Here is a 144,179-nt window from a genome sequence, read left to right as displayed (position 1 = left end):
AACGCTCACGAGAAGAGCCGAAGATTTGCGTGACAGCAGACGAGAAATACTTTTGTCGGTGGTTTGATGACACCTTCACATCACGGATAAGGCGCTGATTACAGTAAGAATTTGAGGAAAAAAAGAAACCAACCTTGTTATAGGCAAATCCATGAAAGATCAGTGTATCGCTCTACAATTAAGGGCGCTAATATTTTAAAATATTTGCGAGGTGTGTGGAGAGGAACTTAACCGATATCGTAATTTGATATGTCGCGGAAGATACGCACGTTTATCGGTTAATGGTTCTAGTATGAAAAGAAATGCCCACTGTGTGTTCTCTGTCTTTTCTGGCCGGTAGTACACTAACAAATTTCTCTGAAACAGGTGGTTTGCCAAATATATTTGACATACCGTAGTGTAATAGGGGACTTTTGTCAAATGTTACCTATCGTCAAATTTATTTGATCAAATCTAGCGCATCCCTTAGATTCGATCAAAGAAATCGACCGTCTTTTTAGTATGTCGTTTGGCTGGCATGTGTAAACACACTGTGAGAACGCGGTGGGTTGTGTATATGGAGTGGTGTTCAAAACGCAAACGAGGTCGCGTACCGGAGCTTATTGTGGGGCAGTAAATAAGGATATGCGTAATACTCTGAGACGAAATAAGGTGTACTTCCTTTTTATGGCAGGGAGACACTGAAATGCGCCCTCTTTCTGCAAAACGAATTAGAATAGTCTCTTTGTCGCGGACAGAAAATTAGTACATTGCGCCTTTGCCATTTTGCGCATGACGTCACAGAACAAGACATTGCGCCCGTTTTGTATGTTGCAGTCTGTGTGGTTTCGTGAGTTGTCGTTTTCGCTTAGTTGCTTTTGTGTAGTGGGTTATTTGCAAATGAAAGTGTCTTGAATATGTGCAAGTAACGCCAGGTTGCTCTGTTGTTGTCCGTAATTCTCACAATAGCCTCTTAAGGGGACTAAGTAGTCCTTCATGCTTTCCCTCACTATGCAAGTATGCAAAAGATTTGGCCGTAGAAATGCTACAGAAAAGACACTATGAATGTTGCAAATGTTAGAATATGCTCCCATGATTTAAAAAAATGATTATGTTAGAGACTTGCGTTTGGAACTGCTAATATACCGCGGAAACGGGTGCTGAAGAGCGTTATATTTACGTCGTGTAACTTGCGTTGTAGTGGTACCGGCAGTTCTAGCACACCACTGGTAACAGAAGAAGGGAATGAACCTTTCAACAAATGTGAAGTCCACAGAGAAAACGTAGGGAATTTAGAAGAGCTTTCACCGTGGAAGAAGAGCGCTGATATACCTACATTTACAAATGAAGATAAAGCCACTTTACAGAATTACGTAGTGGCATTGTAGAGGAGAAATGCTCGTCTGAAATACATGTGTATAAAATTGCAGGAACTTGTTCAAGATCTTATCAGTCATATGTCCAAAGAAATGACGTCTTCAGTGAAGAAAGTAATCGAAAATGCTCTTGTGTCTCGTGAAATTAATCGAATATGTTCTCCCACTCAAACCAGAAGTTTGTTACGTGTGTCAAAAAGGGGTCTGTGCGTCAAGAACAACATTATTTTGCAATTCTTTTTTTGTGCACCATTGCGCAGAAAAGTTACAATCTTTACTGGAAAAAAATCGGGTATCCTCTATCTGCAGTATCAGCCTTGCGTTCTTGGATAACCACAGTTTCAGTGGCTACAAGGTGTTTTGAAGGTTGTTCTAGTTGGATTAGCTAATTCGGATGCTTTCTAGAAATAAGACACATGTATAATTTCTTGAGTGAAAACAACTATGTCCATCTGTTAGTTGCTTTAAACTTGTGATGAATACAAAATGAAAATGAGCTTTGTGTAGGTCGTGTTCAGTCGTTAAAACTTTTATCAGAAAAAACTTAGAAAATTGCAAGCTCATTTCGAACATTTACTTTGACAGAATACTGCAAAAACAGACTATACTTCGCGCTTTTTTATCTGTTTCGATACGACATATGCTTGATTTTTTTTACAAAAATCAGCAGTATCTGTTCAAAAGATGGTTAGGTTACTGGACATAGAGGCAGCATTCTAGCAATAGCAGAATATGAATCTACATTTCATCGTTTCATTACTTCAGTAGAAACTAAAACGTACCACAAATACATCGCGTCAGTGCCCAGCCCCACACGTTTGCCGGCGTCCACGAGAATACAGCACTTGGCGCTTATGTCTCAACACGTGACACTGCAGATGTAGCTGTCTCCGGCGGGGAGCGAGCAACTATTTCAGAAGAGTTTAATTATCCTTAAGTGAGCAAGTTCTCGATAGCACACGACGAAGTTAAGACCTATAGTGGGTACCTTTTCATTGACATATTGATTTTCCGTGTGCTCTGCACGGAGGCGAGTGTTCGCGAATTGTGGCAGAGAAGCCGACTAGTGTGAAGTCACATATTTGTTGCGAGGGCTATACGTGAGGCAGAAGCTGTTCGTTAGTGACGTCACAGCGTGAGTCAGTCGCAGCACAGAACTCTTACTATCCAACCTTATTTTTCTACAGACATGGCGTTTCATCGATGATGCAGCAACAGTAGCTGAAAGTGAATTGGAACCGAGTTTTGTACTAAATGTAATGAAAAAGCATCACAACGTGTTAGAAGAATATATGTTGCAACCAGGAAAGAGAAACTTGATAGGCAAATGCAAGGCGTGGAAGCAGGGACAAGGCCAAAAAGGTCTTTTATAAGAATGAATAAAAGCTAATGTCCAAGAATGTAAAAGTGGTGCCTAGTTTTGATGCACCAAGATGAGTCTTAAGTCGGTAAATAAATTCGCAGATGGAACTATAATCGGCGTGAAACACTAGAAGCAAACATGCAGATATACTAATAATCAGTTTCTTTTGAACTCAAACGTATCAGGTCACAGGTCATTTCTCACACTAAAGTGTTTTCGGCGAGAAGAATCACTGTTTATTGACTGGGAACGATTAAACTAGAAACATTTAACAACCGCAGTACACAGTAAATATCATGCGGTTCTTCTGTTACTACAAGCCAAACATTCTGAAAGAACTATGACGAAATATTTGACGCCATTGTAATCAGTAACACACGTTTTTGTGCTACGTCGAAAATCTTTGTCGAAGATTATACCAATATTTGATCAAATTTCTTTGTCAAAGAAGTTCGATAGTGAAATACCGGCCTAAAAATGCTGTTTTGCTCACTTGGCAGTGAAACGTGATTTGACGATCACGTCAAAAGATTTTGAGTTTGAATTTTGTCAAAATTCGATACCTGGAAGCAGTAGAGCGAAAGAAACATGATTCACTTAACGTAAAATATTGTGGATCGTATTAAACTGCAGATAGTGTCACATGATAATTAATAAAGTACAAAGTGCCTGTCGTGCCAGTCGGATGTAACCACGACTAGAGATAGTAGCTGCAAAGTCGAATATGTGGCTACTCACGTGTGTTATCAGAATTTTAAAAGATATAGGCTTGACGGAAACAGGAAAAATATTCGCCGTTAACATCGCCACAGAATTCAGTTCTGTGCAATACACAATGAAACAAGGGAACCTTTATCTGCCTCCAAGTCTGAGTGAATCCATCGGGTAACAAATATGATTTATATAACATGCTTTCCTTATTCCGAACAGATCAGATCAAGGTTTGGTATGATTGTTTTTTTATAAAATAAGGACTGAAGCAGGTAAAATATGGCCTCAGATGTGTTCTGTACATCAGACTTAGCTGTCTCATTTTCCACTGGTTGTCATTAGGAGAAACTAGCATTAGAGAGTAAACTACATTTTGAGGCATTCATATACAATCAAAGATAATATTATGTTACAAAACTCTGGTACTGCAAAAGATTATACATTTTTAATCATTGTGTATTGGATTAGGAGATTAGAATAAAGGGAAATGGACTAACATCACAAAAGTGAAGCTATCGCCACACATATTGGTGTGCTCGTAATATTTGTGGTTGAGTGTGTATTCATACCACATTGCAGTGGCACTTTATACTACAACAAAGTAATCAGAACTAATTACTAGTTAGATGTATGAAAGGTGAGAGGGCAAGTGTCCCCCAGTACTTTAACTGAGAAACTCACTTTCTGGGCTCTACAAGATGCTACCACTGGCTTCAGTTGATGGCTGTGCTCAGCACAGGTAGTGCCACCTCCCCTTATTCTAACCTCCTTGGTACCCTGAGTAACATTATTTATGGTAAAATATTATGTACTGGAAATCATTGTGCATTATGTTAGGCCTATATGTATCATGGAAACTCGTGTATCATATTTTTCCCACCTAAAATAGCTGCTTGTTGTATAACAGATAACATTTATTTGTTCTCACATAAGATAAAACAGAAACAAGAGTAAACTACTTTCACCATGCTGAATCCAGTAAAGATATTTTCGTATAGTGAGTGATGCGTTTGCATACTCATTCTGGTGAAGTGGATTGGTGATGTCGCCACATCAGCCTCCTCACCCCAGCCCGCAGCCCCCCCCCCCCCCCACTTTCCTTTTAAACTGGGTGCCCCAGTATGTGGAGGATCTTAGCAGTAGTATAGTGGGGTCTGTAGCGCAATTTTGATATCAAATTGATATTCAAATTAATTAAATTGATCACTTAATCACCCACCTCCACATGCGCCCCCAGATGACGTCACATGTTTATCTCATCTGCGCGTGTGCCCCAGCCCCCTAACCCTCCCTCCCACCCTCCCCCCACCTAATCTATTGGCGGGAATTTCGAATTTTGGCGAAAATTTCGAAGTTTCGTGGGAATTTCTTTGTCCCAGGGCTACGCTGACATCCCATCCCCCCACCCTGGAAGTGGCGGAAAATTAAAAATGGCGGTGCCCTTTGCGGGACTCGAACCCTGATCCTCTTGAGTGGAAAGTCCAAGTTCACCCCCTAACACATTGAAACTGTCCAGATGTGGGAGAAGGTTAGGTTAGTGTACTTTATTTATTTTGGTTGGGAAACTGCCGCAAATATAGATCCTAATTACGTGATTAATTACAAAGATAGGGCCTAATTACACAACTATATGCATAGCGCTACACAAGGACGGCATAAAAGCGCAATACAGCTCAAAAACTGGTGACACCATACAACTGGTGTTATCCAGCTGGGAAAAAATTTCGCAATACCACTCGTAACTAGCGACAGACACTCTCAAACTTTACCCCACACCTATAAGCTGGTGGGAAAAACGCAGGGGTGTAAGATAGTATCTTTATTCTTGTAGGTGCGAAATATGTTCAACTGACGAGATGCTGGTGTTGGGCAGAGAGGAGTTTAAAAAGTGCATTACCTGTAATCGTACAGGTTTGACGTTAGAGTTCACTACAGATCCCTGCTCAAAAACCATCCTGCAGCCCAGGTAATTGAAGCCAATACACACTACCACAAGTGATGGGAAAAAAATGCGTCACAAATCTAATTACACTTCGAAATTGTCGTAAAAAAAAACAGCACTCGTAATGAATGGGTCATGATGCAGCACATGTACTGGGGAAAAACCGTAGTCCTAAAAGACTGCAGAGTGCAGAGGAGGTGGTAGTTGAACGTGCGTTCTTCCCGATGTACAACCACAAACTGCCATAAACCAAGGCCTTCTCACTTCCCATCACACCTCCCCCTCGCCATCCCGCCTCTTTGATGCTCCGCCAAGTGTCTCACGTTCCCGCTACCATCCTCCAAGACCGCTGCCCGCACTCGGCTTTCCACCATCTGGCTGCCACCTTGAGGCGACGCTCCCGCACCTGCACAATAGCGTGTATAGTCGACTAAACAATAGGAGATAAAAGGACGGCCGCCTCAAGTGCAACTTGTTCGTCTAAAACAGGGCTTCCCAATCTTTTCAGCTGGTGGACCCCTTCTTCAGTCGAAAATCCATGGCGGACCCCTAGTCAGTCAAGAGCACAGTAACTTTAAATTACATAGCAAAACCCATGTTCCCAATAACCCCCCCCCCACCTCCCGAAGTATATATAGTCTTTGGTTTAGAGATGAATGAAAACAACTTCAAGGTCAAAAATCGACTTATGAAATAGGTAGTGCACTGACAAAGCAAGTTTAACATTTACTGATGCCTGGGACCGCATACGTGCCAGCGAGCACTGTGATTGGTTGACAAGCTCCGCTCCGCGCATGCGTCAAAGGTTTCAGCGCATCTACTGCCGTGAGCCGGCGCCCAAACGCCCCCCGTATTGTTGCGAAACAGTCGATCAGAGAAGCCGCATTCTCCGGCACTAAACTGTGTTTGCGTTCTCACTTAGGAACCGCAAAGGCTGCTTGCGTACCTGAAGTACGAAAAAAAAATAGTGATGAATTTGATTTTTATATTTTTATTCAATAATTTTCCTCATTATTTTACACGATTTGGTGAAGGGCGACCGCGGACCCCCCAGAAAGAGCCGGCAGACCCCTAAGGGGTCCGCAGACACACATTGGGAAGCCCTGGTCTAAAATATAGTGACAGAGCCCCCATGCACCACCTCTGGGCAGAGAGTGGTTGTGTCCGGTGACTGCTAGCAGAAGATGGACCCCCTTTGTGCCACTCGCAATACATGGCATGTCTTCAGACGACAGTCCTAGACAACACAAAAGTGAAATTAAGTAGCATAACCGCGCCCATCTGGAGAACTGTCCAGTTGGCCTGCAAAACTCAGCTTTCCGCCATCTGGCCGCCACCTTAAGTCAGTGCTCCTACACCAACACAGTAGCGTGTATAGTCAACTAAACAATAGGAGATAAAAGGATGACAGCCTCAAGAGCAACTTGTTCGTCTAAACTATAGCGACAGCGCCCCCACACGACACCCTCCCCCTCCCAGACAGAGAGGGGTTGTGTCTGGCGACTACCACAGCAGACCTGCCTCCCATCTCCCTCGTCCACAGCAACCCGCCGTTCGGCGACAGAGAACAATTGTATTTGACATCAACGCATCTGTCCTTCAAAAAGCAAAACACATTTTCGCCCGTAATAAAAGTCCTCTTTCCATGAAAATAGGTAAATTCCATTTTCTTTTAGTTCTATGAGCAAAATCAGTATAGTTTTTACGTTTCACTGCAGTCGCATCTCATTACCATTTGTGATGGCCAGCGAAGTGTACTGCCACCGATCACAAATGATCAGCAGAGACAAGCCCACCCTGCATAAATTCAGGAAAAAAAGACTTCGACTGTTTGATATGAGAACTACCAATCACCACAGAACGTCCTCGTTATTTCGAAACCGCCATCAGAGTAAAGAAAAAGCGAGAATTTAAACGCCAAAGAAAAAAAATATCTATATTGTGCAATTTCTTCCATCTTGTTGAACAAATTACACGACCTGAAAGCATCTCTTGCGTTCAGTGTCTGCAAATAAACTCTAATGCACGTGTATATTACAAACATTTCAGACAATTTTTCACACTCAAAATGGCTCTGAGCACTATGGGACACAACATCTGAGGTCATCAGTTCCCTAGAACTTAGAACTACTTAAACCTAATTCACCTATGGACAACACACACATCCATGCTCGAGGTAGGATTCGAACCTGCGACCGTAGCGGTCGCGCAGTTCCAGACTGAAGCGCCTAGAACCCCTAGGCCACACCGGCCGGCAAAACACACTCATTTAACGTTTGACAACAAGAAGCTGTAATTCAAGAGAACATAGCTGTTTGGTACACCATGGCAGGTCCCCTTTTACCAATGTGATGCTATATCATACTAGTGTTTAAGAGACAAATCGTGAGAGCCTATATCGACCTTTGTAGGTGGGAGATTGAAATTTTGTAAAAAGATATGGTGACAACGAAAAAAAAAGAAAAGAATCGCTTCTCAAGAATCATTCCGCGATGCCCTAGCCATCTCTTCCGCCCGCAAGGCGTCACGTCATTGATATCAGTTTGATAGGCTAATTACTCAAATTGATCATGAGAGTCAAATTTTTTTTTCAGCAGTCACATTACACTCCCCAAATAGTACAATTGGGAATCCACGGAGGGAACACGATGTTCTTTTCAAGGAACACTATTTAGAAATGTCATCTGAAGCTGACCACAGAGGGGTTGTACAACCCACAACATACATTTCGCGCAAGGACCGCACTATTAAAAACACAACCATAATGCCTATGTTACCATGACCCAGCATGAAAAGCGGTCTTGAGTCTACAAGCACATACAGTCGTTGATAAAGTTACGCCTTCAGGCAGAAATGCTGTCTGCAATTTGGAATCAAGTCTATGCATTTAACCACGTATTTGCGTTGGATCCTGTAGAACTCTTCCTGAACAGGCCATGGAGGCCCAAAGGTACCGACCGGCCGCCAGTCATCTTCAGCCTGCAGGCGTCACTGGATGTGGATATGGAGGGGCATGTGGTCAGCACACCGCTCTCCCGGCCGTATGTCAGTTTCCGAGACCGGAGCCGGTACTTCTCAATCAAGTAGTCCTCAGTTTGTCTCGCAAGGGCTGAGTGCACCCCACTTGCCAACAGCGCTCGGAATTCCAGAGGGTCACCCATCCAAATGCTAGCCCAGCCTGACAGCGCTTAACTTCGGTGATCTGACTGGGGCACACTTGCAGCTGAGAAAAACACATGATGTCACCTGTGGGCGGGGGCTGGCATGATCAGGGGTGGGGGTGGGCGGGGCAGGGGTGATTAATTGATCAGTTTAATTAATTTGCGTGTCAATTTGATATCAAAATTGCGCTACAAACCCCAGTAGGCTACCACTGACCTTGCACTTGATTTCTCAACCTGTTCTTGTGAAAACAGCTAGTGCAAGCAAGTGTTGTGTCTGTTCTGTGTTTGTTGCTTTGGTGTCCTCTTCTGGTGCTGAATTGCTAAGACACACTGTGTGTATTTTTTTAATGTTGAAAATTGCCAAATTCAAAGCTCGCCAAGTAGCTGGAGAAGTGGACAACCTTGCCGTAGCTGTATTGATTCATTTATTGATCCATTTCATCTACAGTTGCACAATGTGGGATCTTTGGATTTTTGTGTCAATATTAACAATTTTATATATAATTATATCTCTGTGCATAATAATGCACATTAATATATCAGTTAATGGTGAATACTTAAATAAATGTTGTTATGCTATACGCAGAGAGATAATATACAAATATTCTCCTGTTTGAGACTGCAACACACATCAAAAAAGTTTTGCACTCCCTCAGTTCCGAGAGTTCCGGAACCTGTACAGAAAACTGGAATAGAAGACAACATAAATATCATTTCCACCCTTTTTATTGCTCATGAAAACCACACGTTCCATGTTGTACCACCATACAGCGAGACCTTCAGAGTTGGTGGTCCAGATTGCTGTACACACCGGTACCTTTAATACCCAGTAGCACGTCCCCTTGCATTGATGCATGCCTGTATTCGTTGTGGCATACTATCCACAATTTCATCAAGGCACTGCTGGTCCATATTGTCACACTCCTCAACGGCGATTCGGAGTAGATCCTCAGAGCGGTTGGTGAGTCACGTCATCCATAAGCAGCCCTTTTCAATCTATCCCAAGCATGTTCAATAGGATTAATGTCAGGAGAACATCATGGCTACTCTAATCGAGCAATGTCGTTACCCTGAACAAAGTCATTCACAAGATGAGCACAATGGGGGCGTGAAGACGAATGCCTCGCCAATATGCTGCCGATATGGTTGCGCTACCAGTCAGAGGATGGCATTCACGTATCATACAGCCATTATGGCGCCTTCCATGACCACTAGCGGCATATGTCGGCCCCACATAATGCCACCCCGAAACAGCATGAAACCTCCACCTTGGTGCCCTCGTTGGAAAGTGTGTCTAAGGCATTCAGCTTGACCAGGTTGCCTCCAAACACGTCTCTGACGATTGTCTGGTTCAAGGCATATGCGACACTCATCAGTGAAGAGAACGTGATGCCAATCCTCAGCGGTCCAGTGGGGATGTTGCTGGGCACATCTGTACTGCGCAGCATAGTGGCATGGTTGCAAATATGGAACTCGCCATGGATGTCGGGAGTGAAGTTGTGCATCATGCAGCCTGTTGCTCACAGTTTGTTGTAGCAGGATGTCCTATGGCTGCAGGAAAAGCATTATTCAACATGGTGGCGTTGCTGTCAGGGTTCCTCCGAACCATAATCCGTAGGTAGCGGTCATCCACTGCAGTAGTAGCCCTTGGGTGGCCTGAGTGAGGCATGTTATCAACAGTTCCTCTCTGTATCTACTCCATGTCCGAACAACATCGCTTTGGTTCACTCCGGCCATCCTGATTTAGGTTTTCCGTGATTTCCCTAAATCGCTTCAGGCAAATGCCGGGATGGTTCCTTTGAAAGGGCACGGCCGATTTCCTTCCCCATCCTTCCCTCACCCGAGCTTGCGCTCCGTCTCTAATGACCTCGTTGTCGACGGGACGTTAAACACTAATCTCCTCCTCCTCTTTTGGTTCACTCCGAGACTGCTGGACACTTCCCTTGTTGAGAGCCCTTCCTGGCACAAAGTTACAATGTGGACATGATCAAACCACAGTGTTAACCGTCTAGACATGGGTGAACTACAGACAACACGAGCCGTGTACCTCCTTCCTGGTAGAGTGACTGGAACTGATCGGCTGTCAGATCCCCTCTGTCTAATAGACACTGCTCATGCATGGTTGTTTACATCTTTTGGCAGGTTTAGTGAAATCTCTGGTCAAAGGGACTGTGTCTGTGATACAGTATCCATAGTCAACATCTATCTTCAGGAGTTCTGGGAACTGATGTGATACAAAACTGTTTTGATGTGTTTAGAAAAATTTATTTTTATAGATATTCATGTACTGTGTAAAAGCAGTGATCAGCCAAGTACAACTTCAATTTAGATTTGAAGTGACCACTGTTCTGTATGTGTTAAATGGTATCTGCTAATGCATTGTATAGTTTGATACTACGATGGGTAAGACTGTTTTGAAATAACTTTATGTTGGCACTTTGAACGTGTACATCCAGTTTTTGTTTTGTATCATAGCTGTGTATTGTGTGATTTTGAGTGATGAGTGGTCTTTTTATGTATCAATTTTGTTTTAAATACATTATATTTTCAAGTATATATATACAAGGAAGAGGCAGGATCATACTTTTTTTAAACAATGGTCTACATGATTTGCGATCATCTACCCCTCCCATTATTCTTATAATTATTTTTAAAATTTTGAATGTTTTGATAGCATCTCAAGAAATTCCCCAGAACATAATCCCATACCGGAGGTGAGATTGTACAACTGCATAAGATCCATACTGAAGAGTGCTGAAACTGGTACAGCTTTTTAATGTACTCAACACAAAACAAGAAGTACTTAATTTTTTGTTCATTTGCTCAATATGTGCTTTCAATTTCAAGTTGTGTTTTGGCTGAAGGCCGAGAAATTTGGTACAGGCTGTTTTTGTAATTGTCTCTCCATATACACTCCTGGAAATTGAAATAAGAACACCGTGAATTCATTGTCCCAGGAAGGGGAAACTTTATTGACACATTCCTGGGGTCAGATACATCACATGATCACACTGACAGAACCACAGGCACATAGACACAGGCAACAGAGCATGCACAATGTCGGCACTAGTACAGTGTATATCCACCTTTCGCAGCAACGCAGGCTGCTATTCTCCCATGGAGACGATCGTAGAGATGCTGGATGTAGTCCTGTGGAACGGCTTGCCATGCCATTTCCACCTGGCGCCTCAGTTGGACCAGCGTTCGTGCTGGACGTGCAGACCGCGTGAGACGACGCTTCATCCTGTCCCAAACATGCTCAATGGGAGACAGATCCGGAGATCTTGCTGGCCAGGGTAGTTGACTTACACCTTCTAGAGCAGGTTGGGTGGCACGGGATACATGCGGACGTGCATTGTCCTGTTGGAACAGCAAGTTCCCTTGCCGGTCTAGGAATGGTAGAACGATGGGTTCGATGACGGTTTGGATGTACCGTGCACTATTCAGTGTCCCCTCGACGATCACCAGTGGTGTACGGCCAGTGTAGGAGATCGCTCCCCACACCATGATGCCGGGTGTTGGCCCTGTGTGCCTCGGTCGTATGCAGTCCTGATTGTGGCGCTCACCTGCACGGCGCCAAACACGCATACGACCATCATTGGCACCAAGGCAGAAGCGACTCTCATCGCTGAAGACGACACGTCTCCATTCGTCCCTCCATTCACGCCTGTCGCGACACCACTGGAGGCGGGCTGCACGATGTTGGGGCGTGAGCGGAAGACGGCCTAACGGTGTGCGGGACCGTAGCCCAGCTTCATGGAGACGGTTGCGAATGGTCCTCGCCGATACCCCAGGAGCAACAGTGTCCCTAATTTGCTGGGAAGTGGCGGTGCGGTCCCCTACGGCACTGCGTAGGATCCTACGGTCTTGGCGTGCATCCGTGCGTCGCTGCGGTCCGGTCCCAGGTCGACGGGCACGTGCACCTTCCGCCGACCACTGGCGACAACATCGATGTACTGTGGAGACCTCACGCCCCACGTGTTGAGCAATTCGGCGGTACGTCCACCCGGCCTCCCGCATGCCCACTATACGCCCTCGCTCAAAGTCCGTCAACTGCACATACGGTTCACGTCCACGCTGTCGCGGCATGCTACCAGTGTTAAAGACTGCGATGGAGCTCCGTATGCCACGGCAAACTGGCTGACACTGACGGCGGCGGTGCACAAATGCTGCGCAGCTAGCGCCATTCGACGGCCAACACCGCGGTTCCTGGTGTGTCCGCTGTGCCGTGCGTGTGATCATTGCTTGTACAGCCCTCTCGCAGTGTCCGGAGCAAGTATGGTGGGTCTGACACACCGGTGTCAATGTGTTCTTTTTTCCATTTCCAGGAGTGTAGTTTTAGACTGGGTGATATCAGATTTTTTTGTTTGTGCTTTGTTTATATCCATAGCTACAGTTTTTCCAGTGTTTATTATTAAGTCATTTTTACCAAAGTAACATGTTAGCCTGTCAGTGGCTTCTCTTATGTTTTTTACAAGTGTTTCTTCTGAGTTAACTGTAATTAAAACGTTTGTATCATCAACAAATTGAGATATTTTGCTGCTGGCATTGCTTATGTTAAGGTCTTTTACATAGCAATTTATCATGATTTATGGTGTCAAATGTCTTTGACAAATCTAAAAATATGCCCATGGTAAGTTTTCTGTTGTCTGTAGCAAACAGTGCGTGTGCAACGCAGTGAGCACATATCCTTGTTTGACAGCACACTGGTAAACAGATGACATGGCACAATGCGATAATAATTTGTAAAGCAAATTTCAGTTTCTCTTGATAGCTTCTCTGAAACAATAAATTGTTCACAGTTCCTGTTCACTCGAATTTGCAGCTCATGTTGTGGTCTTCAGTCCAAAGATTGGTTTGATGCAGCTCTCAATGTTACTCTATCCCGTGCAACCCTCTTCATCGCCGAGTAATTACTGCAACCTACATCCCTCTGAATCTGCTTACTGTATTCCTCTGTTGGTCTCTAAGATTTTTACCACCCCACGCTTCTCTCCTGTACTAAAGCGGTGATTCTTGATGCCACAAAATGTGTGCTACCAACCGATCCCTCCTTTTAGTCAGGTTGTACCACAAATATCTCTTCTCCCCAATTCTGCTTAGTAGCTCTTCATTAGTTACGTGATCTACCCATGTAATCTTCAGCATTCTTTTGTAGCACCACATTTCAAAAGCTTCTATTCAATTCTTGTCTAAACTGTTTATCGTCCATGTTTCACTTCCATACAATGCTACACTCCATAAAAATGTGTCCTCGACGTTAACAAATTTCTCTTTTTCAGAAACGCTTTTCTTGCCAATGCCAGCCTACATTTCGTATCCTCCCTGATTCGACCATCATCAGTTATTTTGCTCCCCAAATAGCAAAACTCATTTACTACTTTAAGTGTCTCATTTCCTAATCTAATTCCCTCTAATCGCATCACCGAATTTAATTCGACTACATTCCGTTATATTCGTTTTGCTTTTGTTGATAGCCTCTTTTGAAGATACTGTTCATTCCGTTCAGCCGTTCTTCGGAGTCCGTTGCTGTCTCTGACAGAATTACAATGTCGTCGGCAAAACTCAAGGTTTTTATTTCTTCTCCCTGGACTTTAATTCCTACTCCAAATTTTTCCTTTGTTTCCTTTATTGCTCTATGCACAGATTGAATAACATCAAGGACTGGCTACAACACTGTCTTACTCCTCTCTCAGCCACTGCTTCCCTTTCGTGCCCCTCGACTCTTATAACTGCCATGTGGTTTCTGTACAAATTGTAAATAGCCTTTCGCTTGCTGTATTTTATACCTGCCATCTTTAGAATTTGAAAGAGAGTATTCCAGTTAACATTGTCAAAAGCTTTCTCCAAGTCTACAAAGGTTTCTCTTTCCTTAACCTATCTTCTATGAGAAGTCGTAGAGCCAATATTGCCGCTCGTGTTCCTCTATTTCTCCGGAATCCAAACTTATCTTCCCCAACCCAAACTGATCTTCCACGAGGACAGATTCTACCAATTTTTTCCATTCTTCTGATGATTCGTGTTAGTATTTTGCAGCCGTGACTTATTAAACTTATAGTTCGGTTATTTTCATACCTGTCAGCACCTGCTTTCTTTGGAACTGGGATTATTACATTCTTCTTAAAGTCTGGGGGTATTTCGCCTGTTTCATAGATCTTGCTCACCAGACGAAAGAGTTTTGTCATGGCTACTAGTATTTCTAACGGAATATTATCTACTCCCGGGACCTTGTTTCGACTTAAATCTTTCAGTGCTGTGTCAAATTCTTCACGCGATACTATATCTCCCATCTCAACTTCCTCTACTTCTTCTTGCATTTGCGTAATATTGCCCTCAATTACTTCTTTCTTGTATAGACCCTTGTAACCGCCCTGTTAAATTGTTAGAATCTTAGTCAACTGGGTCGTAATTTTGATATGAGAGTTCGTATGAATGTCGCTTAATAAATATTTCACATTAAGCGCCGTTGCGACACAGGCAAAGTTCAATTGTGGGATCTAAGCTACTGAATATTAAAAGTAATGATATTAAGGAATACACCCGAGTGAATACACAAAATAAGACGGCACGTACATTCACGAGTGAGTGGTTCAAAATAAGAATTAATACTGTAAGGGAAATGGGTCATAAGTATAATTACGTCGGTACACAATCAGTTGTGTGCGAACGTACGATCGGGATAGAGGCCCATACGTTCTAAGTACTATCATTCCCCGTGGCCTAGGTAAAAAAAATTGTGATTAAATGCATTTATTCATCTAAGAAGGAAAATTATCGGACTTCCTAATTAAATGAAAACAAAGACTGCAGGTTCTGAATGTCGCGGCAAATAGGCCTATGACCTAAATATTGAAACTGATATTGGCGGTCACGAAGAGAAAGAGATGAACACATTCACGTACCTCTATTGTTGAGCAGCGCCGTCGTGAAGATCGTCGCCTCCATCTAAATTCTCCCTACAAAATTAAAATAATAATAATCTTCCAGAGTTACAGGAGCTGGGATCCATGGTATCGTAAATCAGAAAATCATATTGTACATGAATTGCTTGTACATGAATTGCTTTCATTGTATAACACAATTTCACTTTAAAATTACTCAACACGTCTTATCACCAGGACATGAGAATAATGAAAGATAACTAATACTAAAACTGATAAACGAAGAACGTAAAGCTTCTTTTGTCACACAGTGTTAAATACTTTTCAAAGTGGATCTTTGGTGTGTGAGTCGAACAATTATCTATACCTTTACCAATAAGAAAAAAGTTGTTAAGTTCCTTTATACCCTCTATATACTCGTTCCACCCTTCTGTTTTCCCTTCTTTGCTTAGGACTGATTTTCTATCTTAGCTCTTGATATTCATACACTCTTTTCTCCAAAGGTCTCTTTAATTCTCCTGTAGGCAGTATCTATCTTATCGCTAGTGATATATGCCTCTACATGCTTAGATTTATCCTCTAGCCATCCTTGCTTAGCCATTTTGCACTTTCTGTCGATCTCATTGACTGCATTTTTATATTTTCTCCTTTCATCGATTAAATTCAACGTCTCTTGTGTTACCCAAGGATTTCTACTAGCCCTCGTCTTTTTACCTACTTGATCACCTGCTGCCTTCACTACTTCATCCCTCAGAGCTACCCATTCTTCTTCTACTGTATTTCTTTCCCCCATTCCTGTCAATTGTTCCCTTATGCTCTCCCTGAAACTCTCTACAACCTCTGGTTCTTTCAGTTTATCCAGGTCCCATCTCTTTAAATTCCCAACTTTTTTCAGTTTCTTCAGTTTTAATCTACAGTTCATAACCAATAGATTGTGGTCAGAGCCCACGTCTACATGGATACTGTGCAAATCACATTTAAGTGCCTGGCAGAGGGATCATCGAACCACCTTCACAATTCTCTATTATTCCGATCCCGTATCGCGCATGGAAAGAACGAATACCTATATCTTTCGGTACGAGCTCTGGTTTCCCTTATTTTATCGTCGTATCGTTTCTCCCTATGTAGGTCGGTGACAAAAAAATATTTTCGCATTCGGAGGAGAACGTTGGTGATTAGAATATCGTGAGAAGAATCCGTCGCAACGAAAAATACCTTTCTTTAAATGATATCCAGCCCAAATCCTGTACCATTTCAGTGACACTCTCTCCCATACAAAACGTGCTGCCCTTCTTTGAATTTTTTCGATGTACTCCGTCAGTCCTATCTGGTAAGGTTCCCACACCGCGCAGCAGTAGTCTAAAAGAGGACGGACAAGCGTAGTGTAGGCAGTCTTCCTTAGTAGATCTGTTACATTTTCTAGTGTCCTGCCAATAAAACGCAGTCTTTGCTTAGCCTTCCCCACAACATTTTCTATGTGTTCCTTCCAATTTAAATTGTCCGTGACTATAATTCCTAGGTATTTACGAGGGTAATCCCAAACGTAAGGCCTCCCATTTTTATAAGTACATAGATCTGTTTATTTCTACAATGATTTACATCAGTTTACAGCTTGAACATTTAGCTATTTTTCGACATAATCACCATTTCTGCCTATGCATTTTTGTAGACGCTGTGCAGTTTTTGAATGCCCATGTCATACCAGTTCGCCGCCTTGCTGTTCATAAAGTTATGAACCTCTTCTTTCACCTCGCCGTCGGAGCTGAATCGCTGGGACCACAATTAACGCTGACAGGTACTGTGAGACTCTGAAAAAACTCAAAAGGGCAATTCAGAACTGGAGAAGAGGAATGTTGAGCAAGGGCGTACACATTCTCCATGACAACGCTCGCGCACACATCGCTCGGCAAACAGTTACGCTCCTGCAACAGTTTCAGTGGCACATAATCAGCCACCCACCCTATAGTCCTGACTTGGCGCCCAGTGACGACTATCACCTGTTCCCTCGCTTAAAAGAATATTTGGCCGGAAAGCGATTCATCTCCGACGACGAAGTGGAAGAAGAGGTTCGTAACTTTCTGAGCAGCATGGCGGCGAGCTGGTATGACAAGGCATACAAAAACTGCCACAACGTCTACAAAACTGCATCGACAGGAATGGCGATTATGTCGAAAAATAGCTAAATGTTCAAGCTGTAAACTGATGTAAACCATTGTAGAAATAAACAGGTCTATGTACTTATAAAAAAAATAGGAGACCTTACTTTTGCGATTACCCTCGTAATTGAATTTACAGCCTTTAGATTTGACTGATTTATAGTGTAACCGAAGTTTAACGAATTCCTTTTAGCACACATGTGGACGACCTCACATTTTTCGTTATTTAGGGTCAACTGCCAATTTTCTCACCATTCAGATATCTCTTCAAAATCGTTTTGCAATTTGTTTTGATCTCCTTATGACTTTATTAGTCGAGAAACGACAGCGTCATCTGCCAACAAACCTGGTTCCTAAATCTCTGTCTTACCATTATATAATCTATCTGAAATCTTCCAGTGTCTCCAGGCCTCTTCCACATATACAATATTCTTAATGATTCGTGAACAAATTTTCGGCTATGATTAACTTAGCTATGTGCAAAATTCTACCAGGCGGCTTCCTTTTTCATTCCTTACCCCCATTCCATATTCACCTACTACTTTTCCTTCTCTTCCTTTACCTACTGTCGAATTCCAGTTCCCCATGACTATTAAATTTTCGTCTCCCTTCACTATCTAAATAATTTATTTTATCTCATTCATTTCTTCAATCTCTTCGTCATCTGCGTAGCTAGTTGGCATCTAAACTTGTATTACTGTGGTAGGCGTGTGCTTCGTATCAATGTTGGCAACAATAATGCGTTCACTATGCTGTCCGTAGTAGCTTACCCGCGCTCCTATTTTTTTATTCATTATTAAAACTACTCCTGCATTGCACCTATTTGATTTTGTATTTATAACCCTGTATCTACCTCACCAGAAGTTTTGTTCCTCCTGCCACCGAACTTCCCTGATTCCGACTACATCTGATTTAACTATTCCATTTCCGTTTTTTTAAATTTTGTAACCTACCTGTCCGATTAAGGGATCCGACATTCCACGATCCGATCCGTAGAACGCCATTTTTGTTTCTCCGGATGCTTAAATATCTCCTGAAAATGCCTTCTCCGAGTAGCAGGCAGTCCCAGAATTAGACTAGAAATTGAATCACGATTTATTCCCCAGCAACAAACGAAATAATTGACAGCCCAACACAACAGTAATGATGTAATGGCTATTACACTGCTGTAGCCCAATACTGTATTATTATTATTATTATTATTATTATTATTATTATTATTATTATTATTGCTATCGTTATTACTATTACTACTACTACTAGTTTGTTAGTGGCAGTGCTAACACACAAAGCATAAGCAGCTTGAAGTGTTTCAGTTTCTACTAGTTCAGTGGTAAGAAGTCCATCAGTCAAGTGATTTACAAAGAGTAGGTGTAAATAAAGTATCGCACCTTCTAACTTGATTCATTTTAGATGCGGGTGTAGGGTGTGAGTGAAGCGAATGCCCATAGGGAGAGGAGTATAGCAGAGGAAGCATGTTTTGTAACAAGTGTCTATCCTCACTGTGGAAGTTGCCGTTCTTTTCTGCGAAGCAGTTGTCGGTAACAGTCGTGATGTACAGAAAACTGCCTCATCATTCTACATAAAAAGGAATTGTTAGAAATAAACAGTACCAATTGTCTCATTGATTCATTAGTTTGTGATACGATAAAACACTTACAAATACTAAAAATCATTTATCTTTGGTTAATTTTAAAATGAAAGGATTCAAAGTAAATTATTTTGCTTTTTAAAGTTTATTTATGCGTTAATGTTGATGATGGGAAAACTGCGGAGGGGTAAAGCTTGAGATATGACTGCACTCAGGTGTAATGGTCTCAGAAAGTTCGGGAACCTCCGTAATAATCATGGGAAACATGCAGGAATAGAACTTGCCAGCATAATACACAAAACTCTTTTTTTAGACGAAATGTACAAAATGTTGTCGTGGTTATGTCTAGTTAAGTTTTAGTCATTCAGATTCCAAGACAGATGCTTAGGAAGAGGTGGACCAGTTCCGCAGCACATCCTTCCTTCGCGCTAAAAACCAGCAGGCATTTATCTTCTATATGTGCATGTAGAGAGATGTAGAGTGTCATTGTGCTGTGCTGTTGAAGGTTGCCTAATCATACACAGAACTTTACGAACGCTAGATTCAATAGGACGGCAAGTAGTACGTATCAGTGCTAAGGAAGGTCAACATTGCAAGCAATAAAGACCCTCATGTGGTATGCTGATACGTTCTGTTGCTGTACGTGCTATGATACTGTGAAGAGTTCTGTTTTTGTTGTTGTTGTGGTCTTCAGTCCTGAGACTGGTTTGATGCAGCTCTCCATGCTACTCTATCCTGTGCAAGCTTCTTCATCTCCCAGTACTTACTACAACCTACATCCTTCTGAATCTGCTTAGTGTATTCATCTCTTGGTCTCCCTCTACGATTTTTACCCTCCACACTGCCCTCCAGTGCTACATTTGTGATCCCTTGATGCCTCAGAACATGTCCTACCAACCAGTCTCTTCTTCTTGTCAAGTTGTGGCACAAACTCCTCTTCTCCCCAATTCTATTCAATACCTCCTCATTAGTTGTGATCTACCCGTCTAATCTTCAGGATTCTTCTGTAGCACCACATTTCGAAAGCTTCTATTCTCTTCCTGTCCAAACTATTTATCGTCCATGTTTCACTTCCATACATGGCTACACTCCATACGAATACTTTCAGAAACGACTTCCTGACACTTAAATCTATACTCGATGTTAACAAATTTCTCTTCTTCAGAAACGCTTTCCTTGCCATTGCCAGTCTACATTTTATATCATCTCTACTTCAACCATCATCAGTTATTTTGCTCCCCAAATAGCAAAACTTCTTTACTACTTTACGTGTCTCATTTCCTAATCTAATTCCCTCAGCATCGCCCGACTTAATTCAACTACATTCCATTATCCTCGTTTTGCTTTTGTTGATGTTCATCTTATATCCTCCTTTCCGTTCAACTGCTCTTCCAAGTCCTTTGCTGTCTGTGACAGAATTACAATGTCATCGGCGAACCTCAAAGTTTTTATTTCTTCTCCATGGATTTTAATATCTACTCCGAATTTTTCTTTTGTTTCCTTTATTGCTTGCTCAATATACAGATTGAATAACATCGGGGAGAGGCTACAACCCTGTCTCACTCCCTTCCCAACCACTGCTTCTCTTTCATGTCCCTCGACTATTATAGCTGCCATCTGGTTTCTGTACAAATTGTAAATAGCCTTTCGCTCCCTGTATTTTACCCTTGCCACCTTTGAATTTGAAAGAGAGTATTCCAATCAACATTGTCAAAAGCTTTCTCTAAGTCTACAAATGCTAGAAACGTAGGTTTGCCTTTCCTTAATCTTTCTTCTAAGACAAGTCGTAGGGGCAGTATTGCCTCACGTGTTCCAACATTTCTACGGAATCCAAACTGATCTTCCCTGAGGTCGGCTTCTACCAGTTTTTCCATTCGTCTGTAAAGAATTCGCGTTAGTATTTTGCAGCTGTGACTTATTAAACTGATAGTTCGGTAATTTTCACATCTGTCAACACCTGCTTTCTTTGGGATTGGAATTATTATATTCTTCTTGAAGTATGAGGGTATTTCGCCTGTCTCATGCATCTTGCTCACCAGATGGTAAAGTTTTGTCAGTACTGGCTCTCCCAAGGCCGTCAGTAGTTCTAATGGAATGTTGTCTACTCCCGGGGCCTTGTTTCGACTTAGGTCTTTCAGTGCTCTGTCAAACTCTTCACGCAGTATAATATCTCCCATTTCATCTTCATCTACATTCTCTTCCATTTCCATAATATTGTCCTCAAGTACATCGCCCTTGTATAGACCCTCTATATAGTCGTTCCATCTTTCTGCTTTCCCTTCTTTGGTTAGAACTGGGTTTTCATCTGAGCTCTTGATATTCATACAAGTGGTTCTCTTTTCTCCAAAGGTCTCTTTAATTTTCCTGTAGGCAGTATCTATCTTACCCCCTAGTGAGATAAGCCTCTACATCCTTACATTTGTCCTCTAGCCATCCCTGCTTAGCCATTTTGCACTTCCTGTCGGTCTTATTTTTGAGACGTTTGTATACCTTTTTGCCTGCTTCATTTCCTGCATTTTTATACTTTTTCCTTTTATCAATTAAATTCAATATTCTGTTACCCAAGGATTTCTACTAGCCCTCGTCTTTTAACCTACTTGATCCTCTGCTGCCTTCACTACTTCATCCCTCAGAGCTACCCATTCTTCTTCTACTGTATTTCTTTCCCCCATTCCTGTCAATTGTTCCCTTATGCTTTCCCTGAAACTCTGCACAACCTATGGTTCTTTCAGTTTATCCAGGTCCCATCTCCTTAAATTCGCACCTTTTTGCAGTTTCTTCAGTTTTAATCTACAGTTCATAACCAATAGATTGTGGTCAGAGTCCACATCTGCCCCTGGAAATGTCTTACAATTTAATACCTGGTTCCTAAATCTCTGTCTTACCATTATATAATCTATCTGATACCTCTTAGTATCTCCGGGATTCTTCCATGTTTACAACCTTCTTTTATGATTCTTGAACCAAGTGTTAGCTAAGATTAAGTTATGCTCTGTGCAAAATTCTACCAGACGGCTTCCTCTTTCATTTCTTACCCCCAATCCATATTCACCTACTATGTTTCCTTCTCTCCCTTTTCCTACCCTCGAATTCCAGTCACCCAGAGTCATAGAAAATGTATTGTAATACGACATTAAAATGTTTCCGGACCCATTCTCCTTATAAAATCTTTTCTTCTTTGTCACAGCAACAGTATTTAGTATACCCGTGGCAGTGGTTACAGTAAGCCCGATGAAAGCTTATGTTTATGAAACATATACCGTTGTTAACTTATCTTGGAAAAACAACACGATATACATTATGATTTAGAGAACGAGTTAAACACGTAGTCAGACTTTGGTTGTTCTGTGCTGGCAATGACAAATCCACAAAACACGGACTCATACATTATTTTTTGACAACTGTGAAAAGAAAATTGCACCCTGACTCTGTTGTCCATACACGACGGATACGCATCGCAGTAACACCACACGTTGGACAGCGTGTGCCGTGCAGTGACAGGTGTTCCAGTGATGAATACATCCGCTTCCGGTTTCCTGCTGTATGTTATAAACTACACAGCGGAATTTTGTTAGGGCAGATACAAGGAAGACTCTAAAGATTCGATATGTTCTATTGCTGCGCTTTTACTTTCTGGTGCTTGCTGTGGCTGGTGAGAGACACGAGTTTCTTTGTCTACATTTTTATTAACTATCATGGACATTTCATTAATTCATGTTAACGTAATGTTGAAACTTTCGTGCAATTGTAACACAAATATCGCCTTGTAATTGTTTTTAAAATTACTTCGTAGGTTCAAAACAAAAAGGAAGGATGAGAATTAAGTTTTCTCTAATTAATGTAACAAATACTGAAAAATCTTTAGGAACTGGTGCTCGGCATTTCGGAGGTATTTACTGAGAATCATTGTGGCAATAAAAACATTGACTAACGGATGCATGAAAAACTATTTATACGAGCTGTTTTGTCACACAATATAGATTCCCTTTAAAGACCTCATTTTTTGAAATTATACTTGTATCTTTTAACACCGCTGACTTCTCCTCTAATCTTGCTGAGAAATCCTCATTTCCCAGTATTCAAAGCTTTGTGCAGTAGACAGAGCACGAACTGTGTACAGAACATGCAAAGCTGAGGCCAAAACGACCATTTTTGATTTCGCTATATAAATTATTTTCCTTGTCACTTTATTCCTTATGCCCTGTCAGATTCATAATTTTTCGATTCTGGGTTCGTATGACCCCATCTTCTAATATGTTGTTTATACAGTGAAATCAGCTGCTGACAATCTTCTGTAATGATTCATTCTAAGTGAAATTTTTCTGACTTGCAGCAAGAGCGGCCAGTTGTTACCAATAAGTAATGGTCATTGAAAAAAATCGAAATTTTAAAGTGATTTTGTCTCTGAGATTTTCCTGAAAAATTAGTTTTAGTTATTTTATTCTGAGTTTTATTTAATATTGTGTGCTAATACCCAAGACCGCTTTTGATGTTATGCTAAGATTTGAAATTTTATCTTTGTTTTAACGCTCACTCCTCATTTAGGGGTTTTCGTTTTCTATTCAAAAGCGTTGTGACAAACTTTTATTAACAAACTTTTATTAACGGTATTTCGATGCTTGCTTGTTCCGCACGTATTAATTCTTTAGAAGTTTATTTCCCAGTTTGCGAAAATAAGTATGTTTGTGTGTACTATTTTTGTACTCTGTGTACTATTTTTGGTGGTCCATTAATTAAGTTGTCACTGAAAATTATTGTTTGAATATCTCCAAAGATCTCATGAAGAGAAGACATACGGCCAATTGACGTACAGTTCATGAAGATGCGTGAACAATATGTTTTTGTAAATTTACCACGTATGAAAGGTTATGTCCTGTTCTCCATCAGATTGGTAATACATCATGGTGCAAATTTAACGGGATAAAAATTGAAAGGAGAGTCTTTGTCACATAATGATATTCTTCCTATATCTGTACATGGTGCAAAAGACAATATTTAGAGATCTGCCAACGCATGAGCTGCTAAAATGGTATTGACATACGTAGACACAAAATGATTTTGGAACTGTCTACGAAAATCTATGTGCTTCAATAACTGCGGAAACCTTTCCAAGTGTTGGGTACTATAAAAATTAGTAATTATTACTGAGGAAAATATGGTCTTGAGTCTTCGCCATTGTGACAACTGCCAAGTGCATGATACTAAAGGATCTGTGAAAGTTACTGCAACAAACAGAAGACAGATGGCTGGATATTGACTAGACATTAGACGTAAAAGAAGACAAAGCATGCGCACCAGGCGGTTTTTTAACATCTGTGAGCTCAACATTCATATTCCTTCAGAACAGTTCGAGGTACTTTAATGAAGTGTGTGGAGCTAAATAAACAGTATCTTCTGCTATGGAATCACACATAATGTTAAATTTTTTATTAGTTTCTTTCTAATTAAATTATAGGGGGACAAGCAAGTGTAATTGAAATGCTGCGTGTAATTTGGTAAAGATTTGCACAACGGAACTGTCACAAGAAGCACGTCCTCATATATGAGTATGGTTGATCGCCCTGGCTAATCCATTATCAGCACAGAGGCTACTGAAATAATAAAAAGAAATAATAATAAAAAATTCATTTATTTCATAATAATCAACTGGCATGGGGAAAACTAAACATAGCGGACGTCTTCATTCAAAATAACAAATGAGACATGAAGCATTAAGCTGTCTCAATTACACAAAAATACACACATGGTTGGCCCAAAAGGCACTAGGAAACACATAGGTGTTACCTCCAGAGATTGCGACTGAATTAACTTCAGACGATGTGCCAGAAATATTCGCTTTACCCATGGTACAATGAGAGGTGCTGCTCAGACATGGACAGGAACTAATACGTGCAGTTGGCAAGTTAGTGACCAAGATGTGGCATTACAAGATTCAGTTGGAATCCACACCTTAATCGCGAAAGAACTCAAGTAACTAAAATGAGAATCGTGAATACATTTTTAAGTAACATCTAACGTTTTCGCGACGTTCCTAAACTTCACACCCTACTAGTCTCGGTTCAGTTCAAACACTGAAGCGAGAACACTACCATTCTTCACAGCACTGGGATCAGACCCTATCTATACTGCTCTGGCTTCAGACCCCTAATCTGTCGAGGATGTTTTTGTCTCCCTAATCCTGGCATCCCATCGTAAAGAAAGACCGCCGAAAACAGCGTCCGCCAACCAGGGCTCAAGGTTATTTACTGAGCTATCGGAAAGAGGAAACTTGTCGTCAAATTCCCTCCTGTCTTCTGATGAGTCACACAGAGGTTCGCGCCAAAATATTAGCCGGCAATAAGAGTTCTAGTCTCATTGTTGGCCCATGAGACAAGAAGAAATGCTAGCGCCTTCTCGTCCCTTTCTGAATATTTTCGAAATTTCTTCACCAGACTAACATACCGCAAAGAAGAGCGCGCACTGGGCACTACACAGGCAGACGCTCACCGCCCACGTCGGCAGAGAAAATACCATTCTCGACTCACCCGCCTCTGCTTCTTTCGCGTGTTTCAACATCACCCTGTCGTAAATTTTCAAGTTTTTATTCTGAATGTAAGAGGATAGTCTTACTAGTTAAATACAGATTCTCGTAAGAAACAGCTTGGATTCGCATTTCATTAAATTTTTTCTCGGGTAGTATGCAGTATTTGTTATGTGCAATGGTGGAGGGATGAATAACTAATTCATGTATGGATAAATCAGAGGAAAATTCTTAGGATTCCATTTTACCAAAGTACTAAAAATAAAATAGGTTTCATCCAGTTTCTTTTACGTACACTACTGGCCATTAAAATTGCTACACCACGAAGATGATGTGCAAATGATTAGCTTTTCAGAGCATTCACACGAGGTTGGCGCCGGTGGCGACACCTACAACGTGCTGACATGAGGAAAGTTTCCAACCGAATTCTCATACACAAACAGCAGTTGACCGGCGTTGCGTGGTGAAACGTTGTTGTGATGCCTCGTGTAAGGAGGAGAAATGCGTACCATCACGTTCCCGACTTTGATAAAGGTCGGATTGTAGCCTATCGCGATTACGGTTTATCGTATCGCGACATTGTTGCCCGCGTTGGTCGAGATCCAATGACTGTTAGCAGAATATGGAATCGGTGGGTTCAGGAGCGTAATACGGAACGCCGTACTGGATCCCAACGGCCTCGTATCACTAGCAGTCGAGATGACAGGCATCTTATCCGCATGGCTGTAACGGATCGTGCAGCCACGTCTCGATCCCTGAGTCAACAGATGGGGACGTTTGCAAGACAACCATCTGCACGAACAGTTCGACGACGTTTATAGCAGCATGGACTATCAGCTCGGATACCATGGCTGCGGTTACGCTTGACGCTGCCTCACAGACAGGAGCGCCTGCGATGGTGTACTCAACGACGAACCTCGCTGCACGAATGACAAAACGTCATTTTTTCAGATGAATCCAGGTTCTGTTTACAGCAACATGACGGTCGCATCCGTGTTTGACGACATCGCGGTGAACGAACATTGGAAGCGTGTATTCGTTATCACCATACTGGCGTATCACCCGGCGTGATGGTATGGGGTGCCATAGGTTACACCTCTCGGTCACCTCTTGTTCGCATTGACGGCACTTTGAACAGTGGACGTTACATTTCAGATGTGTTACGACCCGTGGCTCTACCCTTCATTCGATCCCTGCGAAACCCTACATTTTAGCAGGATAATGCACGACCGTCTGTTGCAGGTCTTGTACGGGCCTTTCTGGATACAGAAAATGTTTGACTGTTGCCCTGGCCAGCACATTCTCCAGATCTCTCACGAATTGAAAACGTCTGGTCAATGGTGGCCGAGCAACTGGCTCGTCACAATATGCCAGTCACTACTCTTGATGAACTGTGGGATCGTGTTGAAGCTGCATGAGCAGCTGTACCTGTACACGCCATCCAAGCTCTGTTTGACCCAACCCAGGCGTATCAAGGCCAGAGGTGGTTGTTCTCAGGATCTATGCACCCAAATTGCGTGAAAATGTTATCACAAAAATGATTCAAATGGCTCTGAGCACTATGGGACTTAACTTCTAAGGTCATCAGTCTCCTAGAACTTAGAACTACTTAAACATAACTAACTTAAGGACAACACACACATCCATACCCGAGGCAGGATTCGAACCTGCGACCGTAGCGGTCGCGGAGTTCCAGACTGTAGCACCTAGAACCGCTCGGCCACCCCGGCCGGCTGTTACCACATGTCAGTTCTAGTATATTATATTTGTCCAATGAATACCCGATTATCATCTGCATTTTTTCTTGGTGTAGCAATTTTAATGGCCAGTAGTGTATTTCATTTTTAGACATACATAGTTGGAGAAGAGCAGTCAGCGAGATTATGTCATGTAGTGGGCGAGGTTTTGTTGTATAAGGAATGGGGTGGGAGCAGGAGTGCAGGAGATGAAGGAGGCCCTTTTAAGATGTTTTTCATAACGCTTTTGTAGGGAGATAAATGGCCAGTAGAATCGTTGTCCAAGATAGCTTCCGATGCTTCATGATCACTACGTTCGACACTCTAAAAAGTTTCTGCTAATCCTCAGAATCGTCTCAAATAAATAAAAATTAAATTCTCTTCGTTGGTGAATGCATCACTTGAGAACGACTGGACCGGTTAGACCGTTTCTTTAAAAAAATGTTCGTAATAATCAAATGCGGCCTTCAGGCTGTCACAGTATACCACTGGAAAGACAACTTTTTTGTTTTGATTCTTTACTTGAACATCGATCTTGCGATCTAAATCTACCTGTAAATAAAGCCCTTGATATTCATTGTTATTTCAAATTTAACGGAATAAAATAAAGCATTTGATTGACATGAAATTCTGACCTAATTCAATTGAGTCTTAAGTTCTGGAACAAAACCACATGGTTCCAAGTCAATCAAATTCCAGGCACATCACACATTTCAGTTTTGTATTGAGGAAAGAAATCACGTCGCATGTAAAATCTCCCATTGGCGGTCTTCTAAATGTAAGCCTCCTCAAATAGAATACCCAGGTCCACAATCGTTAATAAATACAATAATCAATCAAAAATACTTTTATTTCTCATTTTTACTTTGTTTAGACATTACCAATAGCTTTTCACGACGCCACAAAGCTATCACAAACAAATGTATTGAAATTTGGACATGACATCGTCTGTCAGACGAGGTAGTTTGATATCAATCTGGTGTGGTGAGTACTGTATGTATCTATCATATTTCATTGATTTCAAGTCAGTGAAACATACGTTGAATAATCGTAGAAACACGTTTATTTCTTGGCTGTAGATTCTTAACTGCCTCATTGGTGTATACGAAAACAAAACTTTTCTCACATTGTAGATTCTTTGGTGTGCGCAATTTCTCGGCAGACAAGATGGTCCAGAGTTCCAGATTTATCTATTTTGCTATGCGATAAGACGTTACCTCATTGTCTGTCTCTTAGAAATACTAGAGACCGCAGATGTCCAGTGGTTCTTGAAGTGGTGTTGAGTTAACGCAACTGTACTCGTACTTTTGTGCGACGACAGCTTTCTGGAGAAGCTCTTTGCAGTTTCCTTCGCTAGTTAGCTCCACACAGGTCGGCAAAAAGCAACAGAAATTCATCTTAGTTTTGAGCTGACTGTCACATACGTATTGGGTGACGATATTTCCATGACCATATTTCCATGACCATTGAAACGTATTGAAATAACGTTTAACGGCACAGAGTACACCTGGTTTCATTATCGTCAAAACCCAGTACTCACAGAATGAATAAAAACTGGCATACCTTTAATTAGACGCACGAGCCAATTCAAGTTAACAATTGCAAACTGAGAATCGTCCCTCTATATTATCGGTAGAAGATAGGCTTCAAGGAATGTACTTCAGCTAGTAGGTAACAGCACTGGTTCGGTAACGCACTGGGTCGTATTTAGTTAGAATTTCTCACAATCCTTACGCGATGCAATGACATTATAGCACTGACGTACACTCTAAGACAAAGAAACGTCGCGTCGCCCCACGAGGGAATTGTCTGAATAAGACGGAAATCAGTAGATGTGATTTACATGTACAGGCAAACAAATGATTATAATGATTACCTGGCATTGTCAGCTGTATTGGAGGCGATCTCAGAATCTTACCACGGTTGTTCTTTGTTACGCACTACTGGCATAAAGTTGCCTGGGAGTGGAAGGAGGAGGCCAGACAAGGGCTGAACATCATTCGTATGAAGACTTTTACTAACGCTTACCAGCTAAATAACTTTATTAATTAGGCCGACAGGACCTTGATATATTAAGACAACACTGTCAAATAAAGTTACTTAAAAACAATTACTGATAACCCATCAACAATTTACCAAATATTTCAGTGAGATCAAATAAGGAAAGGTTATGGTGTTAATTCAGATACTTGTTCTCAACTCTCCAAAAGTCATTCATGGTAACGTGAAGTGTGAAAACTCGGATGTACAACAAATGTTATTCTCTCTTCAAAAATATACAAGTCTTTTGTGCCACTGGTTACTATTGTTGAAATATTTACAGCTTTTTTTTAATAAGGGAAGCGAGATAATATTTCACCATTTGAAGTTATAAAAACAATCTCTTCAAAGGTTCTGAGAAAACAGTCCTCAGATACGTAGACCGCAAACATTTCTTGAAATTGTTTTACTAAAATACAACGAATAATGGAGGTGCACCTAAAAATTTAATTAAAAGGAAACAGTCAAAGCTGTTCAATATGAAACCACCACACGTCGGGCTTGTAGTCTCGGGAATGAACCCGATATTACTCAGGGCACGCCCGACACACTTTTCACCATACTTCTCGTGTCCGAAGCAACCAGTGGGAACACGTCCAAAGGCACGAACATATAGTGATAGCCAGATGAACAGAAAAGCAATATTTAAGGAGAAAGAGAAAAACTTAAGTCATCATACACTCCTGGAAATTGAAATAAGAACACCGTGATTTCATTGTCCCAGGAAGGGGAAACTTTATTGACACATTCCTGGGGTCAGATACATCACATGATCACACTGACAGAACCACAGGCACATAGACACAGGCAACAGAGCATGCACAATGTCGGCACTAGTACAGTGTATATCCACCTTTCGCAGCAATGCAGGCTGCTATTCTCCCATGGAGACGATCGTAGAGATTCTGGATGTAGTCCTGTGGAACGGCTTGCCATGCCATTTCCACCTGGCGCCTCAGTTGGACCAGCGTTCGTGCTGGACGTGCAGACCGCGTGAGACGACGCTTCATCCAGTCCCAAACATGCTCAATGGGGCACAGATCCGGAGATCTTGCTGGCCAGGGTAGTTGACTTACACCTTCTAGAGCACGTTGGGTGGCACGGGATACATATGGACGTGCATTGTCCTGTTGGAACAGCAAGTTCCCTTGCCGGTCTAGGAATGGTAGAACGATGGGTTCGATGACGGTTTGGATGTACCGTGCACTATTCAGTGTCCCCTCGACGATCACCAGTGGTGTACGGCCAGTGTAGGAGATCGCTCCCCACACCATGATGCTGGGTGTTGGCCCTGTGTGCCTCGGTCGTATGCAGTCCTGATTGTGGCGCTCACCTGCACGGCGCCAAACACGCATACGACCATCATTGGCACCAAGACAGAAGCGACTCTCATCGCTGAAGACGACACGTCTCCATTCGTCCCTCCATTCACGCCTGTCGCGACACCACTGGAGGCGGGCTGCACGATGTTGGGGCGTGAGCGGAAGACGGCCTAACGGTGTGCGGGACCGTAGCCCAGCTTCATGGAGACGGTTGCGAATGGTCCTCGCCGATACCCCAGAAGCAACAGTGTCCCTAATTTGCTGGGAAGTGGCGGTGCGGTCCCCTACGGCACTGCGTAGGATCCTACGGTCTTGGCGTGCATCCGTGCGTCGCTGCGGTCCGGTCCCAGGTCGACGGGCACGTGCACCTTCCGCCGACCACTGGCGACAACATCGATGTACTGTGGAGACCTCACGCCCCACGTGTTGAGCAATTCGGCGGTACGTCCACCCGGCCTCCCGCATGCCCACTATACGCCCTCGCTCAAAGTCCGTCAACTGCACATACGGTTCACGTCCACGCTGTCGCGGCATGCTACCAGTGTTAAAGACTGCGATGGAGCTCCGTATGCCACGGCAAACTGGCTGACAGTGACGGCGGCGGTGCACAAATGCTGCGCAGCTAGCGCCATTCGACGGCCAACACCGCGGGTCCTGGTGTGTCCGCTGTGCCGTGCGTGTGATCATTGCTTATACAGCCCTCTCGCAGTGTCCGGAGCAAGTATGGTGGGTCTGACACACCGGTGTCAATGTGTTCTTTTTTCCATTTCCAGGAGTGTATTACACGCTAACAGTGTAGACAAACGTTTGCGAAAAATCGCTAAAAGATAATAAGGCAATTGGCCAAGGTAATCACCCCCACTTGCACCTGATAGTACGGAAGTTCAGCGGCCGAGTAAGATTCAGCTTCAAATCACGCCACGAGACGGAAACCGTAAAAACTTAACGGCGCACGACAGTAAACATAGATGGAAGAAAAACACGAAAGGTTGGCTGATGAACCTCACCTAAGCCAACACAAGCTTTTATTGGAAGTATAACCCACCAAAATACAACCGACAAGAATTGCTCCGATGAGGCACATGAGCTTGTAGGCTCCAAATAACTAAAGAAAGCGACTTGGCGATTTAGTACAAAAGCTACTAGGAAAAATGTTTTGGACGTCTCAGTTAATGAAACTTAACATACAAGAAATTTACAAAACCCTAATAATTTAAAATACGCAATCAAGTAATAACGCTGTGACAGTTGCCAAATGGAAGCTCCTCAAATCAGCTGGCCAGACACAGGAACAGGTAAAGCCGCGCAGGGTAGCCATGTGGTCTGAGGCGCCTTGCGCGCGGCGCCCCCCATCAGAGGTTCGAGTCCTCCCTCGGGCATGGGTGTGTGTGTTGTTCTAAGCGTAAGTTAGTTTTAGATTAAATAGTATGTAACCCTGGCGACCGCTGACCTCAGCAGTTTGGTCCCTTAGGAACTTAACCACCACCAGGCAACAACAAAAACAGGAGACTGGGCTTAGTCCAATTTAGAAGCAGCAGGACCAAAACAAGCACAGGAAGCGAACCAGTCAAAATTATCGTGCTCACAGCTGGTAGTAAGGTCAGCGTTTAGGGATGCTGCAGCGAAGCAACGAACTAAAAGTAGCTCACCGAGTATACAAAGTCACTGTGGAATGACAAGCAGTAGAAAACTTGGAGCTGTCAGATGTCGACAAGCCACGCCTCATCTCCAGACCTGGTCAGCCAAAGGAATAATGTGTCCACTTCCATTTCCAGAAAGTTTTTTCAACAGAAAATGCCATATATGCTTTCACCAATCAAATTTTGAATGATCTGAATAACCGAACACCAGCCATTGGGATTTTTTGTGATCTCTCAAAGGCTTTTGATTGTGTAAATCATGAAATTCTGCTAGACAGGCTCAAGTATTGTGGCATGAGTGGGACAGTGCACAAATGTTTTAATTCGTACCTAACTGGAAGAGTGCAGAAAGTTGAAATAAGCAGTTCTCATAATATGCAAAGATCAGCACATTCCTCAAACTGGGGAACTATCAAGAATTGGGTTCCACAAGGGTCGGTCTTGGGTCCTTTGTTGTTCTTAATATATATTTATGACTTGCCATTCTATATTCATGAAAAGGTAAAGTTAGTTCTCTTTGCTGATGATACAAGTATAGTAATCACACCTGACAAAAAAGAATTAACTGATGAAATTGTCAATAATGTGTTTCAGAAAATTACTAAGTGGTTCCTTGTAAACGGACTCTCACTGAATTTTGATAAGACACAGTACATACAGTTCCGTGCAGTAAATGGTATGACACCATTAATAAATATAGACCTTAATCAGAAGCGTATAGCTAAGGTAGAATATTCAAAATTTTTAGGTGTGTCCATTGATGAGAGATTAAATTGGAAGAAACACATTGATGATCTGCTGAAACGTTTGAGTTCAGCTACTTATGCAATAATGGTCATTGCAAATTTTGGTGATAAACATCTTAGTAAATTAGCTTACTACGCCTATTTTCACTCATTGCTTGCATATAGCATCATATTCTGGGGTAATTTCATCACTGAGGAATAAAGTATTTATTGCACAAAAGCGTGTAATCAGAATAATAGCTGGAGTCCACCCAAGATCATCCTGCAGACATTTATTTAAGGATCCAGGGATATTCACAGTAGCTTCTCAGCATATATACTCTCTTATGAAATTTGTTATTAACAACCAAACCCAATTCAAAAGTAATAGCAGTGTGCGTTACTACAATACTAGGAGAAAGGATGATATTCACTATTCAAGATTAAATCTAACTTTGGCACAGAAAGGGGTGAATTATACTCCCACTAAAGTCTTTGGTCACTTACCAAATAGTATCAAAAGTCTGACAGATAACCAACAAGTATTTAAGAAGAAATTAAAAGAATTTCTGAATGACAACTCCTTCTACTCCATAGAGGAATTTTTAGATATAAATTTTAAAAAATTATAAATTAAAAAAAACATAAAATTGTTATATTAACTTAATTATATTGTTAAATTAACTTAATTACGTTGTTAAATTAACTTAATTATGTCATGTATTCGAAAATTTGACTCGTTCCAGATCATTACGAAATATCGTATTCATGATCCATGGAACTAGTATTAATCTAATCTAATCCAGCGCAAGTCCGTCGTGTGCAGAAGATGCCTAACCAGACCAACTTGGAAGGCACACGGACGGTAGAACAAACAGCCAGCTCGTTGCCCCGCAGGCCTGGGCTCTCCGTCCTTCTACACTGACTGCCTGTACCCGGAAAACGGTCTCAACGGCACTCGCGGCGAACGTGCCACGCCCCCTTCAGACCACTGAGTGTGTTCCATGGACGTGGCTCGAGCAAAGATTCATTCTTCTTACTATGGTAGTTTATCGGCCCTGATCGTATTTTACCGTGTTTAAACAATTAACTACATTTTTTAAAAAATTGGATGATTTATTCAAGAAGAAGAGCTTCACAAATTGAGCAAGTCAATATCTCGTTGCTCCACCTCTGGCCCTTATGCAAGCAGTTATTCGGCTTGACATTCATTAATAGAGTTGTTAGATGTCCTCCTGAGGAGTATTGTGCCAAATTTTGTCCAATTGGCGCGTTAGAGCGTCAGAATCCCAAGCTGGTTGGAAGACCCTGCCCATAACACTCCAAACGTTCTCAATGGGAGAGAGATCTGGCGACTTTGTTGGCCAAGGCAGAGTTTGGCAAGCACGGAGAAAAGCTGTAGAAACTCTCGCTGTGTGTGGGTGGGCATTGTCTTACTGAAATGTAAACCCAGGAAGGCTTGCCATACAGGGCAACAAAATTGGACGTAGAATATCGTCAACGTAACACTGTTCTGTAAGGGTGACGCGGATGACAACCAAAGGGGTCCTGCTATGAAAACGAATGGCGCCCCAGACGATCACTCCCGACTGTCGGGAGGTATGACGGGCGACAGTCAAGTTGGTATCCCACAGTTGTCAAGAACGTCTACAAATACGTCATCGCTGATCATCAGGGCTCAGTTCGAAGAGCGACTCCTCAATGATGATAATTCTGTTCCACTCATGAGATTCCAGGCCGAATTTGCACGACATCACTGCAAATGGGCTTGTTGGTGTACGGAGGTGAATGGTAGTCGGCACAAGGGGCGCTGTAAGCTCAGCCCCCTTTCTCTGAGCCGCAAGTTAATGGTCCTTGTGGTCTCTGAAGCACCAGTTGCAAGCCGGACCGATGATATTGATGAATCTGTGGCCTTGACTGCCTCTGTGATGATTGCTCAATTTTCACATCCTGTCGCCTTTCTAGGTCGACCGTTTCCTTCTTGACACTTGTGTTCGGCCATGCTTCACCCATTCTTACAATTATCATCATCGAATAGTGACATCACTCCTATTCAAATGTAGAGCGATTTACCCATTACTCCGGCTGGCCATTTTGCGCCCAACTACACGTCCTCTCTCAAATGCTGAGGTCTGCGTATATCGTTCACGTTCCCTTCTGCAAGGCATAGTTACTATCCAACTGAGTACACGAAACGTAACTCGCAAAGACCTTATATCGTGGCATCAACGTGTGCCTCGTTTATTTGCCTTGTCAGCTGCGTGGTGCAATTGCTCTGCAGCGCCACACATTCATCCACTGACCGCCAAAGTTTATAGATTTGCATTTTATGCCGATATCTCTATGAATATCGATTTGTGACCATTGCTCTCATGGGATAACATTTTTATGGAGACTTAGTCTCAGCTTTATCTTCGATAAGGATAAAAGCTGAAGCAATGAATTAAAATTTATGTCGCAGCTGGGACTTGAACAAGGGCCTCCTGCTGACTGGGGTGCTAGTCCAATATCGGAGAGCCTCGGCTACAGTAACAATGTGAGAAGGGGAAAATGGGCTGAGCATTTCAATTCAAGTCTGTATTATGGAGGGCATTTGACGTACATAGTCCGTGCAGAGGTGGTAACCACAGTGCTATAGTGGTGTAATGAGCCCATCTGCCTAATAAGCAAGAGACCTGAGTTCAAGTCCCGGTTGTGGCACAAATTGTAATTCATTGCTTCAGCTTCTATCCTTATTGTATAATAACATGTAATTAATCTATGCCTTATCTCTGATTAAAGCTAGTACAAACTTGGTTGAAAGAGTGTCCAGTGCGTTCTCAAAGTTTGTAAGTTCCAGTAAAAGCGAACATTCATACTCATTGCATCAATCTGTTAATTCATTTATAACTTGCCAATGGTCAGCTGCGCTTAATCGCCTTTTAAGGCCAGCTGCTTTCTTTGACGATTAAGATAAGTGATTTTTTTGTATGATACACGAGGACAAATTTTAGTGAATATCTTGCAATTGTGGCTGTGGTGATCTAGCACATAGCGCGCTAGGCTCCGGTCCTGGAGGGCCTGCATCCAATCCTGGGTAGGGGAGGCGACTTTTCTTCGTTCCAGTACCTCCAGGACGGCCACAGGCTCACTCAGCCTGCTATCAGATTAGTACTGCGTGTCGTTCCCATGTGCATAAGGCGGCTGGTATGATGGGCCCTCCATCTTCCCTCTCTTGGTGCCTCGGCGAAGAAAGGCTTCACTCTGCCTGCAGCAAGCAGGGTTGCCATATCTAGCTGGGACCTCGCTGGGACACACTGAGATGAGGGTGTAGAATTGAAGTAAAAAATTTAACGAAATTACTTTTTTGTTTAGAACACATTTACATGCAACTTGTTGGGACAGAATTAATTGTTACACCACATTTTTTGGAAGATTTCATCTTTTTCACCAATTCTTTTTTCTCTTTTACCAACTTATAAAACTCCATGGAAGTCAGCTTTTAGTTATACTGGCACTATTAGATCGATTCCAGTCTCTGGCAGCAGTCGATTTCTTTCATCAGTCCACTGGGCGGACATCAGCGAAAATACTCTTTCCACATACTCTTTCCTCAGTGGCGTTGAGTGGAGGAACAAAAAACAAATACTCGTATAATTTTAGCAGCAGGCATTTTTGTTTAGGATTTTCGGTTTCGTTAAGAAAGTAAATCCACCTTTCTTCTATACAGTCTTTAGACTTCCGCTTTTCTGAATCACGTTTAGTTTCTAAAAAGCTATTCATGTGTATACATTACTGAAAACAATTGTCACTTGAAATATTCACACCATTTTTAGTCAGGTATATAATAATGTTTCCAATCATCACCCAGTCAGGGGTTTCAGATAGCGTCATCCACTCAAATACTTGATATTTATTGAAAGAAATAGCCCATTTCTCTATAATGCATTTGTTTGTACAGCCTGAGCATCGGAGTTGGATGCTGTGAGCTGCTCTGGTTGGTTCCTTTTATTCTCACTAGGATGTAATTAAAGCTTCTTTCATCGTTCCTTAGTAGAATTATCGAACGCAGCCATCCACTCATTCAGTTACAATGTCCAGCCACATTAACGTGACCACCTGTCGAACGCCTGAATAACCATCCATTGCAATTCGGACTGCTGCGTGACGTGCAGGAAGATAGCTAATGAGGTTCTGGAAGGTACCAACAAGGATACTGAGCTGTCTGATCTTCAGTGCGCTAGATTTCTCGGTTGAGTATCCACAGCGCGAACAGCCCGACTGAAGTTATTCCACAGATTCTCTATTGGGTTTAAATGCAGGGTGTTCGGTAGCCATGGAAATCTAGTAAAATCATCCCGGTGCTCTTCGAACCATGCTCGTACACTACAACCTGTGTGATACTTTGCATTGTCCTGCTGGTAGATGCCCTTGTACCAAGGACAAACAGACTACATGTAGGGATGGATATGATCCCGAACGATAGATACATACTTGCGTTGATCCATTGCGCCTTCCAGAATGACGAGATCACCCAGTGAATGCTATGAACACATTCCCCAAACAATAATGCTCCCTTCTCCGGTCTGAACCCTTTCGACTATTATTGCAGGATGTTTGCTTTGAAGCATTTCACGCTGTACACTGCAATGGCCATCTAATAAAGACGCCACTCGCCGACACTCGGTAGATGTCCAGTTGTGGTGTTGGCGTGCATATTCCAGCCTTCGTCGCCAATGAACAGCAGTCAGCAAGGGTCCGTGAACCGGGCGCCTGTTGGGGAGGCCCATGAGCACCAACATTTTCTGAACGGTTATTGAGGAGGTACTGTTGGTAGCCCTTGTTTTATTTGGGCAGTCAGTCGGTTAACAGTTGCACCCGTCTATTCACTCGTCCAGATTTCCACAGCCATTATTCACCTCTGTCATCTATGGTCCATGGCGCACCACAGCTGCCTCGACGCTGGCTTTGGATAGCGCCATTTTGTCATGCACGGTATAGTTTAACCACGGGGCATGTGAACTGTTTAGAAACTTAGTGTTTCGGTAATTTTTTCACCCTTGTCCTGAAAATCAATGCTCATGCCCTTCTGGACCTCAGATAAATCGTCCCATTCCCGCATTACCACAAATAGAGCACTGTTTTACGCGTCATCCCCATACGCTTTATACACTACTGGCCATTAAAATTGCTACACCAAGAAGAAATGCAGATGATACACGGGTATTCATTGGACAAATATATTATACTAGAACTGACATGTGATTACATTTTCACCCAATTTGGGTGCATAAATCCTGAGAAATCAGTACCCAGAACAACCACCTCTGGCCGTAATAACGGCCTTGATACGCCTGAGCACTGAATCAAACAGAGCTTGGATGGCGTGTACAGGTACAGCTGCCCATGCAGCTTCAACACGATACCACAGTTCATCAAGAGTAGTGACTGGCGTATTGTGACGAGCCAGTTGCTCGGCCACCATTGACCAGAAGTTTTCAGTTGGTGAGAGATCTGGAGAATGTGCTGGCCAGGGCAGCAGTCGAACATTTTCTGTATCCAGAAAGGCTCGTACAGGACCTGCAACATGCGGTCGTGCATTATCCTGCCGAAATGTAGGGTTTCGCAGGGATCGAATGAAGGGAAGAGCTACGGGTCGTAAAACATCAGAAATGTAACGTCCACTGTTCAAAGTGCCGTCAATGCGAACAAGAAGTGACCGAGACGTGTAACCAATGGCACCCCATACCATCACGCCGGGTGATATGCCAGTATGGCGATGGCGAATACACGCTTCCAATGTGCGTTCACCGCGATGTCGCCAAACACGGATGCGACCATCATGTTGCTGTAAACAGAACCTGGATCCTTCCGAAAAAGTGACTTTTGCCATTCGTGCACCCAGCTTCGTCGTTCAGTACACCATCTCAGGCGCTCCTGTCTGTAATGCAGCGTCAAGAGTAACCGCAGCCATGGTCTCCGAGCTGATATTCCATGCTACTGCAAACGTCGTCGAACTGTTCGTGCAGATAGTTCTTGTCTTGCAAACGTCCCCATCTGTTGACTCAGGGATCGAGACGTGGCTGCACGATCCGTTACAGCCATGCGGATAAGATGCCTGTCATCTCGACTGCTAGTGATACGAGGCCGTTGGGATCCAGCACGACGTTCCGTATTACCCTCCGGAACCAACCGATTCCATATTGTGCTAACAGTCATTGGATCTCGACAAACGCGAGCAGCAATGTCGCGATACGATAAACCGAAATAGCGATAGGCTACAATCCGACCTTTATCAAAGTCGGAAACGTGATGGTACGCATTTCTCCTCCTTACACGAGGCATCACAACAACGTTTCACCAGCCAACGCCGCTCAACTGCTGTTTATGTATAAGAAATCGGTTGGAAACTTTACTCATGTCAGCACGCTGTAGGTGTCGCCACCGGCGCCAACTTGTGTGAATGCTCTGAAAAGCTGATCATTTGTATATCACAGCGTCTTCTTCCTGTTGGCTAAATTTCGCGTCTGTAACACGCCAACTTCGTGGTGTAGCAATTTTAATGTCCAGTAGTGTACATCCTCCACTGCTAGTACTGCCATCTGGCGTTATTACACGCTGAAGTCGCACATAGGCGTTGGTGACGCTAATGTGACTGGACCGTGTAAAATGCGAGCACATCCATCATTAAATAATTATAAGGGCAGATTTTATCTTACGTCTAAAGTAAAACACATATCATGTTGTTCATTGCAGGTGTTTCACCCTTCCGTGAACTGCAGCGATTTGAGTACTTGGAGAGAATGCAACGAAACGTATCCTGTTTCTGATGGTAAGTCTGAAAATACCGACTTACTCATTTAGCTTTAGGTTCATTCTCTCACTCCTTAGCCTCTTCCATTGGCCTCGGTAGCTGTCCACGTTATTGTGAGTTCCCAAGCTCTCCAGGTCTTTCTTGACTCCACCTATCCATCTGAATTTTCCTATATGAAGAGGCCTCGTACCCTGCAACTTCCCTTGTATGCTGTCTTCAACATCCTTTCTTCTCTCCACAGTACCTGTCCCAGCCATTCGTTTCTTCTACTCTCTATTACAGCTGTCACATCTAATTCATTAAACCGCGGGTGGGTTTCTCTGTTTTCCCATCTTCTAAAAATTCCATTTCCTGACACTGGTCCAAAGATTTTTATTAACACCTTGTTTTCTAAAGTCATAATCTTTCTCTCCATTTGCTTGCTTAGTGCCCAAGTTCCAGCCCCATATATTAACACTGGCCATACAGTTATCTTGTAAATGCGGAGTTTTGTTGTTCTTGTTAATAGTTTTCTGCTGGACAGTTTGTCCTTTGAGAATAGACACCTCTCTGCAGATTTTATTCGGTTCGTTATTTCCTGTTCTATGTTGGTGTATGCATTGACAGTAGTTTCTAGATTCTGGATGGACCTAGTCCTCTTAAATTCCATGTCTTCTATTGCCAGTGATCCATCTGTTTCCTCTTCATTGTTTACTGTTACAGTCATACATTGTTTTATCTGATTATTCTCAGATCCTCTTTTTGTGATTACGCTATTAGCACTTAAGTTGTTCTTATTAGTTCCAATTCCTCCTCCGCTATAACGGTAGTATTATCGGCAAAATGCTAACAGTTTCACTTGACCACCTAATTTACACTTTTTCCAACTGATGACGCTCTTTTTTCTGTCTTCTCCAATAGCAAGGTAAATAGGCTGGAGGAGATGCAGTGTTCCTGTTTGTCACTTGTCTCCACTGTAAAACATTTGGACGTCCTACCTTCAAATCTCACTTCAGTTTTCTCACTGTACATTTTGGTCAGCCTGATCAGTTTCGAAGGTACACCTGATTCTCCCATTATCTTCTATATGCGTTTCTGTGGATAATTCCTACGTATTATCAATTACTTGTCTGAGAATGAATATTTATTCCTTTCCTGAAATGCCTTATCGAAATCCGACCTGATGCTCTTCAAGGTGTTCCTCTACATATGGTAACAGCCTTAGTAAGAGAATGCAAACAAAGATCTTGTACACACTGCATAGTAACGTTATATACAACTGTAATTCTCAAACTTGGTTCTGTTTCCTTTCTTATGTATTGAACATAGTACTACTTGTTGCCATTCAAAACCGCAGAATCATTTTACACGATGCTTTTCTGCATACTTCTTTGCCTTGCTTCTGTGGTTCTATTGTCATATCATCGGTTCCAGGAGCCTTATTGTTCTTCATTTGCTTTAGAAATTCATCCGTTTCCCTCACATTAGACTCCTCCACTTTTGGTCTGGTCCTTCCATAGGTCTTTTTTTCCTCAGTCATATCTTTTGCTACAGGGACACTCAACAGTTCTTTGAAATAGTCCTTCCATAAGTTCATGCCCTGTTCTTGGCCGGCCATCAAGTCACCTTCATTGTTCTACATCGTTGAAATGTTTGATTTGTAACCCTCCAAGAAAAGTCTTACATAGCTATACAATCCTCTTGTCTTTGTCTTTTTCAGCTTTTTCTAGTTGCTTGTTGATGAACTGCCTCTTTCCTCTTCCTATTGCTGTCCTAGTTCCTCTTGATGCCTTTGAACATTCTTCTCTACACTGTAGAGCATCGTCACTTAGCATCCTCTGTTTGTACTCTTTTCTCTTCTTTGTCACCTCTTAGCACTCCTTATTGTACTATATTTTATCCCTCCCTTTCCTTTCTTGCATTTTTTGGTGTTCCATCACAGTCTCAAACATTACAGGTATGAATGTTTCCCGACTTTTTTTTCTTCCTCTTTTCTTTCTCCTTTTTCTTCTACTTCTTCCAGAATTTGAAATCAATCCTGTAGCCTTACCTTGTATTCACTCCTTATCTCCTCATTAACTGAGTACCCATGTGTGTATTTATTTCATTTCTATTGATCATCTTCTTCTCCTCACCTCTCTCTATCCATCTCCTCTGCCCCCTCTCAGCCCAACTATTTCTCCCCCCTCTCCCTGTCCACCACCTCCACCAACTGCTTGCTATCCATATCCTCCCACCTCCCTCTCTCTATCTATCTGCTACTCCCTCCTCTCTTTGTCCATTTCCTCCTCACCCTCACTCCATCCTTTTCCTCTTTTCTTTCTGTGTCCACTTGCTCTTCCCCCTCACACTGTCCATGTTCACCGATTCCTTTCTCTGTCCATCTCCCTCTCCCCCTCTCACTATGTCATACAATGGTGTAATTTTTTAGGTACATTCAGCGGCATATGTGGATACTGTCTCCTAAATGAGTTATGAAAAGAATTAGCAGCAAAGAAATAATAATGAATTTAAACATCATGACATCACACCTGATGTGACAGTTTTGCTGCATGAACGGCGAAAACAAAGTAAGCGATACATATTTTTCCTTTCGTTATTTCGTTGGGGTTGTAAGAAAGAAAGTTTCGTAAAGGTTTGAATGTCTGTGGCAAGTTTGTTGCTAGTCACTAAGTACTCTCATTCTCAAATAATGGAATGTTCAAATGTGTGTGAAATCTTATGTGACTTAACTGCTAAGGTCATCAGTCCCTTAGCTTACACACTACTTAACCTAAATTATCTTAAGGACAAACACACACACACCCATGCCCGAGGGAGGACTCGAACCTCTGCTGGGACCAGCCGCTCAGTCCATGACTGCACATAATAGCTATATGTGCACATAATAGCTATATGTTATGCAACAAATAGTGTGGAAGTATGGATTAAATATATCGAAGATTGTATAAACATTTCATTTATTACTTTCAATCGTATTACGTAGCACATATCAGCCAATAAAAGCATTTTTACAAACATTATAAAATCCCAAAGGCAAAGAGTAAATAGCTTTTCCAAAGAATAAATACTTTCCCCTGATTCGCGTAATATTCTTCAAATCAATAACCATGTATCGTACAACATACTTTCTAAAGTAGCTCATGTTCTTCCTCAGGATTCAGGCTATCTCTGTACCAAATGTTATCTAAATGATTCATTGGGTTAGTAATAATAAACTTAAACGTCATGCATGATGCACAGTTTTTCACTCATCTCAGCGTTTATGGTGCTGTAAAAACTATATATCATACAATGATATAATTTTACAGATACATTCAGTAGTATATGCGAACATTTTCTGCAAAATGAGTCACGAATACAGTGAGTACTAAAGAAGGAATAAATTAAAACGTCAAGCCTGATGCGACACTGAACCGCGAAAACATAGTAAGCGATAAACTTTTTTCCTTCTTCATTTTGTTGGGGAGTGTCAGCGAGAAAAAGTTTCGTGAAGGTTTGAAATTATGTGTAAAGTTTGTTGCAAGTCCCTAAGTGCTCTTGATGAATTAAATCTAAATGTTGGCATGTCGTGGCCTATACTTCATTTTCACCCTCACCCTTAGTCCTATAACAGGAAGGTGGTTCTTACCACTACAGCGATTCTTTCTAGACAGTAAGTGATATGTGTACCAAATTTGGTTGAAATCGGTTGCTTGATTTTGGAAGAGATGTGGAACACACATTCTAACATACATTTTCTTAATATGTATCAGTTGAGTACCCGTCATTTCCCAGATACGTGTTTATTCCATTAGCCCATCTCCTACTTCCCCCTCTCTTTGTGCATCTCCTCCACCCTCTTCTCTGTCCGTCTCCTTCACCCCCCTTCTCTGCAAAGCCTCCCCCTCCCCCACCTTTTGTCTGCCTCCCCATGTCCCTCTCTCTGTCCATTTGCTGCTCCCTATCCCCCCCCCCCCAAAAAAAACCTGTCCATCTGCTGTTCCTGATCACTCTCTCTGTCTGCTCCTGCCCGTGTGTCCATCGACTCTTTCGTCTGTCCACATCCTGTTCATCTCTATAAGTCCTTCTCCTCCTGCCCAGCTATCTCCTCCTCGTTCCCTTTATCCCCTCCTCCCCCTCTCTCTTTTCATATCTTTCTCCCCATTCCTCTGTCCATCGTCTCCTCCTGTTTTCTCTACCCATCTCCTGTTTCCTATTCCCTTTCTCTGCTTATTTCCCCCTCCCCATCTCTCTGTCCAACTCCTCCACCAACCCTCTCTCAATCCATCTTTTCCTCTCCCCTTCTCTCTGTCCATCTTCTCCTCTTACCTTCCTCTGTCCATCTCCTCCCCTCCCCCCCTCTCTGTCTGCCTCCTCCTCTTTCTTTCCTCTATCCATCTCGTTCTCTTCCCTTTTTCTACCCATTTGCCCATCCCCCTGCTCGCTCATATCTGTGTCCATGTAATCATTCCCCCTTTCTGTCTGTCCATCTCTCCGTCACCCCTTCTGCTTCCACATAGTCACCACCACTCCAGTAGGAGGCTGCTGGTTCTTATTCACACAGTATTTCTTTCCAGATTCAAGTTTGGCTGAAATCGATCCAGGGGTTTAGGAGGAGCTTTTTGTCACCAGCTTTGCAACAAAATGCACTTATCCCATATATTTAACACACTTACATTACACATATACCTGTATTTCACCTGTATCTCTAGCGAGTTTGCTCCTGCAGTTTCGTTTGCACACAGCTCAGTCTCTATGATGTCATGTTTCCTGAACAGTTTGTTGTACAACATATACTATTGCAATCATATTCAGTGTTATATTTGAGTACTGCCTGCAAAATGTGTTGTGAATAATTAGCAGTAAAGCCTTAAAAAATTAAAATGTTATGCAAGATGCGGCAATTTTCCACGCATTTCAGTGTTTATGATGTTATGTCTCCTGAACAGTGTATCGTACGGTTATGTGATTTTGTGACTACATTCAGCGGCATATGTGGGCACTGTCTACGATTTTTTTGCAAATGGTGTTAGTAACAGAGAAGTAATAGATTTAAACGTCATTCGTGATGCGACAGTTTTTCACGCATTTCGGTGTTTACAACGTCATATTGTCCTGAACTGTTAGTTGCACAATGATATAATTCTGTCAGTACATTGAGGGACATATGTGGATACTACCTGCGAAATTTCCTGTGAATAAATAGGAGAGAAGTGATAAATTTAAGCGTCATGTATGATGCGGCAGTTTTTCACGCATCTTGGTGTTAATGACGTCATATCTCCTGAGCTGTGTGTCGTACAATGATATAATTTTGCAGAAAGCGATAAACTTTTTACTTTCATCTTTTTTGGGGGGTTTGTGAGCGAGAAAAAGTTTCGTGAAGATTATGTGAAAAGTTTGTTGCAAGTCACTAAGTGCTCTCATTCTCGGACATTGGCTGAATAAAGTCTTTGAATTCGCCCATCAGTCTGCAAATTCGCATGTCATGAGCTACACTTCTTTTGCACCCCCAACTCCCAGCCCTTTGATAAGTATGTGGTTCTTACATCCACAGCGATTCTCTACAGACAATTGGTTGGTTGGTTGATTTGGGAGAGCAGACCAAACTGCGAAGTCATCGGTCCCGTTAGATTAGGGAAGGATGGGGAAGGGAGTTGGCCATGCCCTTTCAGAGGAACCATCCCAGATTTAGGGAAATCACGGAAAACGTAAGTCAAGATGGCCGGAAGCGGATTTGAACCATCGTCCTGCAGACAGTAAGTGATGTGTTTACCGATTGTGGTTGAAATTGGTCCTGTAGTTTAGGAGGAGATGACGAACATAGATATGTACATTTATACATACATCCATTTTTATAATATGTGTGGATGAATATCTTTTTTCCTTGACCCGATTTTTATGAAGTGAAGCCTATACGGTGCTCCAAACTATGTTCAAGTCGCCTGCGAAAATCCCACGAAAAAGTCATTTCAGCAGCGGAAGATACGACGGTGTGTTTCAACAACTCAGAACATTCGTTAGTGCCAAGCTGGTAAGAAGTTAAATGTGCTTAGACTCGCCGCGTGACGCCATGCAGAAGATTTTTGTGTTAGTTATGACGGTACGAAGATACGCCCATGGTCCAATCCGACATGTTGAAACATTCTGTGAAGCTTTTTACACTGTCAGAATATCCTATCAAAATTTTAGCTGCTAAAACGCACTGAAAGTATTTTTAAACGAATTTTGAAAATTGCCAAATTAGTAGCTCGCTAGGGGGCTGGAGGGTTATACGAGGTGTGACTGGAAAGTTTTAAGAATGAATCTGCTACTACTTATTCGTTCGGCGGACAGGTAGACAGAGGGTGGGGAGTGAGCCATTGTTTTGTCCTTGAATGCCGCATGGGTCATTTGAGCTGCATGAGGCCAAGTAGTGTCATGAAGGAAGAGAACTTTGCGAGACAGAAGTCCAGGGCGTTTTCCTTTGATGACACTCGCAGTTTCTTCAAGACATTACAGTGCCTCCCTGCATTCATTGTGGTGTGATGCAAGTAGTGAACGAATAACACCCCCTGCCAACCCCAAAAGATGGTTGCCATAAGCTTCATCACCGAATGTTGACCTTTGCCGTTTTTTGGGCACTTTCGCCATGATTTTTCCAAATCCTGTTCTGACGTTTTGTCCTAGGAATCGAATGATGGACTCAGATCTCATCCCAGTGATAAGCCGTTTGAATACCAGATTTCCCTTTCTCTGATGCATTTCCAGGAGCATTCTGGCCGAATCCATCTGTTGCTGCTTGTTTTGCTGCGAAAAAACGAATGACAGAGCACATCTCATAAGCAGATACATTTACACGGGGTGTGAGAAAAGTAATAAAAGTGAGTTTTTAACTACCAAAATTTTTTCAGACAACAATATCGTCCTCTTCAAAGTACAACCCTTCGGTAGCTATACACCGGCGGAGTCGTTGTTCTAATCTTGGTAGCAGTGCTGAAAGGCTAAAATTTGTAGGGTCTCTTAACATGTCGGTCATAGTCTTTTGAATGTTCTCAAGAGTCACAAAATGACGTCCTTTAAATCATTTTTCAATTTCGGTAAAAGAAAAAAGTCACAAGGAGTCAGATCAGGTAAATGAGGGGCTGTGGATCAACAGGAGTGCAGTTTGAGGTCAACAATTCCGTGGTGGAAGTGGTTGTGTGACATGGAGCGTTGTCATGATGCAGCATCCACTTGTCTGCAATGTCCAGTCTCACTCGATTCACCCTTTTCCTGAGTCTTTCAGGGACATCTTTGTAAAACACTTGACTGATAGTTCGTCCTGGAGGAACAAATTCTTTATGCATGAGACCCCTACTATCAAAAAAAGCAAATCAGTATTGTTATGATATTTGATTTGCTCATTCGAGCTTTATTCGATCGAGGAGATGTCTCAGTGTGCCACTCTTCACCTCACCACTCTGTCTCAGGATCGTACTCAAAAATCCAAGATTCGTCACCTGTGATCACACGACTGAACCATTCGTGGTCATTGGCATTCCTCTCAAGAAGAAAAACGCATACGTTTTTTGGATGGTCCTTCTATTCAGTTGCCGGCCGCGGTGGTCTAGCGGTTCTAGGCGCGCAGTCCGGAACGTGAAGTTTTTCTGCACCATTATGGCACAAGCCTTTCGCGTGTACAAAACTTCGGGCAAAACTTGATAAACTGAGAAAGTGTTTAACAGGTCACCCATCATCCTTATTGTTAAAATTCGGTCCTCTCTTACAAGAGCACGCACACGTTCGGCGTTTCCGTTGGTTTTTGAAGTTGGAGGTCTTCCTGAGCGAAATTCATCTGCAGCATGTTCACAGCCTTCCAAAAATGATTTGTGCCAGCGAAAAACTTGTGCTCTTGGTAAGGAATGTTCCCCATAGGCCTGTTTCAGCTTTTAGAAGGTCACACTCATGGATTCCCCAAGTTAAACACAAAACTTGATGCCATAACGTTGCTCTAAATTACGTTCTTCTATTTTATAAACACACAACAAAAATTTCATTGAGGGCGCTCTCAGAAATCATTTGATGGCCGTATGGAGCTGAAACAACTGAGCATCTGGAAGGGATGAACGCATCGGTCTACACGAATGGAGCAACACAGCGTTGCCAGATAGTTTACAGTGTTATAAGTCTCGTTACGTCTCTCACACACCTTGTAGTAGTGTTAACACCATGCTAACTGACTGCGTACTGGCAAGATACTGCGGTGTGCATCGTAAGCCAGTGTGAGCGTTGTCAACACAGACCGGTCGAACTCGCCAGCCGTCACCTGTCACACACACACTTTATTTTGCAGAGAAATAAAATAGGGAAACTTACTTAGGGGAGGATCTTCATATTTTGTGTGTCCTGCTATGTGCAGGATCAGAGGCTTCTATAGGTCTACCTCCTAACCAGGAGGTGGTTTGGATGTTTGGACTCCTCGGTGGATTTGTTTTCTAGCGTTGAATTGGCGAGTGATGTTGCTGACTAGTGGCCTGGCGATCCGCTACTACGATCAGCTGTTACCAATGACTGCTGACTCTTGTGGTGTCGATTTTCCTCTAACTAAAATAATTGCAGTGCCCCTTGAAACAGCGTACGCAGTGATGTGCTGTCGGCGGTTTTTAATTAGGGTCGAGTGAGGGAAACACCTACCCCTACATTATTGCTGCTGCCTAGATAGTATGTACGAGGATAAGTCAATTATTATCCGCAATTTAGTTATATTTTTGTTTGTTTTGGTAGTACTGTCGTTTTACGTTGATGACGCATGCTTTGTTTATTTGTTGTTATATCTTTGCAATTTTCAAGCGGCTAGGTTAATTTCGTTGTCGCTGCCATGCTGTTAATCATGGCTGCTCCGCTTTCTATTTGCACCAAAGAAGATCAACAGGAGGAGGAGGAGGAGATTAGTGTTTAACGTCCCGTCGACAACGAGGTCATTAGAGACGGAGCGCAAGCTCGGATGAGAGAAGGATGGGGAAGGAAATCGGCCGTGCCCTTGCAAAGGAACCATCCCGGCATTTGCCTGAAGCGATTTAGGGAAATCACGGAAAACCTAAATCAGGATGGCCGGAGACGGGATTGAACCGTCGTCCTCCCGAATGCGAGTCCAGTGTGCTAACCACTGCGCCACCTCGCTCGGTGGAAGAGCAACGTTCAGTGATCCGTTGATCTGTTTTTTTTTTTTTTTTTTTTTTTTTTTTTTTTTTTTTTGTCGGAAGGCATATCAAGGCCGAAATTTATAGAAGGCTCCCGGTACAGTACGGGAACAGTGTTTTGCTACAACGGAGGGTCTACGAATGTCTACAAATGGATTGAAAAATTCCGAAATGGTCGCACAAGTGTTACGCACTATTAAGGAGCCGGACGACCGTTTACCGCCACAAATGGAGAAACCATTGAGCGTTCACGTGAAATGATTCTCTTAGACAGACGATGAACTATTGACGAAGTAGCACATCATCTGCAAATTAGTCACAGTTCTGCCTACGAAATGATCCACAACAGACTTGGGTTTCATAAAGTTTGTGCAAGATGGGTCCCAAAACAACTCGCACAGTTGCATATACAGACGCTCTTGGACATCTGCCAAAAACATTTGGATCGCTATGGTAACGAAGGGGACGACTTCGTGGACAGGATCATTACTGGTGACGAAACATGGATCCATTAGTACGAGCCGGAGAGTAAACGGCAGAGTATGGAATGGAAACATCCAAATTCGCCGTGCAAGGAAAAGTTCAAGACCCAGCCGTCCGCAGGAAAACTGACCTTACGGTTCTTTGGGACGCACAAGGTCCAGTACTGGAACATTATGGAGAAAGGGGCACAACAATAAACAGTGTACGTTACAGTGAGATGCTTATTGCCAAGCTAAAGCCTGCAATTCGAAGCAAACGCCGAGAATTGCTGTCAAAAGGTATTGTGTTGTTGCACGACAATGCCCGTCTGCATACTACTGCCCACACTGCTGAAACGCTCCAGAAACTCAAATTTGAAGTACTGGATCATCCTCCATATAGTCCCAATCTTGCCTCTTCTGACTATAACTTGTTTGGTACACTCAAACAGGCGTTAAGGGGCCGTCAAAAGTTGTTCAAATGGTTCTGAGCACTATGTGACTTAACTTCTGAGGTCATCACTTCCCTAGATCTTAGAGCTACTTAAACCTAACTAACCTAAGGATAGCACACACATCCATGCCCGAGGCAGGATTCGAACCTGTGACCGCAGCGATCGCGCTGTTCCAGACTGTAGCGCCTAGAACCGTTCGATCACTACGGCCAGCTAAGGAGCCGTAGATTTGCCTCGGACGAAGCAGTTAAAGAAGCGGTACATTCCTGGCTCGCAGCTCAATCGAAAACCTTCTTTTATGGGGGCATCAGGAAGCTTGTACAACGATGGACAAAGTGCGTTGAAACGTAAGGAGACTATGTCGAAAAATGATGTTCTTGTAAGTTTCCTCTTTGATTACAATAATACACTCCTGGAAATTGAAATAAGAACACCGTGAATTCATTGTCCCAGGAAGGGGAAACTTTATTGACACATTCCTGGGGTCAGATACATCACATGATCACACTGACAGAACCACAGGCACATAGACACAGGCAACAGAGCATGCACAATGTCGGCACTAGCACAGTGTATATCCACCTTTCGCAGCAATGCAGGCTGCTATTCTCCCATGGAGACGATCGTAGAGATGCTGGATGTAGTCCTGTGGAACGGCTTGCCATGCCATTTCCACCTGGCGCCTCAGTTGGACCAGCGTTCGTGCTGGACGTGCAGACCGCGTGAGACGACGCTTCATCCAGTCCCAAACATGCTCAATGGCTCAATGGGGGACAGATCCGGAGATCTTGCTGGCCAGGGTAGTTGACTTACACCTTCTAGAGCACGTTGGGTGGCACGGGATACATGCGGACGTGCATTGTCCTGTTGGAACAGCAAGTTCCCTTGCCGGTCTAGGAATGGTAGAACGATGGGTTCGATGACGGTTTGGATGTACCGTGCACTATTCAGTGTCCCCTCGACGATCACCAGTGGTGTACGGCCAGTGTAGGAGATCGCTCCCCACACTATGATGCCGGGTGTTGGCCCTGTGTGCCTCGGTCGTATGCAGTCCTGATTGTGGCGCTCACCTGCACGGCGCCAAACACGCATACGACCATCATTGGCACCAAGACAGAAGCGACTCTCATCGCTGAAGACGACACGTCTCCATTCGTCCCTCCATTCACGCCTGTCGCGACACCACTGGAGGCGGGCTGCACGATGTTGGGGCGAGAGCGGAAGACGGCCTAACGGTGTGCGGGACCGTAGCCCAGCTTCATGGAGACGGTTGCGAATGGTCCTCGCCGATACCCCAGGAGCAACAGTGTCCCTAATTTGCTGGGAAGTGGCGGTGCGGTCCCCTACGGCACTGCGTAGGATCCTACGGTCTTGGAGTGCATCCGTGCGTCGCTGCGGTCCGGTCCCAGGTCGACGGGCACGTGCACCATCCGCCGATCACTGGCGACAACATCGATGTACTGTGGAGACCTCACGCCCCACGTGTTGAGCAATTCGGCGGTACGTCCACCCGGCCTCCCGCATGCCCACTATACGCCCTCGCTCAAAGTCCGTCAACTGCACATACGGTTCACGTCCACGCTGTCGCGGCATGCTACCAGTGTTAAAGACTGCGATGGAGCTCCGTATGCCACGGCAAACTGGCTGACACTGACGGCGGCGGTGCACAAATGCTGCGCAGCTAGCGCCATTCGACGACCAACACCGCGTTTCCTGGTGTGTCCGCTGTGCCGTGCGTGTGATCATTGCTTGTACAGCCCTCTCGCAGTGTCCGGAGCAAGTATGGTGGGTCTGACACACCGGTGTCAATGTGTTCTTTTATCCATTTCCAGGAGTGTATTTTATAACTACTTTGCGGCCGGCCGGAGTGGCCGAGCGGTTCTAGGCGCTACAGTCTGGAACCGCGCGACCGCTACCGTCGCAGGTTCGAATCCTGCCTCGGGCATGGATGTGTGTGATCTCCTTAGGTTAGTTAGGTTTAAGTAGTTCTAAGTTCTAGGGGACTGATGACCTCAGAAGTTCCATGGTGCTCAGAGCCATTTGAACCATTTTTTAACTACTTTGCGGATACTAATCGACTTACCCTCGTAACTGAAATCCCCTCCAAAATGTACTTACCTTAGAACGGCATTTCGGCCCGTTGATGAAAGGGCAGGAGCTCGGCAATGCTTACCTACTTGTGCATCATTGCAAAAAGTGCATGCAGTACGCTCTCTCCATTGCAGTAATGGTTAGGGGATATCGAGTGCTTCAGTTGGCAAAGGATTTATTGCGATTGTTCAGTTAAAAAGAAATTGAATTTATTTGGAAGTGCAGTGGTTTCATAAAACTATACATAACAAAGTACACGTCCCCAAATACACTTATGCCGACAACAAAGCAGAGAGAGCCATACCGACCAAAACAAAGCTGAGCGTGCACATTCCCAAATATGCTTCTATTAGCACTGTGAAGGTGGCATAAAATTTGCTGCAGAATCAGCGAGGAAACAAATATATGGAAAACACTGACAAGAAGGGACAGGATTGTGGGGCGTATGTTACTACATCAGGGAATAACTTGCATAATTCAAGAGGTAGTTGCAAAGATTGGAATATATCCAGCAAATAATTGATGACAGTGGGTACAAGTGCTACTCTGAAATGAGAAGGTTGGCGCAGAGTACGAAATCGTGGTGGGTCGCATCAAACCAGACAGAAGACTGATGCTCACGTAACAACTGATAAACCAAAGGCACTGATCAAAACCTGTATTCTACCATGTGGGTGTTACGCATTTATTTAATTCAAAAACAATACTTTCTTGGCGATAGCCCAATGTAGTTCACTAGTCCCAAAAGTCACTAAAAATCTCACACTTAGAAGGAAAATGACACTACAGCGACCACGTGGTTATAAACGATTTATAAAGGGGAGAGTGAAGTACCTGGGGGGATAATGTACCTACGAACATTTGATGTTTCCTGGTTCGTGTTTCAGCCTAGTGATTTATTTTAGAATCACATGGAAGGTATGCGCAGTAGAGAGAGCTAAAATCAGTTACTGTAATTTTTTTGCATTTTTTGTTGATGTGAGGTTTTGTTTGCGCAGCATTTGTAAATATTCTTAATTCCTTACATTTATGTGCCGCGACATATATTTAAGCCATTTGGAAGATGATATTAATTCTTCAGCCATAGAATTTCACGGTGAGTAAAATTCTATATATTTTTAAAACTAATTGTATAGCATATGGTCAGGTAAGCCATACGTTGGTTGTACACCGTCTTGTACCTTGACACGGAAGAAGTTATTCTATCGTGAAAGAAGCGATATTTGCAAATGTAATTGTGAGTTCCTTTAATGTCGTAGCAATCTGACCTGTCCTGAAGATGGAAATTTGCGTTTTCAATAGCTTTCATTTCAAAAAGTATTCAACTTGTAACTAGGTTTTGATAATGCCTCTACTTAATTTGATTTCACTTTTTGGTTATTGTGATTTTTTAAAGTAATAATGTAACAATACAGCATTGGCTAGATTATATCAACTAGGACACTTTTAAATTTCAGTTGAATATTTGTTCCTAAGTACTTGATCATATTGTACCCTGACACACTTTTCCACACTTGGAAAACCTTACTTTTGTGGAGTACTTTCTGTAATTACAGAAAAAGACTGTAGCACTTTAAAAGCGAATGCTATAATTTAAAAATAGAATAACAAAATATGGCAAACTTCAGTTACAATACTGACTAGAGGTGGAAGTCTTAAAAGTGTTTCAAGGTACAACACTCTCTCCTGCTATCGCCAAGACAACACATACATGAAGAACTAGCACGTTGGAGTGTGGGACATGGCTGTTCTGTGCAGCCGTCTTCTATACCAGTGGATGCCATTAAATCGGCTGCTAGATTTAATCGACGATGTTGGAGTTGCCCTGGTCGCAATACACCATGACCACAGAACATGTTAATAATGCAGCTTCTCTGGAGCTCTTTCTTGTAAGACCCTCAGGATATGCGTGTATATGAGTCACATCTTTTTCTTGCCGTGCACTGTGGCACAGGGACATATGACGAGTGCTGCTTCGCAATGTCTTTTCCCTGAAACAACAGACAGCAACCCTATTTATAGCCTCTATTGAGTACTTTTCAGCCAGGACTGTGAATAAATATTTGTCTGCAAACGACTCTTGAAGTTTGATAAAGCTGTTTCAGGGATTCTGCCATTCATCCTGTTTCCAACTCTTAATAGAGCATACAAAGAACGTAAACATTGCGTGCTATTTCATGTTTTCCCCCGCTTTGGTAAACGGACAGTCCCATTCTTGTAGGAAGGGTTATCCTCGTAGAGAAATTACGCCACAACACATGGGTTCAATGAAAGCACCAATGCACCAATGTTCTAGAAGCTTTGCAACTATAATAACCAGAACTGGATCCTGTGTCTGCTAGTTGCATTAACCAGACACCTCATCATAATACACTTCTGCAGCGAGAACTGCCATAGAGTCACCCATATGCTCTCGCAATGGTTTGGTTCCTATGCAACCTTAGCTACATATGTCGAACATACAGTAGCTCCTGAAAGAAGATATGTAGGCTTACACAGAATCAGCCAATTAAACTTTACTATTACATAACCCTGAATTTTCTTAATTTCTATACGTAATCAGCTAATTATACAAGTACCATAAAGCTAGAATTAGACGAGATGGAGCGTGAACTGCAATCCAGTGCAACACTACAGGATGCACATGAAAAACGTACTACCTCAGTGACCTCAGAGATGAAGAGTCCCATGCTTTGCGAACCGCAAACCGCCAGTGATCAAATTAACCGAATTCGTCCATCAAGACCAGTGCAATCAACTATTTTCTTGACATGTCGACAGTGCAATACAGCAGTTTTACCTAATTAAATGTCTCACGAAAGTATCAAATATGGGTAGGTTCAAATGGCTCTGAGAACTACGGGACTTAACTTCAGAGATCATCAGTCCCCTAGAACTTAGAACTACTTAAACCTAACTAACCTAAGGACATCACACACATCTATGCCCGTGGCAGGATTCGAACCTGCGACCGTAGCGGTCGCGCGATTCCAGACTGTAGCGCCTAGAACCGCTCGGCCACTCCGGCCGGCAAATATGGGTTGTTTACCTTGTTATGAATATACTCACAGCATATTCATTCAGCTAAGATTAAACGGCAAAATCATTGTGTGTTGTTTCAGAAACGATCATTTCCTTCCGGAAAAACGGCACTATACCAGACAAGTATGATACAACGGCAAGGGTAAGTGCATGTATCAACAACATTCATTACTTCATTATTATTTGTATCCAGTGTGCATGATGTAATAAATATTCTTATTTTCCAGTGTTTCGCTGACTGTTATGGAAAGAAGACCACTATGGTAAGCAATTACTCTCTGAATCTGTTATCGTCTGGAAATATTTTTATGGGATGTACCAATATAGTGCTATATTTCCTGCAATATTTCATTAGTTTTGGAAGGAAAATCAGCATTGGTCGTATTTTGTTTTATTGTCAGCAAAATCGATGGTCACTAAGTGACCGAAAATCGATTTTGCTGACAATAAAACAAAATACGGCCAATGCTGATTTTCCTTCCAATTCTATCCACTATTTGGTCGTGGTGCACAGAACACTCCATGGAATCGCCAATCAATAATTTCATTAGTTGGCTTCCTATTGTACAGGGTGGCCATAATTAATGTTCCAGCTTCAAAACGTTGAAGAAAAAGAACTACTGCTCAGAATGACGTCAGAATTGATGCAGGGGGAAACGTCATGGAACAAAAAAATTAGCGAAAATTTGACTAATAGATGGCGCTGTAAGCCTCATAATGTGAACACCAACAGATGCGCGGCACGTGGCTCTTCCACAGTTGGCGTCCGAGACGCCAAACATGACTGTCTCCATGAAGGCTCGTGCGCTGCTGCTAAAGCTCTTTTACAAGAACGGTGACTGGACGCCAGTAACCGTGCAGAAGTTCCGGATACTCAAGGGTATGAAAAAAGGCATCGGTCTAGTGTCTGCTAAGGGTCTGGAGAAAATGATTACAAAATTCGAAAAGACAGGTTCTTCTAACGTAAGTGCAGTGTGGCAGAGGGAAAAAATCAGTTTATCCGACGTCTGTCGAAGAAGTGGCCACAGCATTGCTGGAGGGGTCGAGCAGTGGGGTGCAAATATACAGTGTGTGGGGAATTGCCCAAACACTGGACATGTCTGCGAACACGGTGTATAAAATCCTAGAAAATATCCTGCATTGCTATCCACACAAAATCATTCATGCTCAGGGGTTGCTTCTTGCTGAACTGCCAGCAAGACAAACGTTCACTCTGGAATTTCTTGCTCGCATAGAAGTAGACAGTGAATGGCTATGGAACAGCCTGTGAACAGACAAAGCCCATTTCGATCTCCAAGGACATTTCAGTCAGCAGAATTGCAGAATATTGGCAACGGAGAACCCGCATGCACATCAACCAGTACCACTTCAGTGTGCATAGGTGACTGGGCGCCTGGGCGCTGCGAGTTGACGGCATCGTTTATCGTAGGGCCGTATTTTTGCCTAGGAGATGAGTCATGAGGGTCCTGTTACCTATACCGTCACAGGTAAATGCTATGAGAGTCTTTTGCACACCAACGTCATTCCAACCCTTCAATAGGGTGTACGTGTGGGTGGGGTCTTCTTATGCAAGATGGCTCTGCTCCATACATTCCACAGCCAGTGAAGCGGCTGCTGCAGAAGCATTTCGGAAATACTGGAATTATAAGCTGTCATTTTCCTTCAGACTGACTGTTCAGATCACCTGATCTTAAACCGTGTGACTTCTGCCTGTGGAGCTCTCTGAAACAAGCTGTGTTCAGTGCCCCAGTTACGAATGTAGCAGAACCGAAGGTACACATTGTGCAACGCTTTCTGAACGTCACCCCCGAAACACTACGATCTGTTGTGGAACATGCTGTTTCTCGATTTCAGTTTGTGGCAGAAAACAGTGGACAGCATATTGAACATGTCGTGCGCCAGTCTCACGACAGTTAAATATCAATGCTATTTTTCTTTTTATGCGGTTTTGGTCCCAGAGAAATAAAAAACTAATGTCAGTTCGCTTTTTAGGCGGTGTTGGACCACAGAACAGTTAAAAACCGATTTTCCCCAACTGATGTCGTACGATCTTGCCGTGCCACAATTGTTGACTGTCGAACTTGTGCTGGCACACACGTTGAACAGTATGGATGGTGTAATGTGCAACTCAGCCATAGCCATCGTATTGCGATTCATCTGTCATTTACGTTAAGATTCTTACAGCGCCGTCTATTTGTAATTTTTTTGTTAAATGCTTTGTTCCATGGCGTTCCCCTCCGTCAATAATATGCTGTTCAAATTTGACGTCATTCTGAGCATTTTCAACCTGGAACTTTGATTATAGACACCTTGTGTATTGAGTAAGTGCAATATTTTACGTACACAATAATTTTAAATGTCTATATGGCCATAGAGTAACTGACAGCATTCCCTAGAAAATTTACTGCTTTATATAGGCACTATAATTCCTTTATTTTTCCAAAAATTACATTCAATGCAGGGTTATGCTTATTTTCTGTTGCCTCATGCAGCTAAATTCAGATGGAGGTTTCAACTGGACCACCCTAGAAATCATTGCATCAAACTTCAAGATGAAGCACACCGCACTGGACGTATTTGGAAAGTGCAGGCAGGACAGTATGTATTTCAATATACTTTCCCAATAATCGTACTAGATATTTCATAACAAACATCGGATTACATGTACTCCTTCTTAACATTTCCTGGGTTTTATATGTAAATAATACAGAGGAGGAGAGTTAATCTCCACGTCGACTTGTGTATCATTAGAGAAAGGGAATTAACGCAATCATACAAAGATGTGGGAAGGATGATACAAGTATAGCTATCACACCCGACAGACAAGAATTAACTGATGAAATTGTAAACGATGTTTTCCAGAAAATCATTAAGTGGTTCTCTGCAAATGGGGTCTCATTAAACTTTGACAAAACACAGTATATACAGTTCCACACAGTAAATGGAATGACACCATTAATAAATATAGACTTCGATCAGAAATCGGTAGCTAAGGTAGAATATTCAAAATTTCTAGGTGTATGCATTGATGAGGGGTTGAACTGGAAAAAACACACTGAGGATCTGCTGAAACGTTTGAGTTCAGCTACTTATGCTATTAGGGTCATTGCAAATTTTGGCGATATGCATCTGAGTAAGTTAGCTTACCATGCCTATTTTCATTCTCTGCTTTCGTATGGCATCATGTTCTGGGGTAACTCATCATTGAGTAAAAGAGTGTTCATTGCACAAAAGCGTGTAATCAGAATAATTGCTGCAGCTCATCCAAGATCATCCTGCAGACACTTATTTAAAGAGCTAGAAATCTTCACTGTAGCCTCACAATATATACATTCACTTATGAAATTTGTTATTAACAATCCGAATGAATTCAAAAGTAATAGCAGTGTACATGGCTACAACACTAGGAGGAAGGATGATCTTCACTACTCAAGGTTAAATCTAACTTTGGCTCAGAAGGGGGTAAATTATGCTGCCACAAAAGTCTTTGGTCACTTACCTAATAGCATCAAAAGTCTGACAGATAGCCATACAGCATTTAAAAGGAAATTAAAAGAATTTCTTAATGGCAACTCCTTCTACTCATTAGATGAATTTTTGGATATAGAAACTGGGTAATTTCCCAACCCCCACATAAAAAATTGAGTGTCATGTAATATTTATATTTTGTCTAATGTAATATCTTGTATAGACACCTTTTATTAATCTGACACGTTCCACATCATTACGAAGTGTCATATTGATGATCTATGGAACGAGTACTAATCTAATCTAACCGGTTGTGACACTTATGAAGGAATCATTCCGGTCTTTGCACCATGTGATTTATGAAAGCCACTGAATATACAGATTAAAATAGCCAGACTAGGACTTGAACGAACCAAATTCTATACCTCTTCAATAAAATTGCAGGAATACAGTTGCATCCATTATTTTCCTCCCCTGATATTTCGACCAAGAACCGTGCCCCTGTCTTCTAAAACATCTTCTGAGAGCACAGGTCGGTCCCTGTAATGTTACTGAACAAGCAGCACACCGTCAAAACACTAAGATTCATCCTATGCTTGTATACGAGGCTGTGCTCATCAACTGTTGATTGTCCAAACATGGGCTTCGATATAGTTTTGATGTTACATACAAATTTCTAACGCCACGTGAGCTGACCAATAAAGGGTGTCTGGGCTAGAGGTGTACGCAAACAAATGCTCATTATGAGAGAACTCGACATTTTATGTTGTTGGGTAAAATCGATAGAAACACTCTCCAAGATGTGATGCTCACCGTCTCATGAACATTGCTGACAAGGGGTTAGCGTGAGTTGCAGTTGCAGTTTCAACAAAGTTTTGGTTCAAATGGCTCTGAGCACTATGGGACTCAACTGCTGTGGTTATCAGTCCCCTAGAACTTAGAACTACTTAAACCTAACTAACCTAAGGACATCACAAACATCCATGCCCGAGGCAGGATTCGAACCTGCGACCGTAGCAGTCCCACGGTTCCGGACTGCGCGCCTAGAACCGCGAGACCACCGCGGCCGGCAACAAAGTTTTGGTTTGCATATAAGAGTTTTATATGTACATTTCAAATATGCACACAGTAGTTGGTATTGATAATTACACGCATGCACATATTCAGTCACTGAGTTCAAAAAATGGCTTGTTGGCAGCTCTTGGCAAAAGATAACGAAGATGAACACGATCACAGAGTATCAAGTGCCAGAAACAGAGTTGCTTATCATAGTAGGAACACTTCATGAATGCTTGCATGAAGCAATCTTCCGAGTCACACTGTTTGAACATCAAAAACGCATCGGGCAGTGTTTGAAACCTCTCTGGTCTGAAGTCTCATATGTAGTTACAGTCCAGGAGTACCGAACATAGTCTGCAGAGACTGGAGAACAGAACTAGTTGTGTAGAATACACATCAGCAATTAAATTGAATCCCTCGACGATGGTGTGAACTCGTTCTCGCTTCCCACGCCCGGGTTCCCGGGTTCGATTCCCGGCGGGGTCAGGGATTTTCTCTGCCTCGTGATGGCTGGGTGTTGTGTGCTGTCCTTAGGTTAGTTAGGTTTAAGTAGTTCTAAGTTCTAGGGGACTTATGACCACAGCAGTTGAGTCCCATAGTGCTCAGAGCCATTTGAACCATTTTTTTTTTGATGGTGTGAACTGATAGTCATTAAGGATACTGTGATCGTCAATCTGCTTCAGCACTGCCGTGAACTATTCAAAGAACAGCACACCAAGTAGCTGAATGTAATGTATGCACCCAGGGGTCTCGACAGTATACACCATGTTTGGCGGTCGGATAGCATCGATATGAGTCCTGTCACGGTATGTCCCGAGTGTATCAAACAGAAGAAGAAACTCCTTCGCTGCATATGGGAAGCAGAAATCTTGAAAGAATTGCATCAGGATTTGTTTCATTAATAGGCCAGACTTTTAGTCAATTTGAATCAGATTTTGTGGTTTCAGCATATGATGCACTACCTGCACTCCAAACTGACTTCTAGGTTCCTGGTAAATTACCAGCATCTTAGGAAAAACGAATCCACTTGCCGATATAATGGGTTGGATGGTGCAAGAATGAATTGCATCACTCTGCACAGAACTTCTTACCAACTTGTCTCCCTTGAAAAATAAAGTTCATGATAAGTGAAGTTCTTTTCATATGTCACTTTAATCAGCATTATAAAACTGGATACGTTCCATGGTTATCGTTAAGGACACTATTTCCTTGTGAAACTCATCACATTCTTCATTCACATCACTGTTCATATTCCAGGCTTTAGTGGTTACAGTGGTTATACATTCTGTTATTGCCCATGAGCCAAAACTGCGTCTCCATTTAAACCTTACAACTAGGACTGTTAATATTTTTAAAAACTATTGGGAGTCCGATATAGCGATATTTAAAAGAATATCATTTTTGCTCTCGATATTGCTAAAAAAGCTATCGACGGAAAAAATATCGATGTACCAGCCTGTAAAAATTTAGGCTGGTCATGGTAAATATACCGCCGGTTTTAGAGCTATATATTTAAGTATCGATTTATTATTAGATATTCTGGATATCAATAATCTAGCAGCCTGCTAATCCCCCTTAGATCAAAAATTGAAAGGAAAACGATGCACGTTCACACTTTGCTGGCAATGGTAACTTTGTGTAAGTGGCACAATAAAAGGTGTCTGATGGGTCTATCGTTCGGTTTCGTTACATATCGGATTTGTCTGGAACACTTCCGGTTCATTTCTTGTTTTTTCATTTCTGTGACGCCAGCGACCTAGCACTGGTAGTGTCGAACATGGTGCTGGTTACGTCAGCATTTCCCCTCACACGTCGCCGTCCACCGCAAACACCTATCTTGTCATTTAGATTTTTGTTCATCATTGACAACAACTGTTTTCGAAGAATGCCGATGTGAAAGACATAGCATGCTAGTTGCACTAAAAACTGTTTTTTTTTCTTTTTTAACGCAGTTGGTGTGCTGTTTCTTCATATCAGAAATCTTGTTATTCCATTCACTCCGCCACCCTCAGGTGCAATCTGACTTCATTGTTCCACCTATACTTGCTTCACGCAGTCAAAGACAAAACGTCCACGTGTCGAAGCTCAAAAAGTAGTAGGACTCCTTCATGCAGTGAAAGTAAAATTATATTCTACTGCAATTTCAAAAGAACAATTTCAAATATTTACCGAAAATAACGAAAAAAATATAATATAAAAATACCAGCACTCGATATTGCTATTTCGATATCATATCATCGGGGAAGAAAATATCACCGTTACGTAACGATATATTTTTGGAAAAAATATCTATACATCTACATTTTATCAGCAACCCTACTTCAGCCCATCCAAGGATAGTTCTACTGAATTGAGTTAATCCTATTTCTTGGGCCTTTTCCAAATCCAAAACACGAATATCCCTGTTGTCAACATTAGCTCCTGCCAACCTGACGTTTTGGGCTACATAATCGTCAGTCACGTGTAGTTTTGAGTGCAGGCCTTTACCCACTTTCGCTACCACGGGACGTAAATGTCATGGATGATTTGTATCTCGCATGATACGATATCGTTCCTTTGCAGTACTGAAGCTTAATCTTTTAGTTTCCCCAAAATCGTGAAATGCTATTATCTCCCTTGCTTTTTTCAAAAGATATATCACCCCACTTCTTCCTTTTCAGCAGGCTTGGCAGATAATCAGACGACTGGCATCCATCACTTCGTAATAGCTCTTCATCACTATCAGGTTCTGTATCATCCATAAGTTTTTCGCCGCCAGAAAAAACTTCTTCTGCTTATTCATATTCTTCAATACTGTCTATTGTATTTTCATGATGTACATTGTTACCATTGGTTGCCGCTGTTTCATCTACCGTACTGATTATGTATCCAGCTACATTTCTCTCCTTAACTGTAATTTCTGTCGATTCTTTTGTGTTCGTAATGGCAAACAATCAAGCTCACTGTATTTGCAGGATTCATTATCACACGGAGAATAACGTGATGCGCTATGAAATCAGTAACGCCACAAACGAACAGATTAACTGCTGAGGTTGATATTACACAGATGGAGATCACTATTGCATTGGTTTCCTTTCTCTTATATGTAATGTCTGTCAAGTTCCTCTAGATGTCGCTTCGGATACTCGTCAGGTGACCTTCGGTACAGTGTGGCGTGTGTCAATCAGAGCATGCATTTGCAAACAGCTGCATTAGCAGGTGGAACACTGTTTACGACGACTAAAGTTACTAAAGTCACGATATCATCTCAGATATGGTGCACTGTGAGCAGAATGTCGCATTTTCGTAGCTTGCAGCATAATTGGCGACAACACTTAGTTTGCAGATTTTTGTAATCAGCACCACAAGCATATTTATATAAACCACAACTCAACTGCAATTGCGATCGCAGCTTGTGCTAATTCCCTTGTAAGTCATATGGAGCATTCACAAACCTGCACAAATGGTTCTGTGCAGCATACAGGCATACCCTGACAGTTAACAAGTGGCCGCCACTACTAAATATGCAGTGTATGCTATGGTAAGTGGAGCTAAAATCTGCAACACACGTTCAGTGGCATTCGAGAAGAGACGATTTATGATTGGGACAGAACTCTTCAAGAAATGGAAAGTTTCGTTTTAAATGTTGAGAAACTTCCTAAAATTCAAGTGAGTGAAGAGACCGTGAAACACATGTGCAAAGCATTCGCTAGATCCAAGTATATCCATCGGACAAGCTAGTAAGAAACTAACCATCCCCCGTTCAACAGCGCATGGCATTGAGCACAAATGTTGCTGGTTGTGTGCTTACAAACTACAACTTTCGCATCACATTAAGCCTGAGGATCACTGCAGACAAATGATTTCAGTGTTGAAATTTTGCTTCTTTTAGACGAAAACAACGACTACCTCAGTGAAGTCAGTGAACTATGCAGTGATGAAACTACCTCCCATGTTTATGGCAATGTCAACTTACATAACCGAGCAAGGTGGCGCAGTGGTTAGCACACTGGACTCGCATTCGGGAGGACGACGGTTCAATCCCGCGTCCGGCCATCCTGATTTAGGTTTTCCGTGATTTCCCTAAATCGCTGCAGGCAAGTGCCAGGATGGTTCCTTTTTTGAAGGTACGGCCGACTCCCTTACCCATCCTTCCCTAACCTGATGAGACTGATGACCTAGCTGTTTGGTAACTTCCCCCAAACAATCCAACCCAATTGACATAAGTATCGAATATGGGAAAGTGAGACTCCAAAAGAAGTGTTGAGTATGAAAGGGGTATACCAAAAGTTAATGTATTGGAATTACATGAACATGATGTGATGGTCCGTTTTTAATGGAATCTACAACGATGGGACACACCTATCTCGACAAGTCGGTGAACTACGCAGTTACACAGATGCCGCCTGACGTCCTGACGTTTTTTCTAGCAGGATGGTGCCCGACCCCACTGTCATGGAGACGTAACACTACATTTCTCCATGAGACGTTTCCTGAGTAATGGATCAGAACGAGGGCTTCCGTTGGCTTGGTCTCCTAGTCTGACTCTCCTGGATTTCTGTGCATGGACGTTCATCAAGACAGAACAGAGGTTCGTTATTTGGTAGATGTGAGACAACAGATCTATGCCACAGTAGATGCCCTAACACCTGTTATGCTTATGAACATGTAGTGAGAAGTGGAGTACCGTTTTCATATATGTCGACCTACAAATGGTGCCCTCAATGATTACAGAGTATATAACCTGTTGCAAATCACTGTTGCATAAAAATGTTTGAGCCCCTGTGTACAATGTTGGACAAATGGTTATAAACCTTAGTAGGTACTGAAATACAAAGAACTGCTTTTGTATACCTCTAGCCTGGACACCATGCGCAACATCTGCAGCATTCACGAGAAATATAATACTCCTCAGAAATGCTGATACAAAAGCTATCCCTTACTGAGTGTAGCGTATCTTTTATCATCTTGAGTATCAGGAAAAGGTTAAACGTCTTGTCTGCCCAGAAACCTGCCTATTTTACTATACTGCTGAGCAGGAAGGGAGGAGAAGTATAAACGTATAATTTTGAGATGGATGAACGTCGACAGGTTTTTGTTTCTCTGAAAGTGCCAATCTTACATCTCTTTCTTATCTGAATACATTCTACAGATCAGATTTCGAACCTTGGAACCCAGCTGTAGCTGATCGGACAAGTATTATCTTTGATGAAACCAACAGCTTTTCCCAGCCTTGAGCTTTCGTTGAGATCAGACTGCGTGACAACTACTACAGCTGTAACAGTGCCTGGAAGTGAGAATTTGAAACTAAAAGGTTACAGACAGGTGTGAGTTGTTGTTCAGTTTCCAACAACATCAGTGGTGCAACTGGCATCCCTACATCACAGTAACCAACATAAACTCTGTTGGCATAGAAGAACTCACTGTACTTTGTATGACAGCAAAACGATTTAATTTGTCCAACTATTACATGTAAAATACCACCGTAGCGTTAGTCTTTGTGTGGTATACATTTTTTAGCTGGATTTTACGAAAAATGATTTAATTCTTGAGATGATTTGTTTAAGATGCATTAATTGTTTAATTTTTTTCCTTTTTTTCTACTGGTTTTACAGCTTCTTACTCTTTTCATTTATTTTATTATTCATTGTCTGTTGACAATAATCAGCTCATGCCGATTATGACATAGGAAGCTGTGGAAAGCGTGAGCCACCATTTAATCCTAGTGCAGAAAGAAAAGCCAGAGTTTCACCAATAATATTAACGCAAAAATCAGTAGTATTACATCATCTGAATAGTAGTTATCGGGGAACATTATACGATGTCGAATCTCGGAATCCAGCTGTAGCTGACTGGACAAGAATTATCTTTGATGAAGCCAACAGCGCTTCCCAATCACCGAGCTGCTGGGATTTCATTGAGATCAGAAAAAGTGTAAACAACAAAGACTACAATCGTCGAAGCAATTATGATGGAACTTGTAACCATATGTGGTTATCACGGAATATTAGTTGAGAGATAACACACTTAATATTCAATACACATTTATTGGTCACTTATATATATATATATATATATATATATATATATATATATATATATATATATGGTCTGCTTGTGTCTGTATATGTGTGGATGGATATGTGTGTGTGTGCGAGTGTATACCCGTCCTTTTTTCCCCCTAAGGTAAGTCTTTCCGCTCCCGGGATTGGAATGACTCCTTACCCTCTCCCCTAAAACCCACATCCTTTCGTCTTTCCTTCTCCTTCCCTCTTTCCTGATGAGGCAACAGTTTGTTGTGAAAGCTTGAATTTTGTGTGTGTGTTTGTGTTTGTTTGTGTGTCTATCGACCTGCCAGCGCTTTCGTTCGGTAAGTCACATCATCTTTGTTTTTAGATATATTTTTCCCGCATGGAATGTTTCCCTCTATTATATATATATATATATATATATATATATATATATATATATATATATATATATATATGGCTGTTACATATCTGCATGCATGAAAGGTGCCAAAGATAGGGCGCTCTGCACCAGAGATGCCACTGACCCCCCCCCCCCCTCTGGTAGTGCGCAGCGGAGCATGGGGGAGAGAAGTCTCATGAGATGAAGTCGTAATCTTGGTGTCAATGCGGCGGTTGTAGGTGCAGGCCGGCATGGGAAGTGGGAGCGGCAGTGTCGGCGGTGCTGCAGACTGGTAGTTCCAACAGCTGCACGTGAGAGGTGAAGGTGGGCAGAGATGAATCAGCCAAATGCAGGGTCGCTGCGTCAGGAGGAATGTCGTCATTGAGGGTCCACGCCGGTTAAGTCTATTAACTGAGACTGTCTTTGGCCGGCCGTGGAGGTGATGACGAGCGTGTTGGTACTGTGATGTAGCACACAGTGAAGGCCTGATTAGGGCAGCTGAAGGACTGCCTGCATAGTGTCTTCCTGCAGCATAACAAAGTCGCATGTAGCTAGGTCCTTGTGGACGAACACGGGAGGGTGGTGCGGGGATGGGACACGGGGGTGCGGAGGTGTGCAACGTGCATGCAGACATGCTCAAACAGAGTGGGGAGATCCTCTGATGTGGCAGAAGGTGAATTCTTGATGAACTTGGTGGGGAGAAGGTTGAGGCTCGCCGTACAGAACTTCGGTGAGCGAGGCATTAAGAACTTCTTTATGAGCCAAGCGAATACCCAGCAGTACCCATGGGAGGGCCTCTAACCAGAGGCCTCCGTGGCACATTAGGGCAGTCTTGAGTGTGTGGTGCCACTGCTCGACAAGGCCATTCGACTGGGGGTGATATGCTGTGGTATGGAACTTGGCGATGCCGCAGAGTTCACAGAGTCATGCGAAGAGTGTGGACTCAAATTGACGTCCCTGGTTGGTGATGAGAGATAGGAGACAGCCGAAGTAAGCAACCCACACCGAGATGAAGGAATGGCAATGGTCTCAGCCATGATGTCAGTAGGTGGGACTGCCTTGACCCAGTGGGTCACACGGTCGATGATTGATAAGATATATCTGTAGCCATCAGACAGGATAAGGGGACCAATGACGTCGACATGGATGTCCCAGAAACGCCCCTTCAGAATGTCAAACTTGCCCAGAGGAGGTTGAACGTGCCTGCCGACCTTACTGCACTGGCACGGAATGCACGCAAGGCTCCAAGTGCGGCCGTCATGCTTCACGCCAGGCCAGATGAAGCACTCCGTAACCAGCCGCATCGTGACACACATCCCAGGGTGAGCTAAGCCATGCAAGGTGGTAAAGACCCTATGGCGAAGAGCGGCAGGGACCAGGGTGCGAGGAGTGCCCATACAGAGAAAAGGTAGAACTATGAAGCAACTGTGTGAAATCTTGGATATGTGGAATGGGGTAGTTATCGATAATGGTACAGGCATTAAGGGACCTGTAGTCCCCACACATATGTAAGGTGCTGTCCTTTTTGGAAACAAAGTGAATAGGTGAAGATTAGTTGCTATCAGAGGGGTAGAGGACACCCAAAGCCAACAGCTGCTGAACAATCTCCTTAGTGCACAGAAGTTTAGAATCGTTAAGGCACCTAGCCTTATAACGAACAGGTGGGCCATCAGTGGTGCGAATCTTATTGCAAGTGCCATTACTGATGGCCAATAATCGTGTAGGGAAGTCGGCATTCAGGGGTCAAAAAGTATTCACAGGCAACGTCAGTCACTGACCTTGATAAACAGGAACAATGTAGGCAGGGCATTGGCTGCAGGCGGAGATGGAAGGTGTGATGCAGGAGTGAAGCAGCCCAAAGAATCAGAAGAGGCACCTGCAGGTGGGTCTTGGAAATTTGTCTGCGGCGATGCAAAAAAAGAAAACAGCAGGTGGTGGAGTGCTAGACACCGAAGCAGGTCGGCAAGAAGATCCTGTAGGGGTGTGTGCTGGGCCACCTCACTGTGGAGTGGCAGATAGGTGAAGTACAGTACGCTGTGCATGTGACAATTCAGCAGAGGCAAGGCGATTCGGGCGTGTAAGTCATTGTTCGGGGTGTGGAGATTGTCGATCTGGGAGTGCACGTATGACAGATCAGAGAGCTGTGTGGTTATGTGCTCGACCAGTGAAGCACACGTGGAAAGTATATCCAAGGTGGTGGAGATCTAAGTGGTGCTGAACTTGGGTGTGCACGGAACTGTAGAACCAGATGTGTGGCAGAGTGCAGCAGCATGCAGGTCTAGCGAAAGTTCATAATTGTGTAGAAAATCCAACCTGATCACTGGTTCATCCACGTTGACAGTGTGGAAGGTCCAAGAGAAGATGTGAACCAGTGAGAAGTGAAGCAACATCTTGATGGAGCCGTGGACAACAATGGGAGAACAGTTGCCAGTGATCAAGTTGAGGGTACAGGGGGATAGTGCGTCAACAGCATGCTTGGCTGGAATGATGCTGACGTGGGTGGAGTGTCGATGAGAAAGTGGATGCTGATCAAGATATCTGTGGCACAGAGGCGTAGCGTCACTGAAGCAGGCAGTGCAGGGTCGGAAGATATGCGCCGTGTAGGTACATGGCGAGACATGGCGCCTAAACGTGCCTGGCAGTCTCATTTGGGTAGGTGCAGAGCATGCGGCAGTTGTGGACAGCATCTCTGTAAGTAGTATGGAACCAGCACAGCAGGTAGACCAGTTACGGGCCAGCACAGTACGGGCGGGAGTTGCGGCTGACTGCGACGGGGCCAGTAGCTGATCATGCTGCTGCTCGGGCGAGGTTGGCAGTTGTCGGGAGCCTGTAGGCTGCTAGGTGGCAGCTCCTGACAGGTAACAGAGGCGCCAAGGTGACTGCGCTGGCCTCTGCTGACAGGGCACAGAACCAGAGGCGCAGGTATGCCAACTGAGTAGGATGGTGGGGATGTCATTCGTGACAGTAGGTGCTGATGCTGAATGATGGCGTAAGCCTGATCTGCCATGTGTAATTGAACCTCAAGAGGGTCAGCAACGTGAGACAGTAGATGACGCTGCAGATCAGAAGGCATTTTGACCATCCACAGCATCCAAAGGGCTGCATCAGGCAATGCTTGGTCATCGATTAGAGCACACAGACACCAACAAAGTTGCAGAGGGTGCAGTCATCAAGATGCTCCTAGTTAATAACGTGATGGATTGCCCCCACCAGAGGGTGAAAAAGGTGCTTGATAAGCAGTGATTTGGCCATTGATTGTTTATGCGAGGTGAGCGGTGAGAGGAGTAAGTCGCTGATGAGGTCCGTATGTGCGTGGAGATGGCTCACCAGGCAAACAAAATGGGTGCCGTCATCAGACATGCCGTGGATGTCCAGGATGTGGTCCACTAAGGCGAACCAAGTTTTTGGGTTGTCTTTTTGCAATGCAGGTAGCTTAGGGAACCTGCCTGGTAACATGTTGAGGCAGTACCGGCAGATTGGTGTGGGCAGAACAGGACGCCTCCAATGCTGGAAGTACGGTAGCAGTGAATGGTGCATTGCCCGAGGTCTGGATGGGGCAGTGGCTGCATGCAGCACTCGATACGGAGGGGGCAGGCATATAAGCCGGCAAGGTGTGTCCAATCGGCAAGCCTGACGAAGAATGTGTCGTGGGTGTAACAGCCAGTGCGTAGCAACAGCAGGTGGGGTGTGGTCGTTGTGGAGCCGTGGGGCAGGGCTTGAATGGCTGGCACTGTTACAAAAGTGAGTGGAGGGCAGCCGTGGTGCAACCACGGTGCTACAGTCGCGGAAACTGGTGCGGTCTCGAGGCGACCAGCATTGCCAAAACGGCGTGTTGGGGGAGGGAGAGAATAAACCACAATGTCGTTAGCTGGAAGGTCTTCCATGTCATGGTTAGGTGGTGGGCACTGTCAATGTTGTGGCTGTTGTTGTGCTGCCACGCTAGGCAGCGGCCATGTTGAAACAGGTAAGACTAGGTAGCCCTCGGCATGGCCGTGTGAAAGTAGCTGTTCATTTTTAACCAAGTTCGAAGGAGATACACTTGTCCACTCGTGGAATCGAGCAGCAGAGTTGATGAGGCCTGTTACACTTGCACCAAAAGTCACAGGTAGATCCATTGTGGTTTAAACAATGCAGTCCGGCACACGGTGTGAGTGAATGACGAAAACAACCACAAATAACACTGGATGAGATGTCGATGGTGTCGGCTCACCACTGTGGTCATCACGGAAGATTAGTAGAGAGATAACACACTTAATATTGAATGCACATTTATTGGTCACTCGTACATACACTCCTGGAAATGGAAAAAAGAACACATTGACACCGGTGTGTCAGACCCACCATACTTGCTCCGGACACTGCGAGAGGGCTGTACAAGCAATGATCACACGCACGGCACAGCGGACACACCAGGAACCGCGGTGTTGGCCGTCGAATGGCGCTAGCTGCGCAGCATTTGTGCACCGCCGCCATCAGTGTCAGCCAGTTTGCCATGGCATACGGAGCTCCATCGCAGTCTTTAACACTGGTAGCATGCCGCGACAGCGTGGATGTGAACCGTATGTGCAGTTGACGGACTTTGAGCGAGGGCGTATAGTGGGCATGCGGGAGGCCTGGTGGACGTACCGCCGAATTGCTCAACACGTGGGGCGTGAGGTCTCCACAGTACATCGATGCTGTCGCCAGTGGTCGGCGGAAGGTGCACGTACCCGTCGACCTGGGACCGGACCGCAGCGACGCATGGATGCACGCCAAGACCGTAGGATCCTACGCAGTGCCGTAGGGGACCGCACCGCCACTTCCCAGCAAATTAGGGACACTGTTGCTCCTGGGGTATCGGCGAGGACCATTCGCAACCGTCTCCATGAAGCTGGGCTACGGTCCCGCACACCGTTAGGCCGTCTTCCGCTCACGCCCCAACATCGTGCAGCCCGCCTCCAGTGGTGTCGCGACAGGCGTGAATGGAGGGACGAATGGAGACGTGTCGTCTTCAGCGATGAGAGTCGCTTCTGCCTTGGTGCCAATGATGGTCGTATGCGTGTTTGGCACCGTGCAGGTGAGCGCCACAATCAGGACTGCATACGACCGAGGCACACAGGGCCAACACCCGGCATCATGGTGTGGGGAGCGATCTCCTACACTGGCCGTACACCACTGGTGATCGTCGAGGGGACACTGAATAGTGCACGGTACATCCAAACCGTCATCGAACCCATCGTTCTACCATTCCTAGACCGGCAAGGGAACTTGCTGTTCCAACAGGACAATGCACGTCCGCATGTATCCCGTGCTACCCAACGTGCTCTAGAAGGTGTAAGTCAACTACCCTGGCCAGCAAGATCTCCGGATCTGTCCCCCATTGAGCATGTTTGGGACTGGATGAAGCGTCGTCTCACGCGGTCTGCACGTCCAGCACGAACGCTGGTCCAACTGAGGCGCCAGGTGGAAATGGCATGGCAAGCCGTTCCACAGGACTACATCCAGCATCTCTACGATCGTCTCCATGGGAGAATAGCAGCCTGCATTGCTGCGAAAGGTGGATATACACTGTACTAGTGCCGACATTGTGCATGCTCTGTTTGCCTGTGTCTATGTTCCTGTGGTTCTGTCAGTGTGATCATGTGATGTATCTGACCCCAGGAATGTGTCAATAAAGTTTCCCCTTCCTGGGACAATGAATTCACGGTGTTATTATTTCAATTTCCAGGAGTGTATAACAAAGAATGGCTGTTACACATCTGTGTGCTGAAAGTTCACACTAGAACATACTAGTCCAAAGAAGGAAGTTGCTAGAGATGGGGCACTCTGCGCCAGAGACGCCACACAGATACCAAAATGAAACTGTATTACTACTTAATTTGAATCACAAATTACGTAGTAAGCCTGCATCATCCAGTATTAAAATTTATGACGTCCTGTGGTTTTCCATTAAAAACATGTATGATGCCAGTTTTCCCTCAAATTTGTTTAATCAACCTAATTCAGTGTAAAACAAGACCGATATGGTTTCTCATCAATCTGCACTCAGACAGGAAAAAAAATGAAAAGAGAGATACTAATATCTCATTTCGGAGGATTACTTTATCTTTGATATTTATTTGTTCAGGACCAGCAGCCAGAGAATGAACAGTTTGCAGAAAGATCAGAAGTCGTACACTCGCTATCAGCAGTATGTCAAACTCAGAGATTATAAAAGCACAATTTTTCAGTACCTGATACTCTTTGGACTGAGTGAAGAATTCTTACTGGATGGGCTTGCCTTTAAGTATCGTCTATACTGCAACGCTCGTTTTGTGATACTGAACGTTGTCAAAACACATCAACAATGTGTGACCTGTACTCAGCAGTTGGAGTTGGGCAATCAATTTACTCACAAGATAGCATGCAGTGCGCAAGTTTTTCAGTAAGTTCAATGCCGAGTGTTGAGTTGTTCGAACCTGTAATCTGTGGTTGCAAGGTATTTACTTGCAGTGAATGAGAGTGGTAATTTTTCTTCCAGAGACAATGTATATCAATTTGCTCACCATGAATGATCTTTTGGAGACCAGAAAGATCATTACTACTGCCCTTCACAAAGGCTATTCAAATCCCGTAAAGCATCCTTTCAGAGCGGATTAATGCTATAATTCAAACTGCAGAATATGCTATTATTATAGGATGTGGACATAGCAGAAGAAATCCATCAAGATAGTATAACATACAGGCGGGCCATTTTAATATTCAGCATACTAACAGCATCCTGCACAAAACGATTAGTACCCCAGCTTGCAAACTAACATAGATTGAGCAAATACAGATCACTGGTAATTGCAGTGGACTTCACAGGCCTAACTTAGCCAATCATATAATGTGATTTTGTATATGTCTCTGTGCCAACTTCTCAGAGTTGTTGCAACTCCAAAGATTACTATTACTTTCACCTGCGTCAGTTTGCACACAGTGAAGGAATTCCAGTCTGTCAGCTTGTTTGATCACACATTGTTGCCATTGTTATGGTAATAAATAACCATGTGCTATGGTTTTCAACTTTTAAGGGAAAAGAAAAACTATAAATCTATTTCCAAATATCTGTGTTCAGTCGATCATTATTTAACCTTATCATTTCAATCTTCTCACAAATTTCACATAACATTACACAAAATAATTTGCTTTCAATATCTGAAATGATGTTTATATTTTGTTTTGCCTAGCAACAAAACTGATTTGCACATGGAAAACATACTATACTGCAAGGACTTCCATGACAAGAGATATATTTATAAATTGCAAATAAAAAAAATGAAGACGAATAAATTGTGAGAATTCCCCATACACTGTTTTGCTATGCCTGTTGGTTGTTCTCACAGATTATGGTCAGCTCACATGTCTGGTTTGATGCCAGCATGCTGCCTGGTCACGTTGGTCAGTGTGTACTAGAAAGTGGAAAAAGTCCAGGGCAGCTGCCCACCTGGTCAGCCTCTAGCTATGTCACTAGTTGTAGGAAGCAGCAGTGTCAAACATCTAAGAGGTTTGGGCACTCAGAACAAAACTCTGCACGGAAAGGTTTGCAGAAAAAGTGAATATGGTCACAGGATGGACCTCTTAGCCTTCTGTTAAATGAGATAGGGGTCAGTGTGGCAGTAAGGGTAAGCACAGGGCATCTGTGTGTGGAAACAATGGCAGACTGTTTTCTGACTGGCTATGTGAGAGGAAAATTGTGCCAATTTCTATTAGCTGTGGGATCACAGGTATCTGTGGCTAGAAGGAATATGCTTGGTGAAGTATAATTGATTCCACCATATTAGAGGTTAAACAGGATAGGTGGGGGTAATATTCATTCACCAGTTTGACAATGCCGAAATTATGAGTGGGATGAAATAAGTACATCACTGGAACTGAACAGGACAACATTCCATCTGTGTTTTACTACTGGAAGAACCAAGCTAATGCGTACCATACTAAAACTTGTGGAAAGCTGATTAAACTGTGTACAAGGTCTCTCAGAGTCGGCTTCCACAACACAATACAAAGAGATACAGAGTAATTACTCTGGGTGGACACAGGAGCTGATCTGCTGGTTAATTCTTTGTGTGTGGTTCGGACTTTTCCAGAGAGTAAAAAGTTAGATAAAACACACTGTTTTATATTCTGTAGCTTATCCTATGTCCAATAACAGAGGCCAGGTTGTGCCTGACTGTAGAAAGCTATCACTCTGATAGGCAGTTTAGAAGGGAAGTGAGTGGAGATTTCATATCAGGCTATAATATAACACTGGAACTGTCAGTGTAGCCACACTGAGGAGAAAAATATCACTTTGAGAGGAACAGGATAAGGAGGACATGGAAAGACTTTTGGAAGAATATGCTGAGTTATTTGATCCTCTTGGACCATTGCAAACCATGTCTCCAACTTGCATAATGTTGCCACTGGGAATGACCCACCTGTCTATAAAAAACTGTACCATGTTTTGTGGGCCTGTGAAGTGATTACCATCATTTAGAAGTAGCACCAAAAACCACATTCATAGTTCCATCTGATCACTGTCAGTATACCATTTAGATTGAAAAACATACCACAAACTTTCCAATACCTATTAGATGGCTTATTATGAGGATTAAAATTTAAAAAATGGGTGGTCTATTTAGATGAGATTAATGTGTTCACCAAGGATACCCAGGAAACATGATTCGACAAGTGTTTAAATTGAACAGGACTATCATTCAGCTTGGAAAAATGCCATTTTGTGTCAAAAGAAGTCCATTACTTGCGCCATTTTCAGCCACTGTGCTGTATGTGCCAGTCTATGATTGAATGAGGCTATGAGAAACTTCTTGGCATCCACTACAGGAAAAGAATTGCAATCATATTTAGGCTTAGCTAATTTCTACAGGGAATTTATTTTGAAATTCAGAAAGATCACAAAACCCCTCACACAATTATTAAAGAAAGGAGTGAAATTTCACAGATTTATTAACCGCTAGTCTAGTTCTCACTTTTCCAGACCACCAAAAGAAATGTATACTATCATGTGATGCCAGTAATATCGCCTTAATTGTGTCCTAAGCCAGGAAGTAGATACAAATGTATGTATAATAGCATCTGAGTCAAGGCAACTCAATAAGGTAGGAAAATAATTATTTAACTATGGAAAAGGAAGTGCTAGCACTAATATATGGGTTCACTTATTTCCACTGTTATTTCAAAGTAAGAACTGATCATGCAGCATTGAAACAGCTAATGTGATTTAAATATCTAACAAACCATTTAACTAGATTGGCATTAAGACTAAGTGAATTTGATTTTGATGTTGTATATCAACTAGGTGAGTCACAAGCGAAAGTCCATTATAAAGTCTCTCTGATGAGCACTTACATTGAGTGAGTGTCTCTCTCTATATGTTTCCCACATCACCTTGTGTTCGTCTTTATATGTACGAGTGACTGTGTGTGCTCTGTTGTGTTGAATACCTACACCGTTGGTTTGATACAGGGTGATGTGTGAAACTGCTTTCACACTACACGCTTCCGTTGTTGTAGTGATCTGCTCCAGCTGCTGCAGACGCTGTACTGAAGCTGAAAGTGTTAATCAAAGTTGTGGAGAAATATTTGTCTGAGCTCTGTTGCATAGCAATCAGATTTGCTTTCAGTTCTTAGAAATATCCAACATTGTTGGATTAAAATGATCTGTAAAATTACTCCTTTTCCAAAGAAAGCATCAAACTGTTTAATTAGAACTGAATGCTCCCATCAGAAATGTTCTAGATTTGGTATTCATTAGTAGATCACAATTGAAGTATTCATCAATTGTGGAATAAACATGTACCTTTATGAAGTGAACAATCTTTTATTGACTTTTGTGTCTATGAAATTCTTCCTGTTACATGAATTATCTGTTCACTGGCATATATACACGTATATAATACAGTTTCCTTCAAAATCTCGCAACGGCATCGATTTCTACTTCACAAGAATGAAAAACTCCCAATGAATTACTTCTTAACAAAAATCAAAGACTTCCTACACTAAGAATAATTATCTGAGTGCTAACCACCATAGAGTAATTAAGAATATCTTTATCTCTCTCTCTAGCATCGTCACATCAAGTTACGCTGCTTTCTCTTGTATTGCATGATACATCATACACTCCTGGAAATGGAAAAAAGAACACATTGACACCGGTGTGTCAGACCCACCATACTTGCTCCGGACACTGCGAGAGGGCTGTACAAGCAATGATCACACGCACGGCACAGCGGACACACCAGGAACCGCGGTGTTGGCCGTTGAATGGCGCTAGCTGCGCAGAATTTGTGCACCGCCGCCGTCAGTGTCAGCCAGTTTGCCGTGGCATACGGAGCTCCATCGCAGTCTTTAACACTGGTAGCATGCCGCGACAGCGTGGACGTGAATCGTATGTGCAGTTGACGGACTTTGAGCGAGGGCGTATAGTGGGCATGCGGGAGGCCGGGTGGACGTACCGCCGAATTGCTCAACACGTGGGGCGTGAGGTCTCCACAGTACATCGATGTTGTCGCCAGTGGTTGGCGGAAGGTGCACGTGCCCGTCGACCTGGGACCGGACCGCAGCGACGCACGGATGCACGCCAAGACCGTAGGATCCTACGCAGTGCCGTAGGGGACCGCACCGCCACTTCCCAGCAAATTAGGGACACTGTTGCTCCTGGGGTATCGGCGAGGACCATTCGCAACCGTCTCCATGAAGCTGGGCTACGGTCCTGCACACCGTTAGGCCGTCTTCCGCTCACGTCCCAACATCGTGCAGCCCGCCTCCAGTGGTGTCGCGACAGGCGTGAATGGAGGGACGAATGGAGACGTGTCGTCTTCAGCGATGAGAGTCACTTCTGCCTTGGTGCCAATGATGGTCATATGCGTGTTTGGCGCCGTGCAGGTGAGCGCCACAATCAGGACTGCATACGACCGAGGCACACAGGGCCAACACCCGGCATCATGGTGTGGGGAGCGATCTCCTACACTGGCCGAACACCACTGGTGGTCGTCGAGGGGACACTGAATAGTGCACGGTACATCCAAACCGTCATCGAACCCATCGTTCTACCATTCCTAGACCGGCAAGGGAACTTGTTGTTCCAACAGGACAACGCACGTCCGCATGTATCCCGTGCCACCCAACGTGCTCTAGAAGGTGTAAGTCAACTACCCTGGCCAGCAAGATCTCCGGATCTGTCCCCCATTGAGCATGTTTGGGACTGGATGAAGCGTCGTCTCACGCGGTCTGCACGTCCAGCACGAACGCTGGTCCAACTGAGGCGCCAGGTGGAAATGGCATGGCAAGCCGTTCCACAGGACTACATCCAGCATCTCTACGATCGTCTCCATGGGAGAATAGCAGCCTGCATTGCTGCGAAAGGTGGATATACACTGTACTAGTGCCGACATTGTGCATGCTCTGTTGCCTGTGTCTATGTGCCTGTGGTTCTGTCAGTGTGATCATGTGATGTATCTGACCCCAGGAATGTGTCAATAAAGTTTTCCCTTCCTGGGACAATGAATTCACGGTGTTCTTATTTCAATTTCCAGGAGTGTATATGCCCCTCTTGTGGATGAACGTTTTTTGGCAAAAACAAACACGAGCGTTCACACAACACTATGTCGATGTTTTTTCATGATGCTGTATATTATTAATGTCCACTAGATAGAAATATCTGTAGTAACATTTTCTTATTAGCCCATACACTATCAATTGAAAATTGAACCTAAATTATCCATTGGGGTGCATATAATTAATGAAGTACAATATTGTGCTAACAAATCTGTGCTGCTTGAAAATTACTGAAATGCAGCTTATATGCATAGCTCATTTAGCTTGCTTTAATTAGTTTGTTGAGGATGGCATGAGATGTGATCAGAATCTTTTTTCATCATCACTCAAAGATTCTGTCACATGCCTTGGGATGTCTCAAACTTGCAATCTAGCCATTCAGCCAATCCCCACAAAGCGAAACCAAGGAGAACCTCGGGGAAGATTCACCATCCTCATATTTCTCATTTGCAAAAAAAATTAATTGAATAACAGTGGATAACAGAATATTTACAATATGAATATTTTTTGAAATGAATTTAAACACTTTTCACAAAAGAAACACAACACTGTAAATCTTCTGTGTCTTGAGGTGAAAAGTCGATGCGTTGGGTTACATCCATACAGGATTCCCTTCTATCTATCATCTCTTGGTAACTGATTTGAATTCTATTCCCGTTTCATCGTATCCTCATGGGTATTATTTTTTCAGCACAGGGTTTACCTGAAAATAAGAGTCAATGTAAGTTCTGTGAAAAAGGTGTTTTATCTATGCTGAGCTGAAATATAACCTAACCTAAAGTCCTTTCTAATTCTCTGTCCTGAATTCTAAATATTGGGAAGTTGTAAGATGTTCTTGATTCTTATCAATAACCGTAGGATGCACTATACACTAAACCAACTGATATTGCCATCTCAACTTATGCTCGTCATCTTTCAGATGCACCTTAACACTTGTTGATGTGCTTGTAACTGCTCAGCATTCACTTAGTTGGTAACTTCACAAGTAACAATTGCAATGACAAAATTTACATACACAGGTATGTTACAACAATAATACAATTACAAAGAAAATGTCCATTACAAAAGATTGAAACAAAGTAGAAGCGGGTTTTTAGCTGAGAATGGGTTACCCCTTCCGAACAGCATGACTTTATTTCAGCGAGTTTAAAAAGATACACACATACACCGACATCGTCAAATTTGACATAAGCAAAAAATATCTTGCCACAGACCAGATTCATTTGAATCACTAACCCATGGTCATTATGCATTGTGAGACCTGATTGAAGTTATTATTAATTAATTAATTAAAAATTAAAAGAGATCAGTCACACTATAGCTAAATTCTCTGCATTCTGGAAAGAAAACTTATCTCTACATTTAAAAACAAACACATATGTCTGCATACATCTCGAACATAATGTCTGAAAAGAAAAACTAGCTACTAAATTGCAAAAAGAAACAAAATATCCTAAGTTTGGTTCATAGTTTCAATGTAAAACTGTCTAATCAATGTTATTTGAGATGAATAGTATCTTCAATCTTCAGAAATTTCAGTCATCATGAAATTCCTTCAACAAGTGATGAGAATACATTCCTTTCTCCCTTTCATTCTTCACAGCCTTCAAAACATAGGCCTCTGGATGAGGTATTTTTGTAATCACAAATGGTCCCTGATACAATAATTGCCATTTTTTGTTCCTCCTCTGTATAAGTGAAGCCTTAGGATGAGTTTTTACTAAAACTTGGTCTTTCACTTTATATGTTTTTATTTTTCATAGTAGACTGTCAAAATAGATTTCTCTTTTCTTTACCTTATCCATTATATTGAGTAAGGCTTGGTTTACTTTATTTCGTAGAGACATTCTGTCAATTGCTACTTTAGGGACTGGTCGAATCCAGACATTCTGTTCCTGTTTTCCAAACATCAGTTCGTACAGAGTGCATTCTGTCGTATTGGGTGTCATATTGTTCACAATTTCTTGAAAATTGTCAAGATAATAGATCCATTTGGTTTGTTGGTTGTGTTCTCATGAACCAGTTTAATTCACAAAAGATTTGTTCCACAGGATTTGCAGAAGGGTAGAACACTGATGTTAGAATTTGTTTTATACCACAGCTGCTTAGTGTTTGCCTCCAGCAAAATCCAGTGAACATTGACCCATTGTCAGAAAGAATAGCCTCTCGTTTGCGTACATTGACTGAAGTTTGACATATTTGGTGAATATATCGAGAAAAGCTACAGTATATTTGTGTCCTTCTGATGCTGGTAGAGGACCACAGACATCAACCGAAATTATCAATAGTGATTTAGTAGATATAGTAAGATGAAGGAAATCCATTACACAAAAATTTCCTGGTTTGGCTAGCTGAAAAATTTTAAATTTCCTTAACTGTTGTTGCAGTTTTCTGCAGATATTTGGGAAGTAGCAATATCCTTGAAACTTCTGAGCACATTTTAATACACCCAAAATGTCCCCAAGTGACGTGCATGTACAAAATTAAGTCATCCTCATTCTTCTCGGGAATACACACCACCCAATTTTCTGAATCAAAATGCCCTTTGAAAAATAAGACGTCGTCCTCTACTTTATACAATAGCTTCAGATCTTCATTTCCTGCTTTTCCTAAAACTTCTTTTATTGAAAGCCAGTGAGGATCTTCATTTTGTAGTTTTCCCATGTTCTTAAGAAAATGTTTCCTATATATTTTATCAGTCATTAACAGAACTTTGAATTTGGATGGATTGTCTGTGATATTGATTGTTGAAAAATCACCGTCTGGCATTCTTGACAGTGCATCAGTGATGAAATTATCCTGTCCGCTTATGTATTTAATTTCAAATTGAAACTCTTGTAGTGGGAGCGTCCATCTTGCTAGTCTGGGATGTAATAATTTACACATTTTCAAAAAACTTAACACTTTGTGGTCACAGTATACTCTTGTCTTTGCTCTGTATAAGTATTAGTGGAATTTTTTAAATGACCAGGCTATGGCTGACACTTCCTTTTCGGTAGTCATATACATTCTTTCACAAGCAGTTAAGAGTCGGCTAGCAAAAGCTATTGGACAGAAAGCTGGTTTTCCATCTATCATTTTTACTTGGAAGAGGCAGGTACTGATTCCAATTTGCGAAGCATTCTTGGCTCATATCTGGATGATATAATATTTGTGAGTTAACTAAGGCATGTTTTATTGCTTCAAATGCAGTCTGGCATTGTTGCGTCCACACCCATGGAGGATTTTTGCGCAACAAGTTGTACAACAGTTCTGCATTAATAAAGTGGTTGTAAATGAAACGCCTGAAAAAAGAGTCAACTCCGAGGAATCCCTTTAATTGTTTTTTAGTTGTTGGAACTGCAAAGTTTTTGATTGCCTTTAATTTCTCAGAGTCTGGAAAGATTCCCTTTTCATTTATAAGGTGAGCCAGAAATTTAATTTTATTCCAAGCAAAATGGGACTTCTGCAGATTTGCAGTTATGCCTACTTCCTTGAAACAGTCCAACACTCTCCTCATTAAGTCGATGTGCTCCTTCCATGTGATCATAGCAATGAGCATGTCATCCACAAACAAAGTTAAACTGCTTTGAAGTGCAGGTCCCAATGCATAATGAAGAGCATTTATAAAAACTCCTGAGCTCACGTTTAGCCCAAAAGGTAGAACCTTAAATTAGTAGCTTCTACCTGTGTGTACAAATGCAGTGTACCTTCTTGATTGTTCGTCTAGCCAAAATGAACTCCTGAGATCAATATTCGATAAGTATTTTATCCCTTTGAACTTTTGAATTAACTCTTCGATATTTTACGGATGAGTTCGTACGGGCACAGTAATCTTATTTACTTGCCGTACGTCTAGCACGAGACGAACTTTTCTTCCCTTTTTTGGAACAACTTGAAGAGGACTACAGTATGGACTCATTGAAGGTTCAATAAGCTCCATTCACTCATCTGTTGGATTTCCACATAAACCACCTTTCGTTGATTCCACGGTACTGGATAAAAAGTACAGCGGAAAACCTGGTGTGGAATCACATCTAAATGACATGTGTATCCTTTGATTGCATGAGGGTTTCCTTCAAAGACTTCATGATATTCCTGTAGAAGATCGTATAACTGCTTTCTTTGATGGTGCTGCAAATATTCAGGTTCTTGAACTTTTTCATATACCACATCTTCAGTTTTTAAGACTGGTTGCAAATAATTAATTTGGTATTCCCGTGCAGGTTCACAATGTATCCATTGGATTTGCAGTTTTCATCCATGACAATACTTTCCAAGGCTACTATGTTCCCTGAGAAGATCCACCTGATGTCTTTGATCCGTTATTGTAAAACTGGCAATGCCCAGAGAAAAATCGATATGCCAGTTCCTCACTCTAAATTCATCAATTCCCAAGATACAGTCCTCAACCAATTTTTCTATTGCAAGGAATGTGTAATTTATAGCTACATTTCCTATACCTAACTGTAGTTGAGTATGCACTTTAACCTGAGAAGACCTATGACCAGTAGGGCCTACAATCCTACAACATCGAACAGGGAAAATCAGTGGATTTACTTTCTGAAGTATTCTTTGAAATAACTTCTCAGAAACAACATCTACTGCTGTTCCCATGTCTAAAGTAACTTGCACAGTAATGCCTTCAATTTCCACCTGAATTTTCACAACAGGTTCAGTGGTATGTTCCTCTTGACAAGGTATCATATCCTGCTAAAGTTCTTCTATTAGTAACCTGTCATCATCGTACCAGAAAAAATTGACGCTTGAATTCTCACCTCTCAAAACTTCCTCAACTGCGCTGTCAGGGCTTCTGACAATCGAGTGTAGTTTGATGATTGTACATTATTAGTAGATGTTTGGCCCATTATGTCAGTTATTACTGGTGATTGGTTTCACCATTCATTTGCATTGACGTTTGGCTCCCAACCTGAAGTTTGTGGTTGGTTGTGATACTCTTGGGTTTGTTGCTGATATTGGCGTTTTGGCTGATAATTCCCCTCTTGATAATATCCTTTCCTCTTCTTATTATTTTTCCTCCATTTCCATTTATATGTTTGTTCACCTTGTTGGTCATGATTACTCTGTTCGGGATTTTCATTACAAGATTTCACATTTTTCTGGAAATAATTCACCTGTGGGTTTGGTGAATTAAATTGTGTGCAAAAGATTTGTTTCCATACCCACTATTCTCTTTGGTTTGTTTATCATTTGGTTTATTGTTGCTATTATATTTGTTAGGTTGGTTACTTGGTTGGGTATAGCAAACACGTGATTCTTCGAACAGGATGTCTATTGAATCCAATATGGCTAAAAAATCTTCCACATGTTGTTCAGGCACATGTAGAAGTTTTTCCTTTACTTCAAGTGGAAGTTTGGCCTTTAATATTCAAACGACATCCTGTGTCAGGATTGGTTCATTCCAGTATTTGCTTTTATTTATGTACTTCTCAAAATACTTCCTTAAAAATCCATTTTTGAAAGAAAATGGTTGTGGGTCAAAAACTTCCTTGCATAGTCTTTCTTGCACTCCCTTATTCCAGTATTTGTGCAAGAAAGCGCTTTCAAACTGCTCATATTCATGACACCATTCGGATGCTTCTGATGCCCACATCGATCCATCCCCATGTATAAATCCTGCAACGTACATATTTTTTTTTGTTGCTCAGTCCACATTTGTGGCACTATCCCTCTAAATTTCTTGATAAAGACCTGAGATTGATGGACTTCCTTTTGGGGTTAAATATCTGAAATTGATTATATTTAAGCACTTTCTCTTCATTCATAGTCAAAGGTGTATTCTGGTGACTATTTCATGGTGGATGATATTCCTGATAATTTGGTTCTTGTTGATTTTGTGAATATGCACCAATACATGGATATTGTTGCATGGATTCGGTTTCACTGGTTTCATCAGGAATAATGGCTGCTTTTGATAAACTGCAGGTAACAGGTGCCCCTATGGTATTAACTAAACCTTGATGGCGTGCTTTGAGTGTGTTTTCAATCTTTGCCTTCCAAGCAGGAAATTCTTCTCCTCTATTATCCTTAATCTCTTGAATTTCTGATTTAAGTTGTCCTTGTGCAGTATGATTGTTAACTTGCACATTAGCAACCATTTCTGTCAAGGTTTGATCAACATAATTTTGCACCATCTCAGTTTGCTCTTTCGCCAAATCCTCTATGTCTTTAGAAAATGTGATCTTTTGTTCACTGAAAAGTTTCTCTAGATGTTTGTTACCTTCGAGATTAAGACTGTCTATTCTTCGAGTAAGATCAATGATTGCTTGCTCGTTGTTGTTCTTAATTGTATTCACGTCCTATGCAATGGTTTTCTGTGCATGGACAACTCCTTGCACTTGATTATTTAGCTTATCTTGATGATATACGATATCATTGTATTTGGTTGTTAATTCTTTGTATTGCTGTTCTTGCATAACAAAGTGTTGTGCTTGACTGGCAATCAAGTGACTCTGTTTTGATTCCAAACTTTGGAATTTTTCAGTAATATTATCATTTATTGCTTTTAGTTTATTAGATTGCTCCTGAGTGAAAGTGGATTGTGCCATTGCAAAACTAGATTGTGTGGTTTCCAATGCTTGGAATTTGATTAATATCATTTTCAAAAGCGGATTGTGCCATTGCAAAATTAGATTGCGCAGTCTCCAATGCTTGAATCTTATTCATTAATACATTAATCCCTTGTGATATGACGGTCAAATTTGACATAAACTGGGGGAACTAATCAGTATTCTCAGCAATAGACATTTGCACTGGGTTTATTGAAGATTGTACTGACACATTAATTTCATTCTCGCGTGTAGTTGCAGGCAATGCTCCTCTAGCGAGTATGTCTGTATCAGAGGTCAAATTCATGTTATTTGTTGGTCGCTGAGTATTTCTTTGGATTTCACTCGATGTATGAATGTCGGAAATTCCAACAGTTTGTGTCAACGGCGTGAGCACAGTAATTACTGCTGGTTGCTCAGCCACAATCAACATATCACTAACTATGCCTGTATGAAATTTCGTGGCACTAGTTGATGATATATTTACATTACTCAATTGATTTTGTGCCATCATAATGTTGTGTTCTTGCTTATTGGCTTTGAACATATACCTAGTTAACACCATGAAAATAAGCAACAGACAGTTTCTCTACTAAATACTTCCCACAAGAGTTAATATTGATTTCTACACATGCAAAAAAGGTTTACAATGTAACAGAACACAGTACACAGATAACACATAAAATACTGTCTTAAGATATCTACTGAAATAATGAAATACTAGTACAAGTAATACAGAAACGACTCATTTACACATTAAAATCAATAAGTAAAAGGTCATTACAATTCATAAATGCTCAAGAAAGATAGTAATTCAAATGTCTGGCCTTTTTTAAGTTTCAGCCTGGCTGCTAGGATGGCGTACATGTTCTCCTCACAAGATACTCCTGCACGTTCAGTTAGCATGAAACATACAAGGAACCATAATGTAGTTACACCTTCTGGATATACATACATGCACAAAAATGAAACATTAATTACTTAATTAATAAGCTAACTAATTTCACAAAAAAATTAGAACTGTGTCTGTCACAAAGTATGTTACAGGTATCCGTAATCACAAATATGTTTGACTGTTAGTGTCGTGTCTAACTGTCACCATTAAAGTGATATTAAAGTGTTGTTGCAGCAGGATTGAGTCCTGTCACGGTTGCCATTTATAAAGTCTCTCTGATGTGCACTTATATTAAGTGAGTGTCTCTCTCTATATGTTTCCCACACCACTTTGTGTTTGCCTTGATATGTATGAGTGACTGTGTGTGTGTGTGCTCTGTTGTGTTGAATACCTACACCATGGTTTGATACAGGGTGATGTGTGAAACTGCTTTCTCACTACACAGTTCTGTTGTTGAAGCGATCTGCTCCAACTGCTGCAGATGCTGTATTGAAGCTGAAAGTGTTAATCAAAGTTGCAGAGAAAGATTCGTCTGGGCTCTGTTACATAGCAATCAGATTTGCTTTCAGTTCTTAGAAATGTCCAACATTGGTGGATTAAAATTATCTGTGAAATTACTCCTTTTCCAAAGAAAGCATCAAACTGTTTAATTAGTACTGAACACTCCCATCGGAAATGTTCTCGAGCTGATATTCATTAATAGATCATAATTGAAGTATACGTCAATTGTGGAGTAAACATGTACCTTCTTGAAATGAACAATCTTTTATTGACTTTTGTGTCAGTTGGTTTGTGGGGGTTGAAGGGACTAGACTACAAAGGCCATCATTCCCGACTTTTGTGTCAATGAAATTCCTCTTGTAACATGAATTATCTGTTCACTGGCTTATACACAGATATATAATACAATTTCCTTCAAAATCTCACAATGGCATTGATTTCTACTTCACAAGAATGAAAAACTCCTAATGAATTACTTTTTAACAAGGACAAAGACTTCCTACACTAAGAATAATTATCTGAGCACTAACTGCCACATAGTAATAAGGAATATCTTTCTCTCTCTCTCTCTCTCTCTCTCTCTCTCTCTCTCTCTCATGCACCATCACATCAAGTCATGCTACTTTCTCTCATATTGCATGATACATCGTACCATGAACTTAGACACAACATACGCACCATGAAATGTGCACGAGAAGACACAGAAGAATGGCAGGAGGCTCAAGTTACTAACCCAGACTATTAGCATGTTACAAAGCAACCACAATTCAGCAGTGTAGACAGTGTGCTGTATCGAGAGACAAGATGAGGTTTGTGCCTAGTGGTATCAGAAAAATTCCAAAATTAGTGTTGAGGGATGCTCACGATTCAGTTTTAGTCAGACACAATGGCCACCAAACCACAGAATGATTAGTTGCACAAAATTACTGGTGGAAGACACATAAGGATGATGTCAAATATTATGCAAAGAATTTTATCCCATAGGCACAAAGAGCGGAACTCAGCTGACAAAAAATTGTATTGCAGAGATTAGCAGAGACAGATAAATAATTTCAAATGATCCCCATGGATGTAATTAGACCATTCGCTCAAACACCTGCAGGAAACCATTTTGTATCAATGATAATTTATAATTTTTTGCATTTCATGTCTGTGATTGCTGTACCTAACCAGCAGGCAGAAACAGTGGTACACACAATGGTTTGTTAAGAGTACTGAAGTCTGGAACACCAGAGACAGTGATAACAGACCAAGGTCAAAATCTTACATGAGGTTTAATAAAGCAGTTGATTATTACAATTAAGGAATTCAAGACAAGAAGGTTAAGCCAGCAGGGAAACAGGCAATCTGAGAGAGTCAGCAGGACAATAGGAAAAATGTGGTACTACATCAATAGTCCAATAGTCATAATGACAGTGATGCTCCACTCCCTTATGTAGTAACTGAGTATAACTTGAAGATTGATTGGATTACAGGCTTATTCCCATATTAAGTTGTTTTCTGTCAAAGCATGCCATCTCCTTTTGAGATAGCACACCACTTAAAAAAAAAAAGTGTCAGTTCGAAATTTTTCCAAAAGGTTAAAAAGTATTTGCCATCAAATTAAAAAGATAAACACCAAGGCCTTAGAATGACAGGGAGGTAACCATAGCAAAAATACAACATTATTGAAGTATCATGTGGGACAGTGGGTAATGTGAACCAACCTATATGTGCCAAAGAGGAAGATTAAAAAGTCTGTTTTGCATTACAAATAGTCCAGCCAAGTTGTAAAACTGACATAAACTGTTAATTGTAAATTACAACTTCCAACATGCACCATAATAGTGCACATAGGCTGTATTTGCTTATTTAAAGGAACTACGGAGACGCTACCTCCATTACTGGCAGCACCTTTCAAAAGGGGAAGGGAGGGGTGAAAAAAAAAGGAAAAGAAGAAAAAACGAAAAGAAAGATAAGATTTAGATAGTAAAACAGATTATACCTATGGTTACTCCAATCTGTCCCTATGTACCTAGGCTGTGGGCCTGAATGATGAGCTAACAAAGGAATTCTTCTTTCTTTAGGGTGTGGTTCTTTTCCAACCCTTGATGAGTGGTAACAGTTCCAGCACTGGGCATTGAGCACAGTACAAAATGGAAAATGAAGACAGGAAGCCTCATTGTAGAAGGTCTGCTGTGCTGTAGTGAAGTGACAGAATCCCTCAAGGTACATCGTCTAAGTAGTGGCATACTATTTGTGCTACAGCCAGACATAGTAATAATGTTAGGTCATCAGAAGACTCTAAGGATGAATTGTAATATATGGCAATTGAATACAAAATTTAGCAGTCAGAAGATACTTTTGCAAACTGCAACTCATGATGAAAAACCAACGAAGGTTGAGTCATACACGAGGGGAATAAAATTGCTGCAATCAGATTTTACATGTAACAGAGGCAACTATGCCAGACTAGGGAGTTAGTTCAACGAAAAAAGGAGCTGGCTAGACGCAGTTAGTTGAATCTTGAAAACTGATTTTGGTACGCGGTAACCATAGAGCAACACAGGACACAGCTCTCCAGTCTTGAAAGGGATGTAGCAAATAACACTAAGCAGCTGTGCTCCTTACTCACCACACTCAAGACTTACATTCAGGCATCAGCAGAGACCACCAGTCATGACTTGGGCATATTTAGGGGCTGTAGACATCCAGCTAATGATTGTGAAGTTCCTTCCCACCCTCATCAATAGTATTATGACGTACAGACAGAAACCAATGAACTGCAGGAGGCACAACTACATTCTGTCCATGGTCATTCAATGCTGCTACTGGGTCTGTTCCTAGAAGGGTTATGCAGGTTTCAAGCAGAATTAGCAGCACCACTGGAATTACTAGAAACAGTGGGTAAAGAATTTTTATCACTGCTGTGTCACATGGCCACCGTTGCTAGTACTCATACACAAAAGGCTACCCAGCTGAAAATTCAAATACAAATACCATTAACTTTTAGGGAGTACACATTTGAGTTTACACCCTCCATATTTACCCAGTAGCCTGGAGAGCCCTGCAAAAGTTTGTGCATCCGAATACTACTTGTGGCACCTAACAGACAGTCCCATATCCTGCTCTCCATGTGGTGATACTACACTGCTGAAATGGGTCAGTCACCATCAATCCCACATAATGAATACGCACCATTGCCCAGTCATTTGAGTTCATCCTGTTCCACTTCTATAAATCTATGATGGTATACCCTAAAGAATTGATCACAGTTAAAACTAAATTTTTCAAAAGGGTAGGATTGCACTGCCTGTTTTCTGTGGAAAACCCAGTGGTCACCTTTTACACTTGTTACAAACAAGTCTAACAACCTACACTGACACAAGTACCCCCACTATGTGGCTGCTTTTCAAACTACTTTCGCAAGGCAATGACAGTGCCTTCAGCTACTGAACACCCTTTGAGAATCTTTCATATTAGCAACAGAGTTCGATGATACGGAGGAATGCAGCAGTGATATTTCACCTTCACGATCAGCCTTCTGACAGCATTATTCATTCTTTGGTGGCCAGCCAGTCATTGCTCAGCTGCAGCTATGTTATGACACTCAACCATTGTCAGACGCTACTGTGAAGACAATGCTTCTACCATCATCACTGGGACTCGAACCTCCCACTACTGCCTGACCACCCATGCACTGGCAGCCCTGTGGCTTTCACTGGTATACTCACAGGAATCCAGCTACATGTTCTGGGGCCCAGACTAAGGACTGCTCTGCCCTGTGTCACCTGGGTGTGATGCAGCCTGCCATAGCCATCCATCATCCACCACTGAGTTCAGGCTACTGGATCACCAAGCCAGCTATTCTATGACAACAGCTAGTGCCACAGCTGGCCTGTTATGGGTCTAGATGCCTGAGAAATCCACTGACACCACAGTGGCAGCATTCGCTACAACTGATAAGATCAGTGGTAGGAAGTCAACATGCTGAGAGATGTCGTGTTGATATTTTCTACATTAATCGAGATTCCAGAGATCAACACTAGTAATTGAATGATGTAAATAATAAAAAATAAAGGGCCTTTATACCCACAAGCTCCCTTTCCTGGTGCACCTACATCCATCACTCACCCACACCAAGCCATCTGCAATGCCAATGCTATAGTAGAGTCGGTGAAAGAAGACCACTGTTGCCAGCTTTCAAGTATTTCAGTGAATGTAGCTAAAATTTACAAGTGAAAAGTTGAATATTGAAAGTATGATGGTCATCAGTCAGTTTAAAAAATAGATACCTAGATTTAAAGTTGTTATAATAGTCAGTTACAGTTTTAGTTAATATTTATGTTGTTTTAATTATTCATAAAGTAAACACTAAACACTTTTCTTAAGCATTTCTAATCTAGTCAAAATATTTAAGTTAGTGTGTTTATTTATTTTAGAATGCTACCACCAAAAAACCAGAATGATTCTGAATTGCGAAACATCTGAAATGCACACAAAAAGGAACAAAAATGTTTAGGCTACACAGTAAGTAAGTGGATGTAATCAAGTCCAGAAATAGGTAGCATGGCTAGTACATTGCTGTTACAAAGAACAGTCTCACAGCGTCTTTTACAGGAGATATTGGTGCCCCACTAGATAAACACAAAGAAAAGAGCAATAGTGACACTGATGATGAAACAGCTTCATGCCATTGTTATGGCTCATAAGAGTAAGGGATAGGAAATTACAAAGTTTTATTACAACTCATTAACACTTCCACAGGTAAATCAAGTCATGCCAGGTGGAAGCAGGAAGTGAGCTGGCATGTCACAAGTGGATCATGCCCTAGACACATTACAACACTCTCTGCTCAGTGAGAATATTTATTCAGCAGAAAGAAGACTGTGACAGAAAGCCAAAGGAAGTGAGACAAATATATTTGTCAGCTCATAAGACACGACGCAAGAAACTAATCTCCTATACATGAGCACATAGTGAGGAACTGGCACAGAAGTTAACAGCCTATTAAGTGAAGACAGCAGAATAAGAAGGGCACATGTGGTCATTACAAACTGAATCTCCTGTCATAGCCTCACACTAGCTCCCTTTAAATACACCAGCATTCCCGCTCTAATCATGATTTCAAACCCCCCTCCCCCCTGGGGGCTTACCACTCTTTGGCAGGTTCGTGCTTGGCTACCACGGGGCCTCAGCCTTCGCAGCATCTTTTTTCTTCTGTGCTCCATGTCTATCATCTTGCTGTTCTTTTTCCGCTCTCTTGGAGAACATCTCTGGGGTATTTTCTGCAATGTTCTGCATTGTGCACAGCTGGCATAAGAACAGTCTCACCGCTGTATTTTTTTTTTTTTTTCCTTTTCCTTTTCTTCATTCACCTTATCCTATCCTTCCTCTGCTTCACCGTTTGGGGCTCTTTTTTTTCTTCTTTCTCCCTTTGTGCTCCTGAAGGCCAGCTCATGCATCTGACATGTAACAGGTCGACAGGTACGGTTCGCATGTACCCCCTGGTACAGGCCAGGCCAGATAAATCCATTTCTAATTCAGAAAGGTGTTGATGCGATTGCCGTCCATGTGAAATCCTGCTCTCGTTTATGCAATGGCACTTTGCTTTTAGAGACTACTTCTGATTCTCAAGCACAACAACTGCATGCCACTTTGCTTCTCCATGGCTATCCCGTTCGTGTCGAAGCCCTTAGAACTCGCTGTCCCCTCATACAGCAGAGCAAGAAGCCATCAGACTCTCACCTCATGGGGTTAAGTCCTCAGCTACACAACTGGTCGGCTGGAAAAGACAGAAGCAATACTCCCTTGAAGACTTCCTAGTCCCTCCAGCCAACCAACGCCTGAGTCTTCTCTGCTGACCAGAAAGGCTCAAAGAAGTCAAACAAAGGCAAATGGTCTTCTCCCTCACTGACTCAAAGATCCTCTTCGATCGTGTTGCCACGTGATACCCTCTCTAACACATACTCGAGCAACTGTATCCCGTGTGCTCTCTGTTTGCTGACTCCTACCCCACCTGTGTGCACACCCAAATGACAGCATACTGAGGCTGACTGGAGGCTTTACTCCTCCCTGGCAACCTTTGAAGGACAAGTTTTCCTCAGTTGTGATGACAAGGTGGTATATCTTACAAACGTTATCCTTACAACCACAGAACATTCCATTCCTCATACTTCCTCTTTACCACACCATGTCCCAGTCCCTTGCTGGACTGAGACATGAAGCAGCACAATTCGCACATGGAGACTTGCTCTCTGTATTTTTAACTGTCTTCCTACAATGGAAAACTTCATTCATTACAAACAGATGCACACACAGTGTCGTTGCATTCTTTGGGATAAGAAAAAAGCTTGCTGGTTTTGATTCACTAGTTCTTTTAACAGTTCCACACCCTCTTCTGTCATGTGTACCAATCTCCGATGGCTCTCTAGTAGAAAGATATATTCCCCTATTTCTGACATGACAGTAGCAGATGATGTCATCGTGGACCCTATTGCTATCTCCAACACCTTGGGCTGCCGTTTTACGGAGATTTCAGAGCCTCCCACTATCACCCTGCCTTCCTCCATCCGAAACGAGTGGAGGAGGCTTGGATGATACCCTTCTCTTCTCCAAATCATTGAGTGCTACAATGCTGCATTTACTATGAGGGAGCTAGATCATGCTCTCACTTTGTCTCGATCATCCACCCCAGGGCCAAACGCTGTTCAAATTCACATGTTGCAACACCTTTCTTTTGTGGGCAAGCACTTTCTGCTTAACATTTACAACCACATCTGGACAGAGAGCATGTTTCCCAGATGCTGGTGTGAAGCCACTGTCATACCTATACCTAAGCCCAGTAAGAACAAACACCTTCCTTCTAGCTACCTCCCCATTTCTCTCACCAGCTGTGTTGGCAAGGTGATGGAACGTAATGTTTCATGCCTGGCTGGTATGGTCACTTGAGTCTTGCGATTTACTAACTACTGCACAGTGTGGGTTTAAAGCACAGTGTTCTGCAGTTGACCATCTTGTCACCTTGTTAACCAATGTCATGAATGGTTTTCTTTGGAAATCCCAGACTGTGGCCGTTGTTCTTGATTTGGAGAAAGCCTACAACACCTGCTGGAGTACTGGTATCCTCTGGATTCTCTACATGTGGGGCTTCTATGGCCGCCTGTTCTGTTCCTTTCAGGAATTTTTTAAAGACTGAGTTTTCAAGGTCGGTGTGGGTTCTGCCTCGTCGGACTCCTTTATTCAGAAAAACGGTGTGCCTCAGGGTTCCACCCTGAGCTTGTCCTCTTTGCTATTGCCATTAATCCTATAATTGCCTGTCTCCTGCCAGACATTTACAGCTCTATTTTCATTGATGATTTTGCCATTTTTGCAGTTCTCCATGGACTTGTCTCATTGAGTGGCATCTTTAGTGATATCTCGATCGTCTTTACTCATGGAGCACCGACAATGGCTTTCATTTTTTCACTGACAAGACTGTTTGTATGAACTTCTGGCAGTGCAGTTGGGTTCTTCCACCATCTTTACATCTTGGGCCTGTTGCTCTTCTGTTCATTGAAACTACAAAATTGCTCATTCTCATGTCTGATTGGGAAACTCTATTGGTCCTTACATGTGTCTTACCTGGCGATCCACTGTATGCAGTCCTTCAATGTCCTATGTGTCCTCAATGGTACTTCTGGGGTGCAGATCAAACCAAAGCTGCCGAACTACAGCTTTCCTACCACCATAACTTTCTCCTCAGCAGATATGCATGTCTTTTGTCTGCCATGCATGACCACCCATACTATGCCTGCTTCTTCGATGACTCCCTTGACTGCCAGTATGGGGTGTGTCCCTCTTCTCTGTTACCGCTTGGGGTTCACTTTTGGCTATTACTCTGGCAGCTTAATTTCATGCTACCTGCAACTTTCCTGGTGGGTGTGAATCCTTCACCACCTTGGTTTCGTGCAGCAGCCCATGTTCACCTTAGCCTTCGTTTGCTTCCAAAAGACACTACTCCAATCTTGCTCTATCGTCTTCAGTCTCACGACCTTAGCATGGAATTTTGTGACAGTGCCTTTCTGTACACTGATGGCTCTCGGACTGACCATGATGTCGAGTGTGTCTTTGTCATTGGTGCCAATGTTTTTTGGTATTGGCTCCAAGAACACTGCTCAGATTTACAGCAGAGCTCTTCGCCCCATATCAGACCATGCAGTACATCTGGCGACACAGGATTTTCAATTGCGTCATCTCCTCTGACTCTCAGCACTCTTCAAATCCTCTGTGTGCTGCACACTGTCCATTTCCTTAGTGCAGTTGGTCCAGGAAAGATGTCACTTGCTCACTCTTCATGGAGCCACTGTGATTTTTATGTGGCTTCCTGGTCACATCAGTCCTTGTACCTTAGCCCACTATTTCTTATATCCCCTTCGATGATCTCTGTGTTGCTGTCTGCCAGCAGCTGGCATCACCACTGGTGCTCCCTTGATGGGAACAAGCTCTGGGTTATGAAGCCTCTCCCAGCAGCTTGGTACCTCCTCTCAGCGCACTTGAAGTGAGGATATCATTTTAACTAGGTTGCGTATTGGGCACTGTCTCTTTAGCCATTGCCATTTGTTAAGTGGTGCTCCCCCACCACTTTATGCATATTGCGCCCAACTTTTGACTGTCTGCCATATCCTGATGCAGTGACCTTTTTTTAACTGCTTACATTCCTATTTTTGTTTGCCATCTGAGCTATCACCCATTTTAGTGAATGACGTGCGGGCTGTCAACCGCATTTTATTTTATACCCATCATAACAATACGGCGAAGGCCATTTCAATTTTTACTTCTGGACCTCCATTTCTCTATGGCATACTCTATAGACCTTTCCCCATGTCCCTGTTTTCAGCAATTGGGATTAATGTGTAGTCATTTTTAACTCCTTTTGTCTTCGTGTTCAACAGTTTTGACATGGGCGCATATGACCCGAGTTGTTTTTGCACCCTAAAACAAAATGCACAATCATCACGATTTGATCATTGAGATCAGTGGCATTCACAGTAATAACACTTGATTCCATGATTATGATATTGTAGTGAAACTATGTTCTAGATGCTCCAGCACAGTCTGTGAAATAGCCAAAGATGTACAGGGGTTCATGGTGTTCACCTAATGAACTTCCTGCTGCTTGCCGCCTACTACGTACTAATAGAGAAACTGACTGTCTTCCGACAAAACATCACAGGCTGCTGTCAGCACTGAACTACAATGCAGAAGCCAGCAACAGATTCTTTTGGTGTCCACATTACTATTCAATATCCAGGCACCTCTCGGTGCTGAAGCGTACCAGGCCAGCAGGGAGGTGGTCAACCAACAACATTACTACTGACACCAGGTACACCACTGCTGGGTCATTGCAAAATTTGAAGTGAGACTGAGGACACTCCAACAGGTCAGACGACCACTTCACTATAGGCAACAGCTGCACCTGCTTGATGGCAACCCGCCGTGGTGTCGAGGTTGCTAAACCTCACCTTGGCATGTAGATGCTGAGCTGACTAGATAGAGGTCAGCTAGAAACCTTCACACAGCCAAGGCTGGTGCAGAAGAGCAATGACTTGTAAACATTGTGTATAAATGATTGAACTCTTAATAATGTTTTACTAGCATTGAAGACATGTCACACATTCTCAAGAGCTATACTGATTTCATGCAGAAGTGTCTCCACCCAGCCCCCTGGTACCATTGTGTCACATCACATTCATAGTCTTACAGTTGCTTCTGTTTTTTCAGATGTTGTATCAATACAAGTGTTGTCTCATTGAATGTGGACCAGAGCCAGGAAAAGACTGTAGTTTTAGTAGAACGAAAAACCAGTCTAAGTTGCAGATTTTTACTTTTTATTCATTCAATGACTGGTTTTGGGCTGAGACCCATTTTCAGATCTTTATGCACTGTAAATGTTCATTGCACATTTTTGACATCTTTGGAAATGGCATTTTCAACTTTGTTACGATGATTTGAAAATAGGTCTCAGCCTGAGACTAATCATCAAATGGATGAAAAGCAAAAATTTGCAGCATGGACTGGTTTCTCATTCTCCTGATTAACAGAAGTTGCTGACCCAAGCTACTCCAGCATGCTGGAAGTTTGTAAATACTGGAAGTTTGTAAATACTGTGGTTTTAGTCTATCAATGACTGATGATGGCAGAAATTCTTCAGCTGATTAGTTTCAAAGGACTCTGTCAAATAGTGAGAAAATAGAGGGGAAATGGCTCATTTATAGTGAAAACACCAAATCTGTTTTTTGTTTTATCTGTTTATTATTTGGTACTTTGGTACAAAAGAAACAATTTTTTCTTAAGGATTTTATGATTGGAAACATTTAAATTCATGAATTGGATAAAACTGTAGAGCATAAAAAATGTTACATAACATGGAAATAAATGGAACTGCAACTAATCAAAGATAAAACTTTAGGCAGCAAGTTGTAATAAGTTATATCTGCAGAAAAAGAAAGTGGAGATGCATTCTAAGGTAATAATAGACATAGAGCTATTTTGTGACGGAAACAGCTTGATGCAGAGAGGAGGAGTCAAAAAAACTGGACATTTTAAATCCAGTACTGTAGAATTCCTGGCCACACATAATCCATAAATGAGAGAACACATGTTCTCTGTTACAAAAGGAAGCCTTTCAAACTTCTCACCAACTACACAACATTAAATAATTTCTGAACTTGGATCAGCAACAAAAAATAAAATTGTGATGAAAATTGTTCGAGCAAAATATTGCAGCATCTCATTTGATTGTACTTCAGATATAAACACCAAGAAAAAACTGTCAGGAACTGTGCACTATGTAGATACAAATAATGGAACATGTATAGCTGCAGAAAGCTTTTTAGCTATTATAAAAACTGATGAAAAAACTGGCAGTAGACTTACATATGAAACTGTAAATAAATTTAGCGAAGACCATCTTATACTATCAGACTGTTGGGGACTGTCATATGACAATTGTGTTAACATGGCGGGTAAATATCAAGGTGCTCAAGTGCAAATCTTACAACTAAATGAACACACAAGATTTTTACCATGTAGTGCTCACTCATCAAATTTAGTTGAAGTTCTTGTGTCGTGTGTAACACCAGAAATGACTACATTTTTCAGAAATTTTTAATTATTTTTATGGATCAACTGAATGTTGCCAGGGTTTATCAAATTTAAAATTGACTTTGAAGGGTCATTCTGATATGAGATGGTCATCAAAATATGATTCAATTCACACATTACACACTCAACTACTGCAAATAATCAAAGCATTACATACTACTGCAGAAGGAACTGATGAAAGGAGGGCATATACACTAGACCCTATATCTTCAGCTAAAATCATTCTAAAATGATTAATTTCCAAATTAATTTGTTTATTGGTTGAACGGAATACAGCTGTGTTAGTATCAAGGATAGGAACACTAGGATATGACTATTCTCTCCTCCCTTGCCTTAGTCTTTCCAACACCCTATGCATTTCTGAGTTATCCACCTGTAACCGAGCTACTTGATCCAGCACATGGTGTATCATATCCTGATCGGGAACCTCTTCAGATATTTTGGTTGATTACTACCACCACCAGTACCAGTGCACCCAAAATAACAACGAAGAGGAAAGGATAGGAAAAGTAACCATACATGGCCAAGAAAATTCCAAACTCAGCACTTAATCATCTACTTGCATAGAATTTTCCCACTGCAGAAACAGTTCCATTGCTGGCCTCCACTGGTTGTCTATCTGAATCATCAGTAGCTTATTCTGATACCAAATGTAATAAGTGTTGAGAATGGCTTAGTGTGGGTGAGTGATTCTCTACCAGAGATGGATGTGGGTGCACCAGGAGAAGGCAGCATTTGAATATGAAAGCCCTTTATTATTTATTATTTTCAGCTATGAGTGTTGATCTCTGGAACCTCAATGAGTGCAGCAAAAATATTAACACAGCATCTTGTTGCGCACTGTCCATCCAGCACCAAACTCATCAGCTGAGCACAGACACTGCTGTGCAAGTGGAGGTCTCAGATGTCAGTTCCCATAGCAGATGGGCCAAAGCATTTGCTGCTGTCACAGAGTGGACAGCTGGGTGACCCAATGCCCTGAACTCAGTCCCAGATGATAGACAGCTACAGCAAGCTGCATTGTGTCCCAGTGTGGAGAAGTCCTCTGTTTGAGCCCCGGAACATGTGAAGGTGGCTGGATCCCAGTGAGTGTACCCATGATGGTGGCAGAATGTGGGGTGGCATTTCCAGCATAGTCAGGCAGTACTTGCAGGTTCGAGGCCTGGTGACAGTGGTGGCAGCTGTTTAATGGGGCCAATATTGTCTTCAGCCACAGCTGACCAATGAAGACCGGCTGGCCACAGGGATGGGAGGGTATGAACATACAGAAGTAGTATCACTGCCACATCCCTTTGCATCATGGAACTTTCTTGCTAATGTGGAAGCTCACAGAAGTAGAATGACACACAGAAGTGGCCACATGGTGGAGGGTGCTTGTGGCAGCCAGTGCCCAGAACTCAACGCTCTGCTACCAGCACTGTTTGGTTTATTATGATAGGAAAGAACAGTCCCTCTATTCAAGCAAAATAGAAATGTGTTGAGAATAAACAAATATTGCAGATGTAACTGTCATAATGCCTATGCTTCACATTATTCTGCAGCCTTTGAAATTATAGCAGCCAGGTTACATGGAAAAGGTGATCTGAACGACAGGGTTTCACATAAAACCAGAGAAAATTTTGAGTACTGTAACTATAATGCACAACAGGCACCATGTGCTGTGTGCACAGTAGTGACCTACGACACCGACATCACAGCTGACCCTGCCACTGTTCAGTAGCCTACCACTGCCATATCCTATTCTGCTGTCATTGCATCTTTATTTTCTTATCAGTAATTGATGGTTAAGTGCACAGCCACACTGCAGTTATCCAAAGAGAGTATGTTTTGAACTTTTTCATTGAAAAAATTAATTGGTGCCTGTGTAACTGGAAGTTAGGAATCAAATTTCATACAATTCCTAAGAACAATGACATGAAACAAAAATGGATAAATGCTTGTAAATATGCCAATTCGTTTTCAGTTGATAATGCTTATGTGTGCTCAATACATTTTGCTGATTCACATTATGGAAGGGATTTGAAATGTAAGTCGTTGATTCTTCTAACACAAGTTGAAGCCTGATGCTGTTCCAACTCTTTACAGATATGAGAAGTAAACTGTCAAATCTACTTCTGTAACACAAGTTGAAGACTGATGCTGTTCCAGCTCTGCATCCTTCTTGTTCCAGAGTTGATTTAGGTGGTAGTTATGAGCTTAATAATAAGAAAAAATTCAGGCACAAAAACGAAGCAACCATAAGAATTACAAGACAACTTAAACATAAATAAATTACCAACTAATGAAGAAACTACTACTAGAGAAAATATTAACTATAAAAACAAACAATGCTACAAATGTGATTATGCATGCTTATGCCACCAATTAGCAAATTACAGAAAAATAAAAGAACTCTGGCAAAGTAATACATATTTATAGGATCATCTCTCAGTGTAATACTGAGTTGCTTAAAATAAAACATTTAAAAAAATGATAGATCATTCTTTTTCTAACAGTCAACAACAATTATGGAATATTATGGACACCAGATTCAGAAGGATGTAGGTTGCAGTAGGTACTGGGAGATGAAGGAGCTTGCACAGGATAGATTAGCATGGAGAGCTGCATCAAACCAGTCTCAGGACTGAAGACCACAACAACAACAACATGGTTAAAATGGGTGCAAATTGAGAAGTAAATCCTGCATAGAGTCCTACAGGGATTCCACTGAGCCCTGGAGCTTTATGCAATAGCTGTTTCTTAGTGCCTCTGACACTAATGTCCAAATCACTTACATTTGCAGTGGTATAAGAATAAAATTGGAGCAGTATTTTTCACTTTTTCTCTGTAAAGGATTATTTGAAACTGGAGTTCAGCAGTTATTATTCTGATTTGCTCCTGTCAGTTTCAGTTCATGTGTCATCCATGAGTGCCTGGACACTAACGTTGGTGCCACTGACAGCCATTACGTAGGAACACACGTTTATTGGGTTTTGCGAGAGGCATTTTGATAAGATTCTGCTACAGAGGTCATTGACAGCTTCACACAGTGCTCATTTGATAGACAAATGTGTTTGCTATAGCATCTTCCTGTGTGTAGCTCTATGCTTTGTTTATGCCTACTGTGAAGTAATAAGTTTCATTAGAAGTTTTGTTACAGAGATTGTATATTGTGTAGATCCCAAATAATCATGGACTGTCCTGCTAGATACAAATCTATACAGTGCTTAGTCAATTATTCTTACAAACTTGAGCCACATTTCCTATACTTGCTCCTCCCCAGAGCTAAATGTTTCACCTTCCTCCCTGATATTTGCCACTAATGTGCCTCTCCATTTAGTTCACTGAATATGTAAATCTTTAGTTGTCATTTGTACTTTTTGATAAACAGTAACCATAAGGGGCAATCCGATGAAAATGAGAGAAACAGGAGAAAGGTAAATAAGCTGTTTATTACTTCAAAAGTAATGACTGTAACTGTAAATATTTTTATCCCACTGTCAAACAAGGTCAGTGCCTTTACATAAAACTAATTGTGTATGCCAAAGGAGCCATGAATGTACCCAGATGTGCTTCTCTTTGTCTGAAGCAAATCAACGGCTGTGAATGTCTTTCATCGGGGCTCCAAAAAAATGAAAATCACATGGGGAGAGATCTAGACTGTATGGAGTATGTGTAAGGGCTCCCCAACGAAATTTTTAGATGTAGTCAAAACAACAGGCCTGCAAACTCTGGGAAAGTCATGATGACATTTGACTTTGAGTGCTGGTGCCCACTGCTCATTGACTTTCTGGAACATGGCACCACAGTTAATGCACAGCAGTACATGTACACATTTCAAAAACTGAAGCATGCCATAAAGTCCAAACTTCTAGGAATGTTGACGGACAGCATCATTCTGTTGTAGGATAATACCTGCCCACATGTCGCCAAGGTCATTTAAACTGTGCTGCAAAAGGTTTTGCTGGGAAGCCCTTACACATCTCCATACAGTCCCAATATCTCCCCACGTGAATTCCATCTTGTTGGACTGCTGAAGGAAGACATTTGTGGCCACCAATTTGCTTTGGACAAAGAGGTGCATGTCTAGCTACAATCATTATTCCACAGGCAGACACAAATATTTCTCCAGGAAGGCACTGACCGTCTTGTCTCACAGTGGGATAACTGTATTAACAGTTATGGTGATTACTTTTGAGACAATAAACAGTTTACTTACTTTTATCCATCTGTCTCATTTTCATTTGGCTGCCTCTTATACTGGCTTGCTCCACTTATCAGTTTTGACAACATAAATAAATGCCATATGCTCCAACAAAAATACACTCCTTTTTGCAATTCAAACACTAGAAAAGCCAACTAAAAAGCATAGAAAATGACAGTCATGGAGCAATTGAATAGCTACTCCTAATGCTCAAAAAGACTATGCTAATTTACCTCAAATCATGGAAGAGTTAGTCAATACTTCTATCTCTTGCTGTACCACATCCTGTTTGAATAGCAGACATTCATCAGTTAAGTGATTTGCAGTTGTAGAAAGATGAGAAGCATTGAAGGCTTGTAAGCAACATCTTACAATTGAACGTTATCTTCAATTCAGTTCTGTAGAAGGAATAGTGAAGCATTTATTCAAAAGAAAGAAAAGGGCCTGCAGAAAAATACTTGGTGATAATTTCACCAAATCTATTACAAAGATTTTAGTCCACAACAAGATAAATCGTATCTGCTAAATGCACGATATGCCGGATATAATCTTAAGGGATCCAATGCACCTTCTGACTGCAGTTTTACAATCTGACATGCCTGTTTCAGCAAAGCAGGACCTGCAAGGTGCCTAAATGGCCAGTGACCAACATCATTCCTTAAATGAAGTGTTCTGTCTACAGGACCCCCACAGGCAATTAGCACCAGGGCTGGACAATATATCATGTACCATGATTACACTGCTGCTTACAATATGGTTCACCCATATTGGTACGCAAAGACTGAAGATTGGACACATTGTGCCTATACACAAGAATGAACCCACAAACTATCATCCACTAATGCTTCTGTCATGTTTTGGAATGCATTATTAAATGCAGACTGGAATGGTGGACTGAAAATTAGAATATTTCCCCAGACAAACGATGCAGATTGAGAAAAAATAGTCACACCCAAAGTATTCATCATTGCAATTAGAGACATCCAAATTTCACCAAATGAGAATAAATACTTGCTGACTGTTTATGCAAATCTTGCCAAAACTTAACTACTGTTTCCTGCTCCCATAATCAGCACAGAAGTTAAATGATGTTGACAGGTTGAGAATCTTCATTTGCAATCTACAGTGTAGTCCATAGTTCTGGAACCCCCTTCAAAAAGAAAGAAGGTGGATAAACACAAATTTGAAGTCCAGTAGTATGAGATGAGAGAGGGGGGAAAATGTGTGATGCCATGTTACCACCATGGTGGCCAATTTGAAAGCCCTGTCTTGGACACAACTCGTAATTTTTAAATGAAATGGTCATGTGATGTATCAAGCAGATCGAGGATTACATAAGAAAAACAATGGCACCTTACATCTGAGCATAACTTTATTCATCCTCACGATAAGTTCCATTTTGTACAATGCAAGACATAAGCTTATGATACTACATAAAATATGGCACAGGATGTGCTCAAAGTGTTGTCCTACACACTGTAAGATGATTGTTATCTGCTCCACTCAGTCCTCATGGAATTCAACCAATGCATGTACCAGAATGCAAGCACAAGCAGCAACAATTTCATTGCTTTACTTTTCGAGTACTGGTACAGTATCAGTCGACATAGATCAACTACTGCAAAACATAGCAGTTCATTTTCCATAGCACATCTTCAAGACACAATGACATTTTTAACCGTTGCTAAACATGGCAGTTCATTTTTCACAGCAGAATTTCCTGATACAGTGACTTTTGAAATATTGGCTAAAATCACCTGCTAAATTGGTCATGTATTGTGGTGTCTGGGTGGTAAAAATAATAAAAATATATTAATTCAGTTTTGAGTCTGAGATATTACTTATTCTTCCAAACTTCATAAATAAGTTCCACTGGATTATATATCCAAGTACATTTGCTGCATGAACAAGTATAAATGTACTCTCAGCATGGATACCTAAATTAGAATGGAAAAAAAACCTAAAAGCTGTTCTATGAAATTTGATCTATACATTTTTGAATATACATTTGTCCTTGGTGGTTCTTGACATCTCCTACTCTGAGGGCTCCCTTCAATGGTCTACGTAGTGTTGGAAGCTCCATGACATATTTATGATGTATAGGTGTCTGACAGTGAACTCCAACCGTCCCTCATTACCAAGGATAACCTCAAACAAATAACTATATAACACAAACAAATATTTGTACTAACATATAATGTGCAAAAATGCGAACATGCACTTTATTTGGAACACGCTCTTTAACATTACATTACAAACAACACATGTACTCATTTGTATATGATGATGAAAGTACAGAAAACTTCACACCTCCAACTCTTGAGAGAAAAATCCTGAATTTAACCATGCAAAAATTCTGGACCCTTACAGGTTGAATTTCAGGTGAAATCACTGGTAGTATCACCAGTGAGCCACTGTTCGTGTGTGGTGGCCCTAACTTTATTTTTCTGAGCAAATACAACTACATAAATCCTCCAATCTGATGGTTAACCATTAAGAAAAAGCAAAGTAGTGCACATTCTGCACTTGACTGACTTGTATGATGCACTGCCTATCATTTTTGTAGAGGAGGAATATCTACAGAGTGAGCATAGTGTACCGTGCGTGTCGCCAGCATCAAATATTAAATATCTTGTGACTTTTGGTATAACCCTACCGCTTACGTTTTGGATAAAGGACCAAAACTTTAACATTAAATGTGTTTTTACTGTTTTTATACATTAATATTGTAATGGTGAATAATAATTTTTGTTGCTATGGATGCTAATCAAAATTAGTGAGAGGAGGAACAGTTGCCTCTCACAGGTATCTACCACAAAATCATGTGACTTTGGATGCAATGTCCATTGGCAAAAAAATTCTGTTCTGTATAGCTGACAGTTCACTCCATAAAAATTACTATTCTGTAATCACTGAAAAGGTATTTTCTGTCTAGTTATGCACTGTCTGACACCTTGTGTCTGTTAGGTTCTAATAGTTCTTCCATGTGCCATAAGACTGTGCTTTCACTGACTTTTCTTGCCTGGTAAAACTGAAAATGAATATAAAATACAACTGCATTAATATTTGTTCTTACATGACATTAGGTAATACATGTAGTTTTCTAATATCTACTGTGAAGACAATTCTCTGTGATGAACATGTTTTTGATGATTGATCAGTACTCATCATTATTGGTTTTGAGCCATAATGAAAGAAACATGCAATCAAGCAGATGTATAAATAGTGATACCAACCTCCAAAGTTACACTGAGATGACAAAAGTCATGGGATAACTCCTATCATTGTGTCGGATCTCTTTTTTTCTGGCATAGTGCAGCAACTCAAAAGTTGTTGCAAGCCCCTGCTGAAGTATTGAGCCATGCTGCCTTCATAGCTGTCCATACTTGCAGAAGTTTTACCAGAGCAGGATTTTGTGCATGTACTAACATCTTGATTATGTCCCACAAATGTTCAATGGGATACATGTCAGGTGAACTGTGTTGCCAGATCATGAGCTGAAACTGTCCATAATGTTCTTCAAACCAAATGCAAACAATTGAGGTTCATGACATGGCATACTACTGTTGTCCATAAAAATTACATCATTATTTGGTAACATTAATTCCATGAATGACTGAAAATGGTCTCCATGTAGCTGAAAATAACCGTTTTCCATCAACAATCATTTCAGTTGGACCAGAGGAGCCAGCCAATTCCATGTAAAAATAGCCCACACCATTTTGGAACCACCACCAGCTGGCACAGTGCCTTGTTGAAAACTTGGGTCTGTAGCTTCATGGGGTCTGCAACACACTCAAACCCTACCATCAGCTCTTCCCAACTGAAATCAGGACTCATTTGAACAGGCCACAGTTTTCTAGTCATCTGGGATCCAACCGATATGGTCATGAGCCCAAGAGAGGCACTGCACATGATGTCTCGCTGTTAGGAAAGGCATTCACATCGGTCGTCTGCTGCCACAGCCCATTAATGCCAAATTTTGCTGCACTGTCCCAACAGATATGTTTATCATATGTCCCACATTGATTTCTGTGTTTCTTCACACAGTGTTGCTTGTCTTTTAGCATTGAAATCCCTATGCAAATGCTGCTGCTCTCGATCATTAAGTGAAGGCTGTTGGCCACTGTGTTGTCGGTGCTGAGAGGCGAATCCTGACTTTTTGTATCCTCTGCACACTGTGGATCTCAAAACATTGAGTTTCCTTAGCATTGCTGAAATGGAAAGTCTCATGTATCTAGCTCCAATTATCATTCCATGTTCAGAGTCTGTTAATTCCTGTCATGCACCCATAATCATATTGGAAACCTTTTCACAAGAATCACCTGAGTGCAAATAACAGCTCCAATAAAACCTCATGTACATGAAACTACTGCCATCTGTATATGTGCATACGACTATCCCATGACTTTTGTCAAATCATTGTAAATGTTGCCTTACAGTTGAAATTGCTCCAAGTATCCCAGAGTTATGCTTCACATATAACCCCTTCTTACTACAACCTCCATTACTACAGATTAAATGTCATCAGAAATGTCACCTGTTGGCCTAGCCATCCCTAAAACTGTGGAAATGACAGTAATATCACTTGCTTACAATCATTTGTACATGCCTTCTCCTTCATTCCTGTACCCTATACCTAATAGGGCTAGGGGTGCCTTACCCCAATAATATTTTCTTCTATGTAGTAAGGCATACATAAACTGTTTGGTTGAAAAATGCACTTCAATTTTATGCTTTCATGTCACTTCTATCCCTCCTCTACTCTTGGCAGCATTGCTATTAGTGATAGGGATGCCATAGTCCCAGAGTACTTTTTTCAGGTACTACATTATGTGTGTACAAATTTTGATTGAAATCACATCAAAGCATTCCAGTGTTATATTTTACATGTCACCCCTTCCTACCACCATCCACATCCCTATGGGTTAAATGTGACTAGACAGCAGCCCATTGACCCCAAAAAATGTTTATTCAGCCCTGACATAACCCATTTTTTTATTATTTTAACAACATCCCTTTATAATACCAACTCAACCCCGAGGTTGTTATGGGTGCCTTGCTCCTGCAGTACCTTTTTTGAGAGAGTGATTCAGATATGTACTAAGTTTAGACATTCCTGAGTTATGCTAATGTCACCACACTTCCACCTCCATGATCCAAACTCATCCCTAAGATACACAACTCAGATTATACCTGAATACACCTACAACTGGTTCACAGCTAACAGTTTCCATCTCAGTTTCACAAAGACTCACATCATCTAATTTCAAAACATAGTAAGAATGATTGGTTGACACCAGATGTAATCAACACAGAGATAAACTAGTCAAGAAGCTCAGCTCAATTTTAAGGATTTTGAATTTCTTACGTGTTCAGTAAAAAATAGAGTGTAAGGTTACTGACCTATTTTCTGCACTCGGTAGCTGCTATTCTTGGCTCTAGTCTTCTTGCAGGTATTTGGTTTAGTGACAATTTTGTTAAATGATATACACAATAGTGTACAAGTTAACCTCAAATATTTCAACATTTAGTGACACAAGGAACATTATGCTTACCAGCTTGTATTTATGTAGTTCACGTATCACAGGTTAATACATCACCTTCTTTATGTCTTACAGAGTACACAATATTTACAGTACACCTTTCCCTACTGAGTTCTTTCTGGTCAGTAACATGAACTAACTGCTGATTGATTTACAACATAAACATACATTTTGGCTGATGTGGACTACAGATTATATCAAGTTGGCTACATAATGTGGGAATTAACTATATGATGTTGATGTTGTGGATGACTGCCACAGACTGAATTAATCATTTTCCTGCTCATATACTTGTAGGTGAATGTAAGAATAAAATTAAATTCATATTATTATATTGCGGGTATGTGTATTGTGCTATCAGTGCTCACCACACGACATGCATTGCCACTAAATTTAAAAGGGAAAGCTGGTGGGAGTTCAGTGGAACAGAACACACATTTTAGAAAACTGCACGAGGTTAGAATTTCAGCAACACAATTATTTATTTATGCACAAACTACATGATATTAAAAACTACTTATAAAATTGTTTAGCATTCTGTTTACTACAGTTCAGGTTCCTATTGATACAGTTCTTAGTTTCTTCAGTCATAGTACAAAATTAAGTTCCATGAAGATATTTAATTTTGTGTCATTGTTGCCACTGTAGAGTTCTGTACCAGGAGAAGCAAGAGAGAGGATATTGTTTGGTGGCCAGTATCCTCTTCCTGCAACACAACTGCACGCATGTATTAACAGGGTTCTCTGATCATAAGAACAAGAAGCTACTTATCTTTAAGCAAATTTTTGTGGTACAAGCTCTTCCATAATAGTCCACATTAGCCTCACTGCTGGTGAAATAAAAGTCCTGCTATAAACACTATGTTCCTGTAGCCGGTGGCATGAACTGTCAGATGCCAACTAGAATAGTGACTGAGCTACTAACTAAGCTGACTGTGACAGACTCTGTCTGTGACTTGACTGACACACTGTGACTGACTGGGCCCTCCAGGCCACGGCGATGATCTAAATACTGGCAGTCGAGAGGGCGTTGGCGACGCGTTGCTTGCAAGTCTGTCTGTGACCTCTCTCCTGATATGCACATTTAAACCACTGATACATGTTTTAACTTCTCACCTGTCTAGGATGCAAGAATTACAATCTTGATCTGAGAGAGTACTACAGCTGGGCACTGATGTATGTGAAGGGCGAAATCACAACACTATGAGTTCAGAAGTGGCCCCCAGCACCCAAGAGGTGATGTCTTCTCCCGCTGCCACACCAGCATCCCACCAGGGTGTCTAGCTGATGGCAGAGACAGCAGCAGCACTCACCAACACCCACGCACTCCAATGTGCATTATGCATTATGCATTGCATACTGGCTGCACCATGCGTGGCTGCTGATGCCCTGTCTGCCCTAGTTCTCCATTGCTGCCCCACAACCAGTGAGACTACTCCATGGGGCAGCTCCTCATGCTGCCCGGTGTGCCTCCCACATCCACTGCTGCACCACGCAGGACCTTCCTTTGTGAGTTGCAGGTCCAGTGATTTGTCTCATGCTTCGAGCCACCACCAAACACAGCACACAGCACAAATCCCAGACCGACTCCTGATGCTGCCTACCCACCACAGACATACATTGCTGCCGTACCTCCCTGGCCCACAATAGCGGCCAGCTGCCATATCCTGCCACACACCATCAACCCAGTGACTGCCATGGTCATGGACCAGCTGTGACTACCTGCCTGACACCCCACCACCTTGGCCACAACAGCGGCCCAGTTGCTTCTCCCCACCATATGCCGTGACGCCTTGCCCATCTACCAATGTGGTGGGCATCACCCGTACAACCTACTGTCAGATCAGTGTCTCTGCGCACTTCTATTGCCAACGCTCGTATCATCAGTGAATAATGTTCCATCTACATTTACCTACATACTCCGCAATCCACCATACAGTGGGTGGCGGAGGGTACCTCGTACCACAACTAGCATCTTCTCTCCCTGTTCCACTCCCAAACAGAATGAGGGAAAAATGACTACCTATATGCCTCTGTACAAGCTCTAATCGCTCTTATCTTATCTTTGTGGTCTTTCTGCGAAATGTAAGTTGGCGGCAGTAAAATTGTACTGCAGTCAGCCTCAAATGCTGGTTCTCTAAATTTCCTCACTAGCGATTCACGAAAAGGATGCCTCCTTTCCTCTAGAGACTCCCACCTGAGTTCCTGAAGCATTTCCGTAACACTCACATGATGATCAAACCTACCAGTAACAAATCTAGCAGCCCACCTCTGAATTTCTTCTATGTCCTCCCTCAATCCGGCCTGATATGGATCCCAAACGCTTGAGCAGTACTCAAGAATAGGTCGTATTAGTGTTTTATAAGCGGTCTCCTTTACAGATGAACCACATCTTCCCAAAATTCTACCAATGAACCGAAGACAACTATCTGCCTTCCCCACAACTGCCATTACATGCTTGTCCCACTTCATATGTTATGCCCAAATATTTAATCGACATGACTGTGTCAAGCGCTACACTACTAATTGAGTATTCAAACATTACAGGATTCTTTTTCCTATTCATCTGCATTAATTTACATTTATCTATATTTAGAGTTAGCTACCATTCTTTACACCAATCGCAAATCCTGTCCAATTCATCTTGTATCCTTCTACAGTCACTCAACAACAACACCTTCCCGTACACCACCGCATCATCAGCAAACAGCCACATATTGCTATCCACCCTATCCAAAAGATCATTTATGTAGATAGAAAACAACAGCGGACCTACCACACTTCCCTGTGGCACTCCAGATGATACCCTCACCTCCAATGAACACTCACTTCTATTACTTAAGAAGTCTTCGAGCCACTCACATACTTGGGAACCAATCCTATATGCTCGTACCTTAGTTAGGAGTCTGCAGTGGAGCACCGAGTCAAACACTTACCGGAAGTCAAGGAATATGGCATCCGTCTGATACCCTTCATCCACGGTTCGCAAGATATCAAGTGAAAAATGGGCTGTTGCATTTCACAGGAGCGATGCTTTCTAAAGCCATGCTGATGCATGGACAGCAACTTCTCTGTCTCAAGGAAATTCATTATATTCGAACTGAGAATATGTTTGAGAATCCTGCAACAAACCGATGTTAAGGATATTGGCCTGTAATTTTGAGGATCCGTCCTTCTACCCTTCTTATATACAGGCATCACCTGCGCTTTTTTCTAGTCGCTCGGGTCTTTATGTTGGACAAGAGATTCGTGATAAATGCAAGCTAAGTAAGGAGCCAATGCAGTAGAGTACTCTCTGTAAAACCGAATTGGAATCCCATCAGGACCTGGCGATTTATTTGTTTTCAACCCAATCAGCTGCTTCACAACCCCAGGGATGTCTATCACTATGTCCTCCATACGGGAATCTGTGCGAGACTCAAACGGTGGTATGTTTGTACAATCCTCCAGCATGAAAGATTTCTCAAATGCTAAATTTAAAATTTCAGCACTCAAACATCTCCACCCCAGTGTCTACCTCTTGCAAGGGGGGAGCTATGTGGAATGAACAAATTCCGATTTTGAGATCCCCACACTCTGCCCTAGCAGACAATTCTTGTCTTCACAGTCTCCGGCCATCCTGATTTAGGTTTTCCGTGATTTCCCTAAATCGTTTCAGGCAAATGCCGGGATGGTTCCTTTGAAAGGGCACGGCCGATTTCCTTTCCAATCCTTCCCTAACCCGAGCTTGCGCTCCGTCTCTAATGACCTCGTTGTCGATGGGACATTAACCACTAACCACCACCGTTGTCTTCACAGCCACTCCTGGACTTTCCTCAAAGAAACCAGGTGCGATAAACTTTTACCGCATCACCACGTGCAAAAACAGATGCTTCCACTGGATTTTCCCTATCTGGGGACACTGCTATTCTCATGTGTGTGCATGTGCTAAGTAGGAGTAACAGTGGTTTTGCATGTGTGTTGATTGCTAATTCAGTGAATGTGCCGTGTTTTCTAATGAAGATCCAGTCACTATGTGGAAACTTATAATTGTTGCAACCCGATGGCAATGCAGGTACATATTTCTGTGAGTCAGCCTTGTATCACATTTTGCGAATAACTTGCAGACACCTCATTTATCAAGTAGGACCAGTGGCATACCCAGCAGCATGGCTCAGATGTACAGCTGCCTATTTTAAGGCAGCCTGTGGATCCAGTGGTCAGTGGTGGTGAAGCATAAAGCTCAGTGTCACGTGGCTGTATCTGTGTTCCAGGCACTGGTGGTGTCAGGGCAGGTGTCGATGTCAAGAGCAGCTTTGGTGTCAGTGGTTGGTAGAGATATCTTGAACACCAGCAGTGTCTCACTGTCGTCGATGGTGAGCACATAACCTGGCTTTACTCTGTCGATGGATATCACTGATGATGCACCATGAATATGTACAGTGAATATTTATCAGTTCACTGTAAAGTGAGGTGATGACCCAAGTACTGTGGGCAGAGCGGGGTCTCACAGGCATTGACGCATAGTGTCACGTGACTGCACAATGTGAGGTCGCATTGCATGAAAGTTTTGAGCTTCCATGGCATAGCAGGATGTCAGCCGCTGCTGGACCATGTAGTCTTGCAGATGCTGAACGTAAGCTGGGATACACAATGTAGTGGACAAAGCTTGCGTCTCAATAAAGTCACCTGGCAGGACCAGGGACACTGGCCATCCGCAAACCTAACAAGACCAGTGGCAAAGTGGCAGAATATTTTCTGATGCAGCAGGTACAGGCAGATATCACTGCATGTTGGAAATGTTCCACCAGTGCCCGCTATTGAACATTATGAGATGGGGGAACCAAAACAAAAAATCCATATGTTGAATAATGCTGCAGTAACTGTTCCAGCTGAAATGTCCAGGATGGGCATGGCTTCTGGCCACCATGTGAACTGGTCAGTCCTTGTGAGGGAAAGCGGCAGCCATCTGAAGAGTGGAAGGGGCTGATGGAGATGACATGAACAAGGAAGAATCAGTTTTCAACAGGGGCAAATGAAGCCATCAGCATGTGCCTGTGATGATCAACTTTGACTTGCTGGCATGGGATGTAGTTGCTAGCCCATGAATGGCACTCCTGTTAGGTGCCAGGCCAGAAAAACAATCCTGGACAAGGGCAGTGGACTGCAAATGCCAGGATGTACTAGCCATGCAAGCAGCCAAAAATTGGTTTGCGAAAGACCAGGGGAAGGTATGCACAAATGCAGTCTTTGGAGCTGGTGGTGTACACAGAGTCAGACAGGAGATCACACTAAACCTAGAGGTCAGTACCTGGGAGTGGCAGGAGTTGGAGGATGAAGTCTGAATTTGGATCCTGATGTAAGCGGGCTAGTGTTGAGTTAGTGGTCTGGGCTGTTGCTAGAGGCTTTTAATCTAGTGGAGGGTTGAAGGAGTGGCTAGGCAATGCAATGATGTTGTTGACTCTGTCTGTGTGGTGTAAATCAGTGGTAAATTGCACTACGTACTCCTGCTGGCTGAACTGCCGAGGCGAAATTTGATCACCATCTTTCTGACAAAAACTCATCGTGAATGGCCAGTGGTCTGTAAAAATAGTGAGATGGTGTACATCAACAGAGCAGCAGAAAAATTCACTTCCTCAGGTATTACAAGCAGCTCCCAATCGTAGGCAGCCCATTTGCATTGCAATTCTGACAGCTTGGCCAAAAAGAAAGCCAGCTGCTGCCAAGTGTCCCCAACACACTGCTGCAGGACCATGCTGATGAAGGAGTGACTTATGTCAGTGATGATAGTGAGGGAGGTGGAGGAGTGGTGGCGCATCAGGAGGGCAGCTTTGGCAAGGTTGCATTTGATGCAATCAAAACTCGCTGTCATACTTGGGGTCCATGGTATGGCCCTGTTACCTTTTGTTTGGCTGCCCCACAATGCAATGACGATGGGTTCCTGAATGGAGGCCATGACTTTTAGGAAACAGCAAAAAGAATTTGCCATCCCCAAAAATCAGGATAGTTTCTTGTATGTTGCAGTGCATGGAAACTTTGCAACTGTGTGGACTTTCTCGGCAAGGAGCGTGAGCCAGATGCAGAAATGATATGACCAAGGAACTCAATTTGCTATCCCAAACACGCATTTGTCCATGTTGAGGATGACCCCTGCTTGTTACAAGCATTTAAAAACTGCCCTGAGGTGTTTGCGCTGTTTGGTTGAGTTCCAAATGCAACAAGGATGCCATCCAGACAGACAAAACATCCTGGTGTGCCATGGGGAACAGTGTCTAGAAAATGCTGCTACATTTGCGTGGCAATACAGAGGCCGAAAGGCATAAAGGGGCTTTCAAAGAGACTAAAGGATGTAATGGTGGTCATCTTCTCAACGTCCTCTGATGTGATTTGGATCATTATAAAAGCTTTTACACAGTCTGCCCCACTGAATATGGTAGAGCCCAAAATGTCATTACTATAATTGTGCAACAGGGAAACAGATTAATGGTTGGGAATTGTTTGTTTATTCAGATGCTGATAATCACCACAAGGGTGCCAGGTAGAATCTTTCTTGGGAGCTAAATGGAGTACTGAGGACCATAGGCTTTTTGAAGGTTGCAGGATTCTGGTGGCAAAGGAAGGTTCCAATTTTTGCCTGCCGAACTTGCTTTTGGCAAGCAGGAAGAGGGTGGATTTGGCAGCGTACCAATGGGTGTGAAGTGGTCGTGATATAGTGCACTGTGTCTCGCTGTGCCTTGTGAGCATGCCAGGGGTGGATTGAGGGGGGGGCGGGCATGAGGAGTAGAAATTTTCAGCTTACAGAGTGATGTGACGTGCCATCGATCAGGTGATGCTGAGTTCAGGAAGGAGTCTGAAGTGGGAAAGAAAATCTGTGCCAAGGCTTGGGTCACTAACATCAGCACAGTGAATGTCCAAAGATACTCCTCACCAAGGCCATGTCAACATGACAGGTGTGGGGGCTGTAGGTGATGATGATGGAATCGTTTGCAGGAAAGGGGTTGGGGAGGGTTGCAGCCAACCAGGGGCAGGAACTCACATGGGAAGATACCAAGTCTGAAATGGTGTTGATGACGTAGGATATGGGCAGGGTGGAGTAACGGTGGTTCAATATGAACACAAATGGAGAGCAACCAGGTGTACCCACCAACGGTCACACTGTTTGGGCACCACCATCATGGCAGATATAATTTTGCTGAATCACTGCCTAAGCACTTTTGGTACCATGGTCAGTGTCACGTGACTCCTCCTGTTTGCCAGATGGATCAGGAAAGGGTGGGGGTTGTCACACCTGCACAGCCATGTGTGCTGGTGGTCGCATAGTGTGCCACGTGGGCAGTCACTTTGGGAAAGTGGGGGAGGGGGGGGGGGGGGAGTGGGCGGGTGCGAGCACTCAAGAGCAGTGGTTAAGTTGGCCATCTCACTGGTCAAGCGCATCATGATGTATCCTAAATTGGAATGTTTGCCCTGAGGTACAGGCGATGGTATCCTTTGTAGCTTTACTTTGGAGTGGCTAGGAGACTTGTTGCCATGGCTGGGAAACTTGTTTCTGCAGTGGTTGAGGGTGCGGGTGGGGGGGGGGGGGGGGGGGCATGTGGTGAGCACTGACAGCACAGCACATGTACCCGCACTGGTGACCCTGGTTCTTGAATTTTCCCACACAATGCGTTCCTCCATGCTGCGCAGTGTCTGCATGAGCACAAAGAATGCAATCCTTGTCTTCCCCTCTCCTCATGTGTCCAGCCACACTTATTACTGAGATGCAGCATGGTCCCACACAGCAAACTTTTGGAACCTCATCCACAGCAGAAAGCATTCCCTCTCATCACAGCTATACAAATAGTCCTTTTAACCCACAATCACGGTCAGCCAGCTTCAATCAGTTCCTCACACAGTTTGCCAAAATCATGAGTGCTGCTGTGCCTCTTGCATAGCCCCCGGTGTCGGCCAGTCAACTGAGCAAAACTTCCACCCACCTTCCCACATTCGATGCCAGTGACCCACCTCTATGGTTCATCAGAAATAGAGAATACACACACACACACAAATTCAGCTCACTCACACACGACCACAGTCTTTGGCTGCTGAGGCCAGACTGCCAGTCTAGTCTCAGCAGCCAGAGACAGTGGTCTTGTGTGTGAGAGTTGCATTTATGTGTGTGTGTGTGTGTGTGTGTGTGTGTGTGAGAGAGAGAGAGAGAGAGAGAGAGAGAGAGAGAGAGAGAGAGAGAGAGAGATGAAGGCCCTGTTGGCTGAAATGTTATGAAACCTTACTTTTTGACAGTATTTTTGTTGTGCCTATCTGTGATTCAACATCTCCACTATATGGTGAGTATCAACTATCCTTTCCAAAATATTACCCTACTTTTAGTTCGTTAATGTCAATAGGCATTGTTCCATTAAAAAAAATGTATGTTTGCATAAAAAAAACTTTCTAAGTATTGTTACAATCCGATGATTGGCAAACAATATGAGCCTCTGACAACCAACCCATTCTGTGAAAACTGCACATCAATTGCACTTTCCACTACTGCAATATTTGCTGTGGAAGTTTTAGGTGATTTACCATGTATATTAATAAAACTAGATAAGATAAATAAATAAAAACATATTGATGTTGGGAGTGGCACAAGAACAAGTATGGTAGTTCCACCTTTCTGTTACAAGAGGAATGATCTCCATATTGCATGCATACCTTAAACTACAGTTCAGTCAGAAGTATCTCTGATTTTGTTGGCTTATTTTGCATATTTTCAATTCTTGATGTCATATGGAATTATCTTCTGGGAAGACAGCAAACTAAAAATAAATAAAGCATCTTTTTAGCTGAACTGAGCTGTAAGAATATTGCATAGAGTAGAGAACCTGACATTCTTGGAATTCTTACACTTACTTTTTTCACTTCTTAATGGGTTTTGCTACTGTTAATGAACCATGTTTCAACTGAACTGCAATTTGCACAATCCAAGACATCAAAATAGTTTTCTTTTAGACATGCCTCCTTGTCTGAGGTACAGAGGAGGCTATGTTCCTGCAGGTGAACAATGCTTTCTTGAACCAAGTAGCCTTATTGTTATCAAGTAATAGCACGGAGTTGAGAATAAAATTCCTGACACTCTGTGTCTGGAGTTCAATAATGTATGTAAGTGAAACATGATGCACAGAAAATACAGAGAAGGAAATGTAGTTGTCATGGTCTTCTGTCCAAACACTGATTTGATGCAGCTCTCTATACTAGTCTATCTAATACAGGTGCCTTCATCTCTGCGTAACTACTGCAAACTACATCCATTTGAATCTGCTTACTGTACTGAAGCCTTGGTCTCCCTCTACAATTTTTATCCTCTCCCCACATACATACACTTCCCTCCCTAAAAAAATTAATTATTATTTGATGCCCTCAAATGTCCTATCAACCAATCTGTCCTTTTAGTCAAGTTGTGCCTTAAAATTTCTTTTCACCTCAGTTTTCAATTCATTGCCTCTTCATTAACTATCCAACATAATCTTTGGCAGTCTTCTTTTAGAAACATATTTCAAAAATTTCTATTCTCTTTTTGTCTGTACTGCTGATTGCATACATTTCATTTCTTAATAAGGCTAAATTCCAGACAAATATTTTAGAAAAAATTTCTTAACAGTTAAATTTATATTAGCTGTTAATATAGTTCTCTTTCTTATAAATGTTTTTCTTGTTAATGACTGTGTCCATTTAATATCCTCTCTATTTCCATCATCAGTTATTTCATTTCCAAAATGGCAAGACTTCATAACTTTCAGTGTCTCTTTTCATAATCTATTTCTTTCAGCATTGCCTGTGTAATTCAATTACATTCCATTACCCTTGTTTTACTTTTGTTGATAATATCTCTCTTGAAGACAGTGTTTTGAAAAAAGAGGTATTATGAACAACTGATCTTTCAAGTCCTTTGTTATCTGTGATAAAAGTATGGTGTCACTGGCAAACCTTAAAGTTCTTATTTCTTCTGCCTGAACTTTAATTTCATTCATGATAATCTTTCATTCCCTGTATTTTATACTTGCTACCTTCAGAACTTCAAGTAGTGTATTCCAGTCCTCACTGTAGACAGCCATCTATAAATCTACAAATGCTATAAATGTAGATTCACCTTTTTTCAGTCTGTTATCTAAATAAGTCAAAGGGTCAGTAACACCTTACATGTTCCAACTTTTCTCCAAAACTCAAACTGATTTTCCTATAACTTGGCTTCTACCATTCTTCTGTAAATAATTTGCATTAGTATTTTGCAACCATGACTTATTAAAGAGATGTTTCAGTAATATTGACACCTGTCAGGGCCTTCCTTCCTTCTTTAAGTCATTTTTTCCTGTTTTGCTTATCAGGTGGAAAAACTATTGTCGTAGTTGATTCTCCCAAAGTATCTTAATAATTCTGAGGGTGTGTGTGTGTTTTTGTGTGTGTGTGTGTGTGTGTGTGTGTGTGTGTGTGTGTGTGTGTGTGCGTGTGTTTTGTTTTGACAGCTTCACTTGCTGCATTTTTATGCATATTTTGTCCTTTGGTCATTAAATTCAGGACCTCATGTGTTATACATGGATTTCTGCTCGACCTTGTTGTTTTGGTTAGTTGTTCCTCTGTTGCCTAAACTATTCCATCTCTCAAAGCTACCCTTCCATTTTCTATTGCTATCCTATCTCCTTTTCCAGTCAGTCACTGCCTAATGCTCCCTTTCAAACTCTGAAAAACCTCAGGTTTTTTTTTCCAGTTATGCAAGTCCCATCTAATTAATTTAATTTTCTCCCTTTATTCAATTTCTTTAGTTTTTAATCAGCAGTTCATAACCAATAAATTATTGTCAGAGTCCACATATGCTCTTGGATATATTTTCCAGTTAAAAATCTGATTTTGTGTAACCACTCATGAGCTATCCAAAACCTTTTGTTCTCTCCAGGTCTCATCCATATATACAACCTTTTTTCATGATTCTTGAACCAAGTGTTTATAATCATTAAATTGTTCTCTGTGTAAAATTCTACCAAGCAGCGTCTCATTTCATTCCTTTCCCTTAGTCTGTGCTCTTCAACTCATCTCCTTTAACACAGTAAATAGTTTCTCTTTTGTCATTGTACATTTTTTTTCTCTCTATCATCTGTGGAGCTAGTAAGTATACAGTGATGAGCCAGAAATTATAGCCACTTGCTTAATAGCATGTTGGTCCACATTTGGGATGCAATGCAGCAAAAATTCTCCACATCATAGGTTCAATAAGTCCTTGGTATTTATTTATTTAGTCCTTCTAATTCTAAATGTATAATAATAATAATAATAATAATAATAATAATAATATTTATTCAACATCGATTAATCAAATACAATCCCTAGGAATAATACAGTTTCAGGACATCATACAGATTATTCTTCTGAATACATCAGTTTATAAATTACAAACTAAAGATTTGTTTTATCAACTTTATATTAGTTTTAGGTTACTTAAAACTATGGGCTTGACATACTTATGAAGCACTTTTCATACAGATATAATACTCATCTAGGGAATAAAAAGGGTTTTCAATTAGAATTATTTTTAGCTGATCTTTTAATTTGTTAGTAGGAAGGGTTGTAAGACTTTTTGGTAGGGCATTGGCTAGCTTCAGCCCATCATGAAGTGCATTTTTTTTCATATAAAGCTGTTCTGTGGCTATTTACATGGTATCTGAACTTTTGCCTTGTATCATACTGGTGCAGGTCACAGTTGAAATTTGGATTTATTGTTTCCACAAGCAATATAACTTACAATATGTACACATCTATAATGGTAAGCACACCTAATTTTGGGAACAGATTCCGACATGATTCTCGAGGTTTGGCACCACAAATAATTCTGATAACTTTTTTCTGTAGTATTAATAATGTGCTTAGGTTGGCTTGAGTTGTTGTACCCCATATTTCTACAGCATAGTTTAAATTTTATGAGAATAGGGCATGATAATAAGTTTTTAGAACACACATGTCCTTACAGTATTTGCTAATCATATTTACAGCAAACACATTCTTCGACAGCTTACATGCTAAGGAATCGATATGCATGTCCCATTTGAGGCTGTCCTGGATTGTAATTCCCAAGCACTTTGTCCATTTTTCCATTTTTACAATGTCATTTCCTATGGATAATTTCATGTCAAATTCTATTTGTTTCCTTGTGTTAAATTCCATCATTGCAGTCTTTGAAGCACTTACATTTAGATGGCTTTCATTAAAATACTCTACTGTTTCATTAGTTACACTGTTGCACAGCACCTCCAGACTCTCATAGTCTTTGTGTTTACACAGTATTGATGTGTCATCTGCATACAATATTTTTGTACAGTTAGGAGAACAATACTGTATATCATTAACATAAATCAAGAAAAGAAGGGGGTCCCAAGTCAGAACCTTGAGGCACTCCATATTTTATATCAGTAATTTTAGATTTGTAAGACCCACTGTTTGTTTTAAACAAGACAAATTCTTTTCTATTGCTAATATACGATTTTATTAGCTCATAGCCAGTTCCTCTGATACACAGGTTCCACAGCTTGTCAAGTAATATGGCAATGTTGACACAATCAAAAGCTTTTTCTAGATCAAGGAACACTCCAGTTACATACTCCTTGTTCTCTATGGCCGTTATTATTTTGTCTATTAATTGTGCTGCTACTACTGAAGTTGACTTGTTTTCATAAAGCCATTCTGATTTTCAAATATTAAATTGTGTTGACTCAGGAATGTCATTAGTCTAGTATAAATAACTTTCTCAACTACCTTAGAAAATGCAGGTAAGATTGAGATGGGGCAGTAGTTTTCAATTTTAGATTTATCACCTTTCTTGTAAATCGGGGTTACTTGTGCTATCTTTAGACTATCTGGGAAACAACCTGTTTCAATTACATCATTTACTGCTGTGGCCATGGCATCAGATATGTTGTCTATGGATCTTTTCAGTGTACTGATAGACAATCCATCATAGTCTGCTGATTTTGTATTTTTTAATGACATTACTATGTTTTTGACTTCCTTGCTATTGGTTGGAGCCAAGTACATGCTTTGTTTGATTGGAATGCCCTTATGTCTATGCTGAAGATTCTTAAAATGGTCATTGACAGATTTTCCAACAGAAGAAAAGTACTCACTAAAAACATTTGCAATCTGACATTGGCATTTCATGATATGCCCTTTATGGTTTATCATAAAATCACTTGTTGATCTGCCCTTACAATCCCTAAAGCTATTTATTACTTTCCAAACAGCTAAACCAGTGTTAGTAGAGTTTCTTAACATTGTGGCTACATATTTACTTTTAGTTTCTAGCAGAATATCTTAATAGTAATCCTGATAGTTCTTAAATTCTACCTTTAGTCTATTATTATTGTTATTATTTATCATTGCATATTGGAAAAGTCTAAGTTTCTGTCTTGCTGTTTTTACTTCATGATTCATCCAGTTATTTTTTTGTATCTTTTTCTTTTTGCAGTCATTTACTGTAAAGGTCATTTCTGGGCATGAACATTGAAGCAATAATAAAAATCATTGGTGATTCTTTTTGTCACATATTGTTTCTCTTTCCTATTGACGTGAAGATTTTCAGCTTCTATCAATACCTGTATTGTGTGATGGTCAGAAATGGCAAGCTTCAGAACTGATGCACTTCATGTAAAGTGGGACATGTTAGTTATAATGTTGTCAATGCATGATTTTACACTATTGACCTCTCTAGTGTGCTCGTTTATCAGAAATGTTAAGTTAAATTGAGTTAGTATTAGCATTAGTTTTTTAGATATAGAGTCATTGGACAGCAAGTCAGTGTTTATATCTCCAGTTAGTATTATGTTAACCCAGCCATTTTTATTGCATTGTTTACTGTCAGTGTCAACAAGCAGGTCATTAAGAACATCAAAGAAACTATCTAGGCTACCAGATGGAGGTCTGTATAGGCCTGTAATAATTAAGTTCTCTTTCCCCCACTTATAATTAATTGCTGCTAGTTCTATTACACCCTCAATGCTGAAAGCACTTACATCTATTACACTATAATTACTACCACTGGCTTCAAAGATAGCTACCCACCACCATGTTTCTCTTTTCTACTGAAAGCAGAGCAAAAGATCATGGAGAGTGGCTTACATACTCTAATTAGCTCATCTGTGTACCAGTGTTCACTTATAACTAAAACATCAGGGTTATAAATTGCTGTAATGGTATCCAACTCGTTGTGCTTATTGCCAAGACTTTAAAAGTTCTGCTGAATTAATTTGAGAGTGAGTTTGGAATGTTGAACACTTGATGGACGTTCACCCTACCAGAATGGTTATTTTTAAGAGTACAAGGGTTCTGCTGTATGATATTAGGGCTAAGTTTCTCCTGATGGACTATACAGGGAGATTTAGAGCTACCAGGCTGTCCAGCAGGGTTTACAAGTTTCCCTGGCTTGTCAGCTGTAGCTCTTTGTGTGGCATGTCCTGTTTGTGTGGGTTGTGCCATTCCATAGCAATGCACTTATTTACACTGCTTTGTGTGATGTTTTGTCTGATTCCATCAATAATTAATTTACTCACAATCTTTTTACCTCTCTTGTTCACGTGCATACCATGAGTTGTGTGCAGGTTTCTATCTAGGTTACTGATGTTTACCAAAGACACATTGCGAAATTTGTTACATATTGTTTTAAGCCTAACATTTGTTTTATGCACTTCCAAGTTCACAATAGATTGGTCCATTAGATCATGTCTCTGTGGAATGTTAACGACAATTACTTTAGTGCAAGTCAATTTACCGAGTGTTGCTTTCATGTGCCTGATAGCATCATTTGGTTCATTTTTAGCCACATCATTTGTACCACCAATGATAACGACATAATCATTTACTGCGAACGATTCACTATCTTGCACACATGTCTTCACTACAGCAGAAGGAGGTGCACCAGGTTGAATGTGGGCCACAGCTGTGAAGTCGTCTTGGATATTTGCGATGTTTTGAGCTATTTTGCGACCATGACTGTCTCCATATATAAGAATCTGGCCCTTCTTGTACTTCTCACTTCTTCTACTGCCGGTTTCGAACAGTTTCTTGCATACACTTTCGTGGATTACACTGTCATTTCTTTCACGGATTTCACTGTCGTTACATTGAACATTTTGTTTATGTTCAATCACTGGGTTAGCATTAATACACGAGTTTGGGACTTGGCGTTTTTTGAAATTATCACTGACGATTTTTTTACAGTTTGAAGGGTTGTTTTTAGTTTGCACAGGTTTCAACGCTGCAACTTCCGCTATTGGTATTTCGTCAAGAATCTGATACCTGTTTTGAGTTATGATAGTCAGAAAGCATTCCTTGGTTTTTGATTTAGGCCTGCTATCATTCAACAGGTGCTGCCAATCAATTTTGTTCACCTTTTTATGTAGTAATGTAACCTCAGCTTTTAAACACTGAATTTCACTTATTAAATCTTCCACTAATGCTGAGAATTGGCACTTACAGTCACACATCGAAAATGAAATGAATTGTATATAGAATATATACAAGGATATTGGACATGGTTAAGTCTTTACAACATAAAATAAATTTTGTATTGCATTCCTGAGGACTAGATATTTAAGTAATTTAGCAAAGAATCATGTATACAACAAACATTAGAGACAACATGCACAGTAGAATATTCATATTGCATATTTATTTTTGTCGTTTGGTTTCTAGGTACTTTATCACACTTTAAAAGCAATGATCAATTAAATATGCCTTTAGTTCAGCCTTAATACTACTGAGTTTACTTACAGATTTAATATGGTTAGGCAGGTTATTGTAGATTTTTATCCCAATTTGTAGAGTGCCTTTTTGGCACAATGATGTTCTCACATGTTTCAGATGAAGATCAGACTTTTGTATTGTATATCTTCATTTTTTAATAAGATATCTGGGTGTCTATCAATATATTGTTTTATGAAGACTGATGTTTCGTAGATAAAAAGAGGAAGAATTGATATTTTTTTAAAATATGGATCTGCATGATCTCCTATTGTTTACCTCTTCAATAATTCTTAATATTCTCTTTTGCATACCGAGTGAGGTGGCGCAGTGGTTAGACACTGGACTCGCATTCGGGTGGACGACAGTTCAATCCCATGTCCGGCCATCCTGATTTAGGTTTTCCGTGATTTCCCTAAATCACTCCAGGCAAATGCCGGGATGGTTCCTCTGAAAGGGCACAGCTGACTTCCTTCCCCATCCTTCCCTAATCCAATGAGACCGATGACCATGCTGTCTGGTCTCCTTCCCCAAAACAAACAACCAACCAATCTCTTTTGCATCCTGAAAAGTTTAGAACTTGTTATTGCACTGCCCCAGAAGATTATGCCATATTTAATTACAAAATGTACATAGGAGTAGTATCCACTTAACAGGCTGGTTTTGCTGCAACAACTTTTTAAGATCCTTACCATGTAGCAGATTTTGCTTAGTTTTCTTTGCAGATATTCAATGAGAACCTCCCATTTTGTGTTCTTCTGGAGCCAGAGTCGCAGAAATTTTGTGCTGTAACACTTTCAAGAACTCTGTCTTAGTTCTGTGCCTTCCTTTTAGATTGCAGAAGTTTAGTGCTACTGTCTTTTTTTTATTTATAATTAGCTTGTTATATCTGAACCACTGTTCTATACTGTTCATTGTTTGGATATCAGAGTCTTTTAGTTCTTCTTCTATTTTCCCACTAATAAGGAAGCTTGTATCATCAGTAAACTGGTGGGTATTTTGGCAATACTTATTGTATATAAGATCATTGACATACAGTAGAAACAGAATGGGTCCTGATACTGATCGTTGAGGGACCTCATATTTCACATTTTCTTATCCTGAATAGTAGTAGTTGATTTTGTTATGGTCTGTATGTTGCACTTCATCTATCTGTTTGTGGCCACTAGGTATGTCCTGAGCCACTCACTGGATATACCTCTAATTCCTAACTGGTCAAGCTTGTAGGGCATTATGGTCAATGATGTCAAAAGCTATGGATAAATCAAGACATATGCCTGTGACAAATTCACTCGCATCCAGTTCAGCATAGATTTCATTAAGAAATTCAAATATTGCCCTCTCAGTTGAATATCCTTTCCTGAAACCATGCTATGAGGGAGATTATATTTTATGTGTATTTAGGAAATCTTACATTTTATGTGTATTTAGGAAATCAGACAATCTTTTATAAAAAAAAATTCTAAAATTTTTGAAAATACAGGCAGTAAGGTTTCTGGAGGTATGTGGCACCACATTTCTGTGCAAACGTCACACAGTTCCCATAAATTACAGGAGGCTGGTTTGCGGGTGTTGAGTTGGCTGTCGATAATATCCCATGTGTGTTCCATTAGGTTCAACTCAGGCAAGTATGGTGACCAAAGCATCTGCATGTCTTCATTATCATGCTCCTGAAACTGTTGTAATATGATTCTAGGCTTGTGACACAGACAGTAATCCTGCTGGCAGATGCTGTTGTCATTGTGGAAGATACTAAACATGAAGAGATTCAGTTGGTCTGCAGTAATGTTCATGTCATGGTGATTTCAATTATTATCACAGGTCCCAAAGAAGCTCTGATGAATGTAGCCCGCACCAGAATATTTTCCCCACTGGCTTGCTTCCATGTTAGGGTGCATGTTTCAAAGCAGCCATTTGCTCGGATGATGGCATATCTGGGCACAACCATCAACCTGGTGTAACAAGAAATGTGGTTCATTTGAGCAGGACTCATATTTAATTTGTTCCACAGCCCAAACTTGATGAGTTCATGCCCGCTGGAAACATAAGTGACAATGTCATTGGATCAACAAGGGAATACCTATTGATAGCTTTCTGCATAGCCCCAAGTGCAACAACGTTCACTGAACGATGTGCTCCAAATTATTTGTGCCTACACCAGCAGTGCACTGTTATCAGCAGATCTGCCACAGATTTCTGCCTATCCTGTTTTACAGAATGAGCAAACCTCCATATTCTGTGAAGAGGATGCAGGCCCAGTACCTCAGGTTTGAGGTGTGGGCCAGCAGTTGCAGGAAATGTTGGGGAATGAGTAACAGGTCACCAGCATTGTGAAGCCTAGCGCAGGTTTGGCTCAGGTGACTGACAGCATAGGGGAGTTATGTAGGAATTTTACGGAGGAGGATGAGGTAGTGATTGTGGGTGGAACAGGGAACAGTCTTGATAGGGGCAGGGAATATGATGTAGGTGGTGACCTGGTAAAGATAGCTACTCAAACTGGTGGCACTAATTCTCATTTCGTGCAACTGCTTCCGCGTCATGATCGGCCTCATCTTAATGTGGCTGTTAGGTGCATTAACATGGGGCTGGGGATGGTGCTGATGGCACAGCACATGGGTCACATTGCAGTGGTGCCAGTTGGATCTATTAGTAGATCGGGTTGCACTAGGCATGGCCTGCACCTCAATAGGTATGGGAAGCGGAGGTGGCCAAAGCTTATAGGTTTAGTGCTGCCAAAGCTTATAGGTTACAATGTAGTGGGTGGTGGTGAGATAACTCATGGAAAAATTCCTGTAATAGTTGGTGTTAGAGCTGCACCTTTCTTAGACTGAAGTATACCTCCTTAAAGGAAGTCCCTTTACGGGTTCATCTTCAGAGGACATCATGTTTCCAAGTAGAGAAGGAATTAGTATATTTCATCAAAATATTAGAGGTATTAGAGATAAAGTTAGTGAACTGCTTATAGATGTTGACTCTGAAATTATTGGTATGTCAGAGCACAACTTAAATACTTAAATAATTTGGCAATTCAGAGGCTTCCTTTACCAGGATACAGATTAGCCAGCTGTTTTTCAAGGAGTTCCATGTGGGGTGAGGGAGTGGCTATGTACATAAAAAAACAGTATTCCGTTTGAGTCCATAGATATATCACGGCACTGCACTGAACAGATATTTGAATGGTGTGCAGGGGCAGTTGAATTTAGTGAGACTAAACTTCTAATTGTTGTTGTTTATAGGTCCCCTAACTGTGACATCAGAGTACTTCTGCTCAAGCTAGAGAGGGTTCTTGATTCACCTTGTAGAAAGTACCAAAAATTACTTATATGTGGTGACTTCAATATAAATTTTGTATATGATGGAGCAAGAAAAAGGATGTTGGTAGATCTCCTAAATTCAGATGATCTGATACAGACTGTATTTTTTGCACCTAGGGTGCAGGGGAACAGTAACACAGCCATAGACAATATTTTTATTCATTATTCATTACTATATGGGCATTCTGTTAGTAAAAGGGTGAATGGCCTTTCAAACCATGATGCACAAATTTTAACACTAAAAGGCTTTTGTACTCAGACAAATGTCATATATAATTACAAACTATATATGAAACCTAATCCAATGGCATTAGAGAGTTTTTTAACCTTGACATGGGAACAAGAGTGGCACGATGTTTATGGCGCTGATAACATAGGTGATAAATATAATGCTTTCCTTAACACATTTATCATGCTCTTTGAGAGTTGCTTTCCATTAGAACATTCTAAACAGGGTACTAGCAGTAATAGGCAGCCCGGGTGGATGAATAGTGGGATAAGAATATCATGTAGAACAAAGCGGGAATTATTCAAAATGTTAGAAGTAGTCACAATCAAGCTTCAGTAGCCCATTACAAACAGTATTGTAAAGTACTTAAAAATGTTATTAGGAAGGCAAAGAATATGAGGTATGCAAATAGAATAGCTAATACACAGCATAAAATTAAAACAATAGATTCAGATTCTTTCAGATTCTTTGTTGCCGTTGACCACATATAACCAGTTGTGAAGAAAGTGCCTGGTCGGCAGGACAAGGTTGACGATCTAAAGTCAGTTCGTAGTAAAAATATTTCTCTTACTGATAAATCAGATACAGTTACAGTATTTAACAGTCATTTTCTGAGCATTTCTGGTGAATTAAATAAAAATTTTGTTTCTACAGGGAATCATATAACTTTCCTGGCAAATGCCTTTCCAAGATGGATGTCTGAAATACTCCTTGTGATACACACGGGGGTGGGGATTGAGTCAATAATTATATAACTGAAGACTAAGGACTCTCATGAATATGATGGAGTGCCTAGCACAACATTAAAGTACTGTGCTGCACTTGTTAGCCCTGCATTTAGCCATATTTGTAAATTTTCTTTTGTGAATGGTCAGTTTCCTGAATGATTAAAGTACTCAGTAGAAAAGCCACTTTACAAAAAGGGAGAAAGGGATAATATAGATAATTTTAGACCTATTTCTCTGCCATCAGTGTTTGCTAAAGTTATTGAAAAAACTGTGTACGTAAGGATAATTGATGATTTTATATCACACAATTTGCTATCAAATGTACAGTTCGGCTTTAGAAGTCATTTAACAACTGAAAACGCTATATTCTCTTTTCTCTGTGAGGTACTGGATGGGTTAAAAAAAAGGTTTCAAACACTAGGCATATTTTTTTGATTTAAGTAAGATATTTGATTGTGTTGATCACAAAATATTGCTCCAGAAGTTGACCATTACAGAATACGGGGAGAATCTCACAATTGGTTCACCTCTTACTTTAGCAACAGACAGCAAAAGGTCATTATTCACAGTATTGAGAGTGTCTGTGATGTGGGGTCTGAGTGGGGTATGGTCAAGTGGGGGGTGCCCCAGGGATCAGTGTTGGGGACACTCCTGTTCCTTATTTATATAAATGATATGCCCTCTAGTATTACGAGTAACTCTAAAATATTTCTGTTTGCTGATGACACTAGCTTGGTAGTAAAGATGTTGTGTGCAACATTGGCTCTGTTTCAAATAGTGCAGTTTATGACCTAAGTTCATGGCTTGTAGGAAATAAACAAATGCTAAATGACAGTAAGATTCGGTTTTTACAGTTTCTAACACACAATTCAACAAAACCTGACGTTTTAATGCCACAGAATTGTCATATGATTAGTGAAACTGAGCAGTTCAAATTTCTAGGTGTTCAGATAGATAGTAAATTGTCGTGGAAAGCCCACGTTCGGGATTTTGTTCAAAGACTTAATGCTGCCATTTTTACTATTTGAACAGTATCTGAAGTGAGTGATCATCTGACATGAAAATTAGCCTCCTTATTTTCATTAGCTTATGTTGTATAGTATTATATTTTGGGGTAACTCTTCCCATTCTAAAAGGATATTTTTGGCTCAGAAATGGGTGGTTCAGGCAATAAGTGGCATAAGTTCACGAAGCTCTTGTCAATCCCTGTTCACAAGTCTGGGTATTTTGACATTGGTCTCTCAATATATATATTCTTTACTGTCATTTCTTGTTAACAATATTCCCAAGAATAAGCAGCTTTCACTCAGTTAATACTCGGCAGAAGTCAAACCTGCATTTGGATCGGACTTCCTTAATTCTTGTGCTGAAAGGTGTGCAGTATACTGCTGCATCCATTTTCAATAAGCTACCACTCGAATTCAAAAATATTAGCACTAATCCATGCACTTTCAAATCAAAACTGAAGAGTTTCCTTATGGGTGTCGAGGAATTCCTTGAAAAATTAAGCTGATTCTTGTTGTATTGTTGATTGCGTTTACTTAAACTTATGGATTGACTTTTTTGGGGTTCATAAACATTTTATTTTTATCTGTTATTACTTTTATGTAGTAATTTCATGTACTGACACATTTCATGACCTTGGAGATTTGCTCCTCAATTTGGTCCTATGGAACTTGACATGTAAATAAAAATAAAAAAAGGTTTCACCATACTTCAGCCAGTTTCCACAGATGGTAGCACATGAACTACTGACCAGCTGTGCCATTTCCAAGATGCTCAGTACTAGGTGTAAGTCTATAACAATCTTCTTAGACCCAATTATCTCAGCCCTCAGACTTTAAGCTCATCACTATCTTGTCACATACAGCCATGAAGGTCCGTACAAAGTGCAATGGGGCAAGAGACAGTGACTGACATTGGGCACTGTGAGTTTCCACTGTGTTCATAGAGTTTATAAGACTTGTTGACATTCAAGTGCCATTTGTCACACTGCTATGATGACGAAGGAGAGCATTCTATGAAAGTTAGCAGTTGGAACATAATTTCTACTGGATAAACCTGGAATAAGCCAGAATAGTGCCAGCAGGAATAATTCCAAGCTACTAGTTACATAAGTTTTCTAGCAATTTGCCCAAGCCAATGTTATCAGATAATATGATATCTTTAAACGAACTGGTGAGAAGCTCCAAAAACAAAAATAATATGAGGAAGAAGTAATGAATTCATTAAACATGTACTTGCAACCATGTGTGCAATTGTCACTGCAGACAATTCATTATCACACTTCACTGATTTCCCTTTTGCTACAAGTAAAACCAATCTTGCTTGTGGACACTTGCACTTGAGCAACAAGTGAACTTGATGCATGTGCTGACTACCTCTACATCTATTCTTTATCAATGTGTCTTACGTCAATGGATTTCCCTATGTGTGGCATGAGTCATTGTTAGAATGATTCCCATTCATTTTTGCACCTCTTATATACAGGGTGAGTCAAAAATGACTTAAGCACATTGAAATGATATAGAAATTTATTGAGATAACTTACAGAATTGGTAGATGTGTCAGTTTGTATAGCAAACCACCTCAAGTTTGATTCACTTAGGGTATCAGAACCCATTCCGCCAACAGGAGCGCCAGAATAGTGCATACTTAAAATGGCTACTTTCACTGGTGTGGGGATGTTCACTGCGTGTTTTGGTGTTGTATACCTGGATATGCTTGAAAACTTTTTAGTTCCACAGATCAGTGAAGATGACAGAGATGGGATGGTTCATTACCAACACTTCCTCATGGAAGTTCAAGGCTTCCTTGATAATCGCTTCCCAAGTTGGTGGATTGTCCATGAAGGGCCAATTACATGGCCATGTCATTCCCAAGACTTGGCACCATTGGATTTCTTTCTCTGGGGTTTCATTAAAGACTGTGTATGTTCCTCCCCTACCAAATAATTTAGCTGACCATAAAAATCGAAACTAAGCTGTCATTGCACAAGTTATGCCCTATTTGCTGCAACAAATGTGGGAATAAATTGATTAATAATGGGATGTTGCCACATCACAAATGGTAGTCACATTGAATCAGAATTACACTTGACTCTTTTATGTGGAATTTTAGGTGGTTTTTTGCTACAAAATGACGAATCTACTGATTCTGTAAGTTATCTCAGTAAATTTTTATATCGTTCCAAAGTTGTTAAGTCCTTTTTGACTCACCCTGTCCTTTCCTTACCGTGTCAAATGCTCTCAACACCATCAGGTGGCACTCACTGTAATGAGAAGGAAATATAGCAAATTAAAAAAGGTATGATAGCAAGAAGTTAAAAATTAATTTTATAGATAAAGTGCAAGTTCGAGTCAGCAAAGGAGAAGCCTTTGAAAAATGATTACCAGAAGAAAAGAGCTTAACAAGAAAAGAATATTGGAATTGGTGCTGAAAGGGTAGTAGAAAGGAGAGTTGTAAGGGCAAGAGATTTGAAAATTCAAATACTTTGTTAAGGATGTGTTCTTTGTAGAATATATGCAAATATGAATAGATTGGCACAAAGTAGGAAGAGGTAGACTATCACAGGAGATTAGATAAAAGCTAGTTAGCTAAAATTATAATAAAGAGCTTTATTTAAACTTAAGAGAATAAAATAGATATTTGTTACAGTAACATAATCTTAATGAGAAACTGAAAAGTGTAACTAGGGACAAACAAAATAAATCTTAGTTTTAGTCAGCAATAAAATCAGAAGAAAATGCTATTTTTTTCTACGAATCTGTTTTTTTACATGTTTTGTCTGCTTTTTTACTCGAATAAACTCCTTGCTACACAAGTCCATACTTTTATTTTTTTTTATTTTTGTTTTTTATTTCACAGTCAGTGATGATGAATGCATGCAAAGCTACCTTTCACTCCAGTGTGTGGCTGAAACAATCATGTCCCTTGTTAATGCAAGATAATGCTGCAGCTGCGTGAGGATGTCAGAGCATCACAGAGAAATTGAAGCTCACTTCTTCAAAGAGGAATCCTGTGTTGAATTTATTCACTTAAACTGAAGTGATTTCAGTTAAGGACTATTACCAACAGCAGAAACTCGTGTATCAAAAATATTCTTTTGTGCAGCAATAAAAACTTTATTGTCGAATAAATAAACGAACTACCACTCTCCAAAATGTTCTGTTGATTCCTCATCACCTAGTCATTACTTTGAATCCAAATAAATTTACCTATTTTGAGTATTGTATATCAGACATACTAAAATACTTATTCAGTGTAATGTGGCATGCGTATAACAGTTATGTCGATATTTCAATGACTATGATGGCTGGTTGTGAAAATTAGTGTGATGTTTGTTTACTTATGGGCACTTATGTAGGACCTGCTGAAGTAGGTATAACAAATACTGATTTAGTGTTATCATACCACAATGCTCTTGTTTTCAAAATTCGGTCAATGCCATTGAAAGAAACAGATACGCACTTAATACATAATTTTTTTTTTTTTTTCTACAGGAAATTGTAAAAATCTCTGTAAATATCCTAAGCAATGAGTCCAGAGTAAAAGTGCTGTCCCTTACAAATATCAATGATGCATATAATTCCTTCTCCTCAATCTCCCTGAGGTATTTCAAGAGGTGTTTTACAAAGAAGCTGTCATGAATCAGATCCTGTGATAATGCAAAGGCAAGTTCCTGGATCACATCTGGCTTTAAAAATTCTTCCAAAACTCTAAAAATACTAAATTTTAAAATGCAAACATGAACAAATGTAAAGTTTATAGAATATATTACGAGCTACAGGAAGGTAGATTGCAAAAGTAATACCTAAGCCAAAATTTCTGACTAATGGTCATTTAATAACACAGTCTGAAAACAAGCTGAAATCAATTTAGGTAAATGTGAAGACTGGGAAGGGAAGACATGTGACGAACATAATATCATTCTCAAAAATTCAGACACTATTAATACTAAAACAGAACATTTCATTAGTCCAACAAATTGCGAAAAACCAGTGTCCAGAAGCTGCCTGCAGCAAGGGAATAGATCTAATGAACAAACATAAAATATTAAAAGCAAAATTAACCGAAGATATTGGTAGGAATAGATGAGGTACCTACATAGAAAACTTGCCTTTAGTGAAAAGTTGAAAATATCTTAAGTGAAACCATTGTTTAAAAACAAGTATCAGGTAGTAAACCATTGACCAGTCTCACTCCACTGGGCATTCTCCAACATATTAGCAGACTGAGAAAGCACTGAATCAACAAAAACTTTTAAATGACCATAAGTTCCTAAACCTCCCACCATGAACCATGGACCTTGCCGTTGGTGGGGAGGCTTGTGTGCCTCAACCATACAGATAGCCGTACCGTAGGTGCAACCACAACGGAGGGGTATCTGTTGAGAGGCCAGACAAACGTGTGGTTCCTGAAGAGGGGCAGCAGCCTTTTCAGTAGTTGCAGGGGCAACAGTCTGGATGATTGACTGATCTGGCCTTGTAACATTAACCAAAACAGCCTTGCTGTTGTGGTACTGCGAACAGCTGAAAGCAAGGGAAAACTACAGCCGTAATTTTTCCCGAGGGCATGCAGCTTTACTGTAGCATGGAGAGCTGCATCAAACCAGTCTCAGGACTGAAGACCACAACAACAAACAACAAGTTCCTAAACAATAATCAGGATGGCTTTCAGGCAGGTAAAAACACAGAAACAGCAGTAATGTGCTACACTGAACTAATAATCAAAAATCTGAAAAAAAGCAGTAGTGTAGTAGCAGTTAATTTAGATCTTTCCAAAGCATTGTATACTGTGAGTCATAGCATCAATTTCAAAAAATTGAAAGCACTAGGTATCCAATGGTCTTGCAAGAAATCTGATCCAAAATCAGTTTACTTTCAAATACAAAAAATTGGAAATAGAAGTACCATAAGACAGTACTAGACTCCATGTCATTACTTATAGTATAAATGATACACGCATCCCAGATAGGGCGGCCAGTGCCATGCTAATCATAGATGATACTAATGTTATAAGTACACCACAGCAACTCTTGCTTCCAACTACTCCAATTGTGTCCACTCTCGGTTTAATGCAAACAGGCTGATGTTTAAAGCAACTCAAACAAATTGCATGCAATTTTGGAAAATAAGTTAAAATGTAAATCTAGATCTGATCTTGGGTGACAAAGCCATAACGGAGTAACAGCTATGATTCTTGTTGTTGAAAACTTAAAATTTTAATGACTGTGTAATGAAACATGCACTGAAACTCAATTCTGTCAGTTTTGCTCTCGGATTTATCGCAGCTGATTATACCTCAAGAAGTGTCAGGATGGCATAATGATTTTTTTCAGTTTCTTGCAACATATGGATAATATTTTGGGGTTCCACTACTTGCCAGTTGGTATTTTTTTTTTTTTTTGTTTGTTTGTTATAGAAGAGGGCTATCTGGATAATAATACACAGCCCTGCACAGACAATGCAAACTGTGGTACAGATTGCGTAACTATACACTCTACAGTTACTGAAGTGTGAGATTAAACCTCTTAAATACAAAAACACTCATAGAATTTCAGAGTTAAACTATGAAATAACACAGGAAAGGCTAAATACTTAATTACATATAATAATATTGTATTTTTGTATCATGTGAAATTGTTTTTGGTGAAGTTGACAGTATTTTTGAAATAAAATGAAGGTTATTTATCTAATGAACAATAAATTACAATTCAGTATCACATAAATCAAATTTGGAAAATAAACAAGTTCAAGTGACATTTGCAACAAATTACACAAAAAAGTGATGTCAAATTACATTTCTCATAGACATAAATTCTTAAATCTTGGTTTGTTATAAAGTGACCTGGGGGTTGAGATGACACATCTCAGGTGGTGAAGTGGCTACATGCAGGAGTGAGATGGCAACAGGGTCAAGTTGAGATTTTTCAGGTCTCTGTGGTTGGAAGTAGTACAAAATGACTTGGATGTCAGGCTAAGGAGGTAGATATGGTGGCAATAAAAAAATGGGTCTGCTTTTAATGCTCCTTCATGTTTTCACACGAACATGCCACAAAATACAGACATTGGGTTATCATTTGGGTCCCATATGTGTAAAACATAGACAAGGCTTGAAACCTCACACAGTTACTAAAAATGTCACCACACCAGCCTAACACTCAATTTGGAATAGGATACACACAGTGAAGCATGGTATTTGAGACCACATATCATGAAAGGAGCCAGTTTCTGTCGCTCTAATCTAACCCTTAGGTTCAGTCACAGGTCACAATGCAAGTGACAAACAGATAAAGGTACATATGGGCAAATGTACAAAGAAAACCACTAATCACAGTCCAGAGGTACACAGGTAAAGTTTACAAGTTATTTTTAGAGTAAAAGCTTAATTGGGTGCAATTCTGACATAGTTTCTGTTGCCAACTGATGATCATCCAAGATACTGGTTTCAGTGGATGTCAAGGTCAAACTTTGCTGCTGGCTGGAACTCTGCTGTGCTTGTCATTCAGTGGCCTCTATATACTGCATTTGGGCGTGGTTGCTTACAGACAGTGTGCGACTGGGTCACTATCTGTGTCCAATTCACAGTCAGTGAGCTTAAAATCAGCAGTTTTTTAATGTGTATGATCTCACATTGAATTGGCAAAAGCGACTGGCACTGCATGTTTCCATCTAAGTTACTAGATCAACTTCTAACTTACATTTTATTTTTCTGTTAACCTTTCATGATATGGTCATTACAAAGTACACAACATCAGGGCCACTTTAACATTTGAGACACGAGCAGCTGCTTGGGGTGCCAAGCTGAGAGGGCTGCAAACTTTGTATATAGGGTGAAAAACAATTAGTAGCAAAAACTGACATGGGTAAAAATATGTGATAATGTTTGGAGAAGAAACAGTATTCCAGTGAACATGGCGTGGCAACTGAACCATTTGGGAGGTAATTGCGAAAGTGTGCTTACAAACAGTCACTGACTTGGATGTGAAATATTGTACTAGGTTAGTATATATGTATTTTAAATTCAAACTTTTTGCTTATATCCTAATATACTTGGGCTCAAATTTCACCCAAAACCTACCTTGACAAGAAACAAAATACTACTTCAGCACATTACATGTTAACAGTTACTGGTCTCTAATACCTCTTAAAGTAAGAATTCTTCACATCATCCTCACATCTGGAGGCTCTACTGCACTCATCTGTACAGTGAGTTATGAATTCTTTCAAACAGCCCCCAGATTACCTCATAAATATTGACAAGACTGTACAATTTGCTGCTCCAGTTCTTCAACAGTGTCAGTGGGAGTCCTCTAAACTTCACTTTGGAGATGACCCCAGATAGAAAAATCCAAAGGAAAGTGTCAGGTGAGCGTATTGATGCCTTAGATGTTATATGAGTAGCAAAATGTTCCTATGCCCCATCATGCATGTACCACATTCACCAGCAATGCACAAGGTAAGATAGGCCAGAGGTGAAATTTGAGCACAATTAGATGGGGACTTAATCAAAAAGTTTCCATTTCAAATACATTTATACTAACTAGGACAATATTTCATATTGAAATGATTGGTGGCTCATAATCACACATTCGTAGTCACCTAGTAAAGATCATGTTTTTTGGTCCACATTTACTGGAAAATTTTCCTTCAGCTAACTATATACCTTCATAGTGCTAAGTTTCCTATCAAATGTGATCCACTATAAATTTTTGAAGGTCTCAGGAATTATCTTAAATGTAAGTGAACTGTTTCCTCTCTTAATACTGAGTACTGGAATAATATTTTTAAAAAAATTTGCTGTTACAGAGAAATGTGTGCCCTACTGTGCTTTTGGCTTGTGGCCTTTATTGCTTCAGTAGTTGTAACACAAAGCCTTAAATTGAAATTGGCACAAATAATTATTCTACATCTATTTTTGCAATTACTTTCATGTAACTTACAGACAATAACTTACTCATTACTTGTTAACAGTCTCATCTGCTGTGTAGCCTCATGTTTTTACTTAACAGTGAGCTACAACTCTGACATTTAAATCCGTTGTCCTAAATGTTGATACTTCACATACCATATATATCAACAAAGCACTCCCTTTCTCCAAGGTTTCAAAATTAACTCCCTTTTGAAGACAGCTCACACATCCACTGTGATTTGTACTTGTTCAGCAGTATTCATTACAAATGGTGTATTGGTTGAGACAGTAAAAGTCTGTCTCCACCTACTTCAAGCAGTGTTCTACAAGTCAGGCAACATCTATAACAAAGTATTTCATAAGGTCTTCGTGCATTCAATTTATTGAATAAAGATTGCATTTTCCAAAGTTCTTGAGATTCTCCACAATATCCAGTTTACTGCTACAGATTCCACATTACAATGAAGAATGTTAAAACTGCTCAGATTTCTGTACAGAAGCTGCACCTGGTACTTCAACATTATCAGTTTTACAGCTGTGACTTCTTCTCCAAAGATACATCCTGAAAAAAGTGGTCAACTTTTTACCATAAAATACCACTGTTCTTTCCTAATATGCATAAGATAAGATGAATTTAGGTAGATGTAAATCACTTGTAATTGGTGCTACTGTTGGTTCTGCTACTGATGAAGTTGTGGTATAACTACCAACATAAAAGTGTTCTCTGAAGTGGATGCATAGACCTGCCTGTGTGGTCCACGTACAATTTCAGACGGGTCCCATATTTTATCTTACACATAGTTGATTTGGAGCATTTATTACAAATTACTCTTTTCTTATGCTGTATTTTATAACACTGTATGATGTGTGATGTAGTTTTCATTAATAACAAAATATGTCTTAAGAATCCCCTCAAAGTATTTGCAAAAGTATGTATACACCTTAGATGATTATTCTTGTACGTAAAATTGTAATGTAATGTGATACAAGCATAGAACATATGATGTAAATAATTACTGTAATTTGCTAATTATTAGACATATATTGTATACTCTTCTATGCCCGTTACTCATTTTTTGAGTTTATCCATGCAATACGAAGCATCTTAACATTGCCTGTGGATATAATAACCATTACAATTACATTTACAGTGCCAAAGTTAACTTTCAATGTGGAAGACTACTCCCATTTTATATAAGTGCACTGTTTGATTTTTCAGTGGGCAAAGAGGGCCACATATTGCAATTAATGACTGTGACCATGAACGGGATTTTCACGGTGATTTTGAGGTTAAAGTGATCTGTTTTTTAAATGATAACCCTAGTATTTGATTAAAGATTTGAAAAGAGTTGCAAATTTTATTGATAAAATGATACATTATTCAAGGCTGTGGTAAGATTCAATGAAGGTCAAATAAGCAAGTATGTTTTTAAATCTGGTAGGGATTAAGACAGAATAGAGGAAGGATAGAGCAAAATACAATGTTAGATACAAAGTGGAAAGGACATAATGGGTCATGTGTCATTACCAATAACCATGACCTTAAAGGTAATAATTGACAGTACCTTCTATAAAATGCCTTTGGGAATACTGACCCCATCATAATACTAGCCTCTTGTTCTCCACAAAACTGGACACTTACCATAACAGTCCTGACCCAGCATTGGCTGGAAATTGGCACTGTAAAGAAATGAAGGAAAGGATGGATGTTTAGTGAGATGTAACTGACTACATACGAGTACGTGTGGAGTGTGAACACGAAGCGAGAATTCCATACACAGCCAGATGTTTTCAGTGCCTAGAGAAAGGAAGTATTATATAGGCAGACTTTAATTGCGAGAATCTTTTTGTTGTGCCTATCTGCAACTCAGCATCTCCACTACATGGTGAGTGGCAAGTTTTCTTCTTATAATATTGATACATTCCATCCAGGATTTTCCATTGTTTGTTATTATGCTATAAAGGAGTTTTAGCTGGTAGGTATTACAGGCGATTTTTTTTACACATATAGCTGATGTGCTCCTTCCATGTAAGATGTTCATCTATTATAGTACCCAGGAATTTGTTTATCTGTTGTTTTACCTCAATATTCTGGTTCAGTATCCACTTGCCTTGCTTTATAATTGAGCGAAACTCCATCAGAATTCGCATGAATGCAGAATCTCATGGCGATAACATTGAATAAAATTTTTTCAATTTTCCAACTGCGTCAATTGCTTAAAACTACATGAGCTTTTGGCCAAGCACTCCTTGGCCATTGTCAATGTCAATAAAAAAAGTGATAAAAACTTTCTTGAGACTGGTGGATTGACTGGGAGGCTGAATAAAAATATAAATTGAAAGTAAAAATACGTATGGCGGTCACAGGATCCTTTTCCTCTTGAGTTTCATCATGTACACCATCACACTTTGCAAACACTGAGAGGGGCAAAGATGGTGTCTAGAATCTAATAAGTGCAAAGAACATAACAAAACAAAACACTATTTTGGAACAAGTCTCAACATACTAACCCTCTGTCTACTTGAGAGAGATAGGTAGAGAGAGAGAGAGAGAGAGAGAGAGAGAGATAGTTTATATTATTAAGAGTATATCCGTCTGAATGAATTGTTTAAATAATAATCCCTGTTTTACTTCAACCTCTGGTTACACACAGCAGGTAATAGGTATAAGCATAACCAGTGCTTTTTTTCTGGAAAAAAAGGTACCAATACACACAAAGAAGATGCTATTCCAGCAACTTCCACAATTTTAACATATCATCTGATGTACACTCATCATTTCTAGTGGTTCTTGCTTTTGCTATAAACTGCAGAATGATCACCATGGAGCAGCCATTAATCTACATACTTGTTTGGTTTCGCGATCCAAAACAGGGAAGGGGAAATCAGTTAGTCATGCCAGAAGTACCCTCCACCACAGACAACGAGGTGGTTTGCAGAGTATGACATAGATGTAGGTGACTGAGAGGACGTCCTGCCATCCTGATGAACAGCAGTGCGGAAATTGTTTATACATGCATAGCTTACCTAGATAAAGTAACTATAAAACAATGGAAAATCCAGGATGGAATAACAACAATATTATGAAAAGGATAGATTAGTATAACAACAAACATAATTAGTCTTTGACAGTATAATGTAATTGGATAGATACAATAAAAGATACTCACCAAGTGGCGGCAGGAGAACACACACACATAAAAGAATTTTATACTTATGCAAGCTCTCAGAGCCAGTGGTTCCTTCTTCTAGCAGAAGGGTAGAAGGGGAAGGAAGTGGGAGGAAGGAAAAGGACTGGAGAGTTTTAGGAAAATGTGGAGGATTCACAAAAATCACCTAAACCACTGGTGTGGGAAGACTTACCAGACAGGATTAGAAGGAAAGATTGATCATTGGGGACTGCACCAGATGAGATTTGAAAACCCGAGAGCTTAAAGGCAGAAGACAGGGTAATATGCAAGAGAGATATTCCTGCTCAAACATCATGCACGAGTTAATGAGAGTGAAAAGCTAACTGCGTGGTACGTAACAGAGTTGGGAGAGAGACAGCAAAAAAAATAGACAGATCAGAAAATGAAAGATGTAGAAGCTAAAAAGGAGTGAAGAAAGGAGTATTTACTGTGAAGAAATGCTGAGACAGAAGAAATTAAAGTAAATTAAGATTCTTCCCCTGGATAAAAACTCCGCAGGTGAAAACTAGCACAACATGTTCTCATTTCTCACCACTAATGTGGCCTTAATTTACATTAATTCCTTCCGTATCAGCATTTCTCCACAGTAATTACTCTTTTCTTCACTACATTTTAGTTTTCTACATTTTTCATTTTTTGAACTGTCTGTTTCTCACCATCCCCCTCCTATCTCTGTTACGATCATGCTCTTAGCTTTTCACTATTATTAACTCGTGCATGATGTTTCAGCAATAATCTCTGTCTTCCATATTACCCTGTCTTCCCTATAAGCTCTCAGGTTTTTAAATCTCATCCAGTGCAGCCCCAAAAATCATCTTTTCCTCATCCCATATGGTAAGTCTCCCCTGACTTGCAGTTCTGGGCAACTTTGCCGCAATCTGAACCTTTTCCTACACCTCTCCAGTCCTTTTCCTGTACCACTCATCCTTTCCATTCAACCCTTCTGCCAGAAGAAGGAGCAACTGGCTCTGAAAGCTTGCATAAGTATAACCTTTTTTACATGTGTGTTCTCCTGTCGCCACTTGGTAAAAAAAGATAGATTGCTACTCACCATACAGTGAAAATGTTAAGTCACAGACAGGTACAACAAAAAGACTACTAAACATGTAAGCTTTTGGCCGCAAGACCTTCTTCTGAAACAGACAACATACACACACACATTCACAAAAGCAGAGCTGCATTTGCATAAATCTGTGTTTGTGTGTTGTCTATTTCAAAAACAGACCATCTGGCTGAAAGCTTACATGTTTAGTAGTCTTTTTGTTGTGTCTGTTTGCGACTCAACGTCTCCACTATATGGTGAGTACAAGTCTATCCTTTTCATAGTATTGTCATTAAAGTAATTACAAGATTCATTTGAGAGAAACCCATTTCATGTTTCAGGGAAGATATTGCAGTTGTGCCCAAAGTGTGCTTCAGAGGAAGCAGTATATCTGCGAATTTATTTTTTTAAAGATATTCATGAAAACTATCAACAGCTTCTCTTTCATTTAAGCAAAATTTGCAAGCTACCTTCCTAATTTTGGCTTTTTCAAATGGCTGATGTTTCCTAGGATTTTTTGGCCAATAATTGGAATCTAAAATCTTGATGCATTCAGACAAATCATCATCTTCTTGGAGTGGACTTTTCTAACACCTCCTTTCAGACTTTTTTAAAAATCAGATGGACTTATTGCAGGACTGCATCTTTCACTTCCGTGGGGTTCAGTCCTTTTGAACTTCATGGTCTCCTTACTTTGGTGAGATATAAAGTGGTATGGACCAGGAATTACAATTGTTTCATCAAAACTTTGTAACGTCTCCATTATCCCCAGTGTACTTTGTACAAGTATATATTTCTCGCTCACAGATTTAGATTTAGTTTGTTAAGTTCTTGGAGACATAGGACCCAAATCAAGAACAAGCTCACATGATGTTATTTTTCTCAAAAGACCATCATAAAGACAGGGATCTGTTTTGTTAAGTCATGAACAAGAACTTCAAAGTCTTGCCACTCTGCAGAAACGGTGTGAAAACTAGATGCAACCCACTGGGTGCTTAAAATCCTGCTAATTTTAAGAAGTTGAAGTTCTAGAGTCACTACACGAACCTGTAGTTCCCTAGCATTCTTTGGTGAAGCACAATAAATATTTAAGGTTTCTCCGTAAAACTCTTGAAGTGGTTCTCTCCTGCCACACTGTTCACCGTGTCACTAACAGACAATTCAAGGGAATGGTTATCACAATACCAGAAGTTAATACTAGGAAACTCCTCTTGCATTAGCCTCCTTACATCTTACACACAGCAGATAGCACAGCTATACCATCACAAGTTACGGACAATATATACTCCTTTAAGTAATCTTCAGAAACTCTTAAATCCTCAAGATGACTAATTAAAGAATTTAGAATTCAATTTACTGTTAAATCTCATAATTCAAATAAATCTAGGAAAAGACTCCTTGGAGGTGAAAATTCAGCGAAGACTACTTGCATAATAACAATCAGTGTACATCTGTTACTCGCACTTATCAATTCGTCAATAAGTAACGACACTTTGCTCTTGGACACACTATATTGTGTATCAATGTTCTCATTTAATTTATAATGTGGCTCACATTGTAGAATGAAGAATATATTGTAGAATGAATCTGTAGAGTGAAGAATATATCCCACACATTAGCCATTAAATTCCTATAAACTTATTTCATCTTCACAGAATTGTTAACTAACTTTCTTCTTTATTATGAGGCAAAGTATTTTTTTTAAAACTCTCTCCAATGTTTTATTTTTCCTTTAGTTGTTATTTTTTGATGCTTTGTGATCCACACTCTCTTTGTGATTGTGTATCTTTTTTATCAGTAAGATTTCCAAGATTCTCAAAAATGACTGGTTCTACCATTTGCCCATTTCACTGAAATTTTCATTCCCATTCATTTATTGCTGGCTAGTCTACCAATATCATGACACAATTCAGAGCCTAACATTTTATTATTGACATATGGTCACTCATTTCTCTTGCAAAAGTCAAATTTCTGCCACACTGACCAACATTCAGGCCCGTCTTAATCGGACTCTTTCTTGTTTTGACCATGTGGAGAGTCATTAATTTCTGTTTCTTTGGCCTTCCCTTTCTTACTAATTGGCATAAAGAACTACTTATTTTACTAATTTTGATGAATGATTGTGCTGATTTAAGTTAGATACTCAAAACTGAGGTGAACAGTTCCCAGACAACTGCCTACAACAGTGAAAATACCACAGAACAAGAAATACTGATATGTTAAAATGAACAGAGCACAACTTCCTGTTCCCTACAGCAACATATGGAACAAAAAAAGTGTGGTGCCAACTTATAAGGAATAAAACTGGAACTTTCATTTATGAATGCAATACCATCTACTAGGATATTTATAATACATTTTGCTCCAAACAGATTGAATACTTTTTAATGTGTAAGAAGAAAGGTACTGGTACTGCGAACCGCAAGATGAAAAGTGCCGAGCTTAACTACCTATAACTGTGTCATATTCAAAATTTTGATCTCTTTCAACCATTGCTTAGATACTGCATGTTATAGATGTAACCTTAACAACCTACAGCTCTGTCATAATCAAAATTGTGCCCTCCTTCTCTCACTCCTTTCACCCCCCTATATCTCAAACTCACCCTCTTCCCCTCGCCCCTCCCCCGCCACAAACACACACACACACACTGTTGGCAACTTAATTGTTTCATATGTTGTTTACACTTAATGTTCCTAAAGTGCCATACTGACCCCCTAAATGCACAGAAGGTATTAAGCAATGTAAACGTGATGGAAAAGAATCTGTACCCTTGGAGGCATTTACACTTATATTTCTGGTCATATATGTAACCAAAGATCTCCAGTGTTTTGAGACTTGTTCCAAAATAGTGCTTTGTTTTGTTATATGATCTTTGCAGTTATTAGATTCTAGATACCATCTTTGCTCCCTTTTTTGTTTACGGTGTGTGATGTATCACAATAGAAAAAGGATCCCTTTATCACTGTAGGCATTTTTATTTTTACGTTTATATTCTTGTTGAAACTTTCAATCAGAGGTCCACAAAACTATGAGCCATGTACTTCAATTCTGTAGTGTTTTTTGTCTTATTCTACTAGACAGTGCCACAGGTCACCCCAAAGTCTTAACACAACACCAAATGATGAAGGTTTAAATCTCTGAAATGTGTCATGGAAATAAACAAATTTTGACTGTTACCAGTAACAGTATACTTACTGTTTAATTGGTTATCATTAATAATCATGATAAAGCATTACCAAAAGTGTCCACAGTTAAAGTAGGTCATGATTGTTAACTGTCACACCCACATAGAATGCTGTACAATGACTACAGAAAAGTTGGTGTATGACATGTTTGCTTTCACATATGGCTCTACTTTTGATTGGAAAACAAACAACTATGGCTGGACTGCAATAGGAGGAGATGAGTGTGGTGTATTGGACCAGTCATGCACTTTGCTTGTCTACAGCACAATACTGAAGGAAGTCTACATTCACTCATTGGCATACCCTGAGATGAGAGATGATAAACCAAAAGTAGTATCACTCAATCTCGTGCAATATTCTAATCAATCCCCACGCCATCCCTGCTCCATCAGGTAACTGCCAGGAGTAAGAACTGTAGGATACATCCCTTCAACATCTCCTACTATAGTTACAGATATTTCCTATCCAATAGAAGTTAGGACCATGTGTGAAAGCACACAAATCATGTATCACATGTTGTTTGTTGTTGTTGTTGTGGTCTTCAGTCCTGAGACTGGTTTGATGCAGCTCTCCATGCACTATCCTGTGCAAGCTTCTTCATCTCCCAGTACCTACTGCAACCTACATCCTTGTGAATCTGCTTAGTGTATTCATCTCTTGGTCTCCCTCTACGATTTTTACCCTCCACGCTGCCCTCTAATGCTATATTTGTGATCCCTTGATGCCTCAGAACATGTCCTACCAACCGATCCCTTCTTCTAGTCAAGTTGTGCCACAAACTCCTCTTCTCCCCAATTCTATTCAATACCCCCTCATTAGTTATGTCATCTACCATGTAATCTTCACCATTCTTCGGTAGCACCACATTTCGAAAGCTTCTATTCTCTTCTTGTCCAAACTATTTATCGTCCATGTTTCACTTTCATACATGGCTACACTCCATACAAATACTTTCCGGAACGACTTCCTGACACATGTATACTCGATGTTAACAAATTTCTCTTCTTCAGAAACGGTTTCCTTGCCATTGCCAGTCTGCATTTTATATCCTATCTACTACGACCATCATCAGTTATTTTGCTCCCCAAATAGCAAAACTGCTTTACTACTTTAAGTGTCTCATTTCCAAATCTTACAGTAAAGCTGCATGCCCTCAGGAAAAATTACGGCTGTAGTTTCCCCTTGCTTTCAGCCGTTCGCAGTACCAGCACAGCAAGGCCGTTTTGGTTATTGTTACAAGGCCAGATCAGTCAATCATCCAGACTGTTGCCCTTGCAACTACTGAAAAGGCTGCTGCCCCTCTTCAGGAACCACCCGTTTGTCTGGCCTCTCAACAGATACCCCTCCGTTGTGGTTGCACCTACGGTACGGCTATCTGTATCGCTGAGGCACGCAAGCCTCCCCACCAACGGCAAGGTCCATGGTTCAGGGGGGAGGATGTATCACATATGCTAAAAT

General features: G+C 41.2%; 1 protein-coding gene across 3 annotated transcripts; it reads left to right on the top strand.

Annotated features, from left to right (window-relative positions):
- Positions 1-22,736: 22,736 nt before the first annotated feature.
- On the top strand, positions 22,737-130,550 carry LOC126238161 (uncharacterized). Of its 3 annotated transcripts, none has more exons than XM_049947772.1 (6): positions 22,737-22,815; positions 39,882-39,957; positions 55,191-55,252; positions 55,338-55,373; positions 57,603-57,708; positions 130,255-130,550. In XM_049947772.1, exons 1-6 carry the CDS (start codon positions 22,771-22,773, stop codon positions 130,335-130,337), a joined length of 408 nt encoding a protein of 135 aa, XP_049803729.1. In that variant the 5' UTR covers positions 22,737-22,770; the 3' UTR covers positions 130,338-130,550. The 3 variants fall into 3 exon arrangements, with proteins under 3 accessions (XP_049803729.1, XP_049803731.1, XP_049803730.1); XM_049947774.1 differs by lacking the exon at positions 130,255-130,550 and adding an exon at positions 98,739-98,871; XM_049947773.1 differs by lacking the exon at positions 130,255-130,550 and adding an exon at positions 87,596-87,720.
- The last annotated feature ends 13,629 nt before the right edge of the window (positions 130,551-144,179 follow it).

This window comes from Schistocerca nitens, chromosome 1 (assembly GCF_023898315.1).
Source record: "Schistocerca nitens isolate TAMUIC-IGC-003100 chromosome 1, iqSchNite1.1, whole genome shotgun sequence".
Classification (NCBI taxonomy): domain Eukaryota; kingdom Metazoa; phylum Arthropoda; class Insecta; order Orthoptera; family Acrididae; genus Schistocerca; species Schistocerca nitens.
The sequence above is the reverse complement of the archived record's forward strand: the minus strand, read 5'-3'. Positions and strand labels throughout refer to the sequence as shown.

Bases quoted from the DNA above. Each gene is read 5' to 3' on its own strand.
- LOC126238161 (XM_049947772.1), top strand. From the start codon at position 22,771: ATGTTCTATTGCTGCGCTTTTACTTTCTGGTGCTTGCTGTGGCTG. The intron at 22,816-39,881 runs GTGAGAGACACG...TGTTCATTGCAG, and splicing joins TCTGGTGCTTGCTGTGGCTG to GTGTTTCACCCTTCCGTGAA. The intron at 39,958-55,190 runs GTAAGTCTGAAA...GTGTTGTTTCAG, and splicing joins AACGTATCCTGTTTCTGATG to AAACGATCATTTCCTTCCGG.